This window comes from Erythrolamprus reginae, chromosome 5 (genome assembly GCF_031021105.1).
Source record: "Erythrolamprus reginae isolate rEryReg1 chromosome 5, rEryReg1.hap1, whole genome shotgun sequence".
NCBI lineage: Eukaryota > Metazoa > Chordata > Lepidosauria > Squamata > Dipsadidae > Erythrolamprus > Erythrolamprus reginae.
The window spans coordinates 78,112,760-78,247,993 of record NC_091954.1 but is presented as its reverse complement, the minus strand read 5'-3'; the positions used below and the strand labels follow the sequence as shown (position 1 = coordinate 78,247,993).

General features: G+C 39.9%; 3 protein-coding genes across 6 annotated transcripts; 1 reads left to right on the top strand and 2 right to left on the bottom strand.

Moving 5' to 3' along the window:
* Positions 1–19,094: 19,094 nt before the first annotated feature.
* On the top strand, positions 19,095–31,944 carry LOC139168471 (integral membrane protein 2C-like). Its single transcript, XM_070754062.1, has 6 exons — positions 19,095–19,344; positions 24,582–24,749; positions 27,972–28,160; positions 28,789–28,899; positions 29,357–29,507; positions 31,673–31,944. Exons 1-6 carry the CDS (start codon positions 19,240–19,242, stop codon positions 31,762–31,764), a joined length of 816 nt encoding a protein of 271 aa, XP_070610163.1. The 5' UTR covers positions 19,095–19,239; the 3' UTR covers positions 31,765–31,944.
* Positions 31,945–38,081: 6,137 nt separating this feature from the next.
* On the bottom strand, positions 38,082–42,744 carry LOC139168007 (tubulin alpha-3 chain). Of its 2 annotated transcripts, none has more exons than XM_070753254.1 (5): positions 42,571–42,744; positions 41,613–41,835; positions 40,802–40,950; positions 39,741–40,421; positions 38,082–38,884 (listed from the first exon to the last, which is right to left on the bottom strand). In XM_070753254.1, the coding sequence occupies exons 1-5, from the start codon at positions 42,571–42,573 to the stop codon at positions 38,588–38,590; spliced, it is 1,353 nt and encodes a 450-aa protein (XP_070609355.1). In that variant the 5' UTR covers positions 42,574–42,744; the 3' UTR covers positions 38,082–38,587. The 2 variants fall into 2 exon arrangements, with proteins under 2 accessions (XP_070609355.1, XP_070609356.1); XM_070753255.1 differs by lacking the exon at positions 42,571–42,744 and adding an exon at positions 42,108–42,361.
* A 16,946-nt stretch (positions 42,745–59,690) lies between these two features.
* LOC139168006 (beta-galactoside alpha-2,6-sialyltransferase 1-like) lies at positions 59,691–123,083 on the bottom strand. 3 transcript variants are annotated; one of them, XM_070753252.1, is made up of 7 exons: positions 122,338–123,083; positions 108,885–109,020; positions 77,338–77,970; positions 75,177–75,274; positions 64,302–64,403; positions 61,045–61,219; positions 59,691–60,164 (listed from the first exon to the last, which is right to left on the bottom strand). In XM_070753252.1, exons 3-7 carry the CDS (start codon positions 77,921–77,923, stop codon positions 59,923–59,925), a joined length of 1,203 nt encoding a protein of 400 aa, XP_070609353.1. In that variant the 5' UTR covers positions 77,924–77,970; positions 108,885–109,020; positions 122,338–123,083; the 3' UTR covers positions 59,691–59,922. The 3 variants fall into 3 exon arrangements, with proteins under 3 accessions (XP_070609353.1, XP_070609352.1, XP_070609351.1); XM_070753251.1 differs by having other exon boundaries at positions 122,429–122,983; XM_070753250.1 differs by lacking the exons at positions 108,885–109,020; positions 122,338–123,083 and adding an exon at positions 83,852–83,883.
* Between the last annotated feature and the right edge of the window lie 12,151 nt (positions 123,084–135,234).

The following is a 135,234-nucleotide window of genomic DNA, read 5'->3' as shown; positions in this document are numbered from 1 at the left end:
AACTATTTATGGGTGAAGATGTTGAGAATAGTAAAGCATTTGAGCAATATTCCTGCTACTAAATTTCCTTGAAGAGGTCATCACTAAGTAATTTCAAGTTTCAATATTTAGAGTAGAATTGCCATTTAATATTATATATAAATCTGTGCCATATCATAAATGGTTTTGGAGTTCATTAACAATTACTTGGCAGCCTCCATCTAACATTTTTTCTGTAAAAGTAGTACTTCCTGCCTCCTAAAGTTATACAGTACTCACCTTTAAAAAGCTTTATGCAATTAAAAAAAACACTTAGATCTGCAATACCAATAAAAAGTCCTTGTTCCCTCCCCACCTCCAAAAACATTTCTGCTAGATCTTACAGTGTATTAAAATTATTTATGATATTACTCTTGTTCATTGCACACTTAAATTTTTGTCTTCAAAATTTAACTGAAATGTTATAATACAGACTTTTGTATATCTTGAAATAGCATGTTTATAAAAATAATATTCCCTAATTTTTGGAAGATTCTTGATGTAGTGTTGAATCTTCTTTAGTCACTGCTCCCAGTAGAATCAAAAGACAAGGCATTATAACTATAACTACAAGGAGCTGGTAACCTATAAACGTAAATCAGAATGAGGTGGGCAAAACTAAACTTTTTTGTACCAAGAAGAAAGTATGTTTAAATATTTGGTGTGTACACAACGGGGCTGCTTTGAGCGAGAAGCATATAATTAAAGCATGCCTAAAATCAAAATAATCACTTCATGTCCTTGGTCCGTTTAACCTCATCTTAACTAACTTTTGGAGTTGGAGAGGATGAATAGGTAAGACATGCAATCGATATATGATTGTATCAGTTTTACCATTGAAACCAAATCTACCCTAAAATTACCAATTTATGCTTTACTGCTACCGTGTTTCCCCGAAAGTAAGACAGTGTCTTACTTTCTTTTTATCCCCAAAAGCCCCACTATGTCTTACTTTCGGGGTATGTCTTATATTGTCCCGGGCACCGGGGCCGGCTCGTCTTCGGGCTTCGGCCTGGGTGAGGCCTCTTCGGGCGCCGGAGCCGGCGGCGACTTCCTGATGCGCTACCGGCTGGTGTCGTCTAAGCTCCGCAAGCGCTTCCTGCGCAAGCCCAACGTGTCGGAGGCGTCGGAGCAGTTTGCGGTGCTGGTGAGGGAGCTGCGCGCCCAGGAGAGTCTCCCTTACGCAGCCTGGTGCCAGCTGGCGGTGGTGCGCTGCGCCCAGAGCTTGGGCCACCCGGCGGGCGAGGCGGCCCTGGCCGAAGCGGCGCGGCTCTGGCTGCGGCACGAGCGGGAGCTCCGACTGCGGCAAGGCAGCTAGATGAGAGGGAGGCGGCAATACCCCCGTGTTTCCCCGAAAGTAAGACATATGTCTTACTTTCGGGGTACGGCTTATATTAGCCGACCCCCCTGAAACCCCCGATACGTCTTACAATCGGGGGTGTCTTACTATCGGGGAAACACGGTATCACTTATTAAATTATAGGTGGTCCTTGACTGACTGAAGTTATAATGACACTGCATTTTTAAGGCATTCTGAAAAAGGGGTCTATGGTGGAATGTTTTTTTTAATATGTCTCCCTAATCAGGAAAAAGTATGGTGGTGCAGTGATTAGAATGCAGTGATGCAGCCTACTTCTGCTGACTGCTAACTGCCTGCAATTTGGCAGTTCAAATCTCACCAGGCTGAAGGTTGACTCAATCTTTCATCCTTCCATGGTTGGTAAAATGAGGACCAGATTGTTGGGGGTAATATGCTGACTCTAAACCGCTTAGCACCATAAAGCACTGTGAAGTGGTATATAAATCTAAATCCTAAAAAGAAATCCTAGTAAAGAAACATCTGGGTGGCTAAATAAAGTGGTACCGAGACAGTCATTTTATCGGAATGGCCATTTTTTCAGCTTAGAAAGGCTCGGAACCCTGGTCCAGCTGATGTAGGTCTATCAGAGACAATAATAACCATATTTTATGCTAGCCAGCTGTTGCCCCTGCCATAAGCCCTTTTCCTTATGGACTATTCTGCCCTCTGAAAAAAACGTTTTAGAGGGAATTGTGTTAAGTCCCTGTTGCTCGGTTTTACTATTATTTAATTCATCATCATTGCTGCTTTTTGTACTTATTTACATTTTTATTGTTTTAGAATTTTAGAATTGTAAGCCATCAAGAGTCCCTTGATTTTGATTGAATTGAATGAATGAATGAATGATAAATACTAATCTTGTGCATACATATCAAAAGCTCTAAAGCTGAGGACATTTGTGAACAAATAAAGGCAGCAATGTGAAGTTAGTATAGTAGCAAAATTAGATTTTCCACAGGGGTTATTCCAAGTTAACCAGAAATATCTGCTTCTAATGCTAGTAAATTTTATATATTAGGTCCAGAAATGAACTTTTGTATTTGGAAACATTTTAGCAAATTTGGTTAAATTATTGCCTAGTCGTTCAGTTGCCTTTATATACGTCACTGTCACCTATACAATGCAACTGACTGCCATAGAAACTGGAAGGCATCATTTCTCACCAACTAGATTTTATCCCAGCCAAAAAACAGCTGAGGTTTTAGAGAAGTAGTTGAGCCACCACATTTGAAGGGCTGTTTTCTCCAAAAAATTAAGTTTATTTTCATGCTCTTCTCTAGAACTCTCATAGTAGACCACACTGTTAGTGATTCAGTCTGCTTGTTATTTACTTTGCAGCAAAAACCACTATTCAGTGAGAATTATTCTGGGATATGTGTACACACAATTGCAATCCTATAAAAATAAAAATACAGATTCCAGTGCAAGTTTCACTAGAGGAGATCTTGCTTTGTCAATTGAGCAACTGGTAATAAACTAAACTTTATAAGTTGATTGATCAGCTGAAGAATATCTAGAACCTTTACGTTTTTTAAAAAACAAGGAAAAATATATAAAGAGTTTGCTAAATAATGTACAATAAAATTTTCTCCCTAGCCACACATACATACAAAGAAAATAAACGGGGATAATGGAAAATTTTCTCCTAAGAAAACACTCCAAACAATGTGAGCAGATTACTTGACTGTTCTTTATTGTTTATTCTATTTTTATGCCACCCTTCTCCTTAGACTCAGGGCGGCTTACAACATGTTAGCAATAGCACTTTTTATCCGAGCCAGCATATTGCCCCCACAATCCAGGTCCTTATTTTACCCACCTCGGAAGGATGGAAGGCTGAGTCAACCTTGAGCCAGTGCTGAGATTTGAACCGCTGACCTACAGATCTACAGTCAGCTTCAGTGGCCTGCACTATAGCACTCTACCTGCTGCGCCATTGTTTAAAATTGTTTAAACAATTGCTCATTGTTTTTTTAAAAAGAACCACAAACTCAATTCAAATGTTGACATACCACATATATTAGTATTCTATTGATATAAGTCAGGAGTAAATTTGTTCTTCCGCTGTTGCATAACTTAGTACATTTGTCCAGCTTCTGTACACCTTTAGTCCACTACATATTCTAAATGGTGGAAATATAGTAAAGCAGTACATGTGTATTCTAAATCAGCAACAATGATTTAGAAGTCTTATTAATACTTCTATAGCATTGGTTCAAAATATGGTAACTGGACAAATCCAAGCCATTTTGACCTACATCTGGTAGCAGCAAGAAGTGGCCTACAATCTTATTAAACACTCTGAGGTGTCCCAATAGATAGAATTGTCTGTTGTATTAGGATTTTTCTAAGATGCAGCTAGGATAATTGCAGATTTTTTTTTGTAACCTTGATTTACAAAAGCACCCATTCTTGCATGTTGTCCTATAAATACCTAGGAAAACAATTTTGATTTTTTAAATATCAAAGTAGGCTATAGTCAAGATTCCTTGATACCTTTAAAGTCTGCAGAAAGTCCATAGGAATCGGCGATGGCTTCAATCCACCAAGTGCTGAAAATGAATAAACTTTTTTTAATTCAAGGCTTTGAAAAAAAAAGTTATTTATATGAGACCTAGTAATAATTTGATTAAAGATTCAATAGAAAGTAGATTTAACTGGTATATAATGAATATTTTTTGTGAGCAGAAAAGCTGAGATGATATCTGCAATCCATGTCCCAAAAAGGCTTTTCAAAAGGCAACTGGACTTTGTCTTTTCCTTGAAAACCTTTTGTTTCTCATTCAAGCACCTAGGTGCCTTTTGAAAAGAATTTGTGGGACAACCATAATATAAATGACTGAGAATTTCCATAAATATTTGCAAGGTCCTATATATGACTTGCAGCTTAAAATGCAGCTGTAGGTACTGATTTTGACACAAATTGGATACGAAAGTAGTTGCCAATATTGCAACTGAGGAGGCAACAAACAGCTGTTCAGAATTGAAAAACTATTTCAGATTTTAAATAATGGATTATGGATTTGTATTTGTTTTCTCTCCAGTAAATCATAATCATAGAAAAATGATGCTTTTCCAATGATGTCACAATACCAACTATATATGTTCATATATCCTGTATTTCATATGCATATTTCTTCAGTTTGCTCATTATTGATGCCCACGGCTATTACACAAATCACTTGTTATACAAACATTGAAAATAATTATGAGCCATGTGATGCAGTGGTTAGAGCGCAGCACTGCACGCTGCTTCTGCTGAATGCTGGATGTAGTTCATCAGTTCAAATCTCACTAGGCTCAAGGTTGACATAGCCTTCCATCCTCCCAAGGTGGGTAAAATGAGGACCCAGATTGTTGGGGGCGATATACTGAGTCTGTAAACTGCTTAGAGAGGGCTGTAAAGCACTGTAAAGTGGTATATAAATCCAGGTGCTATTGCTATGCACGAATTATAGAAAATCTGAATGTTGATTTCAATAGTGCTGAAATGAATTATTGAGTATTAAAATGGTTTCTATCTGACATCTGCCTTAGCCATCAATATGGAAATCTCTCATCCAAGATTAGAATGGCTCCAACCTTATTAACCTTTTGTAAAGCTCTAAAACAATGATTTTCAACCTTTTTTGAGCTGCGGCACATTTTTTACATTTACAAAATCCTGGGGCACACCACCAACCAAAATGACACTCTAAGACAGTACATATTATACATATTCCCCCCCCCCTTGTGTGTGTGTATACACACTCTTGAACCATTTCCAAAAACAGGTGGGGGCTGGGGGAGGTGTTCTCTCTTATTCTTTGGGTGCTTTTTATCATATGCTTTAAATCAAGGGTCACTTCTCTCCTCTCATTCTCTGCCTCAATCATTTTCTCATTTCTCTTTTTTTCTCCCCTTTTTTCTCACATTTCTCTCTCTCCCTCTCCTTTCTTTCTTTCTCTCTCTCCCTCTCTTGCTTGCTTTCTCTCTCACACACAAACTCTCTCCTGCTTTCTTTCTCTCTTGCTTTCTCTCTCTCTTTCTCTCCCCGCTCTCTCTTGCTTTCTCTCTCTCGCTTTCTTTTTCTCTCTCTCTTTTTTGTTTCTTTCTCTTTCTCTCTTTCTCTCTCCCCTCTTGCGGCATACCTGACCATGTTCCACGGCCGCGGCACACTGGTGGAAAAACACTGCTCTAAAAACCTGGCTACGTTCCTGAGCCGGGAGTGCTGATTATGCAAAGGCCATGTTTCCTCGTAGTACAGTGATCCCTCGATTAGCACGGTCTCGATTAGCGCGAAACGCTGCAACGCGGTTTTTCAAAAAATATTAATTAAAAAAATAAAATATTAAAAAATAAAAAATAAGTCCACGCTAGTTCTCTCTCTCTTTCTCTCCCTGTTGCCGGCGTGGTATATGAGAGAGAAAGAGAGAGGCAGAGGTCGGGCGCATTACCGGGAGGTGGAGGCGGCGTGGGGACGCTGGGTGCCGGGGACACCGAGGAGGGGGTGGACGTCAACTGCGGGCGGGAGGAAAGCGAATGCCAAGGGGCTGGGCTCGGCTCCCCCCTCGGCTCCCCCCCTTACCAGCCCCGCCGCGGAAGGCTCCATTCTGTTCCCTGAATGGAGACCGCCGGCCGCTCAATCGGGCCGGCAGGGAACAGAATGGAGCCTTCCGCGGCGGGGCTGGTAAGGGGGGGAGCCGAGGGGGGAGCCGAGCCCAGCCCCGTGGCATTCGCTTTCCTCCCACCCGCAGCCGACTGATCGTGGGCTCCTTCGCAACCTCGGAGAGCTTCCTGGTTTTCGTGAGCTTTCATGCCCTGGAAGCTCTCCGAGGTTGCGAAGGAGCCCACGATCAGTCTCGGCTGCGGGTGGGAGGAAGGCGAATCCCCCGTGGGCTCCGTTACATCTTCCGCTGCCAGCCAGGCCATGCTGGCGGCAGCGGAACAATCGCTGGCTGTCAACTTTTCTTTTTAAAACTGGGCAGGAGCTGACTTGCCTCTCCAGTGCTAAAAAGAAAAGTTGACAGCCAGCGCTGCGACTGACGGAATGCTGAGCCTCCCGTTTTCTCTCCCCCCCCCCCCTCGCCCCTTCGCCTCCCTGTGTTCCTAGGAGAAGTGCTGGGGATTGAGGCAAGACAGACCTTCTGCTCCTCACCAGCACTTCTCCTAGGAACAAAGGGGGGCGAAGGGGCGAGGGGGCAGAGAGAGAACGGGAAGCTCAGCATTCCGTCAGCCGCAGCGCTGGCTGTCAACTTTTCTTTTTAAAACTGGGCAGGAGCTGACTTGCCTCCCCAGTGCTAAAAAGAAAAGTTGACAGCCAGCGCTGCGACTGACGGAATGCTGAGCCTCCCGTTCCCCCCCCCCCCACCTCGCCCCTTCCGGTTTCGGCGTTCGGCAACGGAGTCCGGCGCTGGGGCCATGCGGGGCCGCTCATCCAGGGGGGCGTGGACTGGCAAGTCGCCCTCCTTTCTCTTTCTTTCTCTCTCTTATACCATACCGGTAACAGGGAGAGAAAGAGAGAGAGCGGAGGGCACCTTGCCGGTCCACGCCCCCCTAGATGAGCGGCTCCGCACGGCAAGCGGCAAGTGATCTTGGGGTTTCCCCTTTGCCTGGGCGGCGGGAAGACCAAGGGAAGGTTCCTTCAGCCGCCCAACACCTGATCCGCTCCGCAGCGCGGCAACGGGGAAACCCCATCTTCGGCTCCTCGCTGCTTCCGCGCTGCGGAGCAGATCAGCTGTTGGGCGGCTGAAGGAACCTTCCTTTGATCTTCCCCGCCGCCCACACGCAAACTCCACCATCTGCGCATGTGCGGCCATGAAAAAAATGGCGCACATGCGCAGATGGTGTTTTTACTTCCGCATCCAGTATAACGCGGAAATCGGTTAGCGCGGGAGGTCTTGGAACGTAACCCCCGCGCTAACCGAGGGATCACTGTATTGTTAACTGGCTAAGTAGCTTGGTTGCTCTATAATACAATTTTTTTTAAAAAAATATATTTTTGTTTTAAAAAGTTTTTATTGTTTTTTTTTAATAGTTTTTTTATTATTTTTCATAAAAAGACAAACAAATACAAACAAACAATGAACATAAAGTGGGGGTGTATTTCCCCCGCTTCTTATGAAAGTATAAATTCAAATATAGAAAAAGAATACATATGTATTAACTATTATAAAAAAAAGAAAAAATTAATAAATTTGAATTGAAGTTTACAAATCTTAATGTGGGTATTAAGGTTAGTATAACATAGTTACCAAAAAAGAAAGATACCTTTAATATAATCCTAATTACTATAATAAAATAGTATTAAACCTTCAATCTAAACAGTAAGACTAAATTCAACTATTATACTTCAAAAGTCTTAATATATTGCTTATACTTATACATACATAGCTATATCATAATCATCAAAAAATCCTTTTAAACTAATATTACTATTATTATCATCTAAATAAAAACTAATACAAAATAAAGAGAAAGAAAAAACAACCACTAACGATATATCTTATTTTTTCTTATCTATCCATTTGTAAACGTTGTTCCATGTTTCGTAAAATTTAGTATCCTCTTGATCGTTTAATCTTCTTGTCATCATATCCATTTCAGCGCAATCTAATATCTTAGCTATAACCTCTTCTTCCTTGGGGATTTCCTCCCCTTTCCAGTTTTGCGCATATATTATTCTAGCCGCAGTTAATATATGTATGATTAAATAAAAAATTTCTTTCTTATAGATCTGGGTTGTGACACCTAATAAATAAAATTCCGGGGTATTATCTATATCTTGTTTTATTATTTCTTTTAACATTTTTTCAATCATCTTCCAATATAGTTTTGCTTTGCTACATGTCCACCATTGATGATAGTAAGTTCCTATATCCTTCTTACATTTCCAACATATTGGGGATGTTTTGGGAAACATTTTTGCTATCCTATTTGGTGGGAGATGCCATCTATAGAACATTTTGATTTGGTTTTCTTTTAAAGAAACTGATTTAGTCATTTTCCAATTATTAATCCACACTTTCTCCCATGTGTCTATATCTATTTCCTTACCAATATTTCTACACCATCTTATCATAGTATCTTTTAAAGTCAACTCTATATTTTTATGAGCAATAAGTAGTTTATATATTTTCCCTATCATTTTTGTAGAGTTAGTGGTTATTAAGGTAGTTAAAGGATTCTTACTTTTATTAAAAATGTAAAGAGTTTTATCCTTCTGATATCTAGATCGGATCTGGGCATAGTGCCACCAATCTATTATTATCCCTTCTTCTTGTAGTTCAATTCTAGATTTAAGCTTCATCTGATCATTTAATAGTTCTTTATATCTATGAGTCATTTTCTTGTCCTTTATAGACTTTGGATGCGTTATTGCTTCTAAGGGAGCTAACCAATCTGGGATGCTTAAGAAATGATTCTTCTTTATATCTTTCCATACTTCTAGTAAGTATTTCCTTAATGTATGCCTTTTAAAATATGAATGGTTTTTGTCCTTATCATACCATAAAAATGCGTGCCATCCAAGCATTAAATCATGTCCTTCTAATTCGAGTGTTCTTTTATTATCTAAGATTATCCAATCTCTAAGCCATGTTAGTGCAGCGGCCTGATAGTATAATTTCCAATTTGGAAGGCCAAATCCTCCTCTTTCTTTGATATCTTCTAAACAATTCATTTTTATCCTTGCTTTTTTACCTTGCCATATAAATTTTTTAACTAAGTTGGTTAAAGTTTTTAAAAAGATACCCCCTGGGTTTATTGGTATTGTCTGAAAGAGAAATAAAACCTTGGGTAAAATGTTCATCTTAATTGTTGCAATTCTTCCTAAGAAAGATATTTTCAAATTGTTCCAGGTTGCTAAGTCTTTTTTAATTTCTGCTAACAATTTCATATAATTATCATTTTTTAATGTTATTGTTTTCGCTGTTAAATTTATTCCTAAATATTTTACCTTTTTTACAGTCTTTATTCCAGAAATAGTTTCTAATTTAGTTTCTAGTGTTTTGTTCATATTTTTAGTCAAGTAATGTGTTTTGTTTTTGTTTATCTTTAAACCTGCTACGTTTCCATATTGTTCAATGGTTTGTAATAAAGTAGGAACTGTTGTAGTCGGTTCTTCAATTATAAACATTAGATCATCTGCAAAGGCCTGGAGTTTATAGATTTCATCTCCTACGGTTAAACCTTTTATTCTGGGGTCCGCTCTTATTTTAATTAATAAGGTTTCAAGGGTCATAATAAATAACAGTGGTGATATAGGACATCCTTGGCGAACTCCCTTATTTATGTCAAGTATTGGTAATTGACTGTTATTCAATATTATATTCGTTGTTTGTTTTGAATATATGGTATCTATTAAATTAACAAATTTTGGGCCAAATCTCATTTTATTTAATTGCATTTTTATAAATATCCAATTAACGTTGTCAAAGGCTTTTTGAGCATCCAAAAACATTAAAGATGCCATCTTATCTGGGTGTTGTTCATAGTACTCTAGTATATTTATTACAGTTCTAATATTATTTTTAATTTGTCTCCCTGGAAGAAACCCATTTTGGTCTTGGTGTATTATTCCATTTATAACTCCTTTGAGTCTCTCTGCATAAATGGCAATAAAGATCTTATAGTCTACATTTAATAGTGATATAGGCCTATAATTTTTGATTTTTTCTGGTTCTGTACCCTGTTTATGTATTAAGGTTGTCAGTGATTCTGACCAAGATTTAGGAATTTTTCCGTCAAGTCTACAGGAATTAAAAGTTTCTAACATATGGTTTCTTATTGTTTCATTATCTATCTTATACCATTCTGCAGGTATGGCATCTGGGCCTGTGGCCTTGTTGCTTTTCTGTTTTTTAATTGTTATTAGGAGTTCCTCCATTGTTATTGGTCCATCCATGGTAGCCTGTTGATCTTCTGTTATTTGTGGTAGATTTGAAGCCTCTAAATAGTTAAAAACTTCATCTTCAATGACATGATCTTTAGCATATAATTCCTTATAAAAATTATACACAATGTCTGCCTTACCTTCTGTATCGTATTTTATTTTACCATCTTTATCTTCTAATTTTTGGATTAATTTTGATTGACTCTGTTTTCTAAGTTTATACGCTAGCCATCTGCCAGGTTTATTTGCATATTCAAAGTATTGTTGCTTTGCTCTTTTAATCTTTTCAGTTAGTTGGTTTTGTTCTATAACTCTAATTTTATGTTTAATTACGTTTATTTCTGTCTTTAGATCTCTATTCTTAGTATGTTGCTGCGATAAGGATTCTAATTGTTTTAGTTCGTTTGTTAATTGTAAATACTCTAATTTCTTTTCCTTATTGTATTTTGCTGTATAAGATATTGTTAAACCTCTTATGTACGCTTTAACTGTATCCCATAAGTTCTGTGGAGTAGTGTCTGATGTTTTATTAATTTCAAAAAATATTTTTAATTCCTTTTCAATCCAATCCTTATATTTCTTGTCGTTTAATATATACCTGTTCATCCGCCAATTGTTCTGTTTATTATTCATCGTCATATAGACCACTATTGGATTGTGATCGGCCCATGTATTAACGTCTATGTCAACTTCTCTTATTTGTTCTGCCACCGTTTTTGGTGCCCATAACATGTCAATTCTCGTCCAAATTTTGTGAGGATTGGAATAAAAGGTAAATTGCCTTTTGAGAGGGTGTCTTTCCCTCCAAATATCACTTAATAATAGTTCCGCTTTCATTTTTTGAAAAGTACTGGGTAGCAAGTTTCTTCTTGTTTTTTTACCTTTTCCCCTTTTTTTATTACCTCCCCCTCCTGAGTGATCTAATTGTCTGTTCGCGATAGCATTAAAATCACCTATTATCAATAGATTATCAATAGCTAAATCTGTTATTATTTGGTGTAAATTTTTATAGAATGTCATTTGGTCTTCATTGGGGGCATAAATAGAAACAACCACTAGAGGTCTGGGTTCAATGTCTACTTGTACAATCAATATCCTACCCTCTTTATCCTTATATATTTGTTTGGAATTTATAGAATTCTTGACATACATCACTACACCTCTTTTTTTTTGGTCTGCTAATGCAGCATACATTTTTCCAATTTTGGGATTCAACAGTAATTTTTGGTTATCTTTTTTAATATGAACTTCTTGTAGTATTGCAATCTGAACATTTTGGTTTCTGATTTTGGAAAAAATTTGCTTCCTTTTTCTTGGTTCGTTAAGTCCATTAACATTTACGGAAAAGATTTTCAAGTCTTTATTCGTTGTCATTTAATAGGTTTTTTGGTTTCTCGCTGAGGTTGAACTCTTCTAGAACCTTGGTCCTGCTCTATTACTTGAGCAGTTGCCCCCAGGTTTTCTTCTTGCTGAGTTAGTGATTTTTCCCCTGGTTGCTGTTGAGCTGGTTGTAGTTGGACCACTAGTTGCTTACTTGCATGGTCGGAGTGGCCCAAGCCACTCTGTTCAAGAAAGAACATAGCTTGATCTACGTTTTCCAGTTTGTACCTTGTAGAGCGCCATGTCAGAGAAAGTCCTTGTGGAATAAGCCAACGGTAAGTGATATTTTCTTTAATCAAGATTTTGGTTAAAAAGTGGTAATCTCTTCTGTTTTCTCTGACACTTCTTGGAACTTGTTTTAATATCTTTATTTCTACTCCATGTCGTTGAGGCGGGGAGTTTCTTGAATAATGAAGTATCTCATCTCGCAACGCCTTTCTTGTAAATTTAATATGTATCTCTCTTGGGAGGTTGTGTCGACGGATATAGCTATTCGAAATTCGGTATACTTCATCGATTTCTTTCTGTAAAGCCATGGGGTCCTCTTGAAGTATACCTCCAATGATTTCCGCCATAGTCGTTTTTAAGTCTTCATCTTTTTCCTCTTTTATATTCTGAAATCGAAGTCCGTACGAAGCTCGTTGCATCTCCAGCTGGATGATAGATTCATCATATCTTTTGTATCTTTCATCAGCTCTCCCTTCAAGATACTCCATTCTTTTCTCATTTTTGTCAGCTTGCTCTTCAACTTTTTTTACTCGGTCATCACTTTCTTGAAGAGTTTGTTGGATCTGCTTTATCTGATCTTTCATCTCGCCCATATCAGCTTTCATTTGAGCCATCTCCACTTTAAATTCTGCCAAGTCAGCTTTTATGGCTTCTCTTTGTTGTGTTGCCTCCTCCTTTATGGCTTCTCTTTGTTGTGTTGCCTCCTCCTTTATGGCCTCTCTTTGTTGAGTGGCATCTTCTTGTGATTTGACCATAAAGTCCTTCAAAGCATTCAAAGTCTCATGTATAGTTGCAAGATTGGACTGCATTGTTTTGTCTTTGTCTTTGTCTTTGGTAGACATGGTTAGCACTTGATGCGAAGGAGAAGAATGCGGTGACACTTGTGGAGATAGGGTAGTTGGTGTTGTTTGTTTCTTTGTTGTTTTAACAAGAGTTGAGGTGTGGGACATTATCAAATTAGAATCCACTATTTCAAATTTTAAGGTTAGTTTCAATTTTATATATAGTGAAAAGGAAAAGAAATTACTATAAATTCCAAATCTATTCAATATATTTTGTTTCCCTTATAATATGACTATACCAATTCAATAGCAATTCAATTAATAACAGAGTTCAAAAAAAGAAGAAAAAAAAAAAGAAATATTATTGTTTAGTGCCACAGGGAAAAAAAACAAATATTAGCCTTTTCAAGTAAAAGGAGGACAGAAAATGAAAGAAGAGAAAGAATATCAACTATATATAGAAGACAAAAGAAAAAAAAAAAAAGAAAATTTTTGGAGGAAAAGACTTTAGGAGGAGGGAAGAAAAAAGAAAGGGGGAAAAAGTGAAGTAAAAAGAATTGTTCAAAAAGAAAAAGAAGGAGGGTGATATTTTAGTTCAACTATTTAGAATAGAGCAGGAACCCAAGGTTTATTAACAATGCATGTAGTTCAAACCAAACTTCTTCTAGTAATAGAAATGTAAGGAAGAAAGTCAAAGAAAAATCAGGGAGAAAAAAACCAGATAATTATTCAAAGACACAATAACAGTATTGTATACTTAAGTTCTTCTTATAGATCCTGTAATTTTGCTAGGAAGTAGAAATGAAAATCCAAATCTCAAAGGGTAAAGTTATATTTGATTTCAATTCAAAATTCAAGGAGTAAAGCAATTCCAAAGCTTGCTTGTGTTCAAGATGGAGTCAGTTTATTTTCCAAATTCAAAACAGGAACAAAGAACAAAGAAAGAGATCCCAAGATGGAGTCAAGTTAATTTTCGTGCAGCAGGCAGATGTTAAACCAAGAGTTCTCAGCAAATAATCCAAAAGGTGTCAGCAAATAGTCCAAAAGGCTCAGCAAGTATTCCAAATAGGTTAATCCAACAATAAGTAATCCAAGAAAGAAGTGATTTCAATCTCTTCTAGATTCCATTTAATTCATGATTATTAAGTTATTCATGTTGTGAAAATAGGCAGCAAGAAAAAAAAGGCAGCAAGACTGTGTTCCTCCGCTTGAAAAATTAAGTCCAGAAGATTATGATTTTAAAAGTCTATCAAGAACAAATTCTGATCATCACTAGAAATTTCCTTTAGCAATTAAAATTTTCTAAATAGTCATGTCAAATTTAAACTATTTTGTTAAAGCATAAAGTCAGAAAATTATTTTGTAGATTCCCAAGTTCACGTTCAAAATGGAAAAGTAAAAGTGAAGAGAAAAAATTAGGTCCGGCTGTTATTTGCGGATGGGTTTAAACAAGAAAAAACTTTCACTTTCGCCCTGAAAAAAAAAACTTTTACTTAAAAGTTTTACGATCTTCTGACTTAAAGACGAAACACAATGGAGATTTTTACCTTAAGTCCTTTCTCTGGTATATTCTTTTTCTATGTAGATGTAGATATTTTTACTTTCACTTCTTTGCTTTTATTCTTCCCGCTGAGTGAGGGGAGAAAGCGCTGGCCGGTCCTCTTAAGCAAAGAGGAGCGGTTCTCCCGTCTCCGAAGCTGCGGGGCGAACCGCTGCCTCTGGAGTCCTGGCGATGGGTCCTCGGGCAGAGGAGAGCCCCCTGTTCATGGATCGGGCCATCCGGGCCCGATCCGATCGCAAATGCGACCTTCGGAGGGGGTAGAAGAGATTCGCCTGGCAGAGCCCTGCCAGACACGTCTCGCCGCGATCTCCACCAAACCGGAAGTCAAAAGTTTTTATTGTTTTTTAATTGTAAGTCAACCATTGTAATTGCTTGAGATAAGCGGTTATAGAAATTGAATAAATAAAATGTAAATTTCTATAAATATTATAAACAGAATAACATAATTATAGCCGCCTTGAGTAAACAAAGCCTTCAACGAAAGCATCCCAAACCAAAGAAGTAAGCAGAATAAACAAACGTTACCTTCCCAAATCTTCCAAATCTGGATGGAGGACGACAGATTTCAGCTGAATCCTGGTAAGAGGGAAATGAATTGGAATCCACAGCTTTATCATCTTTAATTTTGGAGAGGGTGGCGGTATCCCAGTCAGCCGCAGTTTGCAATTTGGGGGTTTGCCTAGACATGGCATTCCTGCTTGAAGTGCAGCTGGCAGTTGTGGCTAGAAGATTGTGAAGCTCCTGGTCATCTCACATTTGCATTATTGCAACCTATGCTACATGAAGCTACCCTTGAAGAGTATTCAGAAGTTACAATTGGTCAAGAATGCAGCAGCCTGAACACATTTATTTATTTATTTAAATTGATTTATTTATTTAAATTGATTGATTGATTGTTAGAGTTGAAAGGGACCATGACGGCCATCGAGTTCAACCCCCTGTCCAAGCAGGAACCCTATAGTACACCAGTCAAGTGGCAGTTGAATCTTCTCTTACAAATGTCCAGAGTGTTGGAGTTCACAACGTCCGCTGGTAGGTTGTTCCATTGGTTGATCGCTCTGACCGTCAGGAAGTTCCTCCTTATCTCCATGTTGAATCTCTCCTTGGTCAGCTTCCAGCCGTTGTTCCTCATCTGGCCCTCTGGTGCCCTGAAGAATAAAGTGATCCCCTCCTCTCTGTGACATCCCCTCGTATACTTGTAGACTGGTATCATGTCCGCTCTGGGCCTCCTTTTCTCTAGGCTATCCATGCCCAGTTCCCTCAGTCTCTCTTCGTAAGTCTTGGTTTCCAGTCCCTTAATCATCTTGGTTGCTCTTTTTTGCACCTTCTCCAGAGTTTCAATGTCTCTTTTGAAGCGTGGTGACCAGAACTGAATACAGTACTCCAAGTGTGGTCGGACCAGGGCGTAGTAGAGTGGTATTAAGACTTCCTTGGTCTTGGAGTGTATTCCCCTGTTGATGCAGCTTAGGATTGTGTTGGCTTTTTTAACTGCTGCTGCACATTGTTGGCTCATGTTTTTGGAATTTCCTAAAGTGGTGCATGTAATACCACTGTTACATGGACTCCATTGGCTGCAGCTTTGCTTCTGGGTCCAATTCAAAATATTTGGTCATTACCTTTAATGGCTAAGATATCTGAAGAGCTGTGGTGTCTAAATGGGCCCACCCACTAGTTCTGGCAAGAGGTTTATTGCAGACTCCATCAGCCAAGAAATTGCAGCTGGTGGGGTCCTGGTGAAGAACCTTTTCTGTCATGTCTCCTCCACCCTTTGGAACACCTTGCCACAGAAAATGAGGGCTACTCCCCACCTTTCTGGCCTCCAGTAAATACTTTAAAACTTTACTATGGTGAGTGGTTGGCATGGGCCCCTGAAGCAGCTCCTGGTTGGAGGTTGTTCATAACAAAGAAGTCGCTACCAGCTCTCCACTCTACCCCCTTGATTCCTCCTCCTTTGTTTCAATCTTTTGTAATTTTAACCTGTTTTCATTTATAATTGCTTTTTGCATCCATAGCTGTGAGCTGCCCAGTCACAGTGCAAGATGAATAGTGTATGAGATTGGTAAGGAAATAAAATAAGTAGCATCAATTCCAATCTCTACCCCTTATTAAGCTAGTAAGTAGTAATAATATTCATTCATTCATTCATTCATTCATTCATTCATTTAAATGTATAAGCCTCCCATCTGACGGACTCGGGGCGGCGTACAGCAATAATATACAAAATTAAAATAGCAGTAATAGCAATTTAGAAAAACATTATTAGTGAATATACAAGCAGCAAAAAATAGTGTTTTAATAATAAAGTTTATTTTATTAAATTTAAAAGCTGCCCAATTCCTTCTGGACTCTGGGTGGCATACAACAGACAAAAACAATAGAAAAAACAGTTTAAATCCCTGAGATAAAAGAATAGGCTGGCCTTTTTATGCTCTGGAATTCCTACTGTGTGTCAATTAGACTGACATCCTAATGCAGTGTTTCCCAACCTTGGCAACTTGAAGATATTTGGACTTCAACTCCCAGAATTCCCCAGCCAGCCAGGAAATTCTGGGAGTTGTAGCCCAAATATCTTCAAGTTGCCAAGGTTGGGAAACACTGTCCTAATGTGTCACTGAGACTGACATTCTTGATAGTTTATGGTTTTTATCCCGAAAGAAATTTTACTGGATTTTATGAACCCTCTTATAGGTTGAATGCCAGATTTCAAACAGTTTTGGCCTGCAGAGATTTTACCCTGTGTTCAAACATCCTGGGTAGACGTGAAACTTCTTCAGGTCTGACAGCATAGTGGGAACGGAAGGATTTATATTCCTTGCAGATAGCTGGTCATTTGCGTCCTTAATTTAGAGGGTAGTTGGACCTTCTAAAAACACTTGGTTTATTTGTGTCCTCAAGAGTCACCGGAGTGCTGCTCCTGGTTCCTGTGGTCTGCAATTTTTTAAATCTGGAAATCCATCACTACTCCCACACCATTCCAAAGTTCTTCATCCCAAATTGTATATCTAAAAGTCTGTAGAGATTCTCAGTCATCTAGGTCAGTGTTTTTCAACCAGTGTGCCGTAGCACACCAGTGTACTGTGAGACATGGTCAGGTGTGCCGCGAAGCTCAGAGAGAGAAAGAAAACGAGAGAGAGAGAGAAAGAAAGAAAGAGAGAAAGAAAGAGAGAGAGAGAGAAAGAGAGAAAGAAAAAGAGAAAGAAAGCAAGAGAGAGAAAGAAAGAAAGAGAAAAAGAAAGAGAGAGAAAAAGAAAACGAGAAAGAGAGAGAGAGAAAGAAATAAAGAAAAAGAGAGAAAGAGAGGGAGGGAAGGTGGGAGAGAGAAAGACATAGAGGGAGGGAGGGAGAAAGAGCAAAAAAGAGAGGAAGGAAGAGAGAAAGAAAGTGGGATGGAGAGAGAGAGAAAAAAGAAGGGAGAAAGAGGGAGGGAGAGAGAAATAGAGCGAAAGGGAGGAAGAGAGAAAAAATTTTTGTCCAAACTTTTTTTAGCCTCCCCCCTTCAATGTGCCCCAGGGTTTTGTAAAAAATGTGCCATGGCTCAAAAAAGGTTGAAAATCACTGATCTAGGTCATGGTTTATCCCAAAGGTGCTTTTTTTTAAGGAAGCAACTGGACTTTCTTAATTTTTTTTTCTTTTGAAGACTTCATCCAAGAAGCTTCTTCAGGATAATGAGGCATGGAAGGATTCAGCTGATCCTGAGGACACAGATAGACCTCTCCAAGTGCTTCAACAACTGGTTCTCAACCTGGAGGTCAGGACCCCTTTGGGAGTCGAACAGTCATTTCACAGGGGGCACCTAAGACCATGGGAAAAGACAAATTTCCCATAGTGTTAGGAACTAAAGCTTCTATTCTGGCACCTTGGAACATATTTTTGCAATCTGACCATTTAGAGTCCCTGCTGACCTTCCTGCCAATCAGCTTAAAACTCTCTTGGGAGAATTGACGCTAGACTTATGGTCGGGGTTCACACCTATTAGGGGTCAAGTGCTGGGGTGGCGCAGCAGGTAGAGTGCAGTACTGCAGGCCACTGAAGCTGACTGTAGATCTGTAGGTTCAAATCTCATCACCGGCTCAAGGTTGACTCAAATGAGGACCTGGATTGTGGGGGCAATATGCTGGCTCTGTTAAAAAGTGCTATTGCTAACGTTGTAAGATGCCCTGAGTCTAAGGAGAAGGGCGACAGAAAGAAGGAAGGAAGGAAGAAAGAAAGAGAAAGAAAGAAAGAGAGAGAAAAGAAAGAAAGAAAGAAAGAAAGAAAGAAATTAGAAAGGTTGAGAACCACTGCCCTAAAAGCAGAGCTGGGTTGCTAAGGTGTAGCAGTGACATGTGCTCACCTCGTGGCTCTGAGTGGTAGCGGAGTCCAGCATGATTTCATGCGTGGAGACGCAGGTGCGCCCGTGTTTTGGTGCAGTTTTTTCTTCCGCGTGCGTGCGGAAGCAAGAAAAACCATGCTGAAACACCGGCGCGCCTGCATCTCCATGCACGATTTCACTACTTGCACAGGTACAGTAGCAAAATCCCGCTGGACTCTGCTAACACTCAGAACCACAGGGGCGAGCCCACATCACCTTAGCAGCCTACTTCTGCCTAAAAGGATGCAAACGACCATCTGTCTGCAAGGAACTTCTCACTATCCTGTCAGAACTGAAGAAGCTTCCTGGAGGAGAAGCAAAAGGTCTTTCAAAAAATCCCCCACAACTCCAGTTGCCTCCTGAAAAAAAAGCACCTTTGGGACAATCATGGCCTGGATGACTGAGAATCTCTGCAGGCTCATTCCGGGTAGAATGAAGGAGGGCTTTTGGGGCCACGTGGAGAAAGTCCTGGTGCGAGGTGAGCCTCAAAGGCCAGGCACAGAGCGCCTGAGCGAGCCTTCGCCAATGAAAGCCGGAGGGAGCTGCCTTGGGCGGGCCGTCGCTTCAACTTTGGCGGAGGCGGGATCTCCAAAGCCCCGATCTTCGCGAGAGACGCTTGCCCGGGTTGCATGACAAGAGTCGGTGGAGCTCGCCTGGGAAGCGGGGAGGTGGATTTGCTGCCGAGCCATGGTGCAAATCGGCTTCCAGTCGCTTGCAGATGAACTCAAGCCGGAGAAAAAGGCGGCGGTCGCAACGCGCCCAGCCAAAGGCCTCGTCCTGTCTCAGGATGCGGTGAGTACGCAGGGGACCACAGGGCGCGCTGGCCTCTCCAGATCGGGTTGGCCTTTCAGTTAACGGTGAGGAATAAATGAGCCGCCGATATTGTAGTGTTGTTGTTGTTGTTGTTGTTTTAAACGCCTTAAACAAACAAACAAACTCCGTGTTAAACATGTTGACTGAAGTCGCGCTGAGCATCTAGACGCGATTCTGGACGATTTGGTGCTCTTTCGAGGATGGAGCTGTTGTCGCATCGCGCAATACGGCTTTAGGGTGTTGGAGTAAAACAGGTATGATCGAAGTGGGTCCCGCAGAGGCTACAAGTGGAGAAAAGCGCTTTCATCACAAAGCGATTCGAGCCCGTGGCCAGAGCAGAAAATCCCTGCATGGAGGGAAAGAGCGGTGTCTCTTTAAAAGTGCTACTATTTAAAACAGATGGTTAAAACAGGGGCGTGCATAAGTGCACATTTCTGCCTACCGTTCCTGTCCTAATGTCCTTTTATCTTGTCTATCTCTACTTTATCTTATATTATGTTAAACATATTTGCATGACAAATAAAATAAATAAATAAATAAATAAACTAGATAAAGTATACTGTATTGTTTGAATGTATATTGAGAAAAATAAATAAAAAATTACCACCACCCCCTCCAAAACGCTACTATTTGTAGGGCTTGTCTCTGGCTAAGTAACAGGATAACAGAGTAACAGAAGGGACCTTGTAAGTCATCCAACCCCACCACCAAGCAGGAGTCCCTAAATGGCAGTCCAGTTTCCTCTTGAAAGTCTCACCTGTTGGAGTTCTCACAACCTCTGTTGGCAAGCTGTTTCACTGGTTGGTCACTCTCACTGTCAGAAATGTTCTCCTTATTTCCAGGTTGAATCTCTCCTTGGTGAGCTTCCATCCATTATTCCTTGTCTGACTTTCTCTCTGTGGCAGCCCCTGAAGTATTGGAACGCTGTTATCATATCACCCCTGGTTCTTCTCTTTGTTAGACTAGCCATGCCCGGTCCCTGTTATTCACATGTTTTAGTCCTCAAGCCCCTAATCATCCTGATTGCTCTCCTCTGTACTTTCTCTAGAGTCTCTACGTCTTTTTTGTAGTGTGGTGACCAAAACTGGATGCAATATTCTAGGTGTGGTCTAACTAATAATGATGCAAACCAAATAAAAAATCCTCTATCTTCAATTCTTGTGCCACATGTGCTGATCTGTTTCTATCCCTTCCTGCCAGCAGAATGGAAAATGTTGGCTGGGCATAAGGGGTGCTTATGAAGTTAATGTACATCAAGTTAGACAAGGTTCAACTCCACATCCTTACAAGTTACTGTACGTTATGTCTGCAGGGCAACAATTGGCAACTAGGCTCATACAGTGAATTGCAACTCCCTGGATTTAGACAACTATTTCCCAGCCTTAAAGGATCTTTTAAGTTTGATAGCACAAGAAGCATGTACTTCAGAGGGGTTTATTAAATCCTTATCTTCCAAACATTTACCCCCTATTTTTGTACTTCTGAACGAATACACTTAAAATTATTTTAAAGGATCATGATCAGAGCCTGGTGTCTCAGTGCCAAGATTGTAAGATATGGATTGTTTGGTACTTAAAACTTTTTATCTTTATTTATTTATTTGTCAAACAAGTATAGTATTATAGTACATATTAGCATAACATAACATAAGTAGAATGTAGTAATAGAAAGGATAATAAGACAGTAGGACAGGGATATTAGGCACATAAGTGCACTTATGCACGCCCCTTATAGACCTCTTAGAAAAGGGGAGAGGTCAATTGTAGATAATGTAGATAATTTAAATAATTGGAGATAATTTAAATAATAGTCAGATTAAACTCCAGCAGACGTTTGGAGCTTCTCCTCCCCTCTGTTCTTGTTCAGTCTTCCCCAAACACTCTTTTATTCTGTATCTTTGGGACTCCAATTCCTGTACAGTTTCACGTTGTTTGAATTCATGTGAGTTGCAATCCACAGCATTTCAGAAAGTACCAAAAGGCTAATTAGTGATTTCATCTAGTAGAGTAGATATCCTTGTCTTGAGTAATGCTATGAACCTCGGACTAGATTCTCTATCCTTAATCTAGGATTGGCTCTGCAAATTTGAATGATACATGTTTCAGATTATTCCTGGTTCTTTGACATGGATGAATGGCCACTGTTCTTCTTAGAGTCTTGAATATCTCCAGTGATGAAATCAAGGGAAAAAGGCCAAAAAATTCTGGGCAAGCAAGTCTGTTTGTCACTATCGGGATGTTCTCTATCAGACCTTCTGAGAGATTGTTCTGTGGCTCTTGTGTTCTTTTTAAAAAATAATCAGACCTTGACTTCATTCTTTGTTGTTTGTGTTGTTATATAATATCTCTACTGTTATCATGTTGGGGACCTATTTTTGTCTTCCACAAATTCCAATAATTGCAGAACATTTCTCTATTTAAGAAATCAAGTTAAGAATATTTCTAGTTCTTGTGATCTGTAATCTAAAACAGCAGAGATAATGTTTCCATCTTATGTAGTTTGCATGTGACCATGTTGATGCCTTTTTATTCAAGCCTTGTAGTTGCCTTGTGCTATGAATTGTAGTTGCATTAGTAGGTGATATTAAAAGATATAACCAGCTCTATTAATCTTATTTTTAGCAGGCACATTCTGCCTAGACCGTATGTAATTGAATTTTTGGTAGCCAAAAATTACATCTATGGTGTTTTGAGTAATTTCACAGTGAGACAAAGTATGTGGCATCACAACATACTACATGGAGAAGGCCACGTTTTCTGGTAACGTCCTGCTATATTTAGAATAAGAGTTTAGGCTTATGGATTGCAGGTATACACTGCTTACACGAGTTCTGTAAACTTAAAAAGACTTGAAGGAGATTGTCACTGTAGAACACTTTAAAAAAAATTATGAAATTCAATTTAAAAGATTTATGTTTATAATATTAAGTTTTTGTCTGTTCCCTAAGACTTTCTTTCCTTTCATGCAAATCTTACTAAATCTCTCAAACATACTCTTGCACATAAATCTCTCAATCCAGGAAGCATAATTTTCAAATCCATGCCTATCAAAAATTTTATTATAAGAAGATAATTCAATAAAGTCTTGAAATCCGAATTTTCTAGAAATTCAGACTTTAAAGAGAAATTTATAATTAATCCCTCTGCGTTTTGATTTATGTCATACATGTCAGCCCTTCATAAAAATAAATGTTTTGCATTCATTCAAAATTCATTCATGGAACAACCTAATGGAAACAACTTTAAGCAGAACATTGACATATTAACTGCCCTACATGTGAACAAAAATTCATATTTTATTTTGCAATCTGACAGTTGAATTGACACTAGAGGCCTGTATCATAATAACAGTAAAGATAGTTCTCTCAGGGTTATCTTCCTGAATTATAGGAAATACCATCTTTTTAAGGAGGGGTGAGGTGGAGAAGAGATTTTTAAAAACCTGTCTAAACCGTCTATTAATTTATTTTAATAGCGCCTAGATGTTTTTCATAATCATGAAAAACTAGTGTGTGATGTGCTGAGAAAAGTTTGGTTATACTATATCATATATTAATTTTACCACTCTATTAATTGTCCCCCCTGCTTTCTTGAAAGACTGGGTGCTGGAGTTAATGACGCTCAACAATATCTGCATACCCACAGTCGGTTTCTCTGGTGCTCAACAAGTTCTGATTTTAATTTGTTTTGTGTATTTATTTAAAAGTAACATCCTGCAAAGCAAATGGCATCTTCACGCGGGCTGGATTAATTGCTTTGGCAGGCCACATGTGGCCCGCGGGCCGTAGTTTGAGGACCCATTGCCTAGGCCCTAGAGAAAAAAGTGGTACACAATACTGATTTTAAAAAATCTGAAAAAGATGGCGTTAGAAGTGAGAAGTAATTTCATGTGTTGAAATTTATGATTTTTTTCTCCTTTCCTTATATTGCAATATGCTTATTTCTAATTGCACACACTCACACACACATATATTGAAAATATGCACATACACATACATACATATAAATATATGATGGATAAGCTGTGCCTACTTTAATTATTGTTGATGGGAGATTAGCTATCTACAGACGTCCTTTGTATTATTCGACTGTAGCTTTCTGTTACAATGTTGACTTGGTATTATCATTGGGTAGGCTGATCTCATGGAGATTGGAACGCACAGTGATATCATTTGTTTGCTTGAAATTTGTGTTCTTCACACCCTTACACAAATGTGTCTGAGGCAATATGCAAAGTTAAATTAGAAGAGACGAGTTAAAGAACCAGAATGTGAGGTGGCACTTGATTGTTGTTTGTTTAGGCTGCTTAGGAAGGTTCCATGTAAATTTGTAAACATGCTACATCAAAAGAATTGGTTAGATCAGGAATCTCCATCCAACTTTGGCAACTTTAAAACTTGTGGACTTCAACTCTTAGAATTCCTCAACCAGCTTTGCTAGCTCAGGAATTTGGGGAGTTGAAGTCCAAAAGTCTTAAAGTTGCCAAGGTTGGCAACCCCTGGGTTAGAGTATGCTAGTTAAGCCATTCCTTCCAATCTCTACCAGAAATCCAAGTAAAATACCACCATATAAGGTTGTCAGCCTTTGCTTTAATGCACCTAGTAGAGATTTCTAATTAGTAACTCTCTAATTAGAACTCTTCTAATAGAAGTCAAATATGTTAAATTAGTTCTGCTGTCAATCTAGTCTTCCTCTTACAAAGTTTTGCTTAACATTTAGTCCTGCAATTTTTGCCCCCTAGAAATAGAGCTCCTTTTTCTTCTTACAGTAGCTTCTCCTTCCTCCTTATCAATGCTTTGAGTTTATTAAAAATTGATTTTAAAATTCATGATTCATGTCTGACTGCAAATACCTTAGTTTTCCTTTCAGTCAAGAATTCAAGTATGAAATTATGATTTTCCCCAATATTTGTTCCTTTTGGCTCCTTGACTTGTAACTATCTCTTAGTATCAAAATAAGGTAGCTTATCCTATTGTGTTTCTTCCACTTTACAAGGAGAAAGTGATGAGCAGGCCATGTTGAGTCAAGCATACAGTATTTCTATCATTTATTACCTTCTAAGACATTATTTTTCCTTCTTAGGAAGCCTGTTGTAAAAGAAAACAGATGTACGCAACATGGAAGAAGGAAGCTTGGCATAGAACCATCCTGCTCAGGATATTCTGCATTTACTGTGCTATCCCTTAATAAATGACCCTGTCCCTTTCCTTTAAACAGGAGAAGCAGCCCTTATCTTTGCCACAGCAGAGTTGGAGATCTCTTACTTGCCTCTTCTTTTTGGCCTTGGGATTTTTGTTGTTACTGCTCGGCTTGATCTTAACATCGACGTGTATCTACAACTATTTATCTCTCACTCACTCAGTTGCTCACATGGGCATTGATATGGTAGGTATAATTTAATTCAAACCATCCACACGATTAACATTGCCATCTTAAAGCTTGTAAAATAGTTGCTCCACTGGTCTGCTTCAGCTATATTATAATCTGAAACAACGGAGCTTCCTATTTCAGATAGCCAAAGTAGTTTCAGCGTAAGTTCTGCCTTTATTTCATTTCATTTATTGGATTTATATGCCGCCCGTCTCCAGAGACTCATATGTTTTTTACAACATATAAAAAAGAACAATATAATACAATACAATACACTAAATCCAATTTAGTAAAATTAAATAAACTACTCTAAAATCGTTTGCTATATTAAAAAATTAATCATACCCATTTGAACAGTAACCATACATAACATTTGTCGGCCAGGGCGCTAGGATCTAATCACCCCAAGCCTGGCAACATAAGTGAGTCTTAAGACTTTTACAGAAAGCGAGGAGTGTGGGGGCAGGGCGAATCTCTGGGGGGAGCTGATTCCAGAGGGCCAGGGCCCCCACAGAGAAGGCTCTTCCCCTAGGTCCCACCAAATGACATTGTTTAGTCTAGTTGACGGGACCTGGAGAAGGCCAGCTCTGTGGGACCTAACCGTCACTGGGACTCATGTGGCAGAAAGCGGTACCACAAGTATTCTGGTTCAATGCCACGTAGGGCTTTATAGGTCATAACTAACACTTTGAAATGCATCTGGAAACCAATTGGCAGCCAGTGCACTTCTCGGAGTGTTGGAGAAACATGGGCATGCCTAGGCAGGGCCATGACCGCTCACACGGCTGCGTTCTGCACAATTTGTAGTTTCCAAACACTCTTCAAAGGTATGCCCATGTAGAGACCATTGCAGTAGTTGAACCTCAAGGTGATGAGGGCATGAGTGACTGGGTTCTAACCCAATATTTGATAGATCATATCTTGTATATGACAGATACATATAAGCATATAATTTCCAGTATAGGCAAAAGAGAAACATTACTAAAATGACATTCTTCTCTTTAATGATAGTAGATAATATCCTACTATTAAACTATAATTCATATTCATCAGCTATAACTGATCGTGAATTTATGCCCTTTAATACTTGCAAAATTGGTTTTCTATTCTCTTTCTGTAAAGGGACATTTGTGATTTCACATTGAGAAAGGCTTTTGTTATATGTCCATTGAATAATCTCCATAGGGCTTTAGTAAACAGAGACTTGTTTTGATAGTTTCAACCTTTCCCCATTACCTTTCATGGAGACTCATTCTTGCTTGAGGATTTTATGTGTCTAACTTTCTCATACTATTATGAACAAACTTTGCATGGTAACTGCTACTTGTACAGAGGTGGGATTCAGCTGGTTCTGACCAGTTCTGGAAAACAGGTAGCGGAAACTTTGAGTAGTTTAGAGCAGTGTTTCCCAACCTTGGTAACTTGAAGCTATTTGGGAATTCTGGGAGTTGAAGTCCAAATAACTTCAAGTTGCCAAGGTTGGGAAACACTGGTTTAGAGAACCAGTAAATACCTCTGCCCCATCTATTCTCTGCTTCTCGAGTCCCAGCTGATTGGGAGGAAATGGGGATTTTGCAGTAACCTTCCCCTGGAGTGGGATGGGAACGGAGATTTTACAGTATCCTTCCCCTGCCACGCCACACCATGCCCACCAAGCCATGTCTACAGAACCAGTATTAAAAATTTTGAATCCCATTCCTCTCTATACCAACTTGCTTTTTACATTTTGTTTACTCTCTTTTTTGACATACATGAGGATATAATACTGCTTCTCTTTTTCACTCCACTCAGCCACTTAATTAATTTAATTTAATAAGAGCTTTCCCTATCTTGTCTATTTCCTGCTCACCTTCCTCAATGGGAAAAACATGCTTGAATCTAGCAGTAAAAACAAACATTCAATGTTACTATATCTGGATCCAAGATGACCCTTTCACTTAAAAAAATATAATTGACAAGGGCAGAAGAGGAAGATGCTTCATTTCAGTAAATATGGTATACAGAATATCAGATGAGGCATTTGTAATCTGCAAGGTATGTACAAATGTAATGAGCATTTTGGAAAAACTACAGAAAAACTGCTTTAGGAAGCTGTTCTATTGAGAAGGGATTTGGATATATTTAGACAATTACAGTCAATTGAAAGTTGTTACAGTGGTACCTCTACTTACAAACTTAATTCATTCCATGACCAGGTTCTTAAGTAGAAAAGTTCGTAAGAAGAAGTAATTTTTCCCATAGGAATCAGTGTAAAAGCAAATAATGGGGAAACCACAGGGAGGGTGGAGGCCCTGTTTCTTTCCAGGAGATTCCTAGAGAGGCCCCACGGAAGCTTCTCCCTGCCTTTTCCGGTTACAGTTTTGGAGGCTCAGGTTTGTAAGTGGAAAATGGTTCTTGAAAAGAGGCAAAAAAATCTTGAACACCAGGTTTTTATCTAGAAAAGTTCATAAGTAGAGGCATTCTTAGGTAGAGGTACCACTGCATTTGCAATCATGTTTACAAGAATTATATATGAGAATATTTGCTTTTATTCTGCCTTTACTATTGTTATAAATAACTGAAGGTGGAGAACATATGCCACACACTTCCTCTTTCCATTTTCCCCACAACAACAGCCCTATGTGGTTGGTGAGAGAGTGACTGATCTAAGGTTGCCAGGTAGTAAAATATAGAAAAAACTGCTTTTAAGAAAGTAACAAAGAATTCGTTAGGAAGACAAGTTGGATTGTTTTTTTGTGACCTGGAACTGCAAATATATGTACATTCAGCAATGAGTTAAAAGTTATCTCATTGTATCATCTCGTGGTGTATTTTTTAAAGCTTAAAAATTATGGATTCTCCTCTGGAAGTTTACCAGTGCAGGCTTTGTCACCTACTCCAGTAAGGGAAGATTTATTTGGAGGAAGTACATTATAGAGCAAGGCAAAGCCTAGTACCTAGCTAACTGAGTCCTACCACATTGTATATTCAGAAGTATGAACCTGCATAGAGAGACAGAAAGAAATGATCTCAGATTAGCAGTTTCATAGATACAGAGAACACAGAATGATAGACCAAAACACAAGAGAGAGTATGTATAAGATCAGCACATGGTTACAAATGTTTTACACTGAATTGTGGTTTTAAGTCTGTCATATTCTGCAGTCCAAACTCAATTTGTATATTTAAAACATTTAAAAATGAAGTAATAATAACACAGCCAATGATGCTTGAGAACTTTTTATTAAACTGTTGTAGCAAAGGACGGAGTATTACAATTACGAGGAAGGAGGTTTGGAGTGTGACTACTTTGAATTCGATGATTCATCTGAAATCAGGACAGTGTATGAGGATGTGAAGATTTACCTCGGAGAGGATTATGAGGAGATCAGCATCCCAAGGCCCAGTGTTGGCCATCCTGCAGACATTATCCATGATTTTCAGCAGGTAAGAAATTAGGCTTCACATGCTTTGAAAGAATGTCTAAGACTGAATAAAGAAAGGTATAGAAAATACTTTTTTGGAAGTTATTTCCTTTAGGACATTTTCCAGGAACTCATATTTTATTATTTATTATTTATTTATTATTTAGATTTGTTTGCCGCCCCTCTCCGCAGACTCGGGGCGGCTCACAACAGAATAAAACAATTCATAACAAATCTAAATTGTAGTTTTAAAATATTTAAAAACCCCATTTACTAAACAAACATACATACAAACATACCATTCATAAATTGTATATGCCCAGGGGAGATGTCTCAGTTCCCCATGCCTGACGACAAAGGTGGGTTTTAAGGAGTTTACGAAAGGCAAGGAGAGTAGAGGCAGTTCTAATCTCTGGGGGGAGTTGGTTCCAGAGGACCGGGGCCGCCACAGAGAAGGCTCTTCCCCTGGGTCCCGCCAACCGACATTGTTTAGTTGACGGGACCCGGAGAAGGCCCACTCTGTGGGACCTAATCGGTCGCTGGGATTCGTGCGGCAGAAGGCGGTCTCGGAGATATTCATATCCACATATAATACTCTCCTTTCAATATTCAACCTGTTTTTAACCTGATTTTATTTGGTGTGATTTTAGGGATTCACAGCTTATTATGATTGGGTAGTAAATAAATGCTACATTGGAGAGCTAAATACTACTATTGTCATGCCACTTAAGCATTTCTGGGAGCTGACACTTAATATAAAGGTCAGTAAATAATCCTTTTTATTCTATATTTGATCCCAGCTATATTCTATAACCATTGCACCCTCCTTGGGATCTGATAATGCTTTCACTTGTAGTTGCAATAGTAACCAGCTATGAAAAGCTGTAGTAGGTTAAAAGAAAGTAGGAATTCCAGTCTCTGCAATATTTTGATTTTGACTTTTGAATGAATGTTACGAATTGAGAAATTATTATACAGAATCGGTGAATTATTGTCAGAAAAATACAAAATAGTGATCATTTTGTAGCACTAATTCCTTTATTACTTCAGCATATAGATTGAGATGAGAAACATGATTTATTGTAAGTAATATTCTGAAGCATGGATTAAAAATTCCTGAACAGTGAAAATAATAGTTTTGGACTTGTTGAAGAACTCTTTCTTTCCAGATGTTAAAACAAGCAATTTCTCAGTGAATTGTACATTTTTTGATTGCAGAAAGGGGAATATTTGCCACAAACCAACATGATCCAGGAAGAGAGGATGATGACACAACATGCCACTGACCCAGATCTGTTTGGCTCCTATATTCATAAACTCTGCCAAGGGAAAGAAACATTCAGATTGGACCATAATTTAGCAAGAGGACGTAAGGGGAACATCATTTTATTTCTTTTGCTGAAGTTTATATTGTGTTTCTTAAATGGACTGTAAATTTACAGCATTTATTAGTTTTCAATTCTACCTGTGCTATTGGCAAAAGAAGAAATATACTGGTAGAGTGAAGCTATTTTTAAAATAGTACCCAACTCTAAATTAATGTTTCTTCATATATGATATTAATCTCTGTTCTGTTGGGCTCTCTGATAGACGTCTCCCAAAAATTCACAGATACAAATTGCAGACACACACACGTTTGAAAATTCAAAACAATGTTCTTTATAATGAAAAGTCCCTTAAACTAAGCCCTCTTTTGGTATAGCAAAGAGCACTGGTCTCCAAACAAACTGGTAATTTGTACAAGTCCCTTATCAGTTCTGTGATACTTAGCTTGCAGCTGTGAGGCAATTCACAGTCCTTCTTCGTTCACAAAGTGAAACACACTTTGCTCTGGTTTAGTTTCAAAGCAGGGAAAAATCAGCACACAAAAGGTCAAAGTCAGTAAAGCAGTCACGAAACACAATGATCAGATAATTCTCCACAATGCCCAAACCCACAGGCTGCTATTTATAGCAGCCTCACTAATTACCACAGCCCCACCCAACCACAGGTGCCCTCATTTTCTTTGATAATAATCTCTCAGTTGTTGTTGCCTATGCATCGCTCTCCGCATTCGTGGCTGTATCATTAACTCTTGTTCTGAATCCAAGGAGGAGCTAGATAATTGATCTCCTTCTGAGCTGTCTGCCACACTCTCCTCCTCCCTGTCACTCATGTCTTCTTGGTCAGAGGAGCCTTCATCAGCAGATTCCACCGGGGGCAAAACAGGCCTGCAGCATCTTGATGTCTCCCCCACATCCACAGTCCTTGGGGCAGGAGCTGGGCCAGAGCTAACCACAACAAATCTCATTAATGAATTGTTGTACAGTATATATGATAATTTGCTCATACATACAACTTTCTTGCCCTGGCTTGAAGGCATCCTTATTTAAAACCTGCTGAGTATATGCCCTCATAGTTGAACCTCCATCTAATATCATCCCAGGATTGAACAAGGTTGAAGCCAATCCAAGTTTTACCATCTTGAAAGCAATGTTTCCTTTTGGAAATTAGGAAAAAAAAACCCATTCAGGCATTCTAAGAGGTCGTACTTCAACGAAACAAGCTTCTAACTGTGCTAGCTGGTTATTCAGTGATAGATTTTTTTTCTCCCCTACTCCAGGAATTTGATAAATTAATGTTTTAATTAATGTTTTTTCTTGTATGCACTATCTAGAGTTACCTCAGTTAGATGGGAAGCTTGTTTACATTGTTTAAATAAATAACCAGCTATAAATGGCAAATGTTCAGAGATGAAGGAAAGAGAAATTTATGTTATTAACGGACAGTTTAAAATTTAGTGTTAAAAAACAAACATTTCTGTAAGTTTGTCTAGTTCAGTGATGACAAACCCTTTTTTCCTCAGGTGCTAAAAGAGTGAGTATATGTACTATGACACATGCACAAGTGCCCACACCCATAATTCAATGCCTGGGGAGGGCGAAAACAGCTTCTCCTACCACCCGGAAACCCTCTGGAGGCCGGAAATGGCCAGTTTCCCAATTTCTGATGAGCCCAGTAGGCTCGTGTTTTGCCCTCCCCAGGCTCCAAAGGCTTCCCAGGAGTTGGGGGAGGGTACAAACACCCTCCCCCAACCCCCCCGGAGGCTCTCTGGAAGCCAAAAACACCCTCCAAGTCTCTGTGTGAGCCAAAAATCAGCTGGCCAGCACACACATGCACACTAGAGCTGAGCTAGGGCAATGACTCGCGTGCCAGCAGATATGGCTCCGCGTGCCACCTGTGGCACCCATGCCATAGATTCGCCATCACTGGTCTAGTAGCTGTTTCTGTAACAAATTGTTATGTTTTGATAGTATATTTGGATCAGAACACTTTATTCTATGTAAATCACTTAGGGTTAAAAAACAGCTTTTGAGATTTATTCATACATGACAATGCCAGTAATGTTTATGTCCCTTTCTGTGATTTGTATTGTTTTTGTGCTCTTATTTCTACATACTTAATTTAGAAATTAAATAGTTGCATTTCTTTCTTTCTGTCTCTAAAGATCCAAGAAACTTAATTTGACTTTCTTTTATGGTTCTTTTTTTCCAGATATCCATCAACGAGCTACTGAGAAGTGTCATCACATCCGACATTTTGCCAATACTTTTGTGGTTGACACAGCAATTTGCCAGCCATTGTGAGAATTGCGGTACAGATTTTTTGTATTCTGGGCTTTGTTTCTCTTTATGTAAAAAAATTCTAAGAAAAACAATAGGCCTACCATAATCTGTTACTAAATTGTTACGTCACTGGTGTTCGATACTGGACCAACGTTTTATATATTAATTCTTGTGCATTTTTTGTAGACTAATAAAACATAATATAGTAATATAGCTTTTTTAGAGTTCGTGATGTTCTTTAAGTCTAGAGTTGGGAAAAGAAAGATAAAGGTAAAAAGGAAAGCTGGAATAGAAAACTATGACATAATGATTGTTTTTGGTTCTTTTGGCCTTTTTCACAGACAATATAACATGACCTATTTATTTATAAAGACATCACTGAGTATAGAAAATGCAAGAGCATAATATTAATATTTTTTCCAACTTAGTATTTAAACCTTGCTTTGATACTATTTTCTACTAATTTGATCTGAAGTTAGAACTTTTAAGAACTCAAACTTTTCTTAAACCAATGATTTTCTTTGGTCATTAATCTTATTAAATTGTAGAAAACCCAAACCATGATAATGCTGTATTTTTTTAAAAGCTGAAGTAGATTTTAAGAGTGAAAACATCACTAATGTGGGATAGCCATCTCCAATCTGCTTGGGAGCTTTTCAAATTGAAGTGCCATAATTTTGAAGGATGGACATCTGATTGGGAAAAGTTGTTCTGGCATGAAACAAAACATTTAATGCTTGGCATAGTTTATCTACTAAAAAGTGAGAAGAAAATATTTTACTAAATTATTCTGTTTTTCTGGAGGACTTTTTAAATTTGAAGTTTTTATACAAACAAATGTTTGAATGTTTTTCAATTTTCTTATTTATGGGTGCTTGTTATTAGCCTCAAATTGTATTTCTAGATATACTAGTTAAAGACCTAGTTCTTTTGAGAAGTTTATAACTCTGCAAAAGATGAACGGAAAGAGGAAAACAATGGCTAGCAGCAAAGTGGATGGATTCAATCACAGCAGTAAGTGGTTTATAGTTAAAAAACCTAAAGGGTCAGATTGGCTCAGACCATTTTGGGAGATTTATTTGGTGGGTAAGAGATGATAGACTTAAGGACACATAATTGGCAGTACATTAATAACATAAAGGATTTATATATAGTGTCACATTTTCCAAATGACGTAACACAACTATGCTATTGAAAGAAATGCAAAATTGACTTGACAACCCTTGCAGACAAATGTTGTGGCATGAGCAGGCGTGTTACTTAGAAAAACAATTGTGATAAGGGTTTCAAATATCCTATCAGGAATATATAAATAATTGGATTCTGACTAAAGGGGAGGAAAGATTCAGTCAAATAAACCTATTTTCGGTCTCTAAAGCTTTGCCTGATCAGGAATTCCAGAGAATTAGCCTAAAAGAATGTGAAAACCCTACCTTGACACCAAATTTAATTTAATCTACAGATTTGATAAGCATCTGTCTCTTCACATAACTTCTTACTGGAGTATAAAGACAGGATTGACCCTTATGGTATTCTATTTAAGTTTCCAATTTAATGAGGAACCAATGACTACAATTTGTTGAATACAAATGGAATTAAACCAGCTATGTATCTATTTAAATATTCAGGCCCTCAAATTTCCAAGTTTAAAGCTAAGTCTACCAAACCTTAAATGCATAAAAGATGAACTGATTAAAATGATGAATGCTATCACTGATAATTTTATGTGGCAACATTCCAGAAATATATTTGCTTGACAAAGGCCTCACAACAGAGAGCCAGGGAGACGGCCTTGAAGAATATATTCAGCACATAAACATAACTTTAGTTCTGGAAAGATGATTATGAATTATGAACTCTACTGACCCTCCCTGATTCACTTGATTAATTGGGGATGGGGAAAGCCAACTAGCAAGAATCTTAATATAGCACACATCAATAAGTTCAGCTGTAGTCTTCCTGAGCCTTTTATTGCTTTAGTATACTTAAAAGGTTGGCACTTTTGGAGGACACTTCCGGGTCAGCATGCTGGTGAGGAGCAAAACAGGGCTGTCCCCAATGTCTGATTTTCTGCTTCTGGAGGCCAGTAACAGAGCCTTGGAGGGGCAGGCAATGTAGAAGGAATACCTAAAGGGAGATGGGGAAAGGAGCAATCCCGTTGTACCAAGAGGCACCTCTCAATTCCGGAGACTGGCTTCATGGTCAGGTGAGACATGGCGGCCTGATTAATGGAGGAAGAAAAGTGAGAAGCAGCAACCAGAACTGGTTGAGTGAGATCAGAGGATTAACAAGTTTGCATCGTTAAAACAGGTAAAACTGAAAGCTTTACTACCATATGGCAGCCATGATGTGCATTAAGGATTGGATTGAATTGAAATGTAAGAGGATATTAGGTCATGATCTGCTAATCGGTTGGGATGCTTTTCTATGGGAAGAAAATTCATGCATATGAGACCTCTGAGGGACACCCCGTTAGTCTGGGAAAAGAACCATTACAGGAAAATTCTAATTTGGGTACCAATGCTCGAGGCTTTGATATACTCAAATGCCCTAGACCTGAGTAAGATGGTGAGATGTTTGGAACCAGATGAACAAGTAGTATTAAAATCAGAACAGATATTGAAAAAACCAAGGAATAAAGATTGGATGTTGCCCCTATTTGCAAATCAAACTGATATAAACGAAGCTGTAGAATTTAGTGTTTACAGAAAGCAATTGGAATCAAAACAAAATACAGTACATGTATTAGAAACGGGAGAAAATGATTACAAAAGCATATACTGTATTTCTAAGATTTAAAATGGAAGAAACTTTGAAAGAAATAATTAGTTGGGCTAGAAATTTCAGGTATAGAATTAGACTTTTGGGAGAAAATATAGGAAAAGAATTATAAGCCAACAAAATTGGTAGAATTTCTACAAAATGTTTTACCATTGGCATCTACCACCAGTGAGATTGGCTAGTGTATCCAAAGTGTTCTGCACAATTTTGGAGATAACCAGGGAACCTATTATATGTGGTAGACCTGTCCAAAATCAAAGTAGTTTTGGTGCAAAATAAAGAACCAGATGGAAGAAATAACAGGACAAAAAATACAATTTAAACCAGAATTATTACTTCTTAGAATCCTAGAGGCTAAAATGGAAATTCAATATATATTAAAGTACATAATGACAGCCACTAGAATTATTTTAGCACAACACTGGAAACAGGCCAACTGTCATATGTAAAGATTACTAAAATATTGGAATACGCCAAAATGGACAAATTGACAATGGAGCTACAAAAGATGAATCAGAATACAGTGATCCCCCGCTCGTTGCGAGGGTTCCGTTCCAGGAGCCCCCGCAACGAGCGGGTTTTCGCGAAGTAGCGATGCGGAAGTAAAAACACCATCTGCGCATGTGCAGATGGTGTTTTTACTCCCACAGCGCTAGCGAGGAGCCGAAGATTGGGGGCGGCGCGGCTGTTTGCCGCCGGCATGGAGGGCTTCCTAGCAGCCCCCCAAACCCGGGTTGGGGGTCCGGGGGGCGCTGTCTCTCGGCGCTTTCGAGCTGAGTCCGGGAGCGAACTCGCTCACGGACTCGGCTCGAAAGCGCCGAGAGACAGTGTGGACAGGCCGTTCCTTGGCGCTGTCTCTCGCCGCCTTCGAGCCGAGTCCGGGAGCGAACTCGCTCACGGACTCGGCTCGAAAGCGCCGAGAGAGAGCGTGGACAGGCCCGTTCCTTGGCGCTGTCTCTCGCCGCCTTCGAGCCGAGTCCGGGAGCGAACTCGCTCACGGACTCGGCTCGAAAGCGCCGAGAGCGTGGACAGGCCCGTTCCTTGGCGCTGTCTCTCGCCGCCTTCGAGCCGAGTCCGTGAGCGAGTTCGCTCCCGAAGGCGGCGAGAGACAGCGCCAAGGAACGGGCCTGTCCACGCTCTCTCTCGGCGCTTTCGAGCCGAGTCCGGGAGCGAACTCGCTCACGGACTCGGCTCGAAAGCGCCGAGAGAGAGCGTGGACAGGCCCGTTCCTTGGCGCTGTCTCTCGCCGCCTTCGGGAGCGAACTCGCTCATGGACTCGGCTCGAAAGCGCCGAGAGAGCGTGGACAGGCCCGTTCCTTGGCGCTGTCTCTCGCCACCTTCGAGCCGAGTCCGGGAGCGAACTCGCTCACGGACTCGGCTCGAAAGCGCCGAGAGAGAGCGTGGACAGGCCCGTTCCTTGGCGCTGTCTCTCGCCGCCTTCGAGCCGAGTCCGGGAGCGAACTCGCTCACGGACTCGGCTCGAAAGCGCCGAGAGAGAGCGTGGACAGGCCCGTTCCTTGGCGCTGTCTCTCGCCGCCTTCGAGCCGAGTCCGGGAGCGAACTCGCTCACGGACTCGGCTCGAAAGCGCCGAGAGAGCGTGGACAGGCCCGTTCCTTGGCGCTGTCTCTCGCCGCCTTCGAGCCGAGTCCGGGAGCGAACTCGCTCACGGACTCGGCTCGAAAGCGCCGAGAGAGAGCGTGGACAGGCCCGTTCCTTGGCGGTCTCTCGCCGCCTTCGGGAGCGAACTCGCTCACGGACTCGGCTCGAAAGCGCCGAGAGAGCGTGGACAGGCCCGTTCCTTGGCGCTGTCTCTCGCCACCTTCGAGCCGAGTCCGGGAGCGAACTCGCTCACGGACTCGGCTCGAAAGCGCCGAGAGAGCGTGGACAGGCCCGTTCCTTGGCGCTGTCTCTCGCCGCCTTCGAGCCGAGTCCGGGAGCGAACTCGCTCACGGACTCGGCTCGAAAGCGCCGAGAGAGAGCGTGGACAGGCCCGTTCCTTGGCGCTGTCTCTCGCCACCTTCGAGCCGAGTCCGGGAGCGAACTCGCTCACGGACTCGGCTCGAAAGCGCCGAGAGAGAGCGTGGACAGGCCCGTTCCTTGGCGCTGTCTCTCGCCGCCTTCGAGCCGAGTCCGGGAGCGAACTCGCTCACGGACTCGGCTCGAAAGCGCCGAGAGAGAGCGTGGACAGGCCCGTTCCTTGGCGCTGTCTCTCGCCGCCTTCGAGCCGAGTCCGGGAGCGAACTCGCTCACGGACTCGGCTCGAAAGCGCCGAGAGAGCGTGGACAGGCCCGTTCCTTGGCGCTGTCTCTCACCGCCTTCGAGCCGAGTCCGGGAGCGAACTCGCTCACGGACTCGGCTCGAAAGCGCCGAGAGAGAGCGTGGACAGGCCCGTTCCTTGGCGGTCTCTCGCCGCCTTCGAGCCGAGTCCGGGAGCGAATTCGCTTCAGGACTCAGCTCGAAAGCGGCGAGAATGAACGGCGTGGGCGGGCGAAGGGCGGGCGGCAGCGAGGAGTTTGCGTGGGCGGTGGGGAAACTCCTCGCTGACGCCAGCAAGAGGGGGAAGACCCAGGAAAGCCACCCAGCAGCTGATCTCCCGGTTGCCATCTACGCATGCGTGCCCATAGAAAAAACGCACGCATGCGTAGATGGTATTTTGACTTCCGGGTTGAAAAATCACGAAGTACCCTGTTCGCAATGGTTGGGGACGCAATAAACGGGGGATCACTGTATTACAAAGTTTGGAGGGTATATCTAGTTATAATAGCATTAAAAATTAGATAACAATTAGTATCTATATGTAAGAGAATGTAAAAAAAAGGATGTCTGTAAATAGTAACAATGTAAATAATAATGTAATAGAGAACATATTAAAAATTAGAATTTAGATAAGTAACCTGTCAGTAATACTGAATTCGGAAAATTGTATTTATTTTTTTTTTGGTGTTTTGAATTTTGAAAATACTATATTAATAAAAATTATTTTTTTAAAAAGGTTGACTTTCTATTCCAAACCATCACCCCAAATGAAAGCAGTACAAGATGTTTTTTTCAAAAAATTAAGTGTACAACAAACATAGCCTGCTAAGAGATAATGCAATCAAGGTTTTTGCATATCTGTGAAGGAATGTCAGAAATAATAAAATTCCTGGATTTGAAAATAAAAGGCCAATGAACTGAATACTTTTCAATGTCATCAGCTTAGTTATTGTTATCTGAAATTTAAGATAATCAACATATGCTCATTACTTAATTTTACCATGCAATTGATCAAGGCAATCATCTAATTTTCATAATTCAATTAAGTAGATTGTATCATTTAATGCTATTTTATTTTCAGGCCTTTATTAGCAAGTGATAGAAATTTGGAAATTGGCTATAGCGGAGTTTATCATAAAATTTGTTATTGCTGCATCTTTAAACTGTTTATCAGCTAGCAGAATGTAAGAACCAAAATGTTTCTTTTAATGTAAACCAAGTTTGTGCTAGTTTTAGGACCAATATGCTTAGTTGATTATGTAAAATATTCATCCATTTCATTTCACATACCAAAGATCAGTAAAGCTGCAAAATAAATATTTTTATTTTATAATCTCCCAAACTATTTTATTTCAAGCCAGTTCAGAACAGTGAAGATGAAACTAGAGTATACCAAATTCACTGATAAGATTGCAACAAAATTTTCTTATTCACATTTCTTTAATTAACATCAAGTTCCATATACACAATCAAAAACACCCCCAGTATGATCTTTATTATCTACATACATTCTAATATGCAATAACACTTTAATAACTATTTAAGAATACTTACTTTATACTTTTTTTTAAAAAAAAATTCTATAAGAATGAAAGGAAGAAATAAAGAATTGATAAATTTGTTTCTGAGAAAATTTTACAGAAAACGTTTATTTTATACTTTGCTCAGTTTATAGAAACTGTTTCAAGGGATGACTTTAAAGCTATTTTAAATAATAGCAATTAAACTTCTTAGAACACTTAAATGTTTATTTGGAACCGAACCAGTGAACCTGAAAGTACAAAATATTGAAACATATATCTGAGCTTAATATTCTTCTCCTTCTTCAGCTTCAGCTTCCACAGAATCAACACCAACTTCTTCATAATCTTTTTCAAGTGCAGCGAGATCCTCTCGGGCTTCAGAAAATTCTCCTTCTTCCATTCCTTCCCCTACATACCAATGCACGAAGGCTCTCTTAGCATACATTAAATCAAATTTATGATCAAGGCGAGCCCAAGCTTCTGCAATTGCAGTAGTGTTACTCAGCATACATACAGCACGTTGCACCTTGGCCAAATCTCCTCCTGGTACCACAGTGGGTGGCTGATAATTGATGCCCACCTAAAGGAAGGCAAAAACATTCATTATATTTCCTTCAATAGTACAAGGGATTTTCAAATCCGAACTTCTCTCCCTGTCTTCTTTGAATCAGAAAGGGAGCTGGAGACAGAAAAAGAATGTATTCATAATCTCAAAGAAAAAGAAAAGTCCTAATCGATGCAAATTGCCTCACTTTTATCATGAGATAAATTAATAAATGAAATTAAGGTTTAATTCTCTTAAATATACTAAAGCTCTAATGAGAACACTAGCTTTTATTTAGAATGAATTATTTATCTTAAGTATTACTGTACCAGTCTAATAACTGGAAAAAATGCAATTTGGTGTGCGGCGTTATTTATTAAACTTATTTGTCATCCATCTCATAATGAAATGACTGTTCATGTTAACAACATGATTTACTTCACTGAAAGCCAGCTGGGTGACTTTGTTAGTCACTGTCTTATAGCCCAATCCATCTCAAAGGATTGTTGTACAGAAAATAGGAGGAAGGGCTATTTGGTATGTTTGCCACCACCAGTTATTTTAAAAATCATTAAAAAAATAAATTTAAAGTTTTATAGGAAGCTCTACACTTAGCACTTCAAAAACATTAATAAAATAAATGATGACCAACATTTTCAGAATTGTTAGATCTATTATCTGATCTGGGCAAGAAAAAGATTACTGCTGTATTCACATCTGCAACAAAATATCTTCATGTGAAAAGTTATCAGGCAAATGTAATCTTATTCATAAATTATTAGATTATATTTTTATTCTGCTTTTATTACTTTTTATATTAGGAAATTTCCACCCAAATTATTGGAGTTCACTAAGATTATACCCCGTTTATTTATATTCAACAATATACTACCTTGAATCCAGTTGGACACCAATCCACAAACTGAATAGTACGTTTTGTCTTGATCGTTGCAATAGCTGCATTGACATCTTTTGGCACTACATCACCTCTGTATAGCATGCAACATGCCATATATTTACCATGGCGAGGATCACATTTTACCATCTGATTAGCTGGCTCAAAACAAGCATTAGTAATTTCAGCGACTGACAACTGCTCGTGGTATGCCTTTTCAGCTGAAATGACAGGAGCATATGTTGCCAAGGGGAAATGGATTCGTGGATAAGGAACAAGATTTGTTTGAAATTCTGTCAAATCTACATTCAGAGCACCATCAAAACGTAGTGAAGCTGTGATAGAAGATACAATTTGACCAATGAGACGATTGAGGTTGGTGTAAGTAGGACGTTCAATGTCAAGATTGCGTCGACATATATCATAAATAGCTTCATTATCCACCATAAATGCACAGTCAGAATGTTCCAATGTGGTATGTGTGGTAAGGATAGAATTGTAAGGCTCCACCACAGCAGTAGATACTTGTGGAGCTGGATATATTGCAAATTCCAGTTTGGATTTTTTCCCATAGTCAACTGAGAGTCTTTCCATTAGCAAAGATGCAAATCCAGAGCCAGTACCTCCACCAAAACTATGGAAAATAAGGAAACCCTGTAGACCAGTACACAGATCAGCCTACAAAAAGACAACCCACAAAAACCGGTCATTTTACAGAATACTTAATTTCAGCAGTATAAATTTAACATGCAGATGTTATTTGCTACTGTATTCATTTAAAATATTTGCATTAATGACTTTCAGTCAATTAAAAATTTAAAAAATAAATTTAGTAGGGCGGATTAGATGGATCATGAGGTCCTTTTCCTGCAGTCAGTCTTCTATGTTTCTAGTATATCTAGTTCTAAATTTGAATTCCTTACTTAAATATATTAAGTATTTTAAACATTTTGAACATAAAAGACTAGAATTTCTATGCTGACTTTAAAATGGTAAATTTTCAAATGTTACATTTTATTTGCAAGTAATTTTCTAATTCACATCTTATAATGACTCACCAATTTTCTAATGCGATCCAGCACTAGATCCACAATCTCTTTTCCTATGGTATAATGGCCTCTAGCATAATTGTTAGCAGCATCTTCTTTCCCAGTAATGAGTTGCTCAGGATGAAATAACTGTCTGTAAGTACCTGTACGCACCTCATCTTTGAAGATTAAAAAAACCCAAAACTTTGATTAATTCTAATTCAAAATCTAGTGTTTTATCATTTCTAATAATATTTCACAAACTCAGAAATAATTTAATAGAATAGCCAAGCTGGAAGGGATTCAGCTGTTCTTATTCCTTGTTAAGCATATGTATTATATTTTTATATTATCTAAAAACATTACAAACTTGAGAATACATCAGATACTTAGTCTGGCTAATATTTCTGAACAAAAGATATTGTTCTTTTTGCAGAAATTAAAATTAATCATAGGCAGAAGGCTCTTGGCATAAAAAGATGTGTTAGTTCACTTCTGATGACTATACAGATACCTTTAATTAATTAAATTTTACTTGTAAGAAAATAACAATTATAAAAAAGTCCTTCTATTATTCATATTCTATTAGTATGAGAGGGTAAAAGAAATAACTTCCTATCTTACCATTTTTGTTAATGCATAACTGGATTTCATTTCATAAAGTTACTGTGTAAATGCAAACTTAGTGGGGGATTATTTTACAATTGCTTTAATCAAAATTCAAATTTATTTATGAACCCCCCTATTTTTATTACTTCTACATAATGAAAATATTTTATAAATGTAAATTATTTGTGATCATCCATATGTTGATTCCACATTTCCAAACTCTTATACATACCAACAACAGTTGGCTCAAGGTCCACAAAAACAGCTCTAGGTACATGCTTGCCAGCACCGGTTTCACTAAAAAATGTGTTAAAGGAATCATCTCCACCTCCTATGGTTTTGTCACTGGGCATCTGACCATCTGGCTGAATTCCATGCTCAAGACAATACAACTCCCAACAAGCATTACCAATCTGAACTCCAGCTTGTCCAACGTGGATAGAGATACATTCACGCTATTTAAAAAATTGTAATTTTTAAAAAAAAGGCACGATTAATGTTTATTTTTGAAAATATGCATAATATATATTGACTCAAGTTATGTATTTCGATAATGTACCCATTTGATTTCTAATGTCTATTGCACTATTTTAATGATCAATTGCCCTTAAGACACCCACGTTTTAAAATGGTCTTTCGCTACAGCCCACTACACTTCCATATTATACTCTTGCAACTACTATGCGATAATATCAAATCTTTTGTCTCAAATTTAATTATGATTTACCTCATATTTCAACTCCTCCCGTATGTCTCATTCTTTCACGCTAGTTTTTTTTAAATTATACATCTCTCTTTCACCGGCCTCTTATAATGTCAAATCAACGGACTAGGCGACAAATATTTATCTCGTTTCTTGTTGGTTCACTGTTCTTCCTTTCCACACACAACCCATCCCCTTTCCCGCTTGCCTTTCAGCCCTCGTGCGTAGCCAAATACAAGAGAATAAAGCGCCAGGCAACCCATGTCCTCGACCGAATTGCGCCTTTCCGAGGTACGAAGCCTCGACTGAGGCGAAGCTCGCGCGGGAAAATCCGCGTGAGGCGACAACATTCCTCCACAAGTATTTCATTATCGTACCGTACGCTCGGGGTTTCCTCATAGTACTACTACGCCAAGCGGCTTAAGTAGTTGCTACAGCCCCGCTCCCCACTGAACCAAGCCCAGCCACCCCAAGTCCCACTTCCCACCATGGTGCCTCACGAAGATGGCGAAGGTCAATGCTTTCCCTCGGAGGTTCGACGTTCAACTCCCGTTTGAGGGTCGCCTCAACTGTCGACCGTTAGAGCAACGGTTTCCGACCGCGAATCCCCTACTGCAGTCTGCCACTCTCCATTGGTGGAGGCTGTTCAGTTCCTAGAAGCTGATTGGTTGAACAAGTGGGTTTTTTAAAAAAAGTCTGTGATAAACCTCGCTGGGTAAAGATCGCTAGAATTTTGAGCGGGAAATGGGTTCTCCGCTGACGGATAGATTGGGTGTCTACTAGGATCGAGATTTCATGAATTCTCCTGCCGCACGTCCCAATTTTAAAAAAAGAAGTGAAATCCCTTGCGGTGTGATGCTTGCTACTTTCTGAGATATCCCCTGTCCTATTGTCTCTCCTATATCTCCTATATTATATCTATTATTTTTCTATTCTTATTATACTACTTTCATAATATCATTCTATTCTCTAATTGATCTATTCTATTTCTAAATTTTCACTTCTATTCTTTCTCTAATATATTTTACTCGAGTATAACCTCTATAACCTTCATTGTGTATTGTTGTGAATTGAACTAATTAAGTAACTAACTAACTAAATAAATATTATTTCATGGCTATATTTTTCAGTTTCCTGAGAGCCAGAATTTATATGTTGAAGTTAGTGACAAGCAACTTCGTGTCTGTAGCGTCAAAACTAAAATAAATTTTAGATGATGATAATAATAATAATAATAATAATAATAATAATAATAATAATTTATTATATTTGTATGCCGCCCCTCTCCGTAGATAACTGAATGAATGAGGGAAAGAGAGAAAGATATGATCAAAGATAGATTGATAATAGATGATAGATATAATAGATGATATAGTTGGAATGGATGATAGATAGACAGGCAGTGAGGCAGGCAGATAAGACCAATAATGGCATTTTAAAGAGAAATAGAAGTATTTTTTCCTGAATAACATTCAGTCAAATATCCCAAAGGTGTTTTTTCAAGAGTATGGTGAATTTCAGTAGACATTCAGTAAAATATGACAATATATTTGTTATTCTTTAAGGTTGATATGTATGTTTTTGTATGTAACAATATGCATTATATATATTCCAATCAGAATAGAATTGAGTCTTTGTATTCAAAATATTTAAACATATGTTTAAATGCCATTGCTTTTCAATCTTGGAAGTCTCTTACACTAACAACTAACACCTGAAAAGTCAACTTTTGTCATTCTCAGCCAATCAATATTTCACAATCTTTTAAATTACTTGTGGCCTGACTGACATTGCATTGGCATTGCATCCTTCAGTCTCAAAAGACCATGGTATCATGCTCTGGATTCCTCAGAGCATGAATCCTGGGTAGATTAGTATGGAAGATAGACTGTTACCCAAGCAGCAGATCCCTCCCTGTCCACATCTCTGAAATATTCCAATGGAATGGAAAAGGCCAATACTATTGGTTCCAGCTACGTCACAGGAGTTATCAGAACGTGGCTGTTCAGTCAAGAATTGCTTCTGGGACTCCGGCTCCAGATTTTGTCTCAAGGTTTATTTCTGAAGCCTTTTCCAATGATAGATATAGCCACACCGCAGTGGAGGTTTGCAGAGTTTCCCTTCTAGTGCTTGAACAGGGCATCTTTCGTGGCTTGACATTCTCTTAGTGTACCATATTGCTTGCAGAGATTGCCTTCATGACCGTTGAGCCATTCTCATAGGTTTCATCTGATCAGTTCACCGGAATCTGTCTTCACATGCTCAGGATAGACAAATCCCTATCTCGCCGAAGGTTAATGACCCATCGGCTACTCTCAGCCTAGTTTGGCTAGCCAGTCGAAGCTGTTGCCCAGGGTATGGCCACTGTGCATGTTACAGCTACTAGGAACCACAGGTGAGAGCTGAGCGACAGGTGGGGACCAAAGGTGTATGAGCTACCCTAAAAGAGCTGTTGTAAAAGGACATGACATGCTCCAACACCAGAGGTGCTACCCCTCCCTGAGCATCCCATACATATGACTGACAAAATGTGTTATATTTATGCATCATATTTTTGGAACCCATAAATTATGCAATACTGTTTACGCAAAGAGAATTATACACTATAAAATGGGAAAAAAAAGAGAATAATTTTCATTGAAAATAAATATAGCTCAGATATAGACTTTACACTACATAAAAAATAACTTTATTGTTTAAGAAACAGTAATGATATAAGCAGAAATCCTCATTCCTTTACTATACTAGGCTTTTGTTCTGGAAGGATGTGAATAACATTACTCCTGCATGCCATTTCAACATTTTATGTATTTTTATGAAGAATTTGTTAAACATTGAAGATAAAAATGATTTTAAAAACAATGTAAAACAATCCACAAAAATAATTAGGTAATAACATAATTTTAAAGAAAAATATGCTGTATAGTATAGTATCTTTAGCAAATTTTGTTTAGAATATATATATATTTCTTTCAAAGTTAGTTTTAAAGCTGCACAAAAAAGGCAATTGATATGCTATCAATCTTAGTAAAAAGTAACAAGATGGCATTGCAGACACAACAGACACAAACACATTTAAAAATGCAAGCCAATGTACAGATTAATAACTCACTGCACTAATTCCACACATAAAATGACATTTTAAAACAATTGTTTTAAAAATAAGGTGATTTGCTTAAAATCTTGTAAGTAAGAAAGAATTAAATAGGAATGTCAGGAAATAAGTTATTAAAGAGACTGGGATGGTTAGCCAAAATCGTTACATTGACCACCAGGGGGCAGAACATGACTGTTTCTATCTTGAGAACTGTCACACATAAATTGGAACTTATTCTAGGTTCAAACCCTAGAAAAAAATTGCAAAATTATCATCAATAAGGAGAAACTCACATTTTTGAGATTGATGATATGAGTAGACAATGTCCTAAAAAGGAATATGTTGTTTGGGAAGATTGAGGAAAGGGAAGGAAAGACTACAAATAAGCAGGATGAGCAGAATCAAGAAATGATATGAATATCCTTGGAAAAGCTACAAAGTCAACTTGTAACCGGCATTTGTTCATGCATGGACTAGAAACTGAATCCAAGTACTGTACAGTATATCTAAGTGATCAAAGGATGGTAGAAATGTCAGAGTCCAGAAATCGTTTCCATCTTCTAAAAAAAATGTCCAAATTTTCAAATTCTGAATCAGTGAAATTAATAAATTGTAAAAATGAAATGGTTTTGAGTAGCAATAGTGTTAGGTACATCTGTTCCTGTGGAATGATAATTTGTTATTTATGTATGACAATTTTAACTAATAAACATCAAAGTAATATATTACTTTGGTGTACTTAAACTTCCATCTTTTGCTTATATTATGAGGTTTATCTAATATTAAATTGTCTATAAATGAAAGAAGTATTCATTCATCCATTCATCAAAGCTTTAAAATATCTATCTCCCTTACAGAGAGAATTCTAGGCTATGTACAAGTGAAATATTATAAAACAAAGTATATGCAAAGTATATGTAAACTTTAAAATACTAGGAAGGATAAAATAACCACAACAACAAATCAGTTGGAAGAGACTTGGAGGTCTTCTAGTCCAACCCCCTGCTTAGGCAGGAAACCCTACACTACTTCAGACAAATGGTTACCCAACATCTCCTTAAAAACGTCCAATGTTGGAACATTCACAACTTCTGGAGGCAAGCTGTTCCACTGATCAATTTTTCTAACTGACAGGAATTTTCTCATTAGTTCTAAGTTACTTCTCTTCTTGTTTAGTTTCCACCCCTTGCTTCTTGCTCTATCCTGAGGTTCTTTGGAGAATATGTTGACTCCCACTTCTTTGGGGCAACCCCTGCGATATTAGAACACTGCTATCATATTTCCCCTGGTCCTTCTTTTCATTAAACTAGACATACCCAATTCCTGCAACCGTTCTTCATATGTTTTAGCCTCCAGTCCTTTAATCATTTCTGTTACTCTTCTTTTCAGTCTTTCTAGAGTCTCAACATCATTTTTACATCGTGGCAACCAAAACTGAACGCAATTTTTCAAGTGTGTCCTTACCTAGGCATTATAAAGTGGTATTAACACTTTGCATGATCTTGATTCTATCCTTTTGTTAATTCAGCCTAGAACTGTGTTGGCTTTCTTAGCAGCTGCTGCAAACTGCTAGCTCATATTTAAATGGCTGCTCACTAGGAGTCCAAGATCCCTCACAGTTACTACTGTTCAGCAAGGTACCACATATACTTTACCTGTGCATTTTGGGTTTTTTGCCTAAATGGAGAACCTTATTCTTTTCACCATTGAATTACATTTTCTTTGATAGCGCCCAATGTTCAAGTCTGTCAAGAACCTTCTGTATCTTGAACCTATTTTCTAGAGAGTTGTCAGTTTGATGTCATCTGCAAATTTGATGAGTTCCCCATCTGTCCCCTCGTTCATGTCATTGATGAAGATATTAAAGAGTACTGGGCCTAAAACCACCTTGGGGAAATTTATATTTTATATTTATTTATTTATTAGATTTCTATGCTGCCCTTCTCGAGGCGACTCAGGGCGGCGTTCAACGTTAAATATTATATAATAATATAATAATAATAGTTAATTAAAAGGTAGAGGAAGGGCTTTCAGGGCACTATCCAGCCCCACAACTGCATGCACTCCTTTGAGTCCCAAGCAAGGCCACAACATTTTTACATCTTTCTGAAAGACCAGGAGAGTGGGATCCTGACTTGCTTCCGGGAGAAGAATGCTCCACAGGATAGGAGCAATGGCATAGAAGCCTCTCTTCCTGATCACTGCTAGTCAGAATTCTTTAGCTGATAGGGTCTGCAATATACCTTCTCTGCCTGACTGGGTGGGATGGGCTAACATAATATAATGAAGACATTTCTATAGGTAGCCTGGCCTTGTACCATGAAGGGCTTTAAAAGTCATATTCAAAATCTTGAATTGGACTTAGAAACAAACTGACAGGCAATGCAGCTCACACAGCAAAGGTGTTACATGCACTGTTCTTTGGACACCTAGATTGTTCACGCTGTACCAGTAAAGCTGATATTTTTCAAGTGTAGGTCCATGTACACATTGCAGCAATTCAAAGAGGAGATGACGGGCATGAGTGACCAAGCAGAGAGTCTTCTTATCCAAGGAGTGAGCAAAGTCCCTCCTAGCTCTAGCTGCCATCTGCTCTTTGCCGTACAGATTTTTTGTATTCTGGGCTTTGCTTCTCTTTATGTAAAAAAATAAGAAAAACAATAGGCCTACCATAATCTGTTACTAAATTGTTACGTCACTGGTGTTCGATACTGGACCAACGTTTTATATATGAATTCTTGTGAATTTTTTGTAGACTAATAATAAAACATAATATAGTAATATAGGTTTTTTTTAGAGTTTGTGATGTTCTTTAAGTCTAGAGTTGGGAAAAGGAAGATAAAGGTAAAAAGAAAATCTGGAATAGAAAACTTTGACATAAAGATTGTTTTTGGTTCTTTTGGCCTTTTTCACAGACAATATAATGCGACCTATTTATTTATAAAGACATCCACTGAGTATAGAAAATGCAAGAGCATATTAATATTTTTTCCAACTTAGTATTTAAACCTTGCTTTGATGATGGGCGTGAGTGACCAAGCAGAGAGTCTTCTTATCCAAGGAGTGAGCAAAGTCCCTCCTAGCTCTAGCTGCCATCTGCTCTTGGAGCAGGAGTTGTGAGTCCAGGAGAACACCTAGATTACATACTGGGTCTGGGTCTAACCCCATTTAAGACCAAAGGGAATAAACTGGGTGCTGAGTGGATGTATCTGAATTCTGTTGTTCCCCATCCAGGCACCCAGAGCCTCCAGCCACTGTGAAAGAACGTCTATAGCACAGGTCACCAATCTGTGGTTCGTGGACCACTGGTGGTCAGCGAGAAAATTTTGATGTTCCATGGAGAAATCTTGGCCCCTGGGCCAGAGATGGTCAAGAGCAATTAATCTAGTCCAGGAAGAAGGAAGATGTGGCCAGATCCGGCCCACGAGCTGCTTAGATATGACCCTTAAGGCTGAACTAGAAACAGCAAATGACTGTCCCACAGTGCCTGTGTATGTAACATTTTTTTCTTGTAACAATTGTATGTGACAATTCTTGAATGTAACCTTTACTCTTTAATTATGATATTTTTGTATTTCTTATGTCCAAGGCAGTGCTTCTCAAGAAGTGGGGCATGCCCCCCTAAGGGGGCATAGAGCGTTACAAGAGGCGCATGTGACAGGAGTGTTTTCTCAGTTGCACGATGCTCTGAGCCCAGAAGAGAAGGCGACCGGGCGGGACAGCTGTGTGGGTTCTTGTTGTTCTTGTCTGGCCCCACAGTAGTCATGAATGGTGTGGCGAATCTGCTGCTGGACATGGAGCATCCTCTGCAGCTGGGTGAAAACTTTGAACGGCACCCTAAAGCCTCCTTCCACACCATTCGCTGTGAGTGCCTGGCAGAGGCAGTGCTTATGGGCCAGGCCGGTGACCCCAAAACATCAGATTGATTAAGCTGGCCTGGCCCCATATCAAGAGGGTCCTAACCATGGTAGTCTATGCCTGCCTAACTGAAAACAGGCTTTACTGAGTTCAATGTGACTCCCAGATAAGTGAGTAGAGCAGCTTTCCCTAGCCAATAGTTTATTTGCAGCTTATAATATGTAAACTAATAAATATTAACACTAAAATTCCATTGCGGCCCAGATCAGAGTTGGGGGCATGCAAAAATTTTATTTCCTCCTAGGGGAGAGGGGGCGTAACAGAAAATAATTGAGAAGAACTGATATAAGGTAATAGGGTAATAGATTTCCTGATATATTTGCATGTTCAAACATTTTCTATGTAGCACATTTTATTTTAGTCTGAAGTTCTGTTTCTAATGAATTTCATTGTTTGCTCTGCAAAGGAAAAAAAAGGCTCTATACATCACAATCTGGCCTGCAATGCAATCGAATTTGACACCCCTGCCAGTGTATTTCAATTGAATCACATCATATCCGCAGAGTTTCAAGTTCTAATTTCACTTCAACTAATGAAATGTCATAAAGCAAATAGGAATAGAAACAATGACTTTACAAAAAAATTTATTATAAATTTTACATCTTTGGATCCTTCATAGTTATCTCAAATTATTTTAAAGAACATGATTGACAAATCAGACATTGATGCTTTACAGATTTAAATTTAAAAAAATGCAAATGCTTTACAGGCATATAAAAATAGTAAAAAAAACACACCTTCAGACAAGGTACACCTGGAGCAAAAATGAAAAATATTGACTATTGGCTGTGATTTGAATCTTAAGAGTAGTTCTTTTGATCCAAGTCCATTAAAAATGTAACATTGGATGACATCATTGCCTTCAAATGGTTTCCGAAAACAACATTTTTCAGGTATTAAAAATTGATTAAAGAAGACTTATTATATACTTGTTTCAGGAGCTGTGGTTGGGTGGAGTAACTTATATGATATTTCATGTACAAATAATGTATAATTAAGGCTTGCTCTAATTATCCAAGTTTTAGTTGAGGATGGCTATTTTGTACAGCCTCCACAGATATTTCTTCAGTGCCTTGGGAAGTTCTATACAGTGGTACATCTACCTAAGAACGCCTCTACTTAAGAACTTTTCTAGATAAGAACTGGGTGTTTAAGATTTTTTTGCCTCTTCTCAAGAACCATGTTCTACTTAAAAACCCGAGCCCGGAAAAATTTCCCAGGAAATTTGAAAGTGGAACGAAGGCCCAGCCAGTTTCCTGCCATTCTCCCTTTAATCCTGGCCATCGCGGGCTTTTCTGGGCTGCCAGAGGAGCCTTTTGGTGGCGCTTAAGGAGGCTTTGGCAGTCCAGAGCGAATGAAGCATTTTCCTTTCTCTGGGCACTTGGAGAGGGAATAAACCTCTGCCAGTGCCCAGAGAAAAGAAACGCTCCCTTCGCTCTGGGCAGCCCAGAGTGAACGGAGCGTTTTCCTTTCTCTGGGCGCTTGGAGAGGGAATAAACCACTTTGCCATGGTGACTCCCTTGTGCTGCCTCCCATACACCTGGCACGAGGTTGCCTCCCGGAGCATCTGGGTGCGGAAAGGCAAAAGGGCTGGACCAACTTTGCTTCAGCCAAACTGAGGAGTCATCCCAGTGAGGGAAAGGCACCGGTTACAAAGCGAGTGAGCGAGAGGGGAGCCCTTCAGCATGGGAAGGAAGAGGAAGCAGGTAGCAGCAGTAGCTGCTGCTTTTCGGTCAAAGGAGAAGGAGGTTCCCCCCTTTCGCCTGCCTGGATTTCTCTCTTTGGCGTAGTGTGTGGGAGGCAGCCTTGCGCCGGGTGTATGGGTGGCGCGTGCTCCTCGCTGCCTCGGAGTTCCTCTTTTTTTTTTAAGCCTTAAAGTTTTGAATTTTTTTGATTCACCTCACCTCACCCTCTTACTCCAGTAGCGACTGTCCTCCTCCTCTTCCTCCTCCTCCTCCTCCCACCCAAATTCTGAGCTTTTATTTCTTTCCTAATGGGTTTGCATGCATTATTTGCTTTATATTGATTCCTATGGGAAAAATTGTTTCCACTTACAAACCTTTCCACTTAAGAACCTGGTCATGGAACGAATTATGCTCTTAAGTAGAGGTACCACTGTATCTCCCTTTCATATTATTAAAATACTTGAAAAACCAGACAGTGATCTGACTAAAGAATTCAAATAAATGTATATAGATTAATTGTAAGAGTAAAACGGAGTGTTTATCCAGTTGGTTTTATATACACTAGTAAATGAGAAGATGAGATATTGATGTTACTTCTACAAATTGCATCTGTATTCCTCAAAACTATAAATTTTGTCATGTAAAATTACATACTGTACTTAAAGCCATTAACAAATTGGAATTTTATGAAGAATTTATTATTTCATCACACCTAGAATAAGGATAGCACAATAATCAGGTAAAAGTTTGGCTAGTCTAGTTCTACAGTATGATTACAATGTTATAATTGTACAGCTAGTCCTTCACTTAGAATCATAATTGACCCAAAATTTTCTGTTGTTAAATGAGACATTTGTTAAGTGAGTTTTGCCCCATTTCATGGCCTTTTTTTGCCCCAGTTGTTCAGTGAATCACTGCAGTTCATAAGTTGGTAACGGGTTGTTAAGTGAATCTGTCTTCCCCATTGACTTTGCTTGTCAGAAGTTCACAAAAGGGGATCAAATGACTTTGGGACATAGTAATGGTTATAAATATGAACCCGTTGCCAAGCATCTGAATTTTGATTGCTTGATCATAGGGATGCTGCAAAAGTCATAACTGGAAAATGGCCATAAATCACTTTTTTCAGTGCCATTGTAACTTTCAACAGTCACTAAACAAACTGTTGTAAGTCAAGGATGACCGGTAATTATAATGTTTTAGAATACTCTTTTGTCCTGGAAAAAATATTATTTGTTCACTGACAACATTATATCAATACATTTGTTTTTCTTTAACAGAACAATATTAAGGTCAATGTAGCAAATTACTTCAGAAATAATACCCAAAGTAGCCCTTTCATATCTATCTATATGAATATGTCTGAACAAAGTAGAAGTATGAAAGTAAGCCTCAGGAAGGTAAAAAAAACCCTTTATAATATATTTGAAACAGTGGCAACATGAAACAAATATAACAAAATAAATGATGTTGAAATATTCATTAGATTGTAAGGATGGATGAAATTTGTTCCTTTTTTTTATATAAAAGGAGTTCTGACCATCTTGAGGTACTAATTATGGATGCAAAAAGTGTTGCAGGTATAATTTTACTAACAATAGTGTCTCCCAGTTTCCCAGTTGCAAGGCCCTGAAACAATAATTAGAAGATCAGGGTGGCCAAACTTCTGGCCCATGGGCCAGATGCATCACATGCTGGCTACGTCCACGCCCAGTATAGCGAAGGGGGGGGAAAAAATTCCTGATATGTCACGTGATACCACCATGATGATGTGACTTTGACACCCCTGGTTTAGAGCTACTGCATTTCAATACATCAGATTGAAACTCAGAATAGCCTCTGCCAATGTTTTCCTCACTGAAACTAAGAGGGTGGAGAGTTTGGAAAACATGGCATGACCAAAACAGCATCAATGTCAATATTTGAGTTTGGAAAGTGACTTAAACAAGCTGTCACAACACATTATTATTTAGCAGTTTAGCTACTTTGATGAATCAGCTAAAAGAACCGTTGTACATACCTGAACGGTCTTCTCGATGCACTGGAAGGAGAGTCCAACATGGGTAATTACCAATCCTATTGGTAGAGACTGAGTTAATTTAAATATTTAAATACGAGGTAGTCACCGCCCCTTAGCAGCCCCCAATACCTCAGTTTTAAAAACGAAGACAGTATAGAGGTAACACAATTTATCAAACTTCAACCACATAACAATTAACTTAAACCTCGCAAACCCAATGACTCCGGCGACCTGGCAACTACGCCGGGTGGGTTTGGACTCTCCTTCCAGTGCATCGAGAAGACCGTTCAGGTATGTACAACGGTTCTTCTCCACTGCACTGGGAAGGAGAGTCCAACATGGGATATACCAAAGTTCACATCCCTTGGGAGGGAAAAGGCTGTGCCACGGTCGACGGAGAGGAACACACCCTCTGTAACACACGTCTCCCAAAGGAAGCTTCAGCCGAAGCAACCAAGTCAAGTTTATAATGACGGATGAAGGTTGTAGGCGAAGCCCAAGTCGCTGCCTTACAAATGTCTTCAATAGATGCCGCACTTCTGGTGGAATGCGCAGTGATGCCATCCGGAGGTGATTGAGACCTAGCTTTGTACGCTTCTGCAATACAATCCCTAAGCCAGCGACTAATGGATTTAGATGAAACCCCTAGTCCCATAGACCGTTGAGCAAATGACACAAACATCCTGTCAGTTCTCCTGAGCGGATCAGTTCTCCTGATATAAATCTTTAAGGCCCTCCTAACATCTACCTTGTGCCACCTCAATTCCAACGGATGTTGACCATGTGTGCAAAAGTCAGGAAGGACCAATTCTTGTGATCTGTGAAACCCAGAATTGACCTTGGGTATAAAGGCCGGATCCAGCCTCAGTACCACCCTGTCCGAGTGGAACACGCACAAATCTGACCGAGTAGACAGAGCCGACAATTCGGACACTCGGCGCGCTGATGTGATCGCCACAAGAAATGCAGTCTTAAGTGTCAGCAGTCGAAGTGGAATAGATCTTAGCGGCTCAAAGGGAGGTGCAGTAAGAGCTTTCAGTACGAGAGCCAAATCCCAGGTCGGGAACCTATGTACCGGAGGTGAATGGGAGTTGACTGCTCCTTTAACAAATTCCCGTATCCAAGGGTGTTGTGCTAGTGAACAAGAAAACGGTACCTGTACAATGGTTGCGAGAGCCGCTATTTGTCTTTTCAAGGTATTTGGCGCTAGACCTCTGTCAACACCTGCTTGCAGGAACTGTAACACCAGAATAACCGAAGCTTGTTGAGGGTTAACACGCTGCTCTAAGCAAAACCTACAAAAGGCTGCCCATGTAGCTTGGTAAATCCGTACCGTAGACGGTCGACGAGCAGCCTGCATGGTATCAACCACATTGTCCGGGATACATTGTTTCCTCAACCTGAGCCTCTCAAGTGCCAGGCGGTCAGCTGGAACCACTGCGGGTTCGGATGACACACTGACCCCTGGCTTAACGATATTTCGCAATCTGGAATCCTCCACGGGGAAGACACAGAAAAGGCTGTCAGGTCGGCAAACCAAGGGCGTCTCGGCCAATGGGGAGCCATCAATATCAACTCCGCTCCTTCTTGCACCATCTTGTCCAATGTTCTTTGAATCAGGCATGTAGGTGGAAATGCGTAAAGGAGACCTTTGGGCCAGGGAGACAACAGTGCGTTGACCCCTTCCGCACCTGGCGTTGTGAACCGGGAATAAAACCTGGGCAATTGGGCATTGTCCGGGGTTGCAAATAGATCCACTGATGGTACCCCGAAGCGGCGAGCTATGCTGTTGAAAAGAGCCGGAGCGAGTCTCCATTCCGAGGGATCTATGGTCGCCCTGCTCAACCAGTCCGCCTGCACGTTGCTGGTCCCCGCAATGTGCTCCGCCCTCAACGAAGCCAGATGACGTTCGGCCCAATCGAAGAGAGCTGTAGTCTCGAGCATGAGACGCTGTGACTTCGTGCCCCCTTGATGATTGAGATGGGCCCTGGTCGCTACATTGTCTGTTAGAACCAGTATGTCTCTGCCTTGAACCCAGAAGGAAAAGGCCTGAAGTGCCAGAAACACTGCCCTGAGCTCCAGAAAGTTGATATTGATAGGAGCTAGGTCGTCCTGGGACCATAAACCCTGAGCCATATGAGGACCCATGTGAGCCCCCCAACCCGACAGGCTCGCGTCCGTGGTCAGAACCAGATGGTCGTGACTGTGGAAAGGGGAGCCCCGAAACAAGGCTGGGGACAACCACCATCTCAGTGATTGCTTCACGCATGCTGGAATCCTCACCTGCCGGTGAAAATGACTGACCTTGCTCTTTTGGTACGGGAGTAGGAACCACTGGAGCCTCCTGATGTGATGTCGAGCCCATGGCACGATTCCAATAGCTGATACCAGAGTCCCGAGTACTTTGGACAACATGGCCAGCGATACCTGATGTTGCCGACACAGATTGCTGACCAGTCGCCGAATGTTGAGAAGCCGTTCCGGTGTCAAAGATACCGTGTCCTGGGTGGTATTTATAATAGACCCCAGATGCTGGATGCTTGTAGAAGGAACAAGATGACTCTTTTCCTCGTTGATGGTATAGCCGTGGCGCTCCAGGACCTTTCGTGTGAGAGTCAAATCCTGTTGCGCCCGAGGCAGTGACTTTGACATAACGATGATGTCGTCCAAGTATGCCATCACCCGCACAGACTGGGCCCTGATATGCGCCGTCAAGATGTCCATCAGCTTTGTAAATGTCCGAGGCGCAGATGACAGGCCGAACGGCATTGCCCGGTACTGGTAGTGAGTACCGTTTAGGCAGAATCTGAGAAAACGACGATGAGCCGGCCAAACAGGAATGTGCAGGTAAGCATCTTTCAAGTCGATTGATGTAAGAAAGTCGTGATGACGAATAGAGGCGAGAATCGATTGGAGAGAGTGCATCCGAAATCTCCGATACCGGATGAATACATTCAGGGATCTCAGATTGAGGATCATGCGGAACCCTCCTGATGCCTTTGGTACAAGGAAAACGATGGAATAAAACCCTGTTCCTTTGGCATGCTCGGGCACTCTCTCTATCGCCTTGATATGCAAAAGATGTTCTATTTCCCGCTGCAAATGAAGATTTTTCAACGGATCTCGGGTCGATGGACATTGGACAAAACATTGTGGTGGGGGCTGAAGAAACTCCAGACGCAACCCGTGAGAAATTGTGGCTATCGCCCATTTGTCGGTGGAGATACTTCTCCAGGAGGCACTGAAAAGTTGTAGTTTGCCTCCTATGGGCGCCAGCGAAGGAAAGTCACTTGGAGTTGCGTTTGAAGCCTCGTTGGTTTCCCCTGAAGGGTCGCCTCGCCTGCTGATACCCCCTTGGTCGGTCTTGAAATGCCGCACGGTCACTTCGAAAGCCTGACTGCCCATACTGGCCCTGCTGAAATGGCCTGACATTCTGGCCCACCGACGAGGAGGAGTCCGGTTGAAAAATGAAGCAGCCGCAGCTGCCCGAAACCCCCAACTGGCCATTAAGTGCGACTTACGCAATAAAATCTCCGCCTTTCTATCTTCTGGCTTAAGGCTATCGCCAGTCTCAGAAGGAACTAAAGCCTTTGAAATCAGAGTCATTACAGGCTGATCAATGGGCGGAAACTCCAACAACTTTTCCATATCCTCATCCAGCGTATAGAATTTACGCTCCATGACCGAAGGTCCCTGAGCAGCTGCTGGAGTCAGCCAGGGACGCTTAATACCTTGTCTGAAGATTTCTGAAGATGGCACATGGTCAGTCTCAGGCTGGGGTTCTTTAAAGAGGACTGTAGATGGTTTAGGATCCTCAGTGGAATCTGTAGCTTTGGTAGGACCTGGCAGGTCCACTGTTTGTTTAGCCTTATGAAGTAACACCTTAAAAAAGGATGCCTTGAAGAGACCTGCTACTACTGGTGGTTCAGGAGCGGTCTCGTCATCAGAGAAATCATACTCCTTCTCGGTGTCTTCTAGCTGGGAAGGTTCTTCAACCCAGGACCCCATACCCGAGAGGGGCGGTACTGACCAAGGATTTCTGATTGGGCCAGGGCGTGTGTCCTGCACTCTTGTTGCCATCCCCTGCGAATAAGCATCAGTAACAAGCTCCTGTAAGGCTGGAGACATCTGTTGCCAGGTGTCAGGATTTACTCTGAGTCCAGCTGCAGTGGGAGTAAAGGTTGCTGTAGGCCCACTTTTAAATGAATGAGCAGCAGAAGCAGAAGTAGGCCTAGGTTGATTGAGGCCTGAGGCTGGATAAACAGGTTGAGGCAGAAATGGGGTCTGCCTTTCTGGGGACCAATCCCTCTCTGACAAGGCCTCCACGGTACCCAACTGGGGAGCTTGTAAATCCCTGGCCTGGAACACCAACTGCGCAGGGAGAGGCGAGGCAATCCTAGGTGTCAGGATGGCTGCCTCCAGCCTCTGCTCTAATGCCATAATCCTTCTCTCTGCCTCTTTGAGGGATGAAGAGGAAGGCTTGGATTTGTCTTTGGGCTTTGGCTTGCCCTTATCCTTGGGCACCATGCTGGGGGAAGATACTTTTTCAGGCATTTTATCCTCCATGGCTACTTACAATTGACAGTTGTTAAATTGAGCACAAGGCCTTGAGAGTCACAGAAAGAACGTATTCTCTACAAAGAACTCTCTCAAAATGGTGACTAATCACCTCAGAACAAACACACATGCGCCCTGCAGCCTGCACTCCGCCTGCTGATTGGCCAGCAACAACCATCTCCTGACAGCAATGGCGGGCACGGGAAATAACGCCCAAAATGGCGGCCCGCAATCTTGCCGCCTATTCCCTTCGGGGCTTATCATTGACCCCACTGAAGGGAAGAGCCCACCGTCCTTCCTTTTAATGCCTTCTTCGCCGAGCAAAGCGGCTTTCAAGGCTCCCAGGGACGGCGATCACGGCGGCGGCGGCAGCTTTATTCCTCACCGCCGAACAGCTGAGAGGCGCTGGCGCCTCGCCAAGTCCTTTCTGAGCGCCGCGAAGTCGCTTCACAAGCCTCCCAGTGAGGGGGACGGACCCCCTCACCTTCGGCTGCCAGCCAGGTTTGGCCACTGAGGCCAGTGACCCCAGGCTGGGTCGCTCCCCGATTGGCATTGTACCCGCTGAGGGAAGGGAAACCCGGGGAGAAGAACGGTGGGGGTGGTGTCCACGGAGGACAGAGACCCCTTCAAGAAAACTCCTCTTCAATCTGTGATCTGTAGTAGGAAGAGAAGAAAAACAACATTAAACAGGTTATTTTATTTTACATAATTATTAAGTACAGTATTACTACTACTTTTTACAAAGGAAAAAAACTCAAGTCTCTACTCTTAGACTGAGTTTTTAAAACTGAGGTATTGGGGGCTGCTAAGGGGCGGTGACTACCTCGTATTTAAATATTTAAATTAACTCAGTCTCTACCAATAGGATTGGTAATTACCCATGTTGGACTCTCCTTCCCAGTGCAGTGGAGAATGGGCCATGTGCTCAGAGGAAGTGTATTGTATGTAAACTTGTGAGTGTGCATCTGAATATACAGTACATATGTGAAAAATAGCAACATTCCTGTATAAGGTTATACAGCATTAATTGAGTTTTGGTCTTTTTCAACATCATCTATGAAAAAACACATATATTTTCAAAATTATCCAGATACTGTATATAGAAATTGTAGAATCTATAGAAAAAGTCTTTCCCTGCAAAACATATTCTGGAAACAAAATAAAGCACATTTTTCATAGCTCCATCTTTCATGACATATAGGGAAGGATGCATCCAATTAGATTTGTAATAAAACTTTTCAATTCTTAATACTGGGTTTATTTTAGTGATATTGAAGTTATCACAGCAGATCAGACATTTAACAGAATTTGGCACTATTTATAGTATCTGCAACATCCAATTTGGAATAGCATTTGTTCAGCTCCTCCAGAATTGGTCCTACAGAATGGGGCATTTGCTTCAGACAGTAAAGTGACATATCTCATGCCTGCTACACTATTCCACTACCTTTAAGCATTGGAGTATTAACTTTTGGATGAAACACGGAAAGTCATCTTATCTCCCACTTTGGATTGCAAAATGCCTTGGTAATGGCTTGAGCTCAGTGCTGGGATTCATTCATCTAACAGTGATATATTATTTTTCATTTCCAGTGTCAATGTAGATTCTCAGTCATCCAGGTCATGGTTGTCCCAAAGGTGCTTTTTCAACAAGCAACTTGACTTTCTTTTTCATTTTTTGAAGATGTTTCACTTCTTATCTAAGAAGCATCTTCAGTTCTGAGTGAATGCTGTGGGATGGAGGATTTAATTTTTGGCGGTCCTCTGGTCAATAGCACTTTCAAGGTGAGTCATTAGCTCTCTAAGAGCCATGGAGCCTCTTGTGGGGTTTATCTATGTCCTCAGGGTCACCTGAAGAGGGAGTGCAAATGAATGTGGAATCTTCTTAGAGCTGCTGATAGGATTGAGTTATAAACAGGACATAGGTAGCGTCTATCCCTTTACCTCTATTGAGAGAGGGCTGTTCATTTTTAACATATATAGCCTCTTTTACTCCTTTTCAGACCAGTAGCTCTCTCTGTCCAGAATGTGGACTTTGTGAATTTCAAGTCTTCATTTGTCTATCAGCATGCCTGGCCTTACAAATTATTATCTAAATTCATATATTCTTCTCACATTGTTGCCCTCCAGTCATATTCTTATATTGACTTCTGAATAGTCACACATCTGACAAAAGGCACAGAAATCCTGGTCCCTCCACTGTTGGCTTGTTTCTAAAATGTGGAAGCCTCCTTTAGAAGCTTTCAAGCCTTATCTTTTAAGCAGCAACTGCCCAAAATTGTGTATTTAAAAAAAAATTCAGTCACACAAATTAGACACAAACCAGTAGATTTTTCATTGTATTTCTGTAATAACTGATGGGTCTTGGCACTCATTAGGAATAAATTCTGCAGAACAGTGTATATGTCTCTGGCACATGTTGCAATCCTGAATTAAGGCAAATTGAATGGAAGAAATGCACCTTGGTTTCTTGACAGGGCCCTTACAACTCTTACATTTAAAAATTAAAGTGGCTTGTGATTCAAGACAGGCTTCCAAGCCCAGAATATGGGATTCACACTCCTAACATTGTGCTTTCCTTAAGCCTGGTAACGTCACTTTTCCATAAATGTAAATATCTTCATCTCTGCCTTGATTAAGGTGCTTCACCAAATTTTTTTCAAAGATCTGTGGGTGGTAGGCACCCAATGTGCATGCTTCATCCACGTTATTCTGGTAATAGTGGCAAATGTTTGTTTGCCTCTTAGAGGGGAGAAACTCATAAACATTCACTTCATCACAGAAGTGCATCATAAGAACAAGGCCTAGAAAAGAGAAAAAGAGAAAACTTTAGGCATGTTAAAGAAACAATTTAACAGCAAAAATATTAATAGCAACACTAAACAAAATGGAAAAAAATCCTTCTTTTGCCCAGAAGAAGATAGAAAATTTGAAGGATTCTGTACCAATCTTTTCCTAACTTACTAACTTAACAATTGCAATGATTCCCTTAACAAATGTGGCAAGAAAGATAGTAAATTGTGGCAATATTTACTTAACAAATGTCTTACTTAACAACTTTGGTTTCAATTGTGGTCATAAGTTGAGGACTACCTGTATATTGCACTGGCTGCCCATCAGTCTCCGAACATAATTCGGAGTGTTGGTTATTACCTATAAAACGCTACATGGCATGGGACCAGATTATTTACAGGACCGGCTTCTGCCTCACATATCCCAGCGACCGCTTAGGTAACAGAGTCGGCTTCCTCCTGGTCCCGTTAGTCAAACAATGCCGACTGGCGGGTCCGTGGGGGAGAGCCTTCTCTGTTGCGGCCCTGGTCCTCTGGAATAAACTTCCCCCAGATATTCATAGCGCCCCCACTCTCCTCATCTTCCGGAAGGTGCTAAAAACATATTTATGCCAGCAAAGTCTGGGGACCATGAGTGATAACTCCGCTCCAGCCATTAGAATGAATGAGAGATGATTGCTTGTTTTTATATTTGGGTTTTATCTACTTTTTCTAAAGTTTTAATTATATTTTACTTTTATCTGTTTATTTTATCTTGTCTATTTCTTATTCTTCCAAGCCACCCTGAGTCCCCAAGGAGAAGGACGGCCAATCAATCAAATAAATAAATCACCTTTGTACCTTATTTTTCTAAAATAGGGATAGAAATCAAAAGGAGAAACCAAAGACTTACCGAGCATGCCAGAAGAGGGTGGATTCGGCTGAATATCTTCCGGTGAGTTCTCCTGAAGGATATCCCAGAGTTGCCATTGCATGTAGGGATTCAGGATATAAAAAGGCTGCTTGGGATGTTTCTTCCGGTAATTCTTGTAGCTTCCATAGAAATTGTAGTCTGGTTTCTGAAACCACTGAAGTCAGAAATGAAAATGAGTTGCAAATCTCCTATTTGAAAATATGATCCTTTAAAAAAAATATTTTTATTGAAAGTTGTAATAACAGAGAGAAAAGGAAATACAAAAGAAAGTTAAAATAATAATAAAGTGGTGTATGTAGAAAAAAAAGAAAAGAAAAAATATAAAGAAGTAGCTTCCAATCTTCATCACTACAACCTTATACACATACACACAAATAGAGGAACCAATTTCCAGTTGAAAGGAATTTTTAATGAATTTTATCCTCTCTTATCTTACTTATTTCTAGCAAGTAAATGGACATTTGACCTTAGAATGTCTTTTCATTAAACAGATTTAAAAATCAATATTTTAAAATGTTAAAGGTAAGATATTAAATGTAAAGTAACATTTGTTTATAAATTTCTTAAACATTATACAGTATAAGTATTTATATAATGTAATATAAAAAGTAGGAATAAAGAAAGCTCTTAATAGCAAATCTTATAACAATTGTCACTGAAATGACAATCTCAAGTAATTGTGTGTCTTTCTGTATGTGTGTGTTTGTGTGTGTGTTTACAGGAGCTCCTTCTGCTATCCTTACAGCAATGATACAGCATTAAATAGAAAATACCATATCATTAAATAAATACAAAATATAATAGAATTTACCGTATTTTTCGCTCCATAAGACGCAGTTTTTTTCCTCCCAAAGTAGGATGAAAAATCAGCCACGTCTTATGGAGCGAAGATGCAGGCAGGGAGGGGGGGGAGGCGCTGGAGCAGAGGGGGGGGGCGGCGATATACTCATCTGGAGACCGCCGCCTCTGTTGCCGCCTCTCCTCTTCCCAACCCCGAAGAGAGCCGCGCCTTTCGGCCTCCGGAAGTGCTGGGCCGGGGGACGCCTCCACCCCGCAGGTTTAGAAGGCGGAGCGGCACCGGAGGAGCGTTGGCGGTTCCGAGCCTTTGGGAAGGCTACGGGAATCGCTTCAGGAGGCGGGGAGGTCTCGAAGACCCAAAACCCAGCCAGTCGCTCGCAGCCGGCAGCCGCCTGTGCAAAGTTTGGCTGCGAACTCGGCTGGCTAGCTGCTGCCTGACCCCCTCCCTCCCGGAGGAGGGTCTCCCTTCGCACCACCAGCGGCGCTCCCCCAGCCAGCCAAGCCCCGCGTCCGCCGGAGCCGGCTCTTCGCTCTCCCCCCACTGCCCGCCGCGTTTGCAGGAGGTGGGGAGGGTCGGGACAGAGGGACAGAGAGAAAGAAAGAGAAGAACAGATAGAAAGAAATAGAGGGACAGAGAAAGGGAGAGGAGAGATAGAAAGGGGGAGAGAGAAAGAGGGAGAGATAGAGAAGGAGAGAGAGAAAGAGAGAGATACAAAGAGAGTGAGTGAGAGAAGGAGAGATAAGAGAGAGAAAGAAAGAGGGACAGAGAGAAAGAAAGGGACAGAGAGAAAGAAAGAGAGGGACAGAGAGAAAGAGAGGGACAGAGAGAAAGAAAGAGGGACAGAGAGAAAGAAAGAGAGGGACAGAGAGAAAGAAAGAGAGGGACAGAGAGAAAGAAAGAGAGGGACAGAGAGAAAGAAAGAGGGACAGAGAGAAAGAAAGAGAGGGACAGAGAGAAAGAAAGAGAGGGACAGAGAAAGGGAGAGAGAGAAAGAGAAAGAAAGGTAGAGAGAAAGAGGGAGAGATAGAAAGAAAGAGAGAGGGGGGCTTGTTTGTATATTTTCCCAATTCCCCTAGGGCAGTGTTATTGTAATAAATATTTTAGCCTACTTTTTGGCTCAAAATATTTTTTTTCTATTTTCCTCCTCTAAAAACTAGGTGCGTCTTATCAGCAGGTGCATCTTATAGAGCGAAAAATACGGTAAATGTACTTTTATTGGTCTAAATGTCCTTGGATCTTTTTCCCTGATATAGTTCAAGAATAAACTAACTCTTCCAGAAAAAAAATACAGGTAAGTTTTAAGGAATAATTCCTTGTACAAGAGCTCTCTCTTGCGGTTATAGATATGTTAAATTCAAAAACATTTTTTTACAAAGCACAAAATGAAACAATCAAATTATCAGTAAAAACAGTTAATATCTGTTCTGCCGGTGTGTTTCAACTGCCCGTAATTACAGGGTAATTAGTCCAGGAAGACACACACCACACGATAAAAGGAAAACCCAAAAGTTTTTATAAACAGAAAAACAGAAACAGCTCCCTTTTTAAATGTCAAAGGGATTTTCTGGTACACACAAAGCACAGGTTAAATGCAATCCAATTGCTCACCCAATAACTGGAAATTGAGTCCAATTCTAAAGTCCAGAGAGTCCACACACAATCTTGAATAGCACAAAAACCACGATCTTGACGAAACAATGAATCAGATAAACTGCCATGAGGCTAAAACACCAAGATGCACTTTTATCTGTAGCACTAATTAGAGCAGCCCCACCCAACCACAGGTGGCCTCATTTTCTCTTGTAATAATCCTTCAGTTGTTGTCTCCGATGTATCACTCTACGCATGCGTGGATGTGTCATTAATTCTTGTTCAGAATCCAGGGATGATACAGATGATTGATCTCCTCCTGGGCTGTCTGCCAAACTCCCCTCTTCCCTGTCATTCATGCTTCCTTGGTCAGAGGAGGCTTCGTCGTCAGATTCCATCGGGAGCAAAACAGGCCTGCGGCATGTGGATGTTTCCCCCACATCCACCTGCACATTCCTTGGTGCAGGAGCTGGGCCAGAACTAACCACAACAATATGAAAGATCTTTACTTCAAGCAACACAGTATTGCTTTTGAGAAGCATAGGAAGGCAGCAAACTCTATTTATACTGTATAATACTCATACTTTTGAGAACAGCTTTATTTGAAAACCTATAAACTACGTTGAGTTATTATTGCTAATCTCCCAAGCAGGAATATTTTGTGTGATGCTGTTAGTAAGGCTATATTAAAAGACAACGCTCTAAAAGGGCTTCATTTAAATAGGAGACCAGAAAACATCTCAATGAAATACTAAAAGGAAGTACTGTACATGTGAAATATGGTACTAGCCCATGGCTGACCAACTTTTCTAGACATCATGAATACTTGTACACCAATGAAATTTACCTCATAAATACTGGCATGATATGGTGCGGGATCCCACAGAATGATGACTCCAAAGTTAAACTGTACATCTGAAGCAAACCTCTTTTCTTCAACAGTAATAAGCTAGGAATGACAAAAGAGATTGAGATAAAACGTATCAGGAAAGACGTAATGAACTCAATCTGTATAGTCTGGAGGACAGAAGGAAAAGGGGGGACATGATCGAAACATTTAAATATGTTAAAGGGTTAAATAAGGTCCAGAAGGGAAGTGTTTTTAATAGGAAAGTGAACACAAGAACAAAGGGGCATAATCTGAAGTTAGTTGGGGGAAAGATCAAAAGCAACATGAGAAAATATTATTTTACTGAAAGAGTAGTAGATCCTTGGAACAAACTTCCAGCAGACGTGGTAGATAAATCCACAGTAACTGAATTTAAACATGCCTGGGATAAACATATATCCATCCTAAGATAAAATACAGAAAAGGCAGACTAGAAGGACCATGAGGTCTTTTTCTGCCGTCAGACTTCTATGTTTCTATGAGATCATTGCATTCTTCCCTGGGGCATCCATTCCCAATCTGAATGTCCTCCATGTACTGTATATGCAATCCAGTTCTTAGAATTTTCAGTTCATTAGAATTCTGAAAGTTTAAGTGCATGTATCTGAGATTGTAGAAGGCTAACTTGAGTCAGATGACATTTGGACCTTTACTATATAAGATGCACTTCCCCCCCAAAAGTGGGTGAAAACTTGGGTGCGTCTTATACACTGAATATAACTCCGCCCAGCCACTACCACATTTTGGCTTCTGCTTCCCAGCAATTTGCCTTCTTGCAGCAAAGAGCACAAGCAACTGATTATCGGCCTTCCAACCATTAACGGTTTCAGACTGAAGGCAAGTGGCAATAGGAAATGGTAGTAATGGCGAACCTATATGTGCGCCACAAGTGGCACATAGAGTCATATTGGAGGGTACGGGAGGCGTTGCCCTATGTCAGTTCCGCCAGCTGATTTTTGGCCTTGGGGAAGGCCGTTTCATCCTCCAGAGTCTTCAGAGATGCTTCCCTGAAGTCCCAGAGTGCGAAAAATTGCCCAACAGCCAAATTGGATGTTTGGAAAAATGGACTTCCGGTTTGCCTGTTGTGCTGTTTTTCACACTCCGGGACTTCAGGAAGCTACCCCGAAGCCTCTGTAGTGCATAAAACAGCACAACAGGCAAACTGGAAGTCCATTTTTCTGAATTTCTAGTTTGCCCATTGGGCCATTTTTCGCGATCCCCAGGCTTGTGCATGAGTGGGTGTGTGTGTATTGTGAGTGCTCCCTGTCCATATCAAGTCAGGGGAGGGATTGTGTGTATGTGCAAGGGCAGTGTTGGGGGGAGCACATGTGTGGGGGCAAGGGAATTGGCGTGGGCATGTGAACACACCCTTTTAGCATTCAAACTGAAAAAGGATTGCCATAGCCCACTGATGGCGAACCTTTGGTTCTCCATCACAGGCCTAAGGCAATCCTTGCAGCCTGAAATTATTACCTGCTTGTGCTGAAACTGAAAGTGAAACTGCAAGGAGGCAAATTGCTGGGAGATAGAGGCAGGGGCAGATTTTTATTTTCTTGTGCTAATCAGACAGGGCTGAAATTGACTGTTCATTGTTTCTGTAAGGAGGTAAGTCAATAGCTATAAATGCCTATAAAATATTCAAATTATTAGACTTAATTTTTTAAACACTGCTTTATTATTGTCCTAGACAACTTAGCAAAATTAAGAAGCTTTTTAAAATAAATGCTTGATCTGAAGAGGCTCAGTGCCAGTGATGGGCTCCTACGGGAACAGTCAGGAACGCAGTTCTGGTAGTAAAAGTTGGAGCTCCACCCCAGAGCACCCAATTTGCACTGAAAAGTGTTGAAACAAAATGCATAAGCCATGCCCACAGTGTGGTAGTAAAAATTTTGGTAGCCCATCACTGCTCAGTGCTATTGTATCTTCTTTTAAATAGCAGAGAATAACTATATTTCCAGAAAGCCACATCAAATTTAAAGATATGTAAATGTGTAATCTGAAATGTAACAGTGTCCTGTTTAGTATTAAGATAAGGCAGCTGAGTTAAACCCTGACTTAGTCCTATCTGGAATAGATCTATTTAAATAAACGGGAGGAGTTAGTGTGATTACATTTAAGAAACCTTTCTGGCATTAATATATTGCCATAATGTACATTTCTCCAATTCTGTGCTATTTCTATGGGTCAGGCACACATGCACAGAAAAACACAGCAAACAGTGTGTATCATCTGTGCTGTTTGCTGTTTGGTAAATTGCTGAGAGGCAGAGGGCATTTTTCTTGGTTTTGCTCTTTTAAAACTAAGATGCGTCTTATACTCTGGTGTGTCTTATAGTCTGAAAAATACAGTAAATTGAATTAAAAATATATAGAGAAAGAATATTATGGCAGAAATGAGAAATAGATTAAAATTGTGGGGGGGGGGATGCTCTAAACTGTATAAAATTTTTACTGAATTGATACTCTGTTCATAGAAAATACATTGTTTGTATGTTTGTATATGTGTTAAAAAATAAAAATTTCCAAAAAAAGGAAAGAAAAGAAATACAAGGCAAACAGTGTATATCTTCTCGACCAGTGATTGCAAACCTTTTTCCCCCCCGGGTGCCAAAAGAGCATGCACGTGTGCTATCATGCATGTGAGAGTGCCCACACCCATAAATCAATGCCTAGGGAGGGCGAAAACAACTCCCCCCACCCCCCGGAGGCCCTCTGGAGGCCAGAAACGGCCTGTTTCCCAATTTCTGGTGGGCCCAGTAGGCTCCTGTTTTGCCCTCTCTAAGCACCAAAGGCTTCCCTGGAGCCGGGAGAGGGTAAAAATGTCCTCCTCCATCCTCCTGAAGGCGTTCTGGAAGCCAAAAGCACCCTCCCAGAGTTTCTATGCAAGCCAAAAATCAGCTGGCCAGCACACACATGAACACTGGAGCTGAGCTAGGGCAACAGTTCGCGTACCAGTAGATATGGCTCCTCGTGCCATAGGTTCACTATCACTGATCTAGTCTGTTTGCTGCTTGTTGGGAGGCAAATTTCTGGAAGGCAGAGGCAGGGTTTTTTTTTCTTGTTTTCCTTCCCAAAATGTAGGTGCATATTATACTGCACAGTGTCTTATATTCCGTAAAATGCAGTATTTTTAAATTAGGCTTCTCCAATTTGATGTTTTCCAGGTGCATTACACCAGTGTTTCCCAACCTTGGCAACTTGAAGATATTTGGACTTCAACTCCCAGAATTCCCCAGCCAGCGAATGCTGGCTAGGGAATTCTGGGAGTTGAAGTTCAGATATCTTCAAGTTGCCAAGGTTGGGAAACACTGCATTACACAACTTCTCTGTGTAGGACTTGAGAGAGCATGTATATACAGCCCCACAAGCAAAAACAAACACTTATTTTCATGACCCACCAGCCCTTAATTTATGTGACAGTAGAGTTAACGGGAATAAATTACTGCTGCATGAGTTTGACATTTTCTTTTCTTGCCTCAGTGAGGTTTCAGTCATAGTAAATTACATACTGTGAGCAAAAAAAATATTCAAGGAAATGAAAGCAGGGTTAATATGGAGAGGAAGAACTAAACACCTCTGTGAGTCATATAGCAACCACACACAGGCTTAGTCCAATTCTAATTTTGAATGTTTAAGCAAAGATTTGAAATGTATTTCTAACGTGATGTTGAACCTTTGCCTTCATACACATTTCCCTATTTTGTTTGCTGAAACAGTAATAGAAATACTGTACCTCAAATACCTTCACAGAGATATACAGTCACACACACTCGCGCACACACACACTTCCCCTGGTGACATTTTTATCATTTGAAATTTTGCCATAGCATTGAGCAATCATAACCCATAACCCTAGTCCTATGGAATAGCATACCCTCCTGAGGTGACATTTGCACTAACCTGCCTGACTTTCCATAAGGGCCTCAAAGGGAAGGATTACTCTGGAGGCAGTTGATAGTTCTACCTCCCTTTTAGTGACAAATATTTAGTACAGTGTTCCCTCGATTTTCGCGGGTTCGAACTTCACGGAAAGTCTATACCACGCTTTAAAAAAAATATTAATTAAAAAATACTTTGCGGGTTTTTTCCCTATACCACGGTTTTCCCCACCCGATGACGTCATATGTCATCGCCAAACTTTCGTCTGCCTTTAATAAATATTTTTTTTAATAAACTTTAATAAATAAACATGGTAATAATCTGAATGGTTGCTAAGGGAATGGAAAATTGCAATTTAGGGATTTAAAGTGTTAAGGGAAGGCTTGTGATACTGTTCATAGCCAAAAATAGTGTATTTACTTTCGCATCTCTACTTCGCGGAAATTCAAATTTCGCGGGCCGTCTCGGAACGCAACCCCCGTGAAAAGCGAGGGAACACTGTATAACTATGATTATCGTCATTACTGTTTTAAGTTTCTAATGTTTCTGGTTTTAATGTTTATAAGCCACCCAGACTCACCTCCATATGAGATGGGCAGCACATAAATTCAATAAACAAACAAATACTTTGTTGCATGCAGTATACAATATTCCTATTCTATTGAATGCAATGCTGTTTGACTCTGGTTTACAAGCATATCTTATAATAAATGGATGTCATATTCACAACTTAAAAGAATCCAATTAGGGCATCCATGAGCCAATTTGATTATTCCAGAGAAATAACAAACGTTGACCTTACAAATAATGTTTGCATTTTGGATCTATTCTTATGCAAATAATGCAACGCCACTGCCTAGATGTGGAACATAGATAAATAAAGTACAGAATGAAGAAAGATACAAGGTGATCATCAGTTGGAAAGTGCATGCATTGATTTTTATTCAGGATCCAACTCTGACAGGCAGCAGAAATCAGTCAGAGTTTCCTCTTTCAATTGTTCATACAATTTCCACCATATAATTTTGTAATAAAGGTCCAGCAAAGCCTTTAATTCCCAAATGACTGTAACTACTTCCAAATGTAAACATTCATTAATTTAAAAAACGTTACCTCTGAATCATAGAAAAAAAGAGAGGTTTTTGTGGTGGGGTTTTTGAGGTGGAGTCTACGGAGAGGGGCGGCATATAAGTCCAATAAGTCTAATCTAATCTTTTTTTTTTGTAACCATAGAGTAAGAGGTAATTTTGTGTGAAGGAAAGAATGCTGTCTCTGGCAGAGAATGTTTATATGAAGATAGAAGAATTATTTCTGTTATAATACTATGTCAAAACTTTGTTTTTGGTTTATAGAGCAGTTGCATTTTTAATGAAGTTCCTCATAAAGTAACTCTGAAGTTCCTCATAAACAGTTCTTTAGAAGAGTATCAATTGCCATAGTACCCTGTATGTTCAAATGAGGTAGCAGGCCACCATTAAAGACTGGGAGCATGTTTTGTTTATTCCTCTGAGCTCTGTGAACTATAATGATAAGGATGTTTATAACCAACTTGTCCTAACAGAGTCCTTTTCCGTTAACTCAGCTACACCATTAATATCCTGTCATTGCATAGTTTCGGTTATTTTTAGCCGAGCACAGTGCCTCAGAACTACAACTTGAAATCTCTGCTTTCAGAGCCGTACCGTTGAATTCTATTTAACTGTTATAAATCCACCATTTAGTAATTCTGTTTTGTATTGATTGTAATGAACTGCTCACTTCGTTATCTACTTAACCGCTTGGCCTCTCATTTCTTTTTAAATTTTAAATTTATTGTTTCCATTATTTGTGTGGCATAAATAATTACTCCAATTAACCAGTAATGCAATATTCCTATTGGCCACCCAATTTCAGTATATCAACTAATTTTCACTTCAGCATTAATTTTACTTCTACTACTTCTAAAATACAGGTAGTCCTCTACTTACAACAGTTCACTTAGTGACTGTTCAAAGCTATGGTCCTGAAAAAAGTGACTTATGACCATTTTCACACTTATGACCATGGTCATGTTGCAGCATTCCCATGGTCATGTGATTAAAATTCAGATGCTTGAAAATTGATTCACATTTATGAAAGTTGCAGTGTCTTGGGGCCATGTGATCATCTTTTGCAACCTTCTGATAAACGAATAGGGCAGTGCTGGCAAAAATTATGCCCACACCCATAATTCCATGCATCCCCCTGCACATGCGAGTGTGACACCTGCCCCCCTACTCCTGACACGTGATGGCATGCTCACTTTTCATTCTCCCCAGGCTTTAGAGCCTTTCTAGCAATCTGGGGAGGGCAAAAAGGGCAAAAATAGCCTTTCCCACCCCCAGCATCTGGAGGCCCTCTAGAGCCAGAAAATGGCCCGTTTGTCAACTTACAGTTGGACCATTTTTTGCTCTCCCCAAGCTCCAGAGTCTTTCTGGGAGGCTGGGGAGGGCATAAATGGTCTTCCTCACCACCCAGAGGCCTTCCAGAAGCCACAAATGGCCCGTTTCAAGTTGGGAAAGGGTCATTTCTGGCTTCTGGAAAGCCTGGGGGGGGGGAAGGGATGAGAAAGACTGTTTTCACCTTCCCCACACTCCTAGGATCTCTTTGGAACCTGGGGAGTGCAATAAACAAGCCTTCCCCAACTCTTCTGTAGGCTGGAAACAGTAGGCCCAGGATGCCTGAAAATCAGCTGGCATCAGCTTTATATATATTACATATACAGTGTTCCCTCGATTTTCGCGGGTTCGAACTTCATGAAAAGTCTATACCAAGGTTTTTCAAAAATATTAAGTAAAAAATACTTCGCGTTTATTTCCCCTATACCACGGTTATCCCGCCCGATGATGTCATATATCAGCGCCAAACTTTCGTCCGCCTTTAATAAATATTTTTTTAAATAAACTTTAATAAATAAACATGGTGAGTAATAATCTAAATGGTTGCCAAGGGAATGGGAAATTGTAATTAGGGGTTTAAAGTGTTAAGGGAAGGCTTGTGATACTGTTCATAGCCAAAAATAGTGTATTTACTTCCGCATCTCTACTTTGCAGAAATTCGACTTTTGCGGGCAATCTCAGAATGCATCCCCCGTGAAAATTGAGGGAACACTGTATATTATATATAATAATAATTAATAATAATAATAATAATTTATTAGATTTGTATGCCGCCCCTCTCCGAAGACTCGGGGCGGCTCACAACAAGCGATAAAACAATATTGTACAGGCACAAATCTAATATTAAGAAAAAACTAAAAACCCTATCAATTTAAAAAACCAAACAGCACATACGTACCAAACATAAATTATAATAAGCCTGGGGGAAAGGTGTCTCAAATCCCCCATGCCTGGCGGTATAGATGGGTCTTAAGTAGTTTACGGAAGACAAGGAGGGTGGGAGCAGTTCTAATCTCCGGGGGGAGTTGATTCCAGAGGGCCGGGGCCGCCACAGAGAAGGCTCTTCCCCTGGGGCCCGCCAGACGACATTGTTTAGTCGACGGGACCCGGAGAAGGCCAACTCTGTGGGACCTTATCGGCCGCTGGGATTCGTGCGATAGCAGGCGGTTCCGGAGGTATTCTGGTCCAATGCCATGTAGGGCTTTAAAGGTCATGACCAACACTTTGAATTGTGACCGGAAACTGATCGGCAGCCAATGCAGGCCACGGAGTGTTGTAGAAACGTGGGCGAATCTGGGAAGCCCCACGATGGCTCTCGCGGCTGCGTTCTACACGATCTGGAGTTTCCGAACACTTTTCAGAGGTAGCCCCATGTAGAGAGCGTTTCAGTAGTCGAACCTCGAGGTGATAAGGGCATGAGTGACTGTGAGCAATGACTCCCTGTCCAAATAGGGCCGCAACTGGTGCACCAGGCGAACCTGGGCAAACGCCCTCCTCGCCACAGCCGAAAGATGATGTTCCAATGTCAGCTGTGGGTCGAGGAGGACGCCCAAGTTGCGCACCCTCTCTGAGGGGGTCAGTAGTTCCCCCCCCAGGGTAATGGACGGACAGATGGAATTGTCCTTGGGAGGCAACACCCACAGCCACTCCGTCTTGTCTGGATTGAGTTTGAGTTTGTTGACACCCATCCAGTCCCCAACAGCCTCCAGGCACCGGCACATCACTTCCACTGCTTCGCTGACTGGATATATGTTCTCTCCATGTGCTCAGATAAACTAGGAAGTATTTGAATAGAAGGAATAATTTTCAGTGGCTCTAGTTCCATCACTGCATTCCTCATGTGCTGAGTGATTATGCATTCCAGAATTGTTTGATGGAGTCAGCTTCAATGAATATGGAATCTCTTGAGTACTCCTCTCTAACCTTGTGCTTTACAATTGCAATGCAGGTTGAGGCTATCGCCCTGAATAAGGCTATTAGTGAAATGTGCAAACTGGAATTGTGGTCCCAAATGAAGTGTAAAAATATAAAATATAGATTGTTATGAACTGCAGGGAACATGAATTCTTTTTTGGACTAAATTAGATTTTTAAGTTTAAGTTTGTTGAAGATTAGTAAAAAATGGACCTTGAAATTTGAAATAAAATCATCCATGATATTTGTTTTCATTCTTCCCTTTCAACACTTTACAACAATTTTATTACAGTGGTCCCTCGATTATCGCGAGGGTTCCGTTCCAGGACCCCTCGCGATGATCGATTTTTCGCGAAGTAGCGGTGCGGAAGTAAAAACACCATCTGCGCATGCGCAGATGGTGTTTTTACTTCCACCGCCGCCCGCCCTTCGCCCGCCCACCCCGTTGCTCGCGCCTGGGGTTTCCCCGCGCGCGTGCCGCCCGCCCGCCCACGCCGTTGCTGGGGCCGCTTCCCAGCTGGGAAGCGGAGCTGGGGTGTCCCCGCGCGTGCCGCCTGCCCGCCCACGCCGTTGCTCGCGCCGCCGCTGGGGTCTTACCGGGGCAAGAGGGGGAAGACCCAGGGAAGCCGCCCAGCAGCTTATCTGCCCGGCGGGAAACTCCACCATCTACGCATGCGTGGCCATAGAAAAAAGGCACGCATGCGCAGATGGTGTTGTTTACTTCCGGGTTGAAAACTCGCGATATAGCGTTTCGCAATACTCGAGATCGCGAAACTCTAGGGATCACTGTATATCATAAAATGAGAAATGCACTTATTTATTTAATTAAAGTAGTCTTCTCCAATTTGCATTCCCCAGGATGGTAGACTACAAATTCTACCACTACCAATCGGACTGATCAATTTTACAAATTGGATTCAAGACATAATATATCTTTAAATATTTTTGCAGAAAACTTATTTTTCTCTCCCAGTAGCTAACTCAAACCTGCCTACTATTCTAGGTTAACAGATAGTTATTGTACCACTGACTTTCTTAATTCTGAGTAAACGTGCAGAATCATGCTGAACTTCCTGAAATTCATCATATAGGTTGTTCCCACTTACAACTTTTAGATAGAGTATTAGCATAGTTATTAGTCCTATTTTTCTTTTATTTTTTTACTAGAGAAAGGGAGAATAATTTTCATGGTGATTGTACTATCCCAGTGAAGCTTTTCCCCCATCACTGACATTAATTTATAGGCATTAAAGATATTTCTTTCCTGCAAAGACTAATAATAGCATGGATGTTGTGTGTCAGAACTGTAATTGTGAAAGCTTAACATCTCCCTGCCCCCATCCCTTGCAGAAATTTTTGCAAAGTTTCCTGTGTCATTTCCTCAAAATCCAAATCATAAATAAAGCACTTTTTGGTAATACGTTTATTTTGAGTCAAAGCTGTATTTGGAATTAAAACTGTGTTTCTTGGCTGCTTTATGATTTGGATTTCTGCAATATAAGAAACTGAATTATTGTTTTTTAAATTACAGAATATAGTAGTGGTGGGATTTTAAGTAGTGGTGGGATTAAAAAAATTGGTTCTGTTGGCGTGGCTTATTGGGGGCATGGCTTAGTGGTCATGTGAATGGGTGGGCATAGCTAGCTGGTCATGTGACCGGGTGGGTGTGGCTATGTGCATAGGGATACTCAGAGGACTGAAAAAAGTGAATTATGACCAGTCCTTGCACTTATGACCGTCCTCACATTTATGCCTATTGCAGCATTCTTAACAACTGTGTCACTAATTTCACAACTGTGGTGCTTCTCTTCACCATGGTGACAAGATAGGGTGTAAAATGTAAACTCACCCAAATAGCCTAGAAATCCTTTTAGTAGAAGGAACAGAAAGCATCCAATTCACAGGGCTTAGAGTAACCAGCAGGCATAGGCTGGGTAAATATATACAGTGTTCCCTCGATTTTCGCGGGTTCGAACTTCGCGAATAGCCTATACCACGGTTTTTCAAAAAATATTAATTAAAAAATACTTTGCGGCTTTTTTCCCTATACCATGGTTTTTCCCACCCAATGACGTCATATGTCATCGCCAAACTAATACTTTTTGCAAATAAATAACAAAAAAAAATAATCATTGTTAATAAATAATTATGTTTATAAATATCAGGATCACTGTGTCTTATTTAATGGTGAGTACCAGTAATAATGGTGAGTAAATGGTTGTTAAGGGATTGGGAAATGGTAATTTAGGGGTTTAAAGTGTTACGGGAAGGCTTGTGATACTGTCCATAGCCAAAAATGGTGTATTTACTTCCGCATCTCTACTTCGTGGAAATTCGACTTTCGCGGGCGGTCTCGGAATGCATCCCCCGCGGAAATTGAGGGAACACTGTATTGGCTGCTCCCTCCCTTCCCCAGCCAACCCTGGTGGGAAGGGGCCAATGTTGGATTGGATGCAGAAATAGTACCAGATTTTGGACCCAACCACCCTTCCTCACCTGGCAGATAGGAAACCTGGAGGGTGGTCTGGTCAGGTGAGCTTGCTGTTTAGGAACTGGCCTTGTAGATGTAACCCTTGTGAAAACTACCAACTTCTTCTACTTATCTTGTTATTTAGCTGACCTACCTGTGAATTTACAAGACGTATTGTAGTTTTCTCACCAACATCTACCTCAAACCCTTTGGTAGGGGCCCCATTAAACCGCAGGACTGCATCGTGTTTTTCTGAAAGAAACAGAAAATATGACAATTCTTTAGTTTCAGTAATTTAGCTATGAAATCCACCTGTGCTCTACAGAACCAAAACTAGGAACAGGTTTCAATGTCACCTCAATGTTCTTGTCATGTACAGGGGTACCTCTACCTACAAACGCCTCTACTTACGAACTTTTCTAGATAAGAACCGGGTGTTCAAGATTTTTTTTGCCTCTTCTCCAAGAACATTTCCACTTACAAACCCAAGCCTCCGAAACTGTAACTGGAAAAGGCAGGGAGAAGCCTCCGTGGGGTCTCTCTAGGAATCTCCTGGGAGGAAACAGGTCCGGAAAAGGCGGTGAGAAGCCTCTGTGGGGCCTCCCTAGGAATCTCCTGGGAGGTAACAGGGCCTCCACCCTCCCTGTGGTTTCCCCAATCGCACTCATTATTTGCTTTTACATTGATTCCCATGGGAAAAATTGCTTCTTTTTACAAACTTTTCTACTTAAGAACCTGGTCACGGAATGAATTAAGTTCGTAAGTAGAGGTACCACTGCATTTGAAAAATGTATACCATATCCTTATAACTAATTTATGTTGATCTGCTTCTACATTAATGTTAAACCCTTGAAAAAATAATAGAAAGCGAGGGATCATTTAAAACTCAAAGAGCATTAATCTCTATCAAGAGGTGAAATCGATTTTTTTAAATACCTGTTTTGTGGACGTGGCTTGGTAGGCGTGGTTTGGTGGCTGTGGCAAGGGAAGGACATTGCAAAATCTCCATTCCCTGCCCACTTCTGGGGCCAGCCAGAGATGGTATTTGCCGGTTCTCTGAACTACTGAAAATTTCCACTACTGACTCTCCAGAATCCGTCAGAACCTGCTGCATTTCACCCCTGATCTCTACAAAACTACTTCTTTAACTAGTATGTAGAATTGGGCGTAGATGGTTTTATCCAATACCTTCAGCTGCATCTCTTGCAGTAAAGAAACACACGGTGATTCTGATTGATTGCAATTAACTGGAGTGTATGAGGGATGACCAAATGAACCTTAATCTGGACAAGTTGATAGCAAGGAAAATTGGCTAGATCTTCTAGTTGATGGTTTTCAGCCTTGGCCAAGCTCTGCACTTCAGATACTTGTATTCCAAACAGCAGAATAACAGTTAGAAGAGACCTTGGAGATCTTCTAGTCTAACTCTGCTCAAGCAGAAACAATATATAGAAACATAGAAACATAGAAACATAGAAGACTGACGGCAGAAAAAGACCTCATGGTCCATCTAGTCTGCCCTTATACTATTTCCTGTATTTTATCTTACAATGGATATATGTTTATCCCAGGCATGTTTAAATTCAGTTACTGTGGATTTATCAACCACGTCTGCTGGAAGTTTGTTCCAAGGATCTACTACTCTTTCAGTAAAATAATATTTTCTCATGTTGCTTTTGATCTTTCCCCCAACTAACTTCAGATTGTGCCCCCTTGTTCTTGTGTTCACTTTCCTATTAAAAACACTTCCCTCCTGAACCTTATTTAACCCTTTAACATATTTAAATGTTTCGACCATGTCCCCCCTTTTCCTTCTGTCCTCCAGACTATACAGAATTGAGTTCATTAAGTCTTTCCTGATATGTTTTATACTTAAGACCTTCCACCATTCTTGTAGCCCATCTTTGGACCCGTTCAATATCAGAGGCCCCCAACCTTTTGGGCACGAGAGACCGCTTCCATGGAGAGATATTTTTCCGTGGACTGGAGGAGCCATGGTTTTTCATGCTGCTTGCAACACGCGTATGGGGCTTCGCTTGCTTTGCACAGCCCATTTATTGGAATGCTGCAGACCAGTGCCGGTCCACACATGGGGGCTAGGTGGAAGCCCCTGCACTTTACCATTTCAGACAAATGTCTCTTCTTTAAAACCTTTGGTGTCGAGGCACCCAAAAGTTCCAGAGACAAATCATTCCACCGATTCTAACCATTAGCTCATGATTAACTAGCTTTTTTCCCCCGTTACATAGAAAACTTAATAGGAAAACATTTTAATCATACAGTATTTAGTAACAGAAAAATATACAAATACAAACCTATTTCTGCTCCCAAATTTGAGTGCTTAATAGCTCCGGCAGAGGATACAACTGCACATCGGCCCAGCTTCCCCAGTTCCATGCTGATATTTGTCTTAGGCATGTAGGTCTCCCATTCAGGTGTATTAAAAGGAGCATCAGATGCACTTATCATCCTAAAGTCTAATTTTTTCTGAAGTTGGCACAATATTTGTTCTGGGCTGCTTTTAGCAGTATTCTTTGGTCCAGTGTACTTCACATGATATTTGTTGGTTTTTAAGTAAAACTTTCTTTCCCTTTGTAGTCTAGAGTTAAGAAATTTTGAAGAACTCTCCTTGTTCCAGACTTTGGTTTTCTTGAACTCAGGTTTAGTAAATTTAACCTGGAATTCTTTGCTAGGCAAAGTACAGTTCTCTGTGCCATTATTCTGGCCCATTCCCGATTTAATTTTAATCCATTTCCACAGCTGCAGATGATTGATTTGGCTTTCTGTTTTGAAGGAGATGAAAATTCCTTTTCGTGTTTCCTTCCATAAACAAACAGTCAGAACCAAAATGAAAATGAGAATGCCAAACACCCATTTTTTAACCACGTTGATATGAACCATAATGCACAATACATTAGGTTGGAAAGTTCAGTTTCATATGTATGGACCTGAAAAATGAAATAATTAAAATATATTAATGGGGTGGGATGAAGAATTAACAATCTGTAGATACATTAATGCTTTTTAGATGTTGCTTCAGGTACCTCTCCAAACGCTGATTGCATAGGATTGCCACTGTCTTTAAATAGATCCCATAACTCAGATCTTAAGAGATTGGACTATATCTATTTTCTATTAATATAGGGGTTCTTTTTTATTCTCCCATATTATATTTCATTAAGTAAACAGGCATCTCCCTCTCTTCTTTTTCCCTGAGAGATAAATGAGATAAAGCACAAATGGTGAGAGCCAATATATTTAAGAGGAGAGGACTGTTTTAGAATTGGATAGAAAAATGGCAGAACCATTGACGTGAACTGATGATAAAATAATTTACAACCCTGATGTACAGGTTATATGGGATCTTAGATAGCATCTAGGGCAACTACTTACCAGTACACTATTACAGCATCCATATCAGATAGTCATCCAGCCTGTATACACAGCTCTGACCAAGAAAAATCTACCACCTTCCAAGTCAACTGAATAGCTCATACTGGTTTTTCCCCCCTTGATGTTCAGCCAAATTCAATTTCCTTGAAAATGCCACTATTTTTGTCCTGCCCTGTAGACCGGCAATCCCACTTGTCTTCCATTTGTTAACTTTTCAGATACTTCAATATAGGCATCATGTTTATTCACAATACTTTCTTTCCTGGGTCAAATATATTTAAAACTTGAAATCATGTGTCATAACTATTTTTTCTAGGACTCTTATCACCTTAATTATTCAGCTGTATCCTAAACATATTTAAGCTGCCTTTCTTTAAAGGCAGGGATGCTCTACTCCCACAGAAGCCTTTATAGTAGACACAGTCAAATCTCCCATGGGTAAATAAGGAACAAAGAGCCAAAGAAATAGCTAAAGAACTTGTCAAAAATCCACACCTTTTTAAGAATAACTCTCTTATCAAAGAGAGGGGAAGTTACAAATGTTAAAGATTCATTGGAAGCCAGCAAAGAATCCCCCACCCAATTAAATAATTCCCTGCAAACACAACAGGTTGCTCTCAGAATTTGTATTAATAGAGTTAACATTGGACTTTGGAATACCAGGAGAACAATCCTACCTTCTTTAACTCACCTTCTTTCACTGCCAATGTAGGCAAATTGATCTGTGTGCTATCAAATGTACCCCAGATACGCCAATTGGAAGCCTTTGATGCTATTCAAGATGAGAGCATATCTAGCTTCCTTTCAAATTTTTCTTACCATAGTCTTTTGTGATGAAAAGGTTAAATCTTTAATAGCTAATGTGTTAGCTCCCAAGATCATTGCTTCTTCACTCCTAACTTTCGGAGAACAAAAGTGTGGGAATCAGTCAGCCTTACCTGATGAAGATGTTCTCAGCACAGAAGCTTGTCTTATTAACGTTTTTGGCTCTTTACCACAAACAAGACAATATACTGTTTAAACTAGAAAATCGGAAGAAAAACTTTATCACAATACACAAACTTTATCTCACGCTACTCACGAGGGCCTACAAAACTTTTGCCAGACCCATCCTAGACTACTGCTCATCTGTCTGGAACCCATACCACATCTCAGACATCAACACCCTTGAAAATGTCCAAAGATATTTCACCAGAAGAGCCCTTCACTCCTCCCCTCGAAACAGAATATCCTAATTAAATAGACTAACGATCCTGGGCCTAGAAAGACTAGAAGTACAGCGCCTAAAACACGATTTGAGTATTGCCCACAAGATCATATGCTGCAACATCCTACCGGTCAATGACTACTTCAGCTTCAACCGCAACAACACAAGAGCACGCAACACATTCAAACTTAATATGAACCGCTCCAAACTTGACTGTAAAAAATATGATTTCAACAATCGAGTTATCGAAGCGTGGAACTCATTACCGGACTCAATTGTGTCAACCCCTAACCCCCAACATTTCTCCCCTAGACTCACCACGATTGACCTCTCCAGGTTCCTAAGAGGCCAGTAAGGGGCGTACATAAGTGCACTGGTGTGACTTTCGTCCCCCGTCCAATTGTCTTTCCTTTCTCTCACTTATCATATATATTCTCTTTCTTTCATATATTCTCTCCTCTAAGTTCACTTTTACCCTTATATATATTACTACATGTCTATTTTTCTTCCTATGTATTTGTGTATTGGACAAATGAATAAATAAATAAATAAAATTGCCACAACTAAACCATTTATAGACCTTATATCTTCAAACATTGAGCCTCTCACTTTCCTCTCAGCAAATAATGGATTGCCTGAAAATGACCCTATAAAAAATAAAAGTCTGAATCCTCTTGGGACAGTAGAAGATCTTGCAGTTGAGAAGGAGTCATTACTTTCATAGGGATATTCCCTGGGGACTCTAGCAACAAATCAGGGGATGGGCTGAGGATCCTTGCCAACTTCAATGAATCACAAACATCTCTTTGCCCAACATTTCTAGTGAAACCCCCCTCAAGATTTTAGGGCCTCTGAGTTCTATGCAGCTGTTATTCTAACAACTGTACTCATGCATAGAGAATAGTATCAAGGTAGAAGCAACTTGACCTCCTAGTCCAATATAGTAATCTCACAGCTTCCTTTTGTCAAAACCATAACTCCTCATGGGCCTCAAAAGACTATCCTTTCCCCCCTTCTAACCAGGAATATCACTAGCTGGTCAGTCCCATCAAAAGACCACCTTTTTCTAACTATATATCACAATTTGATGTCCGCTTCCTGCAAGAAACCTAGATTTCTTCAGAAGTAGACTTAGATGGCTACTGGGTTAATTCTATCCCAGCCACTCCGAGCAAGGTAGGTGGGAAATCTAAAAGTGGTCTAGTGGTCTAGTTAGCACAGCTCTACAACTGAAATGTGTCTCATTGCCTTCTCTACAACCCTAACCCTGACAATCTAAAGAGTGGATAGGTTTGCCTATAATGCTCTCATTTTCAATCCCAAAATGTGCAATTCTTGCATCTTGTCATTCAAAGGAAGGAAAATATACACGGCACATCCTCTTGTGAATAATGGCAGCAATTTCCTCAATCTTCATGTTCTGATGTACAACCAGTAAAAATAGAATTGCTTCCCCTGGATTCCTTTGCTCTCCCTGCAATTTGTTGCAGTGAGCTTGTTCTCCGGGGAACTGATTTCTTTCTAAGTGCTTTATAGGGCCTCCAATAAGATATTCAAATGGTAGAAGATACTCAGTGAAGTGATACTTGAAGTGGTACTCGGGATGGTAAATAATTTCTGCCTTTTACGAACAACCATCAACAGTAAAGACATATACTGCAGATCAGTTTATGGTAGGGTAGCAATAAACCTCTTGGAAAGGATATTCACATTTCACTATGTTTCTACACCTACATAGATTGCAATTATTCAGTTTCCTTAAGCAAATTTTAAGGAAAGAGAAGAAAAGGGTGACTAGCAGCACCATGGATGGATTTATGACAGGAATGAATGAGAGACCTAAAAAGGTCAGGCAAAAGACAGATAATCCTGGAAACAATGCATCTATGTAGTTGCTAAGAGATGTCATTAACCTGACCTATTCTTCAATCAGTAACCTCTAATGGTGCCTCAAGAGGATCAGCAGCAAGAATAGTCTAGTCACATACAATACCTATTTGTGAAATAGCAGCAATTATGAATCATACCTCAGTAGTCAGAAAACAGCCATCAATTATCATTCAATCTTCTTTTGTCTTCTTTCTTCTGCTTTCTTGGGAAATACCCTAGCCAAACTCCTATTTGATTGTGCAAGAAGGCAAGCTTCAATAGTTGCTGCAGGAAGTGTTTAGATCAAGGGCAGATGGGTTTTAATGACTCTGAGCTCTATGCATCTGTTACTACTCTAACAACTGTGTGAACTCATGCATACAGAATAGTACCAAAGCAGAAACACGTAAGATATTTTAAAATCACAGATAAAGAACTAGGTAATCATGTACTCTGGCTCTTCGTTTAAGGAATAGGTATATGCCTTATACAGTGGTACCTCTACTTAAGAACTTAATTCGTTCTGTGACCAGGTTCTTAAGTGGAAAGGTTTGTAAGTAAAAGCAATTTTTCCCATAGGAATCAATGTAAAGCAAATAATGCGTGCAAACCCATTAGGAAAGAAATAAAAGCTCGGAATCTGGGTGGGAGGAGGAGGAAGAAGAAGAGGAGGAGGAGGAAGAAGGTGAGGTGAATAAAAAAAATTCAAAACTTTAAGGCTTTAAAAAAAAAAGAGGGACTCTGAGATGGCGAGGAGCAAGCACGTGCCTCCCATACACCCAGCGTCAGGCTGTCTCCCATACAATGCGCCGGAGAGAGAAACCCACAGGGAATGGCAGGAAACTGGCCGGGCCTTTATGCCGCTCTCAAATTTCCTGGGAAATTTTTCTGGGCTTGGGTTCTTAAGTAGAAAATGGTTCTTAAGAAGAGGCAAAAAAATCTTGAACAGCTGGTTCTTATCTAGAAAAGTTCTTAAGTAGAGGCGTTCTTAGGTAGAGGAACCACTGTACTTTCTACTGGGACAAGTGAAGATGTGGGTTCCTCCTGCTTCAGACCGGTTTTCCCGAACTGTTAGCAAACCTCTGGTGATGGCACAATGATGTCACGGCACCAGTTCAGTTTGTGCCAGTCTGTGGAGGCCGCCAACTTCTTTTTTAAAAATGATGTTTTTTCAGGTTTTTCTTCTTCTGCACATGCATAGAAGCTGAATTTATGGCATTGTGCATGAATTGCCATCTTGTCTTTGGCTTTTGAGGGAATTTTTTTAAATTTTTCTGCCACCATGCATGTGGGGTGCTTTGCGTGCGTGTGTCCACACAGTGTGGGAGGAAGCAAACTGCATCGAGGTAAGTTAGAATCCCACCCCTGGACGAGTGACATGAGTAATAAAAAGAATTGCTGGTGATAGTTCATTTCCTATGGAGTAGAATAGAACAGAACAGAACAGAACAGAACGTTATTGGCCAAGTGTGATTGGATACACAAGGAATTTGTCTTGGTGCATATGCTCTCAGCACACATAAAATAGATTTGTCAAGAATCATGAGGTACAATACTTAATGATTGTCATAGGCATCAAATAAGCAATCAAGAAACAATCAATATTAATAAAAATCTCATTTTTCAAAGACTCATTTTTACAATCTTGGAATATCAATTTTAACAAACCCCATTTCTGAGGAATTGAGACTTCATACCAACACAGAGAATTTGAAGGTAGTTCCTGAGAAACTCTCCATTAAATTGCAGTTAATGTTAATAAATCACTTCAACAGTCATCTCATGGCGTTGGCATTAAATATATTTTGTATTCATCACAAGAAAAGGAATAACTCTATGATTCAACAGTTTACTGAAACCAAAACAAACATCATCCCTCTTTAGAACTGCATAAAGTGGCAACTGCAAAAAACTTATTTTATTTTCAAAATTAACATGCTGTACTGAATCAAAATCAAGTTTTCCCTTTAAAAAAGCCTAATAATTTTGTTGCTTCCTGTTGCGTAAGCTTTCACAATAAAAATGTTATTGTACAATCACAGACTTCGTTAAATTGCAATTTCCATTACACTAATCATTATCACTTAGTGTTTGCTTACATGAATTTTCATCTGAGGTTCAAAAGAAGGACACTTTTTTCCAACTCATTTTTATGTAAATATTATAAATATAATATAACTCTATTTATCTATATCATGTGGAATCAACATTCAATACAACCGATCAATAGGGATTGTTTAATTTGGATTTCTGTACTGAGCAGACATCAGACTATAAACAATCCTTCCAATTCCAATTCACGTACGCAGAGAAAGACAACCATTAGACCCTGCAGGGTGAAAAACCACATTTTCTCCTACCTGGCTTGTCTCACTGACTCAAATGAACCACATCCGCAATGCTTTCTAAAACATGAAACAAACTCTCCTATATATAAAGAGTCCGGAAGGAGTGGGGTCGCTTAGAAATCTAACTCATGGAAAATAAATTAAAATATAACTGATTTTTCTTATACATTTGTGGCACCTTCCATCGCTGATTATTAGTTTCGCTGTTTAGTTGTCAAATAAATTCTACCTTCACTTCATGTCCTTCATTAGGAGACTCGGCTCATAATCAGATTGAAAATTTTTCTAACAACTGTATAATATCTATTTTTCTTTGATATTAAACAAATGTTGTTACCATGCAAAAATTATAATAAAGAAAAAGTTATTAGACAAAACTAAACTATGGTAGTGGAACTTCCGAAGTGGAAATTCCAAAGATAGCAATTAGGAGAAGTCTGTAATAAATAAACATTTAATTTTAATTTTAATACTGCTTGTTTTAGTACTTTATACAATTTTAAAACAGAAACTTTCATGATCTAGTCTTTGATCACCTCAAAGTACTCTGTTGTTAGTAAAACTGTGTATAATTAATAACTGCAGTCCTGGGCACATTCTCTTTTAATGAAGAAAAAAATATTTTATATAAATAGTTTCCATAAAGATCATGCAAGTTATTTCTGAACTGTAGTATCAATTCATCCATAAAATATATGAAATACTTTTCTGAAGTAATATGCAGTTAAAATGCTGTACACATTTTGCTGAAGAAATTTAAGAAATTCCAAAGACAGCAATTAGGAGAAGTCTATAATAAACAAACATTTCATTTTAATTTTAATAGATTTTAAACAGGCAGGAACAAAATTTAAAACAATTGTAAAAGACTAAGATAGATAGGAATAAGATAGAACAAATCTGAGAATATTCCCCTTGCTAACCTATAAAATAAAGGTAAAGTCCTAGAAATTTATTTTCACAAAATTTACTTTCATTTGTAACAAGTACAACCACTTTAAAATAAAAGGCCTGTCATTATCAGCCTAGTTCTGATGTACATACATTGATATTACTTGGCAACAATTAGTGCTATGTGAGATTTTTAAATCCCATTTTGATACAGGGTTAATACCTTGGTAAAAGACCACCATAATGGAAATTATAAGAATGTTTAAAAAATAAGCCATGAACAAATAATACTTTTAATGAGATTAACAATAAATAGCATCAAAGCAATAATGAATCACTAATCATGTACACTATATAACAAATCAATTCATAATTATGAAAATATTGTTTAAGTATATTGTCAAAGTATATTTGCTAGTCAGTTGACATATTTATTTCCTGCTGTTGATGAATAATGATATTAAAATGGGTAGGCATCTATAAAAAATTAGCATGCAATATGTGGGGAGCAGTATGCTCTCTCCCATATTTGGGTATATCACAGAAAAACATTTAATCCCTCCCCTGGCTCAGCTGATAAGAAAGTCTTATTGTGGTTACACAGAATAGTTTATGCAACCAATACTGGCATGTACTTGCCTGCACACTCTTTTATGGACTTCACATCTTCCATAATGGCCCCAACAAGAGATAAGGTCAAGAATTCAAGGGGCTGAATGTATGGAGAGACACAGCTAATAGTTTGCTGAAGTTTGCTTATTTCTTTCAGTTTTTTTAATCCTATGCCTTAATCCCTCGTTTTAGGTTTTCTGGGCTTGACATAATATTGCTTACTTTGAGACGGAATTGTGTACATATATACCGGTATATAAAAGAATATAAAACAATAGCATACATACTAGAAATGAGAAGTGCTTACAAAGGCAGAAATAATACTCAAGACAAGAAATGTAAAAACAACAGAGCTAATTTCAGAATAGTGTTTGTCAAGCTAGTTTCATAATTCTGAAAGAGAAGTCATGTTCTATAGAGTTTATTAAAAACTCAAACAAAACTAAGAAGTATATATATTAAAAATAGTTCTCTCAATTCTATATATGTTAGGCATGAATTCAAAATAGAAGCAAACATCTCCAATTTTTTGCATATATATCACATTGTTCTGCAGGTGCATATAGTTCTGTTGTGGTTGGCTTCAGGCCAGCTCCTGAAGCTGGGGATTTTGACGAAGAGCAGTGGGAGCCATCTGTTTACAGAAGACCAGTCTGGCTGTAGGACAAGTGAGATGGGTCAGACAGTGAATCAGAGACAGGGAGAGACAGGGAGCAGGAAGGGACAGCAGAGACAGAGAGGGGAATGGATTCAGCCAGCCTTCCAGCCAGAGGTTCCTCGGAATCAGAAGGGGAAGAATTAATGAATAACCCTATTCTGAATGCTCGGGTATGGAGAATGTTGGGAAGGAATGTTGGAAATTGATCCCCCTGGGCTGTTCCCGCTTTATGTATGTATAGTATGTATGAGATGCATGATTGTATTTTATATTAAGTGTTGGATTTGTATTGTTTCTGTTGTGAGCCACTCCGAATCTATGGAGAGGGGCGGCATACAAATCTAATAAACAAATAAATAAATAAATAAAGGCAAGAGCAGCTGTGCAAGCACAGAAACAAATTATAGGACACAGCTGATAAGACTTAATGACGCTGCTGCAACCTTGATTAAAAAAAGGGAGGGTTGGAGCGATCTGTGTGGGAGATTATCATTTGAGCTTTGAAGAGAGACACTGATGCATCGTAGTTTCGTTTGGGTTTTTGGATTTCTGTGAAATTTCTGACACTTAAGCAGGAAGTGCTGTGTGGACTTGAATATGTAACTCTGACCTTCTGGACTAATAACTCAGCATTGCTCTTGCACAAGCCTGAAAGTATTATATGGACTTGAGTGAGTAACTCTAACCTTCTGGACTAATAACTCAGCATTGCTCTTGCATTCACGAAGGCATACAGCCCTCTGTATATAAAAGAAACCTTTTTGTTTTATTGTTACAAGTTTGTGTGTTTGATTTATTACTTTGCTCTTGGGTGGCTAGAGGCCAGGCAGAACAAGTTCTTTCACTTTTTATAATTGAAACTGAAACTAAACCCTCCATTGTTACTATCAATTACAAGAGATCCTCGCTTAGTGGCTTACTTGTTCAGTAACTTCTCAAACATATGACAAGGTTTAATGAGTGGTAGTTATGACCAAACTTATGATAGCTGAAGAGTCTCCATAGTCATAATATGGGTGGTCAGTGACTAACTTGCAATTTTGATGTTGCAGCACTTTGTGCTCACTTGAGCACTGTTTGTAGCCTTCACTTCTGACTTTTGGCAAACAAAAACAGTAGAAAAGCCAGCCCAAATGGCAACTACATACTTAATAATGTTGCAGAATTTGCTTAATGATAGAAACTAGAAGTGCTGGAATTGTAGTTGCTAACAGGTACGGTCATATAATTTTGTACTTATTCTGATCCTAATTATTGTGATTAAGTGAGGATATTGCCATTCTATTCTGAATATATAGTGAGTGATAGCTCATGAATCTCAAAAACTTGATATGGATAGGTACATGAGATCTAAGCTATAAACATTCAGAGAGCTAGTAGCTAGTAACAAAGAGTTGCTGAAAGCACTAACTTATCCAGATTTTTCAGCCTGGTTCTAGTACCTAGTAGGCAACACTATTATTCTCATTCTGCTTGTTTCTATAATAATTATCCATTACAAGGACCAAATCTTGGCCTTTAGTCTGATCTACATAGCAACTCTGTCCACATCTTCTTCTATTATCTAAGAACTGTATGTAAAACTTAGATATATTCATATGACTTTCTTGATTTACAGAATGTAGATGCCAACTTATATTTAAAAAATTATTTACAAGGATTGTTGTGTGTGGCAACTGATAGTTTAATAAATTTCAAAGAAGGAAATGGTGAATATATATTCTGGAAAAAATGCTTTGTGTGCAATTAGATAAAAAAGACACTCAACATGAGATTGATAATCATAAGTACCAATGAATGTTCTCTGAGTCATCTTCCTTGGTGTAATGTAATTTATTCACAGAACTGCATCAATTTTTCCAGTGCCAGGAGAGCAACATAATTAACATCTGGCTTTGTAATTGTCTTCAATATTAAAAAACATTGACATAAAATACACAGCTATTACGTTTCTTTAAATAAAGCATCATCTAATATAATCTAATATACTAAATTTGACAAATTTTGCTCATGTCTGCTCTGGAATGAGTTACATTAAAATTTTGAGGGAAATTAAATTTAAATTAATCTAATGATGAATCCGCAAACAGACGGGAAGTTGAACAACTATCCTTGTGGTGTGACCAGAACAATCTAGAACTGAACACACTCAAAACCGTAGAAATGGTGGTAGACTTTAAGAGAAACCCTTCCACCCTTCCACCTCTCACAATACTAGACAACACAGTATCAACAGTAGAAACCTTCAAATTTCTAGGTTCTATCATATCTCAAGACCTAAAATGGTCACCTAACATCAAAAACATCATCAAAAAAGCACAACAAAGAATGTTCTTTCTGCGCCAGCTCAGGAAGCTCAAACTGCCCAAGGAGCTGCTGATACAGTTCTACAGAGGAATCATTGAGTCTGTCAGCTGCACCTCTATAACTGTCTGGTTTGGTGCTGCAATCCAACAGGATCGACACAGACTTCAGAGGATAATCAGAACTGCAGAAAAAACAACTGCTGCCAACCTGCCTTCCATTGAGAACCTGTATACTGCAGGAGTCAAAAAGAGGGCGGGGAAAATATTTACTGACCCCTCACATCCTGTACACAAATTGTTTCAACTACTACCCTCAAAACATCACTACAGAGCACTGCACACCAAGACAACTAGACACAAGAACAGTTTTTTTCGGAAAGCCATCACTCTACTAAATAGTTCCCTCAACACTGTCAGACTTTGTACTAAATCTGCACTTCTATTCTACTAGTTTTTCTCATCATTCCTTTCACCCATTTCCTCCCATGTTGACTGTATGACTGTAACTTGTTGCTTATATCCTAAGATTTTTATTAATATTGCTTCTTCACTGCTTATTTGACCCCTATGACAATCATTAAGTGTTTTACCACATGATTCTTGACAAATGTATATTTTATTTTATGTACGCTGAGAGCATATGCACCAAGACAAATTCCTTGTGTGTCCAATCACACTTGGCCAATAAAAATTCTATTCTATTCTATTCTATTTTTATATAATTAAACTAATAAAATCCATGTAAAGGAGCAAACCATATAAGATATATTGTATAAGCAACATAAAAATGATATATATAAACATTCATGAACGGTGACTCAAAATATGCTTTGGGACAACAACCTTTTAATGAGCTTTCTACAACTGTTTCCTTCCAATGCCTGACTTTTCAGCAAGCAAAACACTGCCAATGTTGGGAGAGGAATACTTGAAGACATTGGAAGAGAACAATTTAAATAATGTTTCAACATTTTTCATTTCTGCTCCAAATCATATTGCAAAAAATTATTATGAAGGTTCTATTAAAATAGGAGACAATTAAAAACAAATGAAACAAAACCTCTATTGTTTACCTACCTGTTTGCTACTCCATTAGGGAGATTCCCCTCCCCCAATTCAAAAAAATTCTTAATTTAAACAAATGAATGTTCTACCTTTGATTCATACAATTAAATGGTTTCTAGATCTTCAAAGAACTATTCGTTCCTCAGAATAGGAATCCTTGTTGAATGGACATTAAGAAAAATTGTCCTTGCAAAAATCATTTGAAACTACAGTATTTTTGAACTGAAGAAATATTGGGTGGCAATGGAACACTTGCTCCTAATCTCAACAGCATTTGTATATGTAGTCCAGCACAGAGAAAAGGGAGAAAGGAATATTTTTGAAGGTAGAATATCCCTCAAGAATCCACAAACAGAAACTATTCTAGTCTATGTATCAATGGTGGGTTGCTCTTAGTTTGTCCAGGTTCTGCAAACTGGTAGGGGTGACAGCAGGAGCCTTTGCCCACCCACCTGGGATGCTTCTGCGCATGCGTGAGCAAGTGTACGTGCAAACCGGTAGCAACAGGATTAAGACCCTGCTACTGCTGCATATTATTAGTGAGTCTGAGCCAGTTAATGGGGTAATTATCTTGGAAAGAAGATCTGCTTTTTCTGAGTTTATATTTCCAAGAGCAGCTGAGATGGAAAGAATCAGAATATTATGTCCTGTAACAATATTATGTGAACTTAACAGGGCAGAGTAAGAAATGGAATGTGTACTGGATTTCTTGAGAGTGAGCAAAATAAATAGAGATGACTATGTCTAAATGTTACATGTTTAAGACTTGACAAATTATATGATGGGTTCATTTTAATGTAGGTATTATTTGGCATTTAATATAAAAGGATAATTCTTCCTTTTCTATTTTTATATGTAGAGATTCCAATTCTGGATTGAGAAGACAATCAGTTCTTAACTTTCTTACTTTCCTACCTTTTTACAGAATAATGGAACAACATAACTTTTTAAAAACTTCCTTAAATATCTCATTTTCCCTTTTTAATTTTCCAGCTATTGTTTAACATGATTAATTATATTCCGTCAGTACAAAGCTGTTTAAATAGCCTATATTTTGTTTGAGGGAATAGCAAGAGTAAAAGCTTGTGATTTCATCACAATTTGGACAAAGTCTATTCATTTTGTAGGGTGTAACGGGCTTACCCAATGGAAAGTTATTCACTTGTGTAGACACATTCGAGACAACAATGAAACCACATCCATACGGGAGTTTGAACAACTAGCCTCGTGGTGCGACTGGAACAATTTAGAACTGAACACATTCAAAACTGTAGAAATGGTGGTAGACTTTAGGAGAAACCCTCCCATGCTACCGTCTATCACAATACTAGACAACACAGTATCAACAGTAGAGATCTTCAAATTTCTAGGTTCTATCATATGTCAAAACCTAAAATGGTCACCTAACATCAAAAACATCATCAAAAAAGCACAACAAAGAATGTTCTTTCTGCGCCAACTCAGGAAGCTCAAACTGCCCAAGGAGCTGCAGATACAGTTCTACAGAGGAATCATTGAGTCTGTCATCTGCACCTCTATAACTGTCTGGTTTGGTTCTGCAACCCAACAAGACTGACACAGACTTCAGAGGACAATCAGAACTACAGAAAAAACAATTGTTGTCAACCTACCTTCCATTAAGGATCTGTATACTATACGAGTCAAAAAGAGGGCTGTGAAAATATTTACTGATACCTCGTAGCCTGGACATAAGCTGTTTCAACTCCTACCCTCAAAACGTTGTTACAGAGCACTGCACACCAAGACAACTAGACACAAGAACAGGTTTTTCTCAAACGCCATCACTCTGCTAAACAAATAATTCCCTCAACACTGTCAAACTATTTACTAAGTCTGCATTACTATTACTACATTTTTCCTCATCATTCCTATCGTGCATTTCCTCCCACTTATGACTTTATGACTGTAACTTGTTGCTTATATCCTTAAGATTTTTTATTAATAGATAGTTTATTCATTGCTTATTTGACCCCTATGACAATCATTAAGTGTTGCACCACATGATTCTTGACAAATGTATCTTTTTCTTTTATGTACGCTGAGAGCATATGAACCAAGACAAATTCCTTGTGTGTCCAATCACACTTGGCCAATAAAAATTCTATTCTATTTTATTCTATTCTGTTCTGTTTTGTTCTGTTCTAAGGCTGAGAAATTAGAAAGCCTCATGTCTTTAATAGATACAAATCTGAAATCCATTCTAGCATGTATCAAAATGATCTTGGATCATTGAATTTTCAATCTATATTTCACATCTCTGTAAAATGTAGGAAATGGCAACTTACCTCCTAGGTGAATAAAAGGTATTAAAAAAGATCAATATTTTCACAGGATGAAGAGCTTTTCTTATCACTCAAGGAATAAGATATTCTAATTATTGTTGGAAATTGTTGGAAGGCTTGCTCTAAGCAGGAAGGCATCATCCTGATAAGATCTGTTTTTCAACAAGCAAAGCACTGAAAGTTCTTTATTTTATAACAATGGAGATGGTGAGGAGTGTTAATAGTAATGGAGTGTTTGTAAATTCAAAACTATTGCAATCGAACAGGAATTTAGAAGTTGCTATCATCATTAAACAACCCTATAATGAAAGAAACATTATTTCTAACATAGAGGAAGTACATGTAAATGTTTTATATTTGGTGAGCTGTTTATTATGAAAATAACATTATTAGTTTCAGTTCTTCAACGCATACTAGGTTAAGAAACATAACACAGAGATTTTCAGGAATATCACCTTTGCTGTACAGCTTGCCTGGTCTGCACTGAGTGAAGAGAAAGTGTCTTGGTCACGTATAAAATATATAATAGTTAATGTATATAAATATTAAATTTACTTTATTTTTATTTTTTTGAATTCTCTTGTGAAGCTGCATTACTAAATGTTCAAGGATGCATGCACCTGTAGCCCACAGGTTGGACACAACTACTGTACATTCTACTAACAGAATGTTGAAAGTTTTAAGAAAAACCTGCTCCCTTTTAAGGCAGCACAGATAAGGATTATAGAAGTACAGAGCTGGAAGGGGCCTTGAAAGTCTTCTAATCCAACTGTCTGCCCAAGACAGGAGCTCTTATTTCCAGACATCTTCAATATCTTCAAAACACAACCTGAACAAATTTCACTCAATCTAAACAAATCCCAAATTCTTACAGCAATCCATAATCATTTTGATCTAACAGAAATTACATTTCTAATGCATAGCATACCTTGAATAAACTATATATTGCTGCATAGCTATACATATAAACTGTGGTAGTGATATTAAATAATTATCTAAAATAGCAAAATTGCACCAGCATATTTTTTTTTAAAAAGCTTGTTTAGTGCCCACTCCAATAATATGTTGTGATGGTCTAGTAAAAAAAGCCAAAACAACTCCTACTTCTGTAGGCCAGGAATCAGGGGTCTCTCCCTCGACTCTTGAAGGCGAGTCTCAGTCCCCGGGGCCTAGTAACATAGGCTTCTCCTTCGCACACTCCAGAAAGTGAGCTCTTAAGGCAAAGGAGGCCAGGCCCAAGGCAACCCAGGCCTCTAAAAAAACCTGAGATTCCTATGCACAAGGCCTTAACTAAGATGGCCTCTAAAGCAGCTTTGAGTGGTGATGCCCCCGTCTTGCCTCCTTCTGACCAGGCAGACAAGGTTCTGATGGAATCTCACAATCTGGTGTTGGCAGATTCTGATATTTGGTGCTCTTCTGCTAGGTTTTTGCTTTTTACTTCATCCCCTTCTGCTGGTGCTTCTCCTCCTACTCCTTCCTCTCTGCCTTTCCCCTTTCCACAGGCCCTTCCTCAGACTGTGGCTCCTCCTGTCATAGCCTCTCAGATTCTCCCTGCCAATCCATTTTTGCAGGACCCCAACAATATTCAGGCCATAATTTCTGCGGCTGTCATCCAGAACGTTACTCAATGTATACAGCTCATGAGAGGTCCTCAGGCCCCTTCCGCTAGCCCTTTCCAGCTCAACACTCCAGGGGTGCTGGCAGGCCAGGCACAACCTTAGGTCTGTCAGCCTCTGCTACAAATGGCCTATGCAGCGGAGTTTCTCAATCCCATAAAGGAGGATGAAGGGGGTCCGGATTTACATTATTGGATGATGAAGGCATTGCCCCAGAACCCTCAGCAACTGTAAGGCTGTTCCATCCTGCCTTATTTTGCTCTTTATTATTCAAAGCCCGAAATGCAGCCAACATCGCTAGCGCTGCCCCTTCTGCTGCTCCTGGGTCAGAAATCAATCCCCTTTTCTCCTTGACTACCCCGGAGGCTCAGGTGATTCCTTGTCCGCCCCTTTTTGTCCAATCGGTCCAGGAACAGTGGCAACCCCCTTCTGCAGGGGTTCTTCCCCCGACCAACGACAGAAAATTTTAAAATATTGGTCCGGAATTAGCTCCCTCTCTGACTCCATCGTCAGTGGATGCCCCTATCACTGCCCTCTTGTCTCCTACAAACCTTCCCGGTGAAGCTGCGGAGGTGCTATGTCTGGGAGACAAGAGGTTCAAGCAAACCCTTGTAAAAAACCATCAAACCTGGGCAGTAAGAGCGGCCACTTCGGCTTCTTTCTTTTCTCGTGCTAATCTAACCTGGTTATAAGATTTACAGGAAAGAATTCCAATGACGGATACCAGGTCCCACCAGGACATAGCCAAGAGGCTGGCGGCTTCTCGCTTCACAGCGCATACTTCCCTGCAAGCAGCCAGGTTCGCCTCCCACACCATGGCCACATCTGTAGTAGCCCGCAGGCTACTTTGGCTGTGTTTCTGGCAGGCGGACACCAAACACAAATGGAAGCTCACCACTTCTCCCTTTGATGGACAACACTTCTTCGGAGCAGCCCTGGACCCACTTCTGACTGAAGATTATCCGCCACAACTCGCAGAGGTAACACTCGACCTGCTTCCCCTCCCAGGAGGCCCTTTCGTCCCTCTGCCCAGCCCCCTGCCCCTACCAGACAGCACAATTTCTACAAGGGAAAGCAGAGGCCCTTTCAAAACCAGTCTTTTGGTGGTAAAGGTTCCAAGCGGTCCTTTCAAGGCGTAGGAAGTCATTCATTCCACTGCACCAAGTGAGTTACTGGCGGATCTGGATCCTCCCATTGGTGGTCACCTTTCTCTTTTTGCGGACCAATGGGAGGAAACCACATTTGACGTGTGGGTCAGGGAGACGGTAAAATTTGGTCTCTCCCTAGAATTTCTCTCCACTCTCCTGCAATTCTTTATCCGGTGCCCTATGTCTAACAACTTGGCCAAGAAATGCCTCATGAAGGAGGCCATTGACCACCTACCTCGGATTAGGGCCATTCAGCAGGTGCCAGACCCTGAAGCTGGATCAGAATTTTATTCCATCCTTTTCTTGGTCCCTAAGGCTTTGGTGGGGTGGAGAGCCATTCTTGATCTCAAGAGATTGAACTGTCATATTCGATACCGATGGTTCAAGATACACTCACTTCAGTCCATCTTGACGTGCTTACGGAAGGGTGACCTCCTGTCCTCAATTGATCTCAAAGAGGCCTATCTCCATATCCCCATTCACCCTGATTTCCAGCAGTACCTTTGGTTCTGCTATAGGGACATCTATTACCAGTATCGAGCTCTTCCCTTCGGTCTTTCCTTAGCCCCAAGAGTGTTCACTAAGGTGTTAGCAGCCTTAGCGGCTCACCTGAGGACACTCCCCACACGCATTCATTGTTACCTGGATGATATAGTATTATTGGCTTCCTCCAGGACTCAAGCTGTGCATGATATCCAGGTAACGCTAACAACCCTAGAAAGCCATGGGTTCTCCATCAATGAAGAAAATAATCATTTTGTTCCTTCCTCTTTCATCGTTCACCTTGGAACTATTATTGACTCCTTAGTTTTTAGGGTGTTCCTTCCCCAGGAGCATCAGGCTAGTATTTTGGATCTAAATTCTTCTATCCTACGTCAACACAGTGTTCCACTTAGCCTGCTTTCTACGCTCCTGGGGAAATTCATTTCGACCATCAACACTGTCCCATGGGCACGCTTACACTCCAAGGAGTTGCAATAGTTCTTCCTTCCTTTCCAAAAACAGGTTTGGGGTTCCTCTCCATTAAGGGTTTTTCTCCCCCCAAAAGGTCCACAACTCTCTCCTTTGGTGGTCCCCAGAGACCTTGATTCAGGGCTCCTGTTTCCTTGAGCCCTCCCACCTGGTTTTGACCATGGATGCCAGTCTCTTGGAGTGGGGAGCTCATATTCACTCTATAGTGGCCCAAGGCTTATGGTCGGAGCAGGAGTCCTCTCTTCCCATCAATATCCTGGAGTTGCGTGCAGTCTACCTGGCCCTCGAAGACATGGGCCGAGGAACATCTGCTTTCCATATCGGCAGACTACATCGCGGGGGAGGACAACACCACAGTGGACTGGCTGAGTTGCTCCACAATCTCCAGAAGGATCTCTCAAAATTGAGCGAGTGGGCAACAAACTGGCAAATGCATTTTAATCTAAACAAGTGCAAAGTTATGCATATTGAGGCCAAGAACCCCAATTATACTTACCAACTGATGGGGACCAAGCTTTCTGAGACAACCCAAGAAAGGGATCTTGGGATTTTGAACTTCTAGCTAAAATATATAATCTTTTTCTAAGATCAGGCACTGTACCTAAGGATTGGAGGGAGGCAAATGTAACCCCGATCTTCAAGAAAGGATCCAGAGGTGATCCAGGAAATTATAGATCAGTCAGTTTAACCTCTTTTTTTTTTTTTTTATAATTTTTTAAAATTAATTTTTAACAAATTTATATTACACACAACATAAAACCCCCCCACCCAGACACACACACATTCCCCACCACCAAATCGGGGGTGTTCTTGTATAGTCCACTTGACCCAAGAGCAATATATCTATTTACATATTATAGAGTGATTCCAATTTATTTCTTGTAGCTTGGTCTCGGATTCTGCTTGTCATATATCGTCTTACCTTGTCCCACCATTCCATCAGTTGTCCCAACTCAGTTTCATTTTCCGAATTTATCCTTTTATCCATAATTTCAAATTGAATATGGTCCACCATGTACCTATACCAATTTTGCATTGTCCATTTTGTCGCATCCTTCCAACCAAAGACTATTACTGCCTGAGCGCTTTCTATTGCTGCTTTTTTTATTTCTCTAAATTCTCCCATCGCATTGCTTTTAACTACTACAGTGATCTCTCTATTATCGCGAGGGTTACGTTCCAAGACCTCTCGCGATAATCGATTTTTCGCGATATAGTGGAAACACCATCTGCTCATGCGCGCCCTTTTTCCCCCATGGCCGCGCATGCGCAGATGGTGGAGCCGGTGGCTGGGGAGGTGGATTCGCCGCCCCCACCTGCCCTTCCTGCTCTGGGTCAGAGCCGCGGAAACCTTCGGCTCGCCGAGGCTGCGTCTCCAAGCTCGCCTGCCGCCTCCGCCGCTACACCTCCGCCGCCTCAGCCACCCCCTCTGCTCTGCAGGGACCTCACATGCCACGATCTCCCTCTCTCGCCCTCCCCGCGCTTCTCCTCGGCGGCGACCAAGCGGCAAAGGCGAAAAAAGAAAAGAAAAAAAAATCCCCAAAAGAGAGGGACAAGAGGCAGGCACAAAGTGAGGGCACAAGGGGAGCTGCCCGGCAGAGGTTGCTTTTTTTCTTCTCATGGGCAAGTGGAGGGGGGGAGAGAGAAGGAAAGAGAGAGAGAGAAGAGTGGAAGGAAGAGAGAGAGAAATGATAGAAAAAAGGGGAGAAAAAAAGAGAAATGAGAAAATGATTGAACCGTGGTGTAGAAAAAAACCCGGACGTATTTTTAATTTATTATTTTTTGAAAAATCGCGATATAGCGTTTCGTGAAGATCGAGATCGCGAAAATCGAGGGATCACTGTACTGCCATTTCCTTAGTGATTGTCCATTGTATATTTAGCATTCTATTGATATCCTCTTTCACTTTTTGCCAAAATTCCTGCACTATTGGCCATTCCCATAACATGTGCATAAACACTCCTTTATCTTGACACCCATGCCAACAATTCCCCCTGACATTCTGCTGAAAGTGTGCGAGTTGAACGGGAGTAAAATACCACTTATGTAATATTTTCCTTCTCATTTCTCTGATTCTTGTATTTTTAATTTCCTTATATTTTCTACTATATTTTCCATCTCTTGTACCTCTACTTGTATCTCATTTTGCCACCATTTAGTCAATCCTTCAATCGTGTCCCCGTATGACTGCACTAGCAATTTATATATATTAGCTTGCGCCATTATACCCTCACTTTTTTCTCTTATTATTTTCTCTAACCCTGTCTCCTCCCTCAATAGTACTTCTTTATTCTCCCTTTCATTAAGATATTTACATATTGCATTTATTTGTAGCCACCTTCCCTTACCTAACCACCATTCTGTACGATTTGTACTTGGCCTGCCATCCTTCTCATATAACTGTTCTATCTTAGCTATCCCTCTTCCCTTCAACTCTCCTATAACCCTATTTAAATTTGTTTCATTATCTCTATTTATTATATAAAGCGATGACAGTTTAGATTTATATAATCCTATTTTCCCCTGCCATTTTTTCCAAATTTTCATAGTCCCTTTCATGGGGCCTATTAATTTACCTAAGTCGCTCCTGTTCCACTTTGTAAAGATTAATTCTCTATTCTTCATCCCGTTTATCTGTTTTTCCAATTTCACCCATTTATTTTCACATAATTGCAACTCCATTAACCTTTCCATTTGAAAAGCTTCCCTATACAGCTCCAAACATGGAACACCCCATCCCCCCTCTTTTTCGTTCGCAATTAACCACTTTTTTCTTATTCTTGGTCTCTTATCTTCTTCAATCCAATAATTTAGTTTTTTGTCCCACTCTTTAACCTTACATGCCAATAGCCCCCCCGACAGCAGCTGAAATAGGTACATCATTTTGGGAGCTATCATCATTTTTAAAGCTCTTATTTTAGAGAGTCTCCTTAGCTTTTTCTCTTTCCAACTCCTCATCTGTTTCAACATTTTCCTCCATATTAATCTATAATTCATCTCCTCAATTTTCACTGGGCTTTTCAATAACCAAATTCCCAAATATTTTATTTTTTTAAGTCCTAATTTTAACCCTGATTCTTTCCTGATTTCTATCTGCTCTCTCGGACCTGTATTTAAACACATAATCTCTGATTTTTCCATATTAACCGACAGTCCCGATTCCTGTTTAAACTCTTTTAAAATATTTGTTATACCTTTAATCGTCTCCATTGGGGTCTGGGTCAATATAATTGCATGATTTGCAAATAAATTTATTTTCATTTCTAATTCCCCTATTCTATATCCTGCCCAGGTGTTATCTTGTCTTATCTTATTTGCTAAGATCTCTATTGCTATTACAAATAATTTTGGAGATAAAGGACATCCCTGCTTAGTGCCGTTTAATATTTTAATACTCTGCGTTCTTTGTCCATTCACTCTTATGTACATTTCATTCCCTTTATAAATCTCTTTTATAATTTCACAAAATTCCCCCCCCCCATATTTAGTTCATTACATAATTTATATAAATAGCTATGGTTAACTTTATCGAATGCTTTATACACATCTAATTTCAAAATTCCCAATTTCCTTTTAGTAACGGTAGCATGGTGCATCACATTCATTACATTTCTAATTGGTTCGCTTATTTTCCTTCCCTTCACGAATCCATATTGATCCTCTTCAATTATTTTGGTCAGTTTAACCTCAGTTCCAGGCAAAGTGATGGAAGCCATTATTAAAGATAAAATTACTGGGCACATAGAAAAACAGGCATTGCTGAAAGAAAATCAACATGGTTTCTGCATAGGCAACTCACGTTTTACTAACTTGTTAGAATTTTTTGAGGGTGTAAATAAACACATAGATAAAGGGACCCATTTATATTGTATATCTTGACTTTCAAAAGGCTTTTAGACAAAGTCCCTCATCAAAGGCTCCTAAAAAAGCTCTTCAGCCATGGAATTAGAGCACAGGTCTTGTCCTGGATTGGTAACTGGCTAAATTGTAGGAAGCAAAGGGTGGCAATAAATGGACAATTCTCTGGATGGAAAGAAGTGAGAAGTGGTGTACTCCAAGGTTCAGTTTTGGGACCTTTACTTTTTAATTTATTCATTAATGATCTTGATGTAGAAGTATATAGTGAGGTAGCAAAGTTTGCTGACGACACTAAATTGTTCCAGGTAGTGAAAAGTGAAACTGATTGTCAGGAGCTCCAGAAGGATCTCTCGAAATTGAGCGAGTGGGTAACAAAGTGGCAAATGCATTTTAACTTAAACAAGTGCAAAGTTATGCATATCAGGGCAAAGAACCCAATTATATCTATCAACTGATGTGGACCAAGCTTTCTGAGACAACCCAAGAAAGGGATCTTGGGATTTTGGTGGACAGCTCAATGAAGATGTCAACCCAGTGTGCATCAGCATTAAAAAAAAGCAAATTCCATGCTTGGCATGATTAGGAAGGGAATCGAAAATAAGCCAGTATGTGCTGTATTGCCTCTGTACAAATCGATAGTGAGCCCACACTTAGAGTACTCTGTACAGTTCTGGTCACCTCACCTCAAGAAGGATATAATAGAACTGGAAAAGGTGCAAAAAAAGGGCAACAAGTATAATCAAGGAAATGGAGCATCTCCCTTATGAAATCAGGTTCCAACGCCTTGGTCTCTTCAGCCCTAAAAGGTGGCGTTTAAGGGGTGACTTGATTGAAGTGTATAAAATCATGCATGGGATAGAAAAGGTGGATAGAGAAAAATTATTATTTTTATTTTCTCTATCACACAATACTAGGACGAGGGGGCACTCCCTAAAGCTCATAGGTAAGAAAGTGAGGACAAATAAAGGGAAATATTTCTTCACCCAGAGGGTCGTTGGTTTATGGAATTCACTTCCAGAAGAGGTCATGGCAGCTGTCAGGATTAGACAGACTCATGGATGCCAAGTGTATCGGGGCTCTATGTTGATTGAGGCAGGCAGGGGGTCAAGGGAAAGGGAGGGTTTTACCTTCTTTTTCTGCTCAAGATCCCCATGTACAATTGGTGGGCCACTGTGTAATGCTGGACTCAATGGGCTTTACACTCAATATCATTTATCTTGACCAAGTAAAGAGGCATGTCCAATGTAAAGATACTTCACCAGAAGAGCCCTTCACTCCTCCACTTGAAACAGAATACCCTATGAAACTAGACTTACAATCCTGGGTCTAGAAAGCTTAAAACTACAACACCTTGAACGTGATCTAAGTATTGCCCAGAAGATCATATACTGCAACGTCCTGCCTATCAACAATTACTTCAGCTTCCACCACCACAACACAAGAGCACACAACAGATTCAAACTTAATATTAACTGCTCCAAACTTGACTGTAAAAAATATTATTTAGCAATTGAGCTGTCGAAACGTGGAACTCATTACTGGACTCCATAGTGGCAACCCCTAATCCCCAACATTTTCCTCTTAGAATATCCACGACTCATCTCTCCAGGTTCCTAAGAGGTCAGTAAGGGGCGTGCATAAGTGCACCAGTGTGCCTTCTGTCCTCTGTCCAATTGTCGCTCCTATATCTCATATATCCTTTCTTCCATTCATATATCTTTTCCTCTATTCTCCATTGATGTATTTTATTCTTTTCTATCCTATCTTTCGTATATATTATTATATGTTTATTCTCTTCAGCCTTCATTGTGTATTGGCTTTTATAACATGGGCTCAGTCCTGATTAGTTGACGGATGGGATGAACCCACTGACTGTTGTCTCCATCTCTACTGAGAATCACCGTTCAGGTAAGGAGAAAGCAACGGTTGATTTTATTCCTTATCTCTTATGTCTTAATATTATCTATATAACTTGTACCTTTGAACCATACTTTATATCTGTATTTCTTTTTTCTTAAATAATACTGTCACAAAAGTCTCATGGAACCTGGTCGCCAACAGTAATGTAACAATTGCAGAAAACAAATTTCATCTCTTCTCACAATTTTAAAAGAATTAAGACCAATAAATGATAATTTTAATTCTTGAGAGGACTATGAAATTGCAGAGTCCTTTCTACCTCACGCTATTCCCACTTCCTTACATTTTACCAAACAATTTTGACAGAATAACTAAGAACACCACCCTTCTCCAGCCAATAAACTAACAAAAATAATGCTAGGTTAAAACCCTAAAGCTGTTAACTTTATGCTAATGAAGGTGATGGAGCAATCACATACCTGCATATAGATTAGGTAAGCCAAAATCAACAGAAAAGATAAGGAAGTAATTCTTGCAATTGAATGTTATAGAAGACTCAAGGAGAAAACAGGCATTTGCAGTTTGATTGGGAGACAAAATGATAACTTGAAAAGCAAGATGGAATCAATGTTTTGGAAACCCTAGTGGAAGAAGTCTAGTTTACCCTTTACTCTGCTATTACCATGAAGCATAGGAAATAGAAATCTAGTAAGCACTTCCAAAAATACAATACATGAATTACAAGATTGGAATGTTCTAACTTTTGCAATGTTCTTTTAAAAATCATTTTAGTGGCATATTCTATTGCAGTAATTGCTCATTCTCGGGCAGTCTGGTAACTGTGGAAGACCGCAGCACTATCATTAACTTCCCAGAAACAGAGATAACTATATTAGACTCATTGTAATAGGAATGCCCTAAACCTGCCTTATCAATGTATTATACCACAGTTATGTCCGATTATAATGCTCATATCCCAGCTATAATGAGATTTTGGAAGCTCCAATTTCATGTACAGGGATCCATCTTTGAGGATATATGTATAGCAGTATAAAATCTTTCAACCACAACCAAAAACTATGATTAAACTGTAAAACAAATTCTGCAAACCAGCATCATTATCATAATTTATGTTCTATATTATTTTACACCATTTGTTTTACAGTCGTAAGCGTAAACATATGTATAAAAATACTGTTATGATAAACACTATTACATACCTTAAAACACTACTGGACAAGATCACATATAAAATACATATAAGATTTTATAGAAATAGCTTAATCTCCATTTAAAGCCATCTTTTAAACACTGAAGACTAATTACTTTATTGCATTATTTCTATTATCAAGTAAAAAACATCTTAAAGCCTTTTTATTCAGATTAGAATTCACTGGTTTCCATTCCAGAAATATTCACAATTCCTACAAATGATAGAACCATTGAAACATTTTACACTTTTTTTTACATGTCTTTGAACCAGAGCAAAGATTAGGATTCTGATTGATGCTGCTAGCCATTACTTACACTGTACAAGTATCTTTTAAGACAATTAGATGTGTTCAGCGAAGAAAACCTATTCAGGACTTTAGCAAAAACCATCAAGTTCAAAGACGATTTCATTCTGAACAATCAAATAGGAATGTTGGTGGAAACAATTGTCCATAATCAGCTGCTAGAAATGGAGGCTGATTTTGCAATGAAACCATTTACTTAAATATAAACAACATTTCCACAGAAGTTTCCAAAGCAAGAATGGCCAACCATCTGCTGAAAAGGTTTTAGTGTGAAATGACCCCTACTTAGAAGAGCATGAGCACTTTCTGATTTCATTAAATACTAAACAACCCATGATCTACTCAAAGTAATGCTTTCAGAGATATTTCCTTACCAGAACAGAGAAACAGAATGATCACAGGTACACAAAAACATGTTGGAAGTTATGGTGGCTTCCAACTTCTTGTCAGTTTCCCTATTGACATGACTTGTAGGAAACTGACAGGAGCATTGTAAATCACTTCTCCTTCTTTTTAGCTGACCCATGGAACTGCCTGTCACTTTGCTGAGGAAAGGGGGAACAAAGGGAGCAGTGTGAGAAAAACTGCATCCTCATTTCCCAAGCCTCTCCTTAACAGACTTTAAATCAGGGTTATCAAACTTGTGGCCAAAGTCCACTGCAACGACATCGCTAAGAGTTGTTAATCTAATCCTACGTAGCTTCTGCTCTGGCAATCTCACACTACTTACCAGAGCTTACAAAACTTTCGCCAGACCCATCCTTCAATACAGCTCATCTGTTCGGAACTCATATTGCATCTCAGACATTAACACCCTTGAAAATTTTCAAAGATACTTCACAAGAAGAGACCTTCATTCCTCCACTCGAAACAGAATACCCTACGAAACTAGACTTACAATTTTGGGTCTTGAAAGCTTAGAACTACGACGCCTTAAACATGATTGAAGTATTGCCCACAAGATCATGTGTTGCAATGTCCTGCCTGTCAAAGACTACTTCAGCTTCAACCACAACAACACAAGTGCACACAACAGATTCAAGCTAAAGATTAACTGCTCCAAACTTAGCTGTAAAAAATATGACTTTAGTTAATTGGGTTGTTGAAGCGTGGAACTCATTACCGGACTCCGTAGTATCATCCCCTAACCCCCAACATTTTACCCACAGACTATCCACGGTTGACCTCTCCAGATTCCTAAGAGGTCAGTAAGGGGCGTACATAAGCGCACTAGAGTGCCTTCCGTCCCCTGTCCTATAGTCTCTCCTATATCTCGTATTTCTTCTCTACTATATCCTCTATAATCTTCAGTATTATTGTGTATTGGACAAAATAAATGAATGAATGAATGAATGAATGAATGAATGAATGAATGAATGAATAAATAAATAAAAAATATGCGTCACATACTGGCCATGCCCAAAACCAGTTTAGCAAAGGGGAAAAAAAGTTGCGATATGTCATGTGACAATGCCATGACAATGCGGGTTTGACACCCCTGCTTTAGACTATTAAGAACAGAGTTCCTGAATTAAGAGTAGAATCTGCAGCTGAAATAAAAGTAAGAAAGTATTGATGCTGTGCTACATTATTATCATGAGGCAAGTCCTAACCAGAAGCCCCCCATTCAATTCTGGAGCCGAATAGAAGTCCGGGGCTCCCACCATAGAATCGCCTCTTAGCATGGCATCCATTTTTCTCTACCAAAAGCCCTATCAATTGTGGAGCTGACCGGTGACAGGGAACCGCAGCAGAGGGATGAAAAAGCCACATGCGGCTCCAGAGTTGTGGGTTGCTGACCCCCATACTAGATATTTCCACGGTTTCTTTATTATGGGCAGGAAAATTGTGGGACAGGTAAATTTCTTGATCTGAATGAATCATTGTCCCGTATAAAATTTATGTCTCCCTATAAAGTTTCATTTACAATTGAAAACAAATATTATTTATTTATTAAATTTATATGCCACCTTTTTTTTGGTAGAATTCAATGAATGTCATGAAATGTGTAACAATAAATCTAATTAGAAAATGCTGTTAAAAATACTGTTCCTTGATTATTTTAACCAGTTCCAAGCATGTCTGGAGTGGGGTTGGTCAAGTGAGGAGCCTTCTAACAGTGATTTGGATGAGCAGCAGGACCGCCCTGAGGATTCAGGTGAGAAAAACATGCAGATACAGCCAGTCAGCAATGAGAAAGAAGAATTTCCTTCTGCACCTACATATGTAGGGCAGTGTAAAGGCAGAACCAGAGAAGGTTATCCAAATTACTCGCAAGGAGAAAGCCTTGTACTTCTTGAAGGGCTGCACCAGAATCTGGCTGTTTAGCAAAGCAGACAGATAGAGGTGATGCTAGCAACATGTTCATTTCCTGGCTGTGTGTTTTCTGGTCATTGTGATCCTTGCTTTGCTCTGGATTGACGCTATGCCTTGTAAAGTCTGGACTTTAATTTTGCCTGGTTTATTTTCATTGGCAAACTTTCAAGTGCCTTGTGTACTCATGGGCGATTGCTCTGTGGATTATTGCTTGTGGCTGGACTTAATTTGGATAGTTCTGGGTTTTTGTTGGGAGTTGTGGGGGAATATTAATAAAACCTTTAAACCACAGTTATATGTGTGTTGGAGGGGTACAGTACACGTGGCAATAAGAGTGGTAGAGTGTAATTATTTCTCCATTCTTAATGCATTTGGACAGGGAATCATTGCTCACAATCACTCATGCCTTCATCACCTCGAGGTTCAATTACTGCAATGCTCTCTACATGGTGCTACCTTTGAAAAGTGTTCGGAAACTTCAGATCATGCAGAATGCGGCCGTGAGAGCCATCGTGGGGCTTCCTAGATTTGCCCACATTTCTGCAACACTCCGCGGCCTGCACTGGCTGTCGATCGGTTTCCGGTCAAAATTCAAAGTGTTGGTAATGACCTTTAAATCCCTACATGGCATTGGGCCAGAATACATCCGGAACCGCCTTCTACCGCACGAATCCTAGCGGACGATAAGGTCCCACAGAGTTGGCCTTCTCTGGGTCCCGTTGACCAAACAATGCCGTTTGGCGGGCCCCAGGGGAAGAGCCTTCTCTGTGGCAGCCCCAGCCCTCTGGAACCAGCTCCCCCCAGAGATTAGAACGGCCCCCACCCTCCTTGTGTTTCGCAAATTACTCAAGACCCACCTTTGTTGCCAGGCATGGGGGAGTTAGGATATTTCTTCCCCTACGCCATTACAAGTTATGTATGGTATGTTTGTGTGTATGTTTGGTTTTTATAATAAGGGTTTTTAGTTGTTTTATTAAATTGGATTGTTACATGTTGTTTTTTATCATTGTTGTTAGCCGCCCCGAGTCTGCGGAGAGGGGCGGCATACAAATCCAATAAATAAATAAATAAAAATAAATCTGCAAGTTTGACTGGCAGCCCTATTTATAGTAACCAGATCCCTCTGAATAAGGAGGAACCACAGGGATTGCTGTGAGGAATATTCTCAGCATCTGTTAGATGAAGTCGCTCAACTCTGCTTGGACTCGGATACTGGCAGGGCAGATCCTTTGGAGTTGATAGGCACATCTGCATTTTGTTATCTGGAAGGAATTCGAAGTGACACTCCTTGGGGTAATGAGCCTGGTCATTGGTGTTCTGGATCCATTCTCCATGCTCTTAGGCTCAAGTAATGATTAATGCTTCTCTGCTGGAGGGAATGCCAACACCTGTACTGAAGGAGGCATGACCCCACAATATTTAGATGTTAATACTGCAACACTGTTTGTTTTTTTCAGTGCTGGAGAATAAGTCTCAGCTATAAGAAAGGCATGAAAAAGCCTCTTCTATTTGTCCTGATGTATTCACTACACTAGGAATGCAATTTAAAAGAATATGTTCATTTGTAAATATTAAACCTTCTCTCAAGATGAAATCAGTACTTTACTACACTCCCTCCACCCAAAGTTAAATAACAGGAGGCAGATGGTTTCAGGTATGCATTTTTGGCATTCTGTTTATAAATGCTCAGTTAATCAGTTTATAAATGCTTTAGTTAATCATTACACATTTATATTAAAGGCAGGAGTGGATGAAACATAATTGTTTCACCGTTGTGAATTTTTGGTACCCTCAATGAATTATAATTCCTAGTGTAGTCAGTAAAATAAATGCCATAGATTAACTGATTAATAACTGATATAAATTTGCAATTTAAATTTGCTGTGATTTAAATATACATATATTTGTTATTGTACTCGTATAACTTAAGATATATGCTGTGTATATGTAATTTTTATATGATACAATTATACTCTCCCCCCTTCCCCAAAGAAGATATGGAAACTTACTACAAAGAAAAACATGAAGGCAAATTTATTGAATAACCCATTCAATTCTGGAGCTGACTGGAAATCTTAGCGCAGCATCCTTTTTCCTCTGCCGACCAGAAGCCCGGTTCCCCCACTATAGAGTTGCCTTTTAGCACAGCGTTCTTTTTCCTCTACCTGTCTTAACCAAAAGCCCAATCTATTGTGGAGCTGACCAGTGAAAGGGAGCCATAGCAAAGGAATGAAAAAGTCACATGCAGCTCCAGAGCCACGAATTGCTGACCCCTGAACTAGATATTTCCATGGTTTCTGTATGGGCAGGAAAATTGTGAGAGAGGTAAATTTCTTGATCTGAATGAATCATTGTCTCCTACCATAACTTTATGTCTCCTATAAAGTTTCATTTACAATTGAAAACAAATATTATTTATTTATTAAATATATATTACCTTTTTTACCTACTACCTTTTTCCTTGTAGAATGCAATGAATGTCATGAAATGTGTAACAATAAATCTAATTTGAAAATGCTGTTAAAAATACTGTTCCTTGATTATTTTAGTTTGTTTGTTCTTTCTTTTTCTGGTCAGAAGTTATGATTGTCCAATAAGAACAAATAAAGTTCCTAAACATTTTAGTGTAGTAGCATCTCTCTTTCTGTCTATTTATTTATTTATTTATTATTTATTCAATTTTTATGCCGCTCTGCTCCTTAGACTCAGGGTGGCTATATAATAACATATACATGACTTTAAAGTACAACATATAATAATAATAATAATAATAATAATAATAATAATAATAATTATTATTATTATTATTATTTATTAGATTTGTGGTGAGCTGCCCCTCTCCATAGACTCGGGGCAGCTCACAACAGACAGACAAACACAAACAACAGCTACAAAAACTTCCTGCAAGCATGAGATATAACAGCTTTCTTAATGTGGAATTCTTCAGAAGAGTTATACTATTTTGGTCATTATCTTCAGGAAACATAGCCAATGTTGTACTAGTTGCAAGTCACAAAATTTTAATATGAAATAAGTTGGAGAAGAACAGAATACAAATTTTAGCTCTTCGCTACCCAACTGAAAAAATAATATTGCAATATGACCAGTACTTAGTTAAATTCTAAAAACCAGTGTAATGTATATTTTAATTAAATCAAAATAAACAACAAGGCAACTAAAAACCACAAAATAAAGAGCAAGCATTCAGATTCTTATACATGGGCAATTCACAGTAGACCTCTAGGTTTTGATATAGCAACCATTTTCACTTCCACAATACCCCATCGAAGAACCCATTTGCATTTTGCTCACTTACTTTTAAAATAACATAGATGTGGTTGCCTAGTCCTATTACTGAACAACAGTAAACTTCTAGACGTCCTATGTATTCATTTACAATATCTGTAAGATGCCTCAAACAGTTGAGCCTCAGAATTGTGTACAGTGTTCCCTTGATTTTCGCGGGGGATGCGTTCCGAGACCGCCCTCGAAAGTCGAATTTCAAGTAGAGATGCGGAAGTAACGACACCATTTTTGGCTATCGACAGTATCACAAGTCATCCCTTAACACTTTAAACCCCTAAATTACCATTTCCCAATCCCTTAACAACAATTTACTCACCATTATTGCTGGTACTCACCATTGAATAAGACACTTAGTGATCCTGATATTTATAAACATAGTTATTTATTAATAATAATTAATTTTTTTGTTATTTGCAAAAATTATTAGCTTGGCGAAGATGTATGATGTCATCGGGTGGGAAAACCCGTGGTATAGAAAAAAACCGCGAAGTATTTTTTAATTAATATTTTTTGAAAAACCGTGGTATAGGCTATTCGCGAAGTTCGAACCCGCGAAAATCGAGGGAACACTGTACTACAAAATAGAATAACAAGAAATAAAGAGAAAAGATACACACCTGAAGTAAACTCTGGGTCAGAGGCAGCACAGGAATTCATGGCAGTCTCATAGACCTGGCCCAACGTATTCATGGTCCTGCTCACTTGGGGTTACACATTAGACCTGTGTTTGCCTCCTGGCAATGGTGTCAGCATCTGGATTTGGGGGACATTAAAATCATTCCCCTGCAATGGACAGACCACTCTTTTTTGACCCCATGGCAGTGGAGTTCTCTACAGCTTCCCACCGCCCCAGGCAATGGACACTCATCCCAGGCACCTGTTGGATCCTTTGTGGTTTCAGAGAGTGCTTGGGGGTTTCCCCCAAAATTTCGTTACACAGTTTGGCAGAGGCTCTTGTCACAATTTGGACTGAGTAGGTGACAGTGCCTACTATAGAGTGGCCTCTTAGCACAGCGTTTTTTCCCCTCTACCTGTCTTAACCAAAAGCCCGATCAATTGTGGAATTTACCAGTGAAAGGGAGCCGTAGCTAAGGAATGAAAAAGTCACATGCAGCTCCAGAGCCGTGAATTGCTGATCCCTGAACTAGATAGTTCCATGGTTTCTGTATGGGCAGGAAAATTGTGCAAGAGGTAAATTTCTTGATGTGAATAAATCACTGTCTCCTATAAACTTTATGTCTCCTATAAAGTTTCATTTACAATTGAAAACAAACATTATTTATTTATTTATTTATTAAATATATATTACCTTTTTTACCTACTACCCTTTTCCTTGTAGAATGCATTGAATGTCATAAAATGTGTAACAATAAGTCTAATTCGAAAAATGCTATTAAAAATACTGTTTCTTTCTTTTCCTGGTCAGGTGACAGTGCAGGTCAGGTCACGCCTGTGCAGATTCTATGCATAAATGATTCTCACAGAGTCCCATGGTTCACCAAGTGCCTCAGAGAGAGGAAGGGAATAAGAGACACTTAAGCGTGTCCTAGGGCAGTGATGGCGAACCTTTCTTCCCTTGGGTGCCAAAAGAGCATATGGTGTGTGTTGTGGTTAGCTCTGGCCCAGCTCCTGCACCAAGGAATGTGCAGGTGGATGTGGGGGAAACATCCACATGCCACAGGCCTGTTTTGCTCCCGATGGAATCTGACGACGAAGCCTCCTCTGACCAAGGAAGCGTGAGTGACAGGGAAGAGGGGAGTTTGGCAGACAGCCCAGGAGGAGCTCAATCATCTGTATCATCCCTGGATTCTGAACAAGAATTAATGACACATCCACGCATGCATAGAGTGATGCATAGGAGACAACAACTGAAGGATGGGTGGGGCTGCTGTAATTAGTGCTACAGATAAAAGTGCAGCTTGGTGTTTTAGCCTCATGGCAGTTTATCTGATTCATGGTTTCGTCAAGAGTGTGGTTTTTGTGCTGTTCAAGATTGTGTGTGGACTCTCTGGAATTAGAATTGGACTCAATTTACCAGTTATTGGGTGAGCAATTGGACTGCATTTAACCTGTGCCTTGTGTGTACCAGAAAATCCCTTTTGACCTTTAAAAAGGGAGCTGTTTCTGTTTTTCTGTTTATAAAAACTTTTGGGTTTTCCTTTTATCGTGTGATGTGTGTCTTTCTGGACTAATTACCCTGTAATTACGGGCGGTTGAAACACGCTGGCAGAACAGGTGTGCTAATGCTCATGCGCAAGTGCCCACACCCATAATTCAATGCCTGGGGAGGATGAAAACAGCTTCTCCCACCCCCTGGAATCCCTCTGAAGGCTGGATATGGCCTGCTTATCAACTTCTGGCGGGCCCAACAGGCTCGTCTTTTGTCCTCCTCAGGCTCTGAAGGCTTCCCTGGAGCTGAGAGAGGGTAAAAACGCCCTCCCCCATTCCCCCGGAGGCTGTCTGGAAGCCAAAAACGTCCTCCCAGAGCCTCTCTGTGTGAGCCAAAAATCAGCTGGCCAGCACACACATGCATGCTGGAGCTGAGCTAGGGCAATGGTTCACGTGCCAGCAGATATGGCTCCACGTGCCACTTGTGGCACCCGTGCCATAGGTTCACATTCACTGTCCTAGAGGAAGAAAAAGGCTCTATCCTGTGGCGTGATTACTTCCCCCGGATGCTTCCCTGGATACCTTTCCAGATGTTAACTTGGAGAAGGATGAACCAGTTCCAGGCATGCCTGGAGTGGGGTTGGACAACAGAGGAACCTTCTGAAAGTGATTTGGATGACTAGCAGGACAGCCCTGAAGATTCAGGTGAGAAAAGCATGCAGGTACAGCCAGTCAGCAATGAGGAACGTCTTCTGCACCTACATATGTAGGGCAGTGTAAAGGCAGAACCAGAGGAGGTTATTCAGATTACTCATGAGCAGAAAACCTTGTACTTCTTGAAGGGCTGCACTCAGAAGCTAGTTGTTCAGCATAGCAGATAGACAGAGGTGATGCTAGGAACAACACGTTCATTTCCTGGCTATGTGTTTTCTGGTCATTGTGATCCTTGTTTTGCTCTGAATTGACACTACGGCTTGACTTGCATCATGCCTTGTGAAGTCTGTACTTGTATTGTGGGCTTACGGTAATTTTGCCTGTTTTTTTTAATTTGGCAAACTTTCAAGTGCCTTGTGCACTCATTGGCCTTTGCTTTGTATTAGCATTGGTTTGCTTGTGGCTCGACTTAATTTGAACAGTTCGGGGGTTTTGATGGGAGTTGTGGGGGAATATTAATAAAACCTTCAAACCACAGTTATATGTGTGTGAATGCATGAGTGGGGAGGACAGTACATTTGGCAATAAAAGTGGTGAGATAATTATTTCTCCATCCCTGTTACATCTGCAGGTCTGACTGGCAGCCCTATTTAAAATAACCAGATCCCTCTGAATAAGGAGGAACCACAGAGATTGCTGTTACATGAAGTTGCTCAACTCTGCTTGGACTGGGATTCTGGCAGGACAGAACCTTTGGAGGTTATAGGCACATCTGCATCTTGTTATCTGGGAGGATTTGAAGTGACACTCCTTGGGGTTATGAGTCTGGTCACTTGTGTTGTGGATCCATTCTCCATGTTCTTAGCCCCAAACGATGATTTAATGCCTCTCTGCTAGAGTAAGTGCTACCATCTGTCCTGAAGGAGGCAGTGGTCTTCTCAAGAGGCCATCCTGGACCCCCCCAATATTGGAAGTTCATAATGCAACACAAACAGAATGGGTTATTTCTGCCCAAAGTATCCTAGTCTACTGAGAGCTGTGATACAAGTTCAAGTCTTCTATGGGAACACATTCTCTTTGCTGTTTAAGGATTTAGGAATCCATTATCAACATGATCTATTCAGTAGTTAAGGATACCTGAATCTGGATAAAGGTATGTAAAGCTAACAATAACAAGTTCATTTACAGACTTGAACATTATTTAGTAAGAAAAATATTTTTAAATGCTCTTTAATTAATAATGTTTTGAAGAATGTCCAAATAAACTATTCCATAATAGCTCCATCTGTATAGCATCTGCTTTTGTAATCCTGCTAACTAAGGAATTAGTTAGGAAATAATAATTGCATCCAAGACTACACTGAATTTTAGTTACAAAACCAGATCAGTGATATCATGTTAATGGTACTTAGCTCCCGAATAAACAAAAGGCAAATAAGATTTTAAATTAATTTACCTGCAGAAAGCAAATTAAAACAACATGGAAAATATTATATCTTAGCTTACTGAAGGACAAAATTGCTGAACAACTTCAGAATTCTCTTGTAATGCAATAGAGGTCAGTGAAAATCATAGACATTATCTGCAGTTTCACTTTGGACTTTAGTGCATGAAATTGTGTGCTTGCCACAAAAACTGCCACAAATCAATTCTATGATACCATTTTTCCATTTTCTACTGAGCCATGATTACTTGCAAACAAGACCATGTAACTTTCATCAGCTTAAACCCTGTGACATAGATTTGAAATTTTATAGCTTGTAAAATCCATACACTCAATATCATTTATCTTGACCAAGTAAACAGGCATGTCCAATGTAAATATACTTCACCAGAAGAGCATTTCACTCCTCCACCTGAAACAGAATACCCTACGAAACAAGACTTATAATCCTAGGTCTAGAAAGCTTGGAACTACGACACCTTAAACATGATCTAAGTATTACCCACAAGATCGTATGTTGCAACGTCCTCCCTGTCAATGACTACTTCAGCTTTAATCACAACAACACAAGAGCAAACAACAGATTCAAACTTAATATTAACCGCTCCAAACTTGACTGTAAAAAATACGACTTTAGTAATCGAGTTGTCAAAGCGTGGAACTCATTACCTGACTCCGTAGTGGCATCCCCTAACCCCCAACATTTTACCCTTAGTCTATCCACGATTGACCTCTCCAGATTCCTAAGAGGTCAATAAGGGGCGTACATAAGTGCACCAGCATGCCTTCCATCCCCTGTCCTACTGTCTCTCCTATATTTCTTTATATATCCTTCTTCTATTCTTATATCTTTTCTTCTATCCTTTCATTGATATATTTTATTCCTATATCATTTATTCTATTCTTTCATTGATATAACTTACTATGAGTATATCGTCTGTAACCTTCATTATGTTTTGGACAAAATACATACATACATACATACATACATACATACATACATACATACATACATAAATGGCAGATTGTCTTAACCAGGAGACAGCCAGCAGACTAGAGAATAGTCCTCATTCAATCAGAAATTCATTAGTTGTTTATGAGTAAGCAGTTACAGAAATCAAAACGGTAAATAAACTAGGGGAAGAGAAGGACTTTGCATGTTGACTTTATTTCTACCGTGTTTCCCCGAAAGTAAGACAGTGTCTTACTTTCTTTTTACCCCCAAAAGCCCCACTACGTCTTACTTTCGGGGTATGTCTTACATTGGAAAAAAATTGAAAGGGTCGCATTCCCGAAGGCATCTCCCCAGAGTCCAGAAGGGCAGCCGCGGGACAGGAGCCTCGTGAGCCCTTTTCCAAGTTCAACCTCAGGGCTCCAAGCGGCGTGCACACGTGGAGCCACAGACGCGTGTCGGGGAAGCGTGTGTCTGGAGGGGAGGAGCTGCTCTGCGCAGTTGGGCAGCCCCACCTGCCTGCCGGAAAGGAGGTGGGCGAAGGAGGGCGCAGCTCCGGCCGCTCGCCTCGGAGCTGGTCGGCCTCGCTGGCCGCTTGCAGCCGAGCCTCGGCAGGACTCGGTTGCTGGGACGAGCGCCTTCGCTGCAAGCCGCCGCCCGCTTGGCTCGCTTCGGACCAGCGCCGTCCTTCGCTTTGACAAGCCGGGGAAGAGGCGGTGGCGCCGCGGCGAGGGGTGCGCGGGGAGCTTGGAAGCGACGTCATCGGGCTCTCCCCCCCGGCAATACCCCCGTGTTTCCCCGAAAGTAAGACATATGTCTTACTTTTGGGGTACGGCTTATATTAGCCGACCCCCTGAAACCCCCGATCGGGGAAACAGGATATCACTGTGATCCTCTTTCATCTACTGCATGTTCACCATGCAAAACTGAGTGGCAGGAACACAATGTACAAAGTTAGTGAGTGCTTTCTTGGAAAAATAAAGATGGAAAATAAAACCAGCAGCAAGAACAGCCTCTTGTGAGACTAGATATTCTTGAAGGACTTTTCCTTCTAATTGGGAAGACAGTAAACTTCAAACTCTAAGAACTCACACACCTGATCAAACATAACTTCAAATAAATAAAGCACCTTTTGTTAAAAAGAAAGCAACTCAATAGAAAAGAAATGAAAATGTAAAGAAGCACTTTACAAGAACTAGTGAAATAATTAGAAAGTATCATATGTTTGAATTTGTGATATTTGAGATTCATAAGATAAAGGTGTGGAAGACAAGCTGCAAAAGACAACTATGTTAAGAACATAGAAAACTTTCTAACATCTGCACTACTTGTTGGTTATTCTGACAATGGAAGTGGCTCTTGAAGAAACTTTACAAATTGCTAGATTTCTGAAATTGACCTTCCTAGGATGTATGACAAATATCTGATCCATATAACATCAAACTCTACCTTATCATTTGATAGCCCATATTTTACAATGTGTATGCGTAATAGTTTTTTTAAAATCTTACTTCATTTTTTGAATCAACCAACCAATCAACCTACCAAACAAACAGCCAAACCAACCAAACAGATCTTAGGAAATTACAACATATAATCAGGTGCTTTATAAAAAGCTGTTGTTCAAATAAAAAAATCACATATATCTATCTGAGTAGCTTGAAATTTCAGCAAAACAATGGTTAAAATCTAAATTAGTATCCCATCAAGCTTACCTGGGCGTACACTGTAGTCATGTAACAACCAAACTGTCATCTATCAGCAGTGAAGGGCTACCCAATTTTTTACTACCACACTGTGGGTGTGGCTTATGCAGGACACCCTGCATTTTCTTTCAACATATTTCAGTGCAAATTGGGTGCTCTGGGGTGGAGCTCCACTTTTGCTATCCCACTGCTTCTCCCCCCCGCCGGTCCGGGCAATAGTCCACTCCTGTCTATCAGTTACAGTAGAATAGGGGTGTCAAACTCAAGGCCTGGGAGCCAGATCCATTCCATAGAGTGCTTAGATCTGGCCCACAGGACCACTCTAGAAATAGTGAACGACCAGTCCGCGAGACTTCTGCCAGTGAAAACAGAGTTTGCGAGGAGTGCATGCGGATTTCCTGAGCTCCATTTTTGCTGGCATAGGGTTGTAGGAAGCCATTGCAGCCCAAAATGTAGCTCATGAAAGCCGCACATGGCCCCCTACCTAGCTTAGTTTTGCTGGCAAAGGGCTGCAGGAGGTTGTTGCATCCGAAAATGGAGCTCAGGATTTCGTTTTTGCTGGCAGAGTGCTTGGGCCACCATTCTCCCACCCCTGGACATAAGTGACACCACCCTGGCCACACTCACCCCAATCCCCCAAGGTCAAACACAACTCTGATTAAATTGAGTTGGACACTCCTGCTGTACAATAAATGTGTCAAGTGATTATTTTAGATATGAGCGTCTCCATGATCAATTGGACATCTTAAAACTAATAATGTGGCTAGCAGAGAAGAATGTGTTCTGTGTAATTTCAGGTAACAGTGAAAACAATTATGGTGTTTACTCTGTCATTGAAACCACAGTGTAAGTTTTACAGTTTTGAAAAATAACAGGAAATTGAACAGAAAAAAGAAAAACAAAGTAAGAAACAATCACGAGCTATTGTAACTTTGCAACCTCTTTCAATTGCAAAATGCAAAATGGAACCTTTCTCTTCCTTCCTTCCCTCTTTTTCTTTCTCTCTCTCTTTCTCTCTCCTGTCCTGTCCTCTTCCATCCTTTCTCTCCCTCCCCCCCATTTTCTTTTTTTTTTCTGATTCTGAATGGATACAATTTACAAAACTATCAAAAATCAGAAAAAAACATGTTCTGTGATAATCAAACATTTTAAATGTTACTTTTATTGATTATATCAGGGGTCCCCAAACTTTTTACATAGGGGGCCGGTTCACTGTCCCTTGGACTGTTGGAGGGCCAGACTATTAAAAAAAAGTATGAACAAATCCCTATGCACACTGCACATACCTTATTTTAAAGTAAAAAGCAAAATGGGAACGTACTATTTAGAGGGGGGGAAGAAGTCTGAAATTCATATATGTTTATGTTTTGCTTTTAATTTTCTTTTGTTAACATCTGATTGGCTATACAAGGTTTTCTTGGCTTATAGAAAAATGTATAAAGAAAGAAGGAAGCACTTTGGCATAATGGTTAATAAGTTGGAAATATAATTGGTGGTATACTTTTTGAAGGAACATTAAGGAGGAAATTTAATTAAAAGAAAATAAATATAACTGGATGACAAAATTAGAAAAAAAACTTTTGCAACTCTTTGATGATTGATATTAGTTACTAACAAAATACCACATTTTATTCATAGAAAATTAGATGGTACACTGTGTTGTTTGAATGTATGTTAAGAGGAACCCCCCCCAAAACAGTCTTTCCTTCCTGTGTCCCTCCATTCATTTCATTCTTCCTTCCTTCCTTCCTTTTCCCTCTATTTCTCCTTCCTTCCTTCCTTCCCTCCTTCATTACTCTCCACTTCTCTTTCCCTCCCTCTCTTTCCCTTTTCTTTCTTTCTCTCTCTCTTTTCCCACTCTCTCACAAAACCTTCTGTGCCCCGTCATGCGCCTTGGGGGGGTGGGGGGTGGGAGAGGCTCCGCTGCGAACGCCCAAATTATCAATCTGTATTTAAAGTACGCTTAATGTTTAACAAAACCAATGTTTAAAAAATATGAGAGAATTCTTGAAAAATGAGAGGATTCCAAATAAGAAGGTGGTTTTTTATGAGGGTATTTTTTTATCCCCACAAAATATCCTGTGAGAAAGCCTTTTCAATTTAACACATAGTTGAGACCCATGTAATGTGATCACTTATTGTTTCAACGAACAATTCCAATACAGTGATACCTTGTCTTACAAACTTAATTGGATCTGGGACGAGGTTCTTAAGGTGAAAAGTTTGTAAGATGAAATAATGTTTCCCATAGGAATCAATGGAAAAGCGATTAATGCATGCAACCCCAAAATTCACCCCTTTTGCCAGCCAAAGTGCCCGTTTTTGCGCTGCTAGGATTCCCCTGAGGTTCCCCTCCATAGGAAACCCCACCTCCGGACTTCCGTGTTTTTGCGATGCTGCAGGGGAATCCCAGCAGGGGAATCTCAGCATTGCAAAAATGAGCACTTTGCTGGCAACGGAAGTCCGAAGGTGGGGTTTCCCAGCGAAGGGAGCATCAGTGAAATTGCAGCATTGCAAAAACACCAAAGTCCTCGAAACCCCACCTCTGGGCCTCTGTGTTTCTGCGATGCTGCAATTTCACTGAGGTTCCCCTCACTGGGAAACCCCACCTCTGGACTTCCGTTGCCAGCAAAGCACTCGTTTTTGCGCTGCTTGTATTCCCCTGCTGGTATTCCCCTGCAGCATCACAAAAACACGGAAGTCCAGAAGTGGGGTTTCCTATGGAGGGGAGCCTCAGGGCAATCCCAGCAGTGCAAAAACGGGTGCTTCGCTGGCAACGGAAGTCCGGAGGCGGGGCATCCCAGCGGCGGCGGTGGGTTTGTAAGGTGAAAATAGTTTGTAAGAAGAGGCAAAAAAATCTTAAACCCCGGGTTTGTATCTCGAAAAGTTTGTATGACGAGGCGTTTGTAGGCACAAGTCTACGCTCACCGCTTTTTCCCCAGGGCGCCACTTCTGCGCGCAGGTGGCGAGGTCATCCAACCGCTACCTCTTGTTTCCTGGGGGGGGGTGCTTCCTGTTTCTTCCCGGTGGCGGGAAGAATATCAGCAGGAGTGGGTGGGGCGTGGTCCCCGGACACAGCTGGAGAAGCCAGGCGGGGCTCAGATCTACTGTCAGATCTACTGTTTCGGGCAGGAGAAATGGTGCCGGCTCTACCACATGGGGTTTGAAAAACCTGTGCGGAGTTTGTTTTTTGCCTGCGCAGCCACGCGACCACACAGGCTAGAGGGAACACTGGCCAGGAGCACAGGATGCACTCACCTGGGGGCCGGATAAATGGCCTCAGCAGGCCGTATGCGGCCCGTGGGCCATAGTTTGGGGACCGCTGGATTTTATTGTACATCGCAAGAGATCTTCTCAGAGGGAGATGGGCAGTTAAGAGATATAATAAACAAACAAATAAATGAATAAATAAAAATAGGTATTAGCTATTGAGTGATACTTTTAAAATGGTATTTCACTACACAAGGCATAATGTATACCAGGTTGTATTCCTACAAGATATATACCTGACTTTGAATATCTGTGAAATTGGACTTGACATTCCCACAAAATCTTTTAGTCGATCAACCAATCTCAACACACTGTAAGGATATGAAGCAAGTTGGAAAATTCTGTCATATTTTCCAGGATTTTCCTTAACACTCATTTGCTGGAGTGATTTGTGTGTAAAATCTAGCACGGGACTCAGCTGCATACTCAAAGACCATTAAGAATTTGAGAAAGCATGGATCTGTAAATATGGATGTGAAAAGCTTGTAGTCTAGAAATCTGCAACTATCTAACACTTCGTCAAATGTCTCATTAAAGCACTTTTTATTTTATTTTATTTATTTATTTATTTATTTTGTCCAATACACAATGAGGGCTTTAGTGGGCATATATCTATATACACATAGTAAAATACATGATGAAGGTTATAGAGGAGATACTCATAGTAAAATATATCTAAGAAATAATAGAAAAGAAGATATAGTAATAGAACATATAAATGAAAGAATAGAAGAAGAGATATAGGAATAATTTTCTTATCTGCTTTATTCTACTAGATTGACACAGACTTCAGAGGATAACCAGAACTGCAGAAAAAACAATTGCTGCCAACCTACCTTCCATTGAGGACCTGTATACTGCATGAGTCAAAAACAGGGCTGTGAAAGTATTTACTGACCCCTCACATCCTGGACACAAACTGTTTCAACTCCTACCCTTAAAACGTCACTAAAGAGCACTGCCCACCAAGATAACTAGACACAAGAACAGTTTTTCCCCGAACACCATCACTCTGCTAAACAAATAATTCCCTCAACACTGTCAAACTTTTTACTAAGTCTGCACTTCAATTTCTACTATTTTTTCTCATCATTCCTATCATCCTTTTCTTCCCACTTAGGACTGTATGACTCTAACTTGTTGCTTGTATCCTAAGATTTTTTATTAATATTGATTGTTTCTTCATTGCTTATTTGACCCCTATGACAATCATTAAGTGTTGTAGTATATGATTCTTGACAAATGTATCTTTTTCTTTTATGTGCACTGAGAGCATATGCACCAAGACAAATTCCTTGTGCGTCCAATCACATTTGGCCAATAAAGAATTCTATTCTATTCTATGTGAAGAGCTTCTAGTCTAGAAAACTACAACTATCTAACACTTCGTCAAATTCCTCATTAAAGCATTTTCTCATCTGCTTTATTCCACTAGTTTCCAATCTCCATAATTATCATGTTACAATTTTGCTGATACTGTTATCTAATTAAATATTTGACTGAAATAAATAAGATTACAATAATTATTCATATAAATAGGAAAGTAATCATGCTATGTATTATTGTGGGGATCTTAACTCCCATTGGGACCAAACTTTGTCTGTGAAAATTAGTACCTAAATTGCTTTCTAAACTGTATCTAAAACTGTTGCCATCTTATGCATTGCCTAATACTGTATGGATAAACCCTATTAAATGAAACTAAATTTATTTGTGCCCGTATTATTTAAAATGGCTTGAAAAGTACATTAAAAAAAATACAAAAATATAAATTTGTTTTATTCCAAATTTCAATGTATCACTTCAACTCTCAGACCTTACTATTTGGCAATAGGAGATGTCAGTTCAATCCATTTGAAAGCAAAATGACAAGCATCCAAAGTCAGAAAAAAAACACATCGTCGATTTTACAAATTAAGCAAGCAATCTAAATTCTATATGATAATGTTTCTTTTTCTTGGAAACAATGTGGATTCTTCTGGATTTCTGAACAAAAGCAGCAAGTTCATTATCAGCAAATACAGTACAGTATATAACATATATTCCAATAAACATGTAAGGCACAAACATCATTGTAAGGAATATGTAAAGAATATTCCAGGGCAAGCAGATCCAATGGTTTATGCCCTTTGCTTGTAAGATGTAAAGAACCAACTTCCTGCTCTCCAATATCAAACATTGCACAAAACAAAACCATGAAGAACATAAGATACCTATTTTTTAATTATACATCGCAAGGAAACAAGGATCTTCAGGAGAAAACAGAAATATTATTTGTTCCTCTTATCATGTCAGTAAGTTATTCTTTTCTGTAGGAAAAAAAACACTCAATATTTCCAGTTCCAACGCTGTTCACCAAATCAGTACCATAAACAAATTACCGAAAGGCTAAATCTGGAACTATAAGTAGGATTAATAAATAAATAATTAATAAATAAACTTTTTCACTTTCAACTCATCCATCCACCAAGTTAATTCAGAGATACTGTACTTGTTTCTGAATGGGCTTAGTCAAGAGATTCAATTGCTACTACACAGCACACTGTACAGGCAATCTTATGAATCTTGTTCGGAATTGGGTTTTTTGGGGGGGCTCTTTAACTTCCTAGCTCTATTTACAAAGAGTCATAAAGATTATTGCCATCAAGCCTAACAAAGTTGCCATGGCAAAATGAGAAGAGAGCCAAAGCACTTGTTAATAAGCTAAAGACAACTGAAATGTCCACACACCCTGAAATAATGCTAAGCCTTTCATAAACCGTCCTGGTATCAGTTGCTTACTCCAAGGAAATATTCCCCCAATCCTCATTGCTACCTGGGATACACTGACCCAAAACAGAAGCATCTCATATTAATAGAATAGAATAGAATTCTTTATTGGCCAAGTGTGATTGGACACACAAGGGATTTGTTTTGGTGCACATGCTCTCAGTGTGCATAAAAGAAAAAGATACATTTGTCAAGAATCATGTAGTACAACTCTTAATGATTGTCATAGGGGTCAAATAAGCAATGAAGAAACAATATTAATAAAAATCTTAGGATGCAAGCAATAAGTTACAGTGAAAACATGAGATTGGGGGAACCCTTGCCATCTCTTTAAATAGGAATGCAGCTATAGGTCACACAAATAAATCTGGAATAAGATTCAGGAAAGGAAGATCAAAGCCCCCCCCCCCCACCAAATGTGAAATGTGGTTATGTCTGAATTGGTTGACTGGTTTTAACATATTGGGGTTTTAGTTTGTAATTCTTAATTAATTAGATTTGTTATGCATTGTTTATATTGTATCTTGTGAGCCGCACGGAGTCTTCGGAGAAGGACAGCATACAAATGTAATAGAAACATAGAAATATAGAAGATTGACAGCAGAAAAAGACCTCATGGTCCATCTAGTCTGCCCTTATATTTTATCTTAGGATGGATATATGTTCATCCCAGGCATGTTTAAATTCAGTTACTGTGGATTTACCAACCACATCGGCTGGAAGTTTGTTCCAAGCATCTACTACTCTTTCAGTAAAATAATATTTTCTCAGGTTACTTCTAATCTTTCCCCAACTAACCTCAGATTGTGCCTCCTTGTTCTTGTGTTCACTTTCCTATTAAAAACACTTCTCTCCTGAACCTTATTTAACCCTTTAACAAATAATAATAATAATAATAATAATAATAATAATAATAATAGTAATAATAGTAATGGTAATGATGATGATGATAATAATAATAATAATAATAATAATAATAATAATAATAATAATAATAATAATAATAATAAACAAACAAACAAACAAATAAAGGGAGCGATGGCGAAATTACATCTGTCGCCTATTGGAACTGGCAGAGCAGAAACCATCGAAATGGCAGCTTCAGCCGGAGAGAACGGCAAGGATGAGGGCAAAGAAAACACTTTCCTTCCTTCCTTCCTACTCACCCCTCTGCCAGATAGGTAATCCAAACGAGTGTGCACGTGTGTATGCGAAGAGTGATGTTTCAGAAGTTGTTGCTGGTTTTTTTTTACTCACTTTAAACTGTTGCATCTGCCCCGTTTGTTGTTATTGCTACTGGTCGGACTGCTGCTGCTTGTGGCCGCGGCCCAAGGAGTCGCCCTGTCGCCTGCGCGCCTTCCCTCCTTTGCTTCTTTCCTTCCTTCCTTTCGCCCCTTCTTTCCTTCCTTCCTTCCTTTCTTTTGCCTTTTGTTACCGCCTTGCAATGCGGGCGTTGAAAAGCTGCGTCCCGGACAGCCGCGGACGCCTTGCGCCGTCGTGCACAAAGGCTGCCCGCCTGAACGAAAGCCTGACCCCCATCGCCACAAAACACACACACACACCCGGCTGGGGTGAGGAAGAGGGCGGTGGGTTGGTAGCGGGGGGGGGGATAATGCAAACGTGAGTCTGCGCGCGGATGTGTTTGTGTGTGAGCGCAGGGCACCGGGTGTGTCTGGGCGAGTGGAGGGGCGCGCGCAGGGGGCAGAGCCTCATCCAAGGCCGGGCGAAGGGAGGGGAGGGGGGGAGAAACGAGTCTTCGCCCAGGAATACAGAAGCTGCCCCGCTTCACGATTCTGAGGCGCTTCCTTCTCCTGCCCTGGCGGGGAAGTGGGAGTAGCGGGGCTGCCCCATTGTCTCTCCCGACTCCAGCTCGCTGCAGCCGGCGTGCCTCCCGCCGTTCTTTCCCACGCCCTTCCTGCCCTGAACCCCACCAGCCTCGCGGCTCCTTCCAGCCGTTCCCACGTGAGGTCCGGAAGCCCCGGTTGGTTCTTCGGCGAGGCTGGGACGCAGAAACGCTGGGGCCGAAAGATAAGAAGCACGCGTCCAAGATGGGTGGGTAGGGGTAGAGATCACAATTCGCGGAAAGGACGGGGGGAAACACACACACACACACACACACAAAACGGAGCAGGACGAGAGGGAGATGGAGAAGAAGTATGAGGACTAGCGGCTTTGGAGCCCTTTTGGAGCCCCCGCCGGCCGGGCGCGGGGGGTGGTGGAGGATTTGATTCGGCGTTAAACTGGGCTCTCCACGCGCGCAGCGGCGACTTTGCGCCGCGTCTTTTGCAGTGGAGCGTGGTGACCCGACCCCCCGCCAAAGAACGGGATTGCGGGTGTGTGTGTGTGCGTGTGTGATTCCACTTGATGAGGTGGTGGTAGAAAACCGCATCCGAATCGCGAATTGGATCAAAATTGGTAGGAAAAGGAGTGTATGGGTGGTGGCGGCAAAGAAAGTGTCTGAACTTGTTTGGAGTTTCATGTCCTGCCCATCCATCCCCTTGCTCCCCTTTATCAGGGATTTATAAAACTTTTGCCAGACCAATCCTGTCTGGAACCCACACTGGAGCCCATCTGTCTGGAACCCACACTGCATTTCCGACAGAAACACTCTAGAAAATGTCCAGAGATACTTTACTAGAAGAATCCTCCACTCCTCCACTCACAAGAGAATACCCTATGCAGCTAGATTTAATAGTCCTAGTTTTAGAAAGCTTAAAACTAAGTGGCCTTAAACACAACCTAAGCATAGCCCATAATAAAAATCATCTGCTACATCCTTCCTGTCAACAACTACTTCAGCTTCAATGACTACTTCAGCTTCAACCACAACAATACTCAAGCACACAACAGATACAAACTTAAAGTAAACCACTCAAAACTCGACTGCAGGAAATACGACTTTAGTAACCGAGTAGTTGATGCATGGAACTCACTACCAGACTCTGTAATATCATCACATAATCCCCAAAACTTTACCCTTAGACCAGTGTTTCCCAACCTTGACAACTTGAAGATATCTGGATTTCAACTCCCAGAATTCCCCAGCCAGCATTCTCTGGCTGGGGAATTCTGGGAGTTGAAATCCAAATATCGTCAAGTTGCCACAGTTGGGAAACACTGCCTTAGACTATCCACTGTTGACCTCTCCCAATTCTTAAGCGGTCAGTAAGGGGGGTGCATAAGTGCACCAGAGTGCCTTCCGTCCCCTGTCCTAATGTTTCTCCATTACTAGTATCATGTATATAAATATTATTATATCTTGAAAAAACAAACAAAATGAACAAATAAAATAAATAGGCATTTAGGCTATTTAGTCTCGGCGAGGATAGCACCAGCAATAGGACTGAGACTTATATACTGCTGCACAGTGTTTTCCAGCCCTTTCTAAGCGGTTTTACAGAGCCAGTATATTTTCCCCAATGCTCTGGCTCCTCGTTTTATTGACCTTGCAAGGATGGAAGGCTAGTTAATCTTCAGCCCGGTGAGATTTGAATTATCAAGTAGCCTGCAAGTACTGTGTTCTAACCCAGTGATTTTCAACCTTTTTTGAGCCGCGGCACATTTTTTACATTAACGAAACCCTGGGGCACATTGAGCTGGGGAGGAGGGGGGGGGCTAAAAAAAGTTTGGACAAAAAAATTCTCTCTCTCTCTCTTCCTCCCTCTCGCTCTATTTCTCTCTCCCTCCCTCTTTCTCTCCCTTCCTCTTTCTTTCTCTCTCTCTCCATCCCTCTTTCTCTTCCTTCCTTCCTTCCTTCCTCTCTTTTTTTCTCTCTCTCTTCCCCCTCCCTCTATGTCTTTCCCTCCCTCTCTTTCTCTCTTTCTTGCTTTCTTTTTCTTGTTCTCTTTCTCTCTTTCTTGCTTTCTTTCTCTCTCTCTTGTTCTCTTTCTTGCTTGCTCGCTCTTTCTCTCTCTTGCTTTCTCTCTTCTCTCTCTCTTGCTTTCTTTTTCTCTTTCTTTCTCTCTCTTCTTTTCTTTCTCTCTCTGAGCTTCGCGGCACACCTGACCATGTCTCGCGGCACACTAGTGTACCGCGGCACACTGGTTGAAAAACACTGTTCTAACCTACTGCTCCACTACAGCTTGGCTCTTTAGAAACAAATTGGAAGCAAGAATTTGCTACACAGTTCCTTGGCAGAAAAACCTGTGCACCTTTTCTTCTAGAAACCATAATTAATGAAGATGGAGGTGGCTGTTCTGACGGGCTCAGTTTTAGCAATATTAAGACCGGACTTTGTCCGGGTCTCTCTCTCATATAAACACACAGGGTGTGGAACAGTTGCAACCATAACACAGCCTCCTTTCTCCCCCCTCCCTCCATGCTCTCAGTACTCCAGCTACTTGTTTATGGAAGAGTTGGTCAACAATGAAAGGACCCACCAATGACCATTGTGTGCATTTGCATTTGTGCTCAAGTAGTGGGTGGCATTTATCTGGCAAATAGTCTCATAAAAACATAGAAACATAGAAGACTGACGGCAGAAAAAGACCTCATGATCCATCTAGTCTGCCCTCATACTATTTTTTGTATTTTATCTTAGGATGGATCTATGTTTATTCCAGGCATGTTTAAATTCAGTTCCAAGGATCTACTATTCTTTCAGTAAAATAATATTTTCTCACGTTGCTTTTGATCTTTCCCCCAACTAACTTCAGATTGTGTCCCCTTGTTCTTGTGTTCACTTTCCTATTAAAAACACTTCCCTCCTGGACCTTATTTAACCCTTCGACATATTTAAATGTTTCGATCATGTTCCCTTTTCCTTTTGTCCTCCAGACTATACAGATTGAGTTCATTAAGTCTTTCCTGATACGTTTTATGCTTAAGACCTTCCACCATTCTTGTAGCCCGTCTTTGGACCCGTTCAATTTTGTCAATATCTTTTTGTAGGTCTCTGATGTAACCAATGAATATAATGTTCAAAGAGATGAAAGATACCCAAACTGTTCCGTAATAATATCAATTACCATTTGCACCATCCCATTCACATAGTGCATTCCAGAAGTTCCTGCCAGTTCCAACCGGTAGCGGTAACCCCCCCCCCCCCCGACATTAACTGAACTGGCAACGATGGCCGGCTGGACACGCCCCTGAACCAGTTCTCTTGGTGATGTCATAAGCTCCACCATCTTGTTATTCACTTCTGTGTGTGCTGGGTTTTCAGCACCACACGTACATGTGTACACATTAACTACACACATGCCTGTGCTGCACGGCTGTGGGGCCCAAAATGTACGCGCATCTATACGGCATAGGAGGAAGCGAATGGGCAGCGAGGCAAGTCAAAATCCAGCCCTGGTGCCTTCCCTCCTCAGATGGCAATCTCACTTCAATTCAACATTGTTATTTCAGATGAAATATTGTCAGGAAAATGACAAGTATGTATTTCAACAAATGACAGCAGGATATCCGGCATACATTTCCTTGTCCTACCTACGCCTATTTATAAAAATTCTTCCTCTTGAAGAATTTTGTTTGGATTAGCTACAAACATCTTTATATACCTGGCTAGGTAAGGAGTGTACAGAAAAAAAGTATTAAGCAAAAAAATGGGGGGGGGGGAACAGGAGTTAAGAAAGCAGGAAAAACAAGAAGTCTAACTAAATCTTGTTTATATCAGTCTACTCAACATACTTCTCCATGCTTTTGTCTTTTTGTGAACCATTCATGCTTCCATGCTTCTTTAACAATTCAAACACTTTACTGTTTAAACTGATAACTTAGCTGAATCATTTTCTACTTCAACCATATTGATGTTGAAAGACAAATGTTATTCGAACCATCTCTCATTTGTCCACTTAATGTGAAAAAATGTTTTGATAAATTAGCCTTACCTGAACATCATAAGAAATATATTGAAACCCTGAATAACCGATACGCTAGTATCAGAATGCCCAAGCTTATTTACTTAAATTCTTGCAACTATTATACCCACCATAATAATATCATTTAATTTGTTCTTTAAAATATAGGCATGAAATAAATTTATACAGGTAGTCCTTGACCACAATTGAGCCCAAAGTTTCTATGGCTAAATGAGACAGTAAAGGGAATTTTGACTCATTTTATGACCTTCCTTGTCATAGTTGTTAAGTGATTCACTCAGATGTTAAGGTAATAACATGGTTGTTAAGTGAATCTGACTACCCCACTGACTTTGTGTGTCAAAATATGATTACGTGACCCCAGGACAATGCAACCTAAAAAATCTGATAATATATTAGTATAAAATATGATAATATTTTATAAATACTTTATAAAAATATGTTATTTTATATTATAAAAATATGTTATTTTATATTATAGAAATGCCAAGCATCTGAATTTTGATCTTTTGATCATGGGGATGCTACAATGGGCATAAATGTGAAAAATCATCACCTATCACCTTTTTTGTAACTTCATTGTAACTTCAAATGGTCTCTAAATGAACTCTTGTACGTTGAGGACTATCTGGAATATATTTCAGTGTTCATGGTAAATCAGACATTTTAGGTGAACAAAATTGTGAAATAAAAAAGATGTTTTAATTGTAGGTGAAGATTTTCTCGACTTTTTAAAAATAGAAATTCTTCTTGTGACAACTTGGTTTAAAAAAAACACAAAGCTAAAGCTGAAAATTAGGAAAGCTAGCCACTCCATCATATGTCAATCCTAATTTATATAAAGAAAATGTAGACATTTTTCCCATGAAATTTCCTTAATAATTGACTGATTTGTTGGAAATTTCTTAAAGTTACTAACGTGTATATCATTCTCTAACCATACTAACATTTCCTCAAAATCCACTAGTATTTTTAAAATCATCAATATATCTATATTAATTTGAGATAAACAATCTGAAATATTTACATTGGAAATACTGTTTTCTCAGAATAATTCTTTCAAAACTTCTGAAAATATTCAAACACCAAGTTCTGTAGAATAGAATAGAATAGAATAGAATAGAATTTTATTGGCCAAGTGTGATTGGGCACACAAGGAATTTGTCTTGGTGCATATGCTCCCAGCGTACATAAAAGAAAAAGATACATTTGTCAAGAATCATGTGATACAACACTTAATGATTGTCATAGGGGTCAGATAAGCAATGAAGAAACAATCAATAAAAATCTTAGGATACAAGCAACAAGTTACAGTCGTACAGTCCTAAGTGGGAGGAAAAGGATTATAGGAATGATGAGAAAAACTAGTAGAAATAGAAGTGCAGATTTAGTAAAGAGTCTGACAGTGTTGAGGGAATTATTTGTTTAGTAGAGTGATGGCATTCGGGAAAAAACTGTTCTTGGGTCTAGTTGTCTTAGTGTGCAGTGCTCTGTAGCGACGTTTTGAGGGTAGGAGTTGAAACAGTTTATGTCCAGGATGTGAGGGGTCAGTAAATATTTTCCCCGACCTCTTTTTGACTTGTGCAGTATACAGGCCCTCAATGGAAGGCAATTGTTTTTTCTGAAGTTCTGATTATCCTCTGAAGTCTGTGTCGGTCCTGTTGGGTTGCAGCACCAAATCAGACAGTTATAGAGGTGCAAATGACAGACTCAATGATTCCTCTGTAGAATTGTATCAGCAACTCCTTGGGCAATTTGAGTTTCCTGAGCTGGCGCAGAAAGAACATTCTTTGTTGTGCTTTTTTTGATGATGTTTTTGATGTTAGGTGACCATTTTAGGTCTTGAGATATGATAGAACCTAGAAATTTGAGGGTCTCTACTGTTGATACTGTGTTGTCTAGTATTGTGAGAGGTGGAAGGGTGGAAGGGTTTCTACTAAAGTCTACCACCATTTCTACGGTTCTGAGTGTGTTCAGTTCTAGATTGTTCTGGTCACACCACAAGGATAGTTGTTCAACTTCCCATCTGTATGCAGATTCATCATTGTCTCGAATGAGTCCAATCACTCTTGTATCATCTGCAAATTTCAGTAGTTTAACATATAGATCATTTGAGATGCAGTCATTAGTGCATGGAGAGAAGAGAAGTGGTGAGAGTACACAGCCTTGGGGGGCACCTGTGCTAACTGAACATGTATCTGATGTGATTTTTCCTAGCTTCACCTGCTGTTTCCTGTCTGTTAGGAAGCTTGTGATCCACTTACAAGTGTGTTCAGGTACTGCTAGCTGATTTAGTTTGGTTAAGAGAATGTCTGGTATGATGGTATTGAATGCTGAACTGAAGTCTACAAAGAGGACCCTAGCGTAGATCAATGGAGATTCAAGATGTTGAAGGATGTAATGTAGAGCCATATTAACAGCATCATCTGTTGATCTATTTGCTCGGTATGCAAATTGCAGGGCATCTAACAGTGGATCCGTAATGGTTTTCAAGTGGAACATCACTAGCCTTTCAAAGGTTTTCATAACCTCAGATATTAGAGCAACTGGTCTGTAGTCATTCAGTTCCTTGATGGAGGGCTTCTTCGGCACTGGGATGATAGTAGAGCGTTTGAAGAAGGAAGGAACATAGCACAACTCTAGTGATTTGTTGAAGATTTGGGTGAAGATGGGAGCCAATTGGTCAGCAAAGCCTGGTGCTTTTCCAGGCTTCTGTCTGTGAAATAGATCTTTCACTTCCTTTTCTGTGATCACTAGGGGTTGTAAACCCAATGGGATGGGTTCAGTTGTAGAAGATTTGGCTGTTGTTGGTGTGTTTGGGATGGAGGTTGTACAGATAAGTGGTTGTGGTTTCTTTTCAAACCTGCAGTAGAACACGTTCCGGTCATCTGCCAATTGCTGATCTCCTTAAGCTTGGGAAGCTGGTTTGCTGTAACCGGTGATGTTTTTGAGAGTTTTCCACATGTTTGCTGGTTCATTTGTTGAGATTCTTTAGCTTTTCAGAGTAGTTCCTTTTTGCTGCTCTGATCTCCCTTGTTAATATATTTCTGGCCTGATTGTACAGCATTCTATCACCTTTTCTGTAGGCTTCCTCTTTGGAATGATGTAACTGCTTGAGTTTGGTTGTGAACCAAGGTTTATTGTTACTGTATATTTGCAAATTCCTGGTTGGTACACATAGGTCTTCATAGAAGCTGACATATGATGTTACAGTATCTGTGAAGTTTATCTAGGTCTAGGAAGAAAACGTTCCGAAAAATGTAACTACAAAAGAATAGTTGCCTAAAACAGTGTCCCGCTTCCAACCTTTTGAGCACCAGGAACAGGTTCTGTGGAGAGAGATTTGTGCTGGTTCAACTCTTCCTTCTGATGCCAGTCTCAGTCAGTGTTCATAGGGAGCAAGAGGTCCTATTCACAGTTCTTAGTTTGCAAAGTGCCACAAAGCTTGGTGCTTTCTCTACTCCTTTTTAATAGTTCAGTGAGATAATTCATAATCAAGTGAGGAGCTATCATCAGTATGCTGGTAATATCCAGTTACATAACTGTCCTCGGTGAAGTGAGTGTTGTGGTAGACATTCTTTCACAGTTCCTGGAAGCTGTGGGAGGTTTGATGGGGAACTCTAAACTTAAGATGAACCCTGATAAGGTGGAGTGGCTGTTGGTGGACTCCTTTTTATTCAGGTGCTTATCATCTTTGCCTTGGGTGGGATTGCACTACCACAGATCATACTGGACACACAACTCCTGCTCAAAGAGCAGGTGGCCGCTATTGGTAGGAGATCCTTTGCTCAACTTCATGTTGCTTCCAGGTCCATTCAAGGTTAGAAACATAGAAGTCTGGCGGCAGAAAAAGATCTCATGGTCTATCTAGTCTGCCCTTATACTATTTTCTGTATTTTATCTTAGGATGGATATATGTTTATCCCAGGCATGTTTAAATTCAGTTACTGTGGATTTATCTACCACGTCTGCTGGAGGTTTGTTCCAAGGATCTACTACTCTTTCAGTAAAATAATATTTTCTCATGTTGATTTTGATCTTTCCCCCAACTAACTTCAGATTGTGTCCCCTTGTTCTTGTGTTCACTTTCCTATTAAAAACACTTCCCTCCTGGACCTTATTTAACCCTTTAATATATTTAAATGTTTCGATCATGTCCCCCCTTTTCCTTCTGTCCTCCGGTTTTGGTTGTGACCTGCAAAACAGTACATGGCAAGCCTTGAAGAAGCCTTTGGGATGGGAAAAAGGAAAAAAATGAAGAAAGATAAAATCCTACAACACTATTTGAATGACTTAGAGATCAGGGCTGTTAGAGGAAAAAGGGATAAATAGATAATGTTTTCTTTTAACCAATGTTAAAATAAGACATGACTCTATAAATCTCTGGTAACCTTTTACAGACTTTGCTAACACTGGACTCAAAACTTGATGAAATATTAATTTGCACATAAGAAATGGGTTATGGGAAGAAATTTGTTTATATTAAGTCTGTTTATACAAATTGTGCTGAGGATCAGAAATCCCCGTTTTTTCCTTCCTTGCTTGTTTTATTTATTTCCTTTTTTCTGTTCTATATCTCCTTTTCTCTGAGTTTTGTTTGTATTTGCTTTTACTATTGCAATTAAAGTTTTCAATAAAAACAAAAACAAAACAAAAATGACCTTCCTCAGTAGCATCAGGTTGAATAGAAAAGGGGAGAAAGTAGAGCTCCAAAACAGGGCCCTTTGATTAACCTCTCCCCATTATGAAAACCAGCTGGATCCATCCCTAGGGAAAAGAGGAGAACCACTGCTGTCTTGGGAGCTAGCCCAGAAGGATACCATGGTCAACTATAAGGCTAACTCGGTGAAATCTATTTACCTTTTCTACCAGTTTGGAGGTGCACATAGAACATGCATGCGCAGAGGGTTAAAAACAAGAAAATGGCAACATCCATGTAGGTGGGTGGAGCCTTGTGCTGCTGCCGCTACCAGTTCTCTAGAGCAGTGTTTCCCAACCTCGGCAACTTGAAGATATCTGAACTTCAACTCCCAGAATTCCCCAGCCAGCAAATGCTGGCTGGGGAATTCTGGGAGTTGAAGTTCAGATATCTTCAAGTTGCCAAGGTTGGGAAACACTGCTCTAGATCATCGGCCACCGCTGCTACTGATACACCTGGACTGAGCAGCATTTCACCCCTGGACTAACTATATACTTGTTGTATCTTCCACGATTAATTACATGATGGCATGTGACTACATAATTCAGATTTCTGAAGCTGATATAATAATTGTCCAGGCTGTGTAATAGAATCGTAGTGCTGAATTATGTGCTGTGTAAATTGGTTGACTTAAAAGAATTTAGGGAAAATAGCCTTAAAAATTAAGCTGTTAACTCAACTAGTTTCATTTGTAGCTTCAAAGGCTAACAATGACAAACAGGGTCAACGACTGCCTACAATGTTCTCAAAAGTGTTATCAACACACAAGCTGTTTCCTGAGATCAGCTTTCCTATTTTCCCAATGATACGGCATAAGCAATAAGAAAGTTCCCGTAAAAATATTTGTAACCACATGTGAAGTTCTTCGGTGATGCTGTTTGTAACCTGACAGTTTATTTCCTGACAGTTAGAACAATTAATCAGTGGAACAACTTGCCTCCAGAAAGTTGTGAATGCTTCAACACTGGAAGTTTTTAAAGAAGAGTTTGGACAGCCATTTGAAATGGTGTAGGGTTTCCTGCCTGAGCAGAGAGTTGTATTAGAAAATTTCAAACGTTACTTCTGTTCTGTTCTGTTCTTTACTATTCTAATTTTTTTCTATCCCAACAACATGAATTGTTTAAAAAAAACCAATTTTAAAAAGACCAGGACCTGCTAGCAAGATAAAGACTATACTTAAACATGATCTAAGTATTGCCCACAAGATCACATGCTACAACGTCTTGCCTGTCAACGATTACTTCAGCTTCAACCACAACAACACAAGAGCACACAACAGATTCAATCTTAATATTAACCACTCCAAACTTGACTGTAAAAAATATGGCTTTAGTAATCGAGTTGTTGAAGCATGGAACTCATTACCGGACTCCGTAGTGTCCTCCCCTAACCCCCAATATTTTACCCTTAGACTATCCACGGTTGACCTCTCCTGATTTCCAAGAGGTCAGTAAGGGGCGTACATAAGCGCACCAGCGTGCCTACCATCCCCTGTCCTATTGTCTCTCCTATATCTCACATATCTTCTCTTCTATCCCTATATCTTTTCTTCTATTCTGTCATTGATATATTTTATTCCTAAATTTTCTATTCTATTCTTCCTTTGATATATTTTACTTTGAGTGTATCCTCTATAACCTTCGTTGTGTATTATTGTGTATTGGACAAAATAAATAGATAAATAAATAAAAATAAGGAAACGATTGCATACTAAACAGATGATTTGCCAGATGATCAATCACTGGAGATAGTGCTTGATCTACTTGTCCGTTTTGACATCAATAAGCGTGACTTACCAAATGTGTTTGCTTGAAAAGTGAGTTGACACGGACTGATTTATGCAAACCGCAAAACCAAGGAGTCAATGATTAAATTCAGAGTATAAAGTTAAGAATATCATAGAAACATAGAAGATTGACGGCAGAAAAAGACCTCATTGTCCACCCTTATACCATTTCCTGTGTTTTATCTTAGGATGGATATGTGTTTATCCCAGGCATGTTGGATTTACCCACCACGTCTGCTGGAAGTTTGTTCCAAGCATCTACTACTCTTTCAGTAAAATAATATTTTCTCATTTTGCTTCTGATCTTTCCCCCAACTAACCTCAGATTGTGTCCCCTTGTTCTTGTGTTCACTTTCCTATTAAAAACACTTCCCTGTCTGTGTTGGTCTGTCAACTAATGGAGAAAGGAACAAAAAAGGAAAGTTGCATGGGCTCAGAAAAATGTAATATGTATTTAGGAAGCTATTAATATGATACCATCTGCTTCTTTTGGCAGTTGACCAGAATGTTTATAAAAATATCAAACTGTATATGGGCCTTTTATTATTATTATTTTTTGATTCTCGCCGTGTATGCTAATGGAGACATGACAGCTAGGCTGAACAGATGAACAAAGCCATGCGGATTGTCCATGGCTATGCTGCTTGCTGACTTCCTTCTGTTAGTGAGGAGGTATTGTCCATGCTTGACAGAATGCAAATGTGAGAAGGATCACATAATTAGATGTAATAAAGTAATGTGTTTTCACATTTTCTTTCCCCCCCAAAAAAACTTTATTAATTTTCAATAAAAAGACACACAGACTTACAAACATTTAAACACATAGTAGGGGTTACAATTACCCCTCTTTTCTTGAAGTCAATTTTTAATACAGAAAAAAGGATAAAATCTTAAATCTTTAAGTCAAAATAATATTCTAGTTGAAAAGAAGAATTTTGTTTACATATTCTAATAAACATAGAGTTAAATTGATAAAAAAAGAAAGAAAAACCAACAACAAACAATAGCAACAACTAAAAATATCAATAACATATGATTATATTCATACAGTTTTCATAACCTTATGTTCAACTTTATTCTTATCTATCCATGTATAAACTTTATTCCAGATAGTATAAAAGTCAGATTCTTCTTGATCGTTCAGCCTTCTTGTCATCATATCCATCTCTGCACAATCCAATTTTTTTTAAACTACATCCTCTTTTTTGGGGATATCCTCCCCCTTCCAATTTTGTGCATAAACTATCCTGGCTGCTGTTAAAATATGTAAAACCAGATAAAAAAAAATATTTTTTATATTTCTGTTTAGCTATACCTAAAAGATAAAATTCAAGGGATTTTTCTATTTCATGTAATGTAATCTCTTTTATCATTTTTTTCTATCATTCTCCAATATGTTCGGACTTTATTACAGGTCCACCATTGATGATAGTAAGACCCTATTTTGTTTTTACATTTCCTACAGTTTGGGGAGGTTTTTGGGTACATCTTAGCAATTCTCACATTTTCAAGCATATTTGATGCACCTCTCAAATATATATTTAATTTAAGTGGATGAATCACATATCTGACTGGGATGGGAAAATATGGAGATAATTGACCAGGCAAACATCAGAAGAGCACATCAGTGAAATTACATATGATCTGTTATCCAATCAAGCTTTTGATGAAAACCATACACAAAATACCGATACAGACAGATTTGAATTACCAATAAACAATCAACTGACATTTCTCAAGAATGAGTCACCTT

What these genes read in the sequence shown, in the direction of transcription:
- LOC139168007 (XM_070753254.1), bottom strand. An exon ending in TGGATCGCATTAGAAAATTG is followed by an intron (nt 40,422 to 40,801) that starts GTGAGTCATTAT and finishes GTCTTTTTGTAG; the next exon opens with GCTGATCTGTGTACTGGTCT. An exon ending in GGTGTCCAACTGGATTCAAG is followed by an intron (nt 38,885 to 39,740) that starts GTAGTATATTGT and finishes GCCTTCCTTTAG; the next exon opens with GTGGGCATCAATTATCAGCC.
- LOC139168471 (XM_070754062.1), top strand. Translation starts at nt 19,240, where the DNA reads ATGGTGCAAATCGGCTTCCAGTCGCTTGCAGATGAACTCAAGCCGGAG. An exon ending in TTATCCATGATTTTCAGCAG is followed by an intron (nt 28,161 to 28,788) that starts GTAAGAAATTAG and finishes GTGTGATTTTAG; the next exon opens with GGATTCACAGCTTATTATGA. An exon ending in AGCTGACACTTAATATAAAG is followed by an intron (nt 28,900 to 29,356) that starts GTCAGTAAATAA and finishes TTTTGATTGCAG; the next exon opens with AAAGGGGAATATTTGCCACA.
- LOC139168006 (XM_070753252.1), bottom strand. Translation starts at nt 77,923, where the DNA reads ATGGTTCATATCAACGTGGTTAAAAAATGGGTGTTTGGCATTCTCATT. An exon ending in AAATTTGGGAGCAGAAATAG is followed by an intron (nt 75,275 to 77,337) that starts GTTTGTATTTGT and finishes TGTTTCTTTCAG; the next exon opens with AAAAACACGATGCAGTCCTG. An exon ending in TACGTCTTGTAAATTCACAG is followed by an intron (nt 64,404 to 75,176) that starts GTAGGTCAGCTA and finishes TGTCATTCCTAG; the next exon opens with CTTATTACTGTTGAAGAAAA.